Below are 132,434 nucleotides of genomic sequence, written 5' to 3' on the forward strand. Positions count from 1 at the left end.
GACTGGGACTATTTTATTATATTTTGGGTGATTATTTTTCATTATGATGATTAATGAACTACATTGTAATTTTTATAGTTCTTCAAGGACAGACACTACTTAGATAAGGAATGGGGCCACTATTTTGAGGTTATAATTTTATCTTGTTCTCTGAAATATCTCTTTTTCTTTAACCTAATATATCGGGTACCGGTTAGTAATTCATATACTTTGCTCTTCCAGGCCGAGGAGGGGGAAAAGCTTGTTGTATTAGAGGTACCCTTTGCCTTTTCTTTTTAGGAATTGTATGAATTTTGGTGGGTATAATTACTTTATTTTATTTGTTTAACTATCTATATATATTTACTGGCAGGTTGGGTGTGGAGTAGGAAACACAATATTCCCTCTTCTTTCTACATATCCTAGTATATTTATCCATGCATGCGACTTTTCTCCACGTGCCATTGACTTGGTCAAGGTACAACTCATTCCATGTCATTTTTCATTACATTTGATCAGGGAATTTTCTTAATATGTTCTTTTACTTGGTTGAACTTTGTGCAGCAACACAAGGATTACTCACAAAATCACGTAAATGCATTTGTATGTGACATCACAGCAGACAGTCTTGCAGAGATGATGAATCCATCGTCCGTTGACATTTTAACCATGGTAATTTTGTTATCAATTTATTCAACTAATTTTATATTAAAGATTTTAATATGCAAACGGTTAGAAGCATCTAACAGAAAAGTAGATCTTTGTTTTGTCTGCAGTTTCACCAGAAAAGATGCCTTTGGTTCTGCAAAACATAAGATGTGTTTTAAGTGTGAGTGAAGTTTTCTTGTTTTGAAATAAAGAAAATCTAAATTTGTGTCATTCTGGTGCACTGTGCAGACTGGAGAGGGAATCATTTTCTAAAATTTCTTTTGGATTAAATTGTCTGAATGGTCCTTAGAATCAACCTTTTCCTTTTCTGGTCCCTGAAATTTTGCAGTTATATTGTTCCCCTAATGTTTAAAATTTCTACCCAATTAATTCTATGGTTAAATTAAAGTATGCTACAAGTAGGATGAAATTCGTATCACTTCCAAATTGTTGATATGGATGTGTCCACGCTAAAGTTGATGACATTGACATCAATATTGATGGTATGGTACATCTAATAAAAATGAGATGTTTTTTTCCCCTTTTTGAGTATCCACATCATCAAATGAGTCCTGCCAGCCTGACTACATGGATTTGCATCAGCATCTTTTATGAATGCTAATGGAATTGGTTCTAAGTTGAAAATTTAGTTACCAAAATGAAACTTCCATTAGAGTGATGCCTGAAGGTTCATATGTTTACTCTTTTTATCTTCCTACAGAAAAATGGACGTGTCCTTTTCCGGGATTATGCTTCTGGTGACCTTGCACAGGTTAGCGTGGTTTAATGTGCCTTTTGTAAAGTAATTGGAGTTCTTTTGTTATAATTTTATTTATGTTTATATCCTGTAGGAAAGGCTTACTTCGAAAGGGCAACAAATTAGTGAGAGTTTCTATGTTAGAGGTGATGGTACGGTAAGCAAATGAAAGTTTAATTTTCTTTTTGTTGTGTGTCCTCTATAATACATCCAATGACCGGCAATATTATCTATGCAGCGTGCTTACTACTTCTCTGAAGAATTTTTGACAAATTTATTTGAGGAAAATGGGTTTGAAGTTGTAGAAATTGGCACCCACAACAAACAAGTTGAGAATAGATCGCTAGAACTAGTAATGAACAGGTAAGTTTACTGCTATAAAATATTAAGGGAACAGCAATTTTTATTCGATTCGAACTAACTTCTTGAGTTTTTGTTCAATTCAGCTGTCCTGTCAATTAAATCACACCAATTCTATACTCTAATTCTTAAGGTATACCTAAATAATAAAGCACCTTTGTTTAGACCAGAAACTTGACAATTCTAGGCTATTCTTGAGAACAAGCTATTCGGTGTTTGGTTGGATTAGAATAGCTAGAATAGGGAATCAAACTTGTTTGTCTTATTAGAACAAGCTATTCTCACAAAAAGTTGGAACAAGCTATTCTAATAAGACAAACTCCAATTTAGCCATTCTAATATTGCAACCAAACATATCTAATGTGCTTGTAGTTTTATTGTAGTGGCAAAAAAAAAAAAAAAAACTAATTTAAGTTCACAAATGTGGATCTTAGTAAGTATTGAACTCTTAGCCAAGTTGTACTAGGATAAGTTGTATCCTTGCATAAATTTGGGAACCATATGAGCAAAAAGAAGCTAAGGAGAAACTAAGGTTCTGATTGAAAGAAAGATACCGGGTTTTTTTGCTAGATTTTCTTTTGCCTTTTTTCTCATTTAGTTATGTGTTCATGGATTGAAGTGGTAAAAGAACATGACGAATTAGAAATTCCCAAAAGATGAGATTGTTATCCAACTGATGCGAATGGTAATTCATTATTTCTGCCAATAATATTGTATATTTCTCTTTAACAGGTCCTGGATTCAGGCTGTTTTCAAAATTAAACCAGCCACTTGTGTTCCAGTTGGCGAAAATGATGATGACAAAGAACAGAAGACTGGAGATGTCCAGTTCTCCAAGGTTCCTTTGTTGTGTGCGGATGATAATGATGTTGACATATCCGAGGATGTTGGCAACATGTTTGGCATATCTCATACTGCTCATGAGGCAGGTTCTTCAAATTATTCTCTTTTTATGTATATTTCTATTAATTTCTGGCAATAGTATAATGGAATATAATGCATCACAATTAGGAAATAGCAGACATTCTAATTAATCAACTGAGATGGGCTTTCCTAATAAGAAATTAAAAACAAACAAAATAAGAAGAACTTGCAAAATTGTTGATCAAAATTTTAGTTCAAAAACAACCAACTTAAAGCCTTGAGACTTTAAATAGAAAGAGATGCTGATCAGCCTTTTCCATTGATAAATTTTTTTTAACAGACAATAGAGATACAAGTGAAGGGTAACCACTTCAAGATAATGGCACTTGCAAAAGAATACCAACACACGTGCAAATCGACTGGCCTGATGTTGTGGGAATCAGCACGTCTCATGTGCAGTTTACTATCATATAATTCTTCAATTTACACTGGTAAAAAAGTTCTAGAATTAGGTACTGGTTCAGCCGGTGTGTGCTCAATGGTTGCTGCTCGTACCGCACAACTAGTAGTTGCCACAGATGGAGATGTAGAATCGCTTGAGCTCCTAAAAGAGAATGTATCAAGTAATCTTGACCCAGAAACTGCTGATAAAGTTTTAATAAGAAAATTATTCTGGGGTGATAAGGGAGATATTAATGCTATAAAGGAGCATGCATCATCTTTTGATGTAATAATAGGAACAGATGTAACTTACAATCCTGGAGCTACTGTGCCTCTTTTTGAGACAGCAAGGGAATTTATAGCAGATCAAGACAATGATGGAGAAGTGCCTTGTTTTATTCTTTGTCATATTCAGAGAAGAGTTGACGAAGCATCTATTCTCTCGGCCGCAAGAAAAAATAATTTTGAGCTGGTGGATAAATGGTTCAATGGAGTTGATGCTGGCAATGGCATTATAGATTCTTGGTTCTTAGGTCATGCCGATTTTGCAAAATCTGTTGTAGAAAATGGTCCATTGTCGATACTTCTTTTTCAACCGGTAACTATTTCTACCTTAGTCATTCAAAAATGCATGTATTTTTGAGTATGAAATTAACCTTTTACTTTTACTTTTACTTACATCAGGTGATGCGAGAGTAACTCGGAGAAACTACTGGTTTCTTAAAATATTACTGCTTGAAAGCGCCTCTTCAACTACATGAGGAGCTTATTAGTACCTTTTGTTTTCTGTTATTTAATTTTGCTTGTCAAGGTCCTCTTGTACCTTCCATTTTTTAGGATTTTGAGATGAATTAGAAACCACTTAATATTCTGTTCTTTAAGAGCGGCGAGAAACATAATAAATCCATATATCTCGTTAGTTAGCAAGCATTATATTATTATTATTGCTTTTTATTTTGTTTAAGAATTTTACCTATACTGTTATGAGTAGCAGGGACAGAAAATTTTGATTGAAGGGACTGCAATATAAAATTCATGTGTAACTGCTGAAATTTGAATCCAAATTTCCACTATGAGAAGAGTTTGAACTATTTAAAAATTAAAAAAAAAAGTTAATTAAATTTCAATGTAAATAATAAAAAAATTTAAATTCATAAGAGGTGCTAAACACCCTTAAATTTTAAAATCTTAATGTCTAACATTCTCACCCTTCAATTAAATTTCAGATTACAGTTCAGACGATCTTTGTCGTAAATCATACAAAAGTCAATCCACCTGAAATGTCAATTCAAGCCAGTAAAACCTACCATAGTGGAAATACTTTGATCGTAAGAAAGTGTCAAGTTCAATTTTGCTCATACTTTCCGAGCGTAAAAACATGATACAGATCGAATAGGGGATACATAACGGCTTCTGATACTAATTAGTAATTAGTGTTCACGCAGATATGGTGAAGCTTAAGAATCTAAAGTAATACGATTACAGTTCGGATTTGATCTCTAAGTAAATATGGTGAAGCTTAAGAATCTAAATAAATACTAAAAAAGTTTCAAAAATAAAATAAAATTTGATCTCTAAGTACATTTTAATATAGAGAACATATTGAACAGTTCGGATTGACTATTTAAATTTTGAAATTATAAAAAATAACTTATAAACATATGATGTCAAGGTGCGTCACCATAAAATGGTGTAATTTAATCCCTTCTCGTTTATTAGATTTCATTTTTGCTGATGTTAAAACAGTTATAGAAATCAAACCTGACTAGATGGTTAAATCAAAATAAGCTGGACCGGTCCCTTTTTGAATTGGTTCATTTAAAATATATTCATCTGGTAAGAAAAACCGATTTAAAGGACCATTTCTTGATAGAAACCGCCCCGCCAAGTTGTTTTTAAAAAAAAGAAAGATTTCTAAACCGGTTTAGATTTTTTTATAGTTTTAAGACATTAAATGAGATGAAATAATAGGTGGTGGCTACTTGGCTAGCTCTTTCTCAGTTTTATGGAACCGGATTTTCTGCCCCTCGGAGTGCAGGAAAGAGTGATGCTTCTATGGACCTAAGGACTTATTTGTAAAATGAACATATTTTTATTTTCAAAGTTCAAACAGTCGATCCGAACCGTTCATCTTGTTCTCCATATTAATATGTGCTTGGAGACCAAATTTTACATTTTTCTGAATTTTTTTACTATTTATTAAGATGGGTACAAAAAGTATCAAATTCATACCATTGAATTTTGTACCCATCTTAATAAATAGTAAAAAAATTCAGAAAAATGTAAAATTTGGTCTCCAAGCACATATTAATATGGAGAACAAGATTAACGGTTCGGATCGACTGTTTGAACTTTGAAAATAAAAATATGTTCATTTTACAAATAGGTCCTTATGTCCATAGAAGCCTTTGCCTTATTGTATTATTCATTCTAAGTTTTATTATTATTTTTTGTCAAAGTCCTCTATATTTTATTAAGGACATAATGAATTATTCTTGCAAAATAGAGTCTTTAATAATTATCGAATATTTTATAAATTTTGAGTAGTTACCCCATAATGAAACTCAATTAGTCATTTTTAATAAAATTATTTTTATTTTATTTTATTTAAAAGTTAAATTTTGAAATACATCTGTATATTCGATCCTATACTATATTATTGAACACGATATGCAAATTTTAACTAATACTAGATAAAAATACGATTATTTTATCATTATGAATATTTCAAATATATATAAGTATTTAAATAAATTAGTAATTGAGGAGGGATCCACTTACAACAACTTGAAAGTTACAACATCTTACAACATCGTTTTTTTTCAATTTCAAAGTCCAAATCGTCGATCCAAACCGTTAGATATTCAATCTATATTAAAACGTGCTTGGAGACCAAATTTTACATTTTTTGAAATTTTTTTTCTATTTATTAAGATGGGTACAAAATCGCTGTTTTTTAATGGTGCAGAATTTTAATAAATACTGCGATTTTGTACCCATCTTAATAAATAGCAAAAAAATTCCAAAAAATGTAAAATATTGTCTCCAAGCACGTTTTAATATAGATTGAATATCTAATGGTTTGGATCGACGATTTGGACTTTCAAAATGAAAAAAAAAACAATGTTGTAAGATGTTGTAACTCTCAAGTTGTTGTAAGTGGATCCCTCCTCTAATTATCTAAAATGTTGACACAAAATTTTACCGAATCGGTTCTGGTAACATTGTCCGAAAAAAAAAAATCCATTTTCCATTTCATCGAATCATCGTGTATTCGTATATAGATTCAACAAAACATCGGATGTACTTTTCAGATCCGCTTGCCCGTTTGGGTCGGTTCTTGGATAGCGGTGAACCGGCTGAGTCGCGGTTCACAGTAAACCGACTTCCATAACAACCCAGCGCTCCCGTCGTCTCTGCCCCCACTCCGCCTTTCTTCGTTTCTTTTCCTCTATGCGACCGCACTAACGACGAATCCATCACAGAACCTACTGTTTCCCACACGAGATGGGCTTCATCGAGGAATTTGTCGCGAGTAATAATACTCCCCCCCCCCCCCCCCCCCCCCTCCCCCCGCCTTCCATTTTTGCGTCTTTCTCTCTCGGTGTTTGTGTGCGCTCTTAAATTTCATGGCCGGACCTTTCAATTGCTGGTTTAGATTATAATTTTTTTTTAATAAAGTTCTAAATAGTCACAGGTTCCATCGTTCCCATATCTTATCTATTCATGGTTAGGCCCAAACTCTGCAATGGAGCTTCCAACCAATTTTGTTCTTGAGTCAATTTACTTAATAGTTTTATTAACTAGGGACTCTTTATTCTTTTTATTTTATTTTATTAATATTTCTCTTTTTTCAGTATTATTCAATTGATATTTGATTTTAGATTCTAATTTTGGTAGGGTGTTGTATTCTTGATCTGACCTAATTGCATCTTATTACATACTGGTATGCAGGATAACTGCGGCTCAATGTATGATATTGTTCATTTTTTTTTAATGACTGTTTCATTTTTCAGGCCTTGAAACCTTGCCAGGTATGCTCAAGCGAAATTATAAGCTCATGCGAGATCTTGATAATAGTTTGCACCGTAAGTAACTATGTTTAGGTTAAGCTTCAGAAAAAAGAAAGATTTAAAGATATATATAACCGTATTCTTGATTTATTATTATTTTTTTGTACTGGGATTTAGGTTACTTTGGCATCTAAGTTCTGTAAAACATGTATATTGATTTTTGTTGCCATTTTTTATCTTGTGTTGTAAGACCTTGAAAGATGATTTCCAATTTACCATGTCTTGCTGTTGCATACCAGTATCAGTAATTCTGTCAGGTACACCATACTGGTAAACTGTTCCAGGTCCTAATCTGATTGTGCCTTGTTGTTAAGTGCCACTATTGGTAAAACTGGCAGGTATCTACTGGTATCACAGGCTGGTAATGGTGGTAGTGTGGTACTATACTACTCTACTAGTAAATTCACAAGGTCCTAGTCTGATTGTTTCTGTATCAGTAATACTGGAAACCAATGCTGCTAAGTCCATAGGGATCTTGCAATCATACCAGTATTTACATATCTTATGGTATAGTATTGCAGTGGTTGGCCTAGTTCCATTATATTTCTTATTATTTACACAGGTGTACAGACACAGAATGAACAAAGGTGCGAGCAAGAACTAGTGGAATTTAGGCTTGGAGTCCAATCGGGGAGGATCCCAATTACATCTGACCCATCAAAAATCAAATTTTCTGAGGATGCCCTTGAGGAGCAAAGTCACTGTGTTAGAATTGCAGATGAAAAGGTTGCTTTGGCCACTCAGGCTTATGACATGGTATTTAGAATGTCCTTTCTTGCATCCTCTATACAAATAACTAAAATAGGGAACGGGGACTGGCGGCATTTATCATGAACTAGAGGTCATATTTGCTATCCCTAATTTTTGACGGTTACACATGAATTAGTGAACCAAAGCTTTCATTTCTATAGGTTGATGCTCACATCCAACAGCTTGATCTGTACATGAGGAAACTGGCAGAAATTCAACAAGGCAACCTTTCTCTTGTTCTCTATTATTATCTAAACTTAGATAAAAAATTTGCACACTCACATTGTATTTTTTTTATTAGTAATATTGCTGTTTTCCCTTGCCATAAACAGAGAAACAACTAGAACTAGCATCAGCAGCTGCAGCTGCTGCTAGCCCTGGTACTGGTATAGGTCCCAGTACACCAAATACTGCTAATGCGGGTCAGAAGTTTGGAAGGAGTGGAGAAAGGGGTAGAGGGGGCAGGAAAAAGTACCATTTCTTTCCATTTTCTCACATTTCCTTGGGTATAGCAACCATTTGATGTGAAGTCGTATTATTGATTTTCTTTTGCTTTCTATGTGATCTCAGATCACGATTAGCTGCTGAGCCAGTGGTACCACCAATCGATCTAGAGCTGCCAGTGGACCCAAATGAACCCACGTACTGTTTGTGCAATCAAATTAGCTACGGGGAGATGGTTGCATGCGACAATGCTAATGTATGTAAAGGTTTTATATATTTTGGAAAAACAGTTTTTAATTTTTTTCTTCTCATTTGTAAAGTAGTTTTTAACCTATTTTTATATCCTCTTTCATCTCCAGTGCAAGATAGAATGGTTTCATTTTGGATGTGTTGGGTTAAAGGAACATCCCAAGGGGAAATGGTACTGTAATGACTGTGCTACATTGCTAAAGCGCAAGAAAGGCTCTGCAAAATGACACTTCTATGTTAGGCACATCTCCTACTGTAGTTAACAGCAGCTTTTAGAGTTTAGCGAGAACTAAATGTAGCAAACATTTTGTAGCTATCTGTTCAACGAATGAGGATCTTGGTTATGATATCTTAGGTAGTTTTATTAGAATCTTTCCATTGCCAAGTGCAGGTGGTATGGTTGTGTAAATTGTCTCTTTGATTAAATATTCTACGGTTATTGGATTTGAATAATTGTTGTTTCCTACTGTTAATTCTGAGGGTTTTGGAACCTGATTTTACTATGCAGACATGCACTTTCATCTTCAAGATAACTTCTCCTTCTATATATGCCCATGTGGCCTTGTAATCTTGGTATCACATCCCTTGCTTGCAACTTGAATTGGCAGTCAAGGGGTAACACATAATCTCTTATGGCTATACCTGCTTTATTATAATTATACTAGGGCTGTAGATGAGTTGAATTTGAGTGAGTTACCTCCAACTCATGCTCAACTCATTTAATAAATGAGCTAGTTCACTTGAGTTGAGATGTCAATTTATCAAATCGAGTTGACTTACAACTCGTTTGATCAGTCAATTTTCTTAGTTATATATTAGTAGAAGTTTATCTAAACAAAACAAATTCTAATGATTTAGTAAGAGTTTATTTAAACACAAGCAATTCAAACATAATTAATAAAACAACTAATAAAATAAAAAATAAAAAACCCAAACAACAACTTAGGAGTTCATTGTACTCACGGGTACCTTCTATCCGTTTTTCAAAAAAAAAAAAAAAAAAAAAAATTAGGAGTTATTTAGAAGGGCATGAGATTTATTATAACGAATTTTGTGTAACTCAAATTGTTAATGAGCGAGTTAGAGTATGTACAAACTCAACTTGTTTGTTAAACAAGTCAGCCAATTCGAGTTGAAACTAACTCGAATTGTAAATAAACGAGTTAAAACGAGCAATTAGCGATCGAGTTATGAGCGAGCTACGAGTTTGTGCAATTTTGTACAACCCTCATACAGACTGATTTTAGACACGTACTGTGTGCATGTGCCCACGTGTCACTGATAATTATGTATCATGAAATTGATCAGAACTAAGTACTATACCGCCGTACTGTTTTGTCGGGTGCTTGAAAGAATACTATAATATTTGTTATTTGATTAAATGTGTGAGAATAATATAGTGTTAATAAATAGTATGTGAAAAAATTTGTATTGTTGGGAATATGATAAATATAATTTAAATAGTATAATTTAGAATAATGTTATTTTTAAAAAGGATCCCTCCCGAGTCCCGACCTCCGCTATCCTTAACAGTATATTGAATTGATGAAATAGCGCGAAATTGGAGTTCTTTTTACAAAAAAATATTAGATAATTAGATAGAAATCTGAACAAGTTTTCAGCTAGAACTTGTAGCTAGTGTATTGAAAACGAGCCGGACCGGGTGAGTACAGGTCAAACTCAGGCGGGCAGGGGTTGGCACGGGCACGGGTATCTCGGGCAGTCTGGGTATAATTTCAAAAACCCTTATCTGGCCCGGTTCAACTTCCGGGTAGCATGGGTCCGGGGGTTGCACGGTCCGGGTCTGGAGATTGGATGGTCCGGGTCCGGGGAGTTGCATGGTTCGGGTCCGGGGGTTGGTTCTGGCAGGTACGGGTCCGGTCTGGTCCGAACCGGTTTTTTTTTTTTTTTTTTTTTGGCTGTTTTTATGCAATTAGAGTATGCCCTCCTTGAAATTTAAGAAAATTCTGGATAGACCCCATTACAACTGCTTACGGAGTGATCATGTATGATCAACAAATAAAATTCATCACGCGTTACCTTTTTTAATTTCGAAAGCGTTCCAATTATAATTAATTATTAAATGCAATATAACAATTGAACCACAGAGTGGATCATCGTCAAGATTCGTGATTAATAGGATTTACATTTCATAATACATTTGTATAATAATTTTAAGAAAAAAAAAAGTCTACCGTATACACATGCAAGAATGTGATTTATGAGGAAGTGAATCAACCCCTGACAAATGTGCAATTACGGAAATACAAGAAAGCAATTTGTTAAATGCGATCTTGCATCTGTGCGTCTCTTAGGTGTTGCATTCGTAATATATTACGTAGATTTTTTTTCAATTTTATTGATGAAATTTATAGAAACTAGAAAGATCATTGATTTAGGAACTCATTTGTCAAAAATTTTGACTTGGATCAATATTTTCTGAAAATTTTGATGGGTATAAAATTGATGGTTTGAACATATTTCACATTAAGACAAATATTTTCTCAACCTAGATTTGTCAGAAAGAAAAAACGAGATATTAATATTATTATTAATTTGTTGAAAATCCGAATAAACAAATAAAAACAACTAAACAACTTGCTAAGTTCCAAGTCAAAATCCGCCACCGGATAAAGAATATTCTCTTATGAATTGACACGTATGACCTGATTTCAATATTAAAAACAACTAACCAAATTACTGCTGTAGACCAACTCTGATGAATTGACACGTATGACCTGATTTCAATATTAAAATTCCTTTTTCTTATACGTATTTTTATTCATTTAATATAATATAAGATTCGGAGATTCGTATTTGTATCCGTATAATTTCTAATTCGTATAAGTATTTGTATTCGTATTCGTTTAATATATGATGTATATTTATCTAATATTTAATTCGTATATGATCCGTATTAATATAAAAGCAAATACGGATATGAATATAGTTTTACCGCATATGATCCTTTTCCACTCAAAATTTGCTGAAAGTCTTACGATTAGGGGTGTCAATCCATTTATCCGACTCGTATTGTATCCGAAAACATGAATAAAGACAGTGACGTAGCCAAAAATTTTATGAGTAGATAAAAAATAAATTATTAAAAAATAAATTATTAAAAAATAAGAATTATTTTTTAATAAAAAATTTAAAATTATCAATGCACCCATTCTTAAATTTTTTTTTTACATAAACAGTTTGATAAAAAAATCAGCTTAAAAGTTAAATTTTTTTTTAACTATAGTTTATGATTAAGATAATTTTTGTGATAGTTTAAAAAAAATGGATTTATTGTATGTTAAAATTTAAATCGTCAAATAGCATGGCACAATGGTCTGAAACTCTGAAATTGAATATTGAGGCCCAAATAATTTATAGATGCTCCTGGTTCTCTGTGAATCAATAATTATTTATATTTTTATATGTAATGGACCAATGCACTAAATCTATTTAGAAAGAAGTATGAAATCATCTTTTTTCTCCAAATAACATCCATTCACTTTCTTTTCAAATCAACAAAACTCAATTTTGTTAAATTCAAAATTGACACAAAAAAGATCGAATCAAGCCACAACTTAAAGAGAATCGCGGCTCTCGGTTCTTATTTCGCCGCTCTCGGTTCTAAAAATAAGAGCCAACCCAAGAGCGGCGAAATAAAATAAGAAGCGAGTACATCTTTTAAAAGCGACTGCTTTTAATTCGAAATCAGAGTTGTGCATCCAAAGCTACTAATTTTGATTTCGAGGTCGATAATTTTGAGGCTGCTGTTAAACTTGCAGGAATAGAGAGGACTTGGTCTCAAAAAGGGTACTGGTGCCCGTCGCTTTCTAATTTCTAATTGCAGAGAAGTTGCGTCGTTGGTTTTGTTACAAGTTACAACCAGGGGTTTTAAATGTGAAACAAATATTCGACTTGGAGAGGAGAACAAAACGAGAGCAAAGGAAGGGAGGGAGCGAGGGAGAGGGGGAGACTGAGAGATGGACTGCAATTGGTTTTGTTGGAACAGTAATCATGATTTTGCTTTCAAAGAGCCGCCGCAGCTCTTCTCTCTGCCTTTGCCCATTCCTGAATGGCCTCAAGGTTAGATTTTTTTCTTGTTTGTGATCTTATGATTTGTGAATAGAAACAAAATATACGTAATTAACAAACATCTATGGAGTTTGCAGAAAAAAATTAGGGAAAATTAGGGTATCGTTTGAACCTATTTTAGCATGAAATTTTCCAATTGACATATGAATGCTTGGATAGCAAAGGTGCATTGTTCACCATTTGAAGTACCATTTCAGGTGGAGGCTTTGCTGAGGGAAAAATATGCATTGGAGAGTTAGAAGTTACTATGGTTACCGAATTGGAGAGCATTTGGAGTTGCTCTTATTCCAAAAAGGGAATCGAAGGGGCCACTTTCTATAAACCAAAAGAAGTACCCGAAGGGTTTTACTGCCTCGGCCATTACGGGCAACCAAACAACCAGCCTTTACATGGATTACTTCTTTTGGCAAGAGAAATAACCTGTAGTGCCGAAAGTGCTTTTCCTGCTTTTCAAAAGCCGTTAGATTATAAGCTCATTTGGAGCTCTTTTAGCTGGAGAGGAGATGAAACTGGTGAAGAATGCGGTTATTTTTGGCTACCGATACCACCGGAAGGGTATAGATCTCTAGGGTTTGTTGTCACTAAGGGGCCCACTAGACCATCTCTTGACTTGGTACGGTGTGTTCGTACCGACCTTACTGATACATGTGAGGCCGATGATCTAATTATTGATATGGAACCCATGTTTCCTGATTTTCCCTGCGAGTTTTGGAAAGCCAGACCTTGCCATAGGGGTATTCTGGGAAAAGGCGTACCAGTTGGAACATTCTTTTGTACCACCGACTGCGTAGATGATGAATCAGGCACCTTTTGCTTGAAGAATTTGGATTCTTCACTACAAGCAATGCCAAACCTAGAACAGGTCCACTCACTCATAAACCACTATGGGCCCACTGTTTTCTTCCATCCAAAAGAAATCTATTTGCCATCGTCAGTTTCATGGTTTTTCAAAAATGGAGCCACTTTATACACAAAGGGGGTTAAAATGGGCGAGAAGATACTTTCTAATGGCTTAAACCTTCCTAAGGGTGGAGAGAATGATGGCGAACATTGGATCGATCTACCTGACGATTCGAGAAACGGCTCTGTAAAACTAGGCAATTTGGAAAGTGCCGAGCTCTATGTCCATGTAAAACCAGCCTATGGAGGTACTTTCACTGATATAGCAATGTGGGTCTTTTGCCCCTTTAACGGCCCCGCCACAATAAAAGTCGGTATAGCAAATTTCTCCCTTCCCAAGGTTGGTCAGCATGTGAGTGATTGGGAGCATTTCACGCTTAGGGTTAGCAATTTTACTGGTGAGTTATGGAGTGTCTACTTCTCACAACATAGTGGCGGCGAATGGGTAGAAGCTTCTAATTTGGAATTCATGACGGGTAGCAATAAGCCAGTCGTTTATTCATCGAAGAGTGGCCATGCGAGTTTCCCGCACCCAGGAAATTTTCTCCAGGGTTCAGAGAAATACGGCATTGGAGTTAGAAATGATGCAGATAGAAGCGATTTTTCTGTTGATTCTAGTACCAAATATAAAATTGTGGCAGCGGAGTATCTTGGAGATGATGTGGCGGAGCCGTGTTGGCTCCAGTACATGAGAGAGTGGGGTCCCAAAGTGACTTATGACTCGACGTCAGAGTTGGAGAAAATACTTAGCTTCTTGCCATTTAATCTGAGGCTCAAAGCAGAGAACATAATTGACAGCCTTCCGATGGAGTTGTATGGTGAGGAGGGGCCCACTGGCCCGAAGGAGAAGAACAATTGGGTAGGTGATGAGAGATGTTAATATCAGAAAAGATGACTATTATTTATGACCTTATGCCAGTGGAAGAGAAGTCAGCCTCATTTATTTTATTAGAGCATTTTTTTTTTGCTTCAGCTGAGATGGATTTGTAATTTCTGTAGTTCCGTTTTCATCAGAACAACAAAAGGGAAATGAATTTTCCAGTTAAGATAGTACTGAAATAGATTTTTGTATAGCTTCTGGGAATCTGAGAAATATTATTAGAATAGATTTTGTCATTCTCCGTATTTTTACAGTGGGATAAACTGAATGACAGCAGATCTTTGCTTGTATATGTTTTTACTCGAATAACCACTTCTCAGCTGTAATTATAGTTTAATTTTATGAATGTATGGATCTAGATAAATTCTGGATAATGGCATCGTCTTGTGGTTTCCTTGTCAGAGTTTTTCAATTTAATGTGATTTTTTTTTTTTCAAAAGTTAGTGATTTTAAATGCCTACTAATAATTTTATTGATAAAAAACATATTTACGAGTCAAATAATCTTCATTTTTAGATCTACTAATTTATTCTCATCAATCCCTCTAAACTATATTTTCTAATCTTATTTATGTACATTTTTAATCACTCTAATACCTTATTATTTATCTCTCTCCACAACCGGATACACTCTTGTCCAAACTACTGCACTTCGATGACCAAATCTGCTCATCGTGGCGCTCTAATCGAGATGAGGATTCAACACTCTGAGGTTCGATGATACCATGCTCACATTGAATCCGGTCCCTCCCCTCTCTCATTCTCCTCTCAAGCAAATCGGTAGAGACGAAAGAGAGGGGAGAATGTTGTTATGTTGGGGATTAGACTTTAGAGTTGATAGGAACGGAATCGAGGAAGGAGAGGGCATTGAGCTGGTTAAAAATTAACAATTATGTTTTATCGCCACTTAGATCGATAATTAAATATTTTTGAGTTGTATCAAATTTAATATACAACTTATTGAAACTATAAAGAACATACAGTTGAATCTCTTTACTGGTCGAAGGGGCACAGAACATCGTTTTCTGAAAGGAACTAGGTTTAGGTTTTGTCCAAAGGAAGTTCTGATAATTTTTGCACGAATCATGATACAAAACAGTGTGACAACTGTCAGCAGTCGTATCTCACGTGAAATAGACAAGTGTGCATAGATATTATAGACAATTATGTATTGGCACAATAGACAAACATGCATTACGTATGCAAATATTTAGGAGATTAATTAATGGAGAATAATTATATAGTATGTTAATCGAATTATTCTGCTTAAAAATAAGATCGAACCTGGCATACTTGCCATCTTATCTTTGCTTGCAAGTTTGGGCTAAAGCAGTTGCCTCCTAAGCTACACACTTTCAAAGACATGGTAACACCAAGAATCTATTACATGGCGATACTCTTACCCGCTATATATTTTTTGAACTAATTTTTGTTCTGTTATTTCAGAAATATTGGAAAAGTTTTCGCAAACAGAAATTAAAGGTTTAAAGCTGCCGTTTATTGCCATTTTAATGTGAGCCCCATTTAAAGGGCAAAGAACAAAAAAATGTCCGAAATTCCAAACCCGTTCGTACCTATTAGCTAGTGTATAATTACTACATTCATGATTTTATCACTGAAAAAAGAAATGAATTTTTCATACACAATACTAAACTACTAGCACTCAATCATCCCTTTATAGACAAATAACAAACAGATAAGTTACTTCACCAAAAGGCACACAACAAGAAGTGTACCTCATAAGTCCATAATATCCTATTCCGTGAAAATCTTGTGTGGACAGTACACTTGAAGCAGCTACTCAGCTCCTAAGCAGAAGCTCGTATGAATGTGTGCAATCATTTTTCATTTTCATCATCCTCTGAATCTGATTTTGCAAAGACAGGTTCGGGTTGCGTCTGTGCATAGGCAGGTGCGATGAACTTTGGATCCTGTGCCGCCGCATCAGCGTGTTTGAGAATTGCTTCCCTTGGATCTTCGTCCATCCATGTCTCTTTAATCAACCCACCTTGCTGCAACATTATAATACATTTCAGTTGTTACACAACTAATAGTTACTCAATGCCAATACCACTATAACTCAACAACTCAAGATCTTCACCGAATTGCTAGACCAAGTCTCAAATGAATATAAAATAAATAAAATATAATTCTTTATAATCAGTATTATTAATATAATAGTCATCAAAATATAAAACAGATTTCTAAAAAGAATTTTAAGATGGAACAAACTAAATTGTTGAAACCTTGGTAATGAAAATGTTATCATAGCTCTGATCATATTCCTCTGCTAGAAATGAGATCTAGCATGTACTCCTAACAGGTCCATATCATGCACCCAACCATACATTAAGAAAAAGAAACTGATAAGCAAATGAGAAGAAAAAAATGTAAAACACAGAAGGTACCTTCATAAGATATTGAGTCAAGAGACTTCCTTTTGTCACACCAACCCTTCCACCAAAACCAGGACCATCAACAGGAAGGTCTGGCTTATGTGATTTGAGCGGATCTTTAAGTATTTTCTCTCTCTGACGTTTCCTTGATGGCTGGTCCCTGAACAGAGGCAATGCATGCGGATTATGGATAAGAGGTTGAACTTCATAGTCATCAATTGACTTTCTTCGGGGCGCCCGACCCACACAAACAAGGGCACCTCTCTGACTCATAGAAGGATCATACAGTACGTGAGTCCCCCCCTCTTTCTTATCTCCCGTTGTTGTGAAAACCTTCAAAAAAACAAGAGGTATTTAAAACAATTTACAGTTGCAGGAAGAGTGTCAACAGAATAAATCTTTACTGTATTGCTTTACTACATTAACTTCTCCTTTCAAATTCTTTCTTGTCACTGTCTAATGAGAACGAACAGAAGCTTGAATATTTAAATAACATAAAACAGAGAAGTATCTGAACTAAAACCTGATTAATTCTTGGATGCCAGAGACACCGTACAACACTCAAGCTAGGAGAAATCCCGACCCTTGAAACAAGCTCGAGCTTCTTTCTATCAAAAAAGCAGAGCAAACTACCACCGGTGCTGTCTTTCTCAATGGAAGTTCCAGTGAATATTAATTGTTCATCAGGACTGAATGCTACATTTGTCTGAGCATAGTGGTTTGGCAGATCTCCAAAGACTTTGACAGGACTTTTCGTCTGCCTCAAATCCCATACCTACACGTACAATTCAGAATAAAAGTGAAAACAAATTAGACAAGCAAATGCAATATGACGACAAAGAAGTCAGTAACATGACCTAGGATTAGCATACTAGATACTTGTATCATATAAGAATACCTACTCACCTCATTTATTTCCCTAGACCTTTTTTCTTAGTTTATTTTAATTGTTTAAAACTTGCTGTAAGTCCTAAAGACTTACCCAAAAAATCTCAGATCTCGAACAAACTGTAACAAAATAGATGCACAAATATGATAGAGGGACAAACAGGAAATTTAGGCTATGGCTTGGATTGACTTCCCAAAATTTCTATTTGTAACAAGGAAACCATAACATAGTACTTGCCTTTAGTGTAGCATCCATGCTTCTTGAAAGAAGAACCTGCCCATCTGCAGAGAACTTGAATCCTGTGATGTCATCAGAATGTGCCTTTTCAACATAAATGTCTGGTCTGCTTCCCCACCCAGTTTTTATAGTCCATAGCTGCAGCAAAAATTATAATAATTTTACACTCCTGTGAGGAAGTATCTCAAAAGCAGCCTACTCCTAAAACATTAGGGAAGTTACAAAAAAAAAAGGCTGGTCCAACACAATAAGCTTTTGTATAATGTTATTAAAAAAAAAAAAAATGAATACTTGTATAGAACCATCTCCTATGCCACCAACTATCCGCTTGCCTTCAAAATCCCATGCACATGCTGTAACTGGTATCCTTGATGGACGTACAAGCTTAGGTTTGATAACCTGCCCAAGAAAATTTAACCATGTTAAAGTTATTTCCTAGGAGCTGGTACTTTCAACTTTCAACTTTACCACTTCTTCTTCTTGAAAGCCTTTATTCCCAAACAAGTTGGGGTAGGCTAGAAATGAAACCCACCTGAAATCAGCAACATAGGGTCTTCCCAGGAGATCACCCATCGTATACTACTCCTGCCCAATTTGTGAGGGTTTCATTTCAATAACTTCACCACTAATTATAAATTTTCAATAATCACAATTCTGTGAAGATTAGCTGCTACGAGTCCTTAGGATAACCCAGCCCAGACTCTGATTCCAGAAAAATTGGGTTCAGTAACTGTAGTGCAAAATCATATCAAGCCATGGCAATATGGCATGCAGCAAAAACCAGTTCTATATTTCATCTTTTCATTTTTTTTCCTCATCCGTGACATGTAGCATATATGAAATTGGCAATTAGGTATGGGTCTGAACATTTATTTGCACTAAGAAGCAAACCTGTTTTTGACTGTTGAAATCATTTACATCCCACAATCGCAACGAACCATCTTCAGATGATGTTAGTATAGTTTCCTTGGATTTAGGGTTCCACTCTCCACCCGTTATGCCAGAAATGTGGCCCTTAGTGTTCTTCAAATCACGGATATACATGTCACCCCTTACAAATTCACCTAACGTAAGCCCGTCCCTGTCGTAAATCTGTAGAGGAAACAATAATATTTTGTCAATTCCTATGTATATGTAATTAAATCAGCACAACAAGATTCTCAAGCTTACCTCCACAGTCCACATACTGCATATAGGGGTGTTCATTGGGTCCGGTTTATTCGGTTTTGAACCGAACCGAATTAGTTCGGTTCAAATGGTTCAGTTTTTTTGGTTCAATGGTTCAGTTTGAAAAATTTGAAAACCAAAATAACCGAACCGACCGAACTTTTATATATTATTAATTTGATCCGAACCGCCCCGGTTTATTTCTTAATATATTTCGGTTTATTATAAATCAATTGTTTTAAATAAAAATAATATTATATTTCGGTTTGAACCGAACAAACCGAAATAAAACTTTGGTTCGGTTCGGTTGCAATGCTAATTCGGTTCGGTTCGGTTCTATTTTTAAAACCGAATTGTAACTTTGGTTTGCCAAACCGAACCGAACCGATGAACACCCCTAACTGCATAACCAATTGACCATACCTACCACAAAAATGCAAGGAATAGTTCCAGGTAGCGTTGATTAGATCAGAGCAAGAATTGCAATACAGGCACCAGATACTGTATCATACTAGTCAGTTCCATTACCAATACTTCACTGGCATTGATGATCAACTTCCCTTTATTATTCGCAGCCTTTTCTTTTTTGTTTTTGTTTTGCTTCTAACTTCAGTTAAGTTTCGTCCATTTTAAAAAAAATTCAATAGAGCCTAATTACGCATAAATTGAGCTCAAACCTTAAAAAAAGGCTAATTAGTTTACCCAAGCCTGTAGAAAAGAATGGAAAGGCCCTTATCATTGTGTTTAGATACAAAATTTTTCGGGTCAATATAAGATGGTGGGCATTGGTATCAGGAAGTACAGTAGTCTATAACCCCCTGTGTGACTGCAATGGTACAGGCAAATGTTGAACAAATTTTGACTGAAAAAGGCAACGCCATAATGCTTTCAAAATTCTCTGTAATTTATCAAGGTAAGCAACATAACTTAGCCTGAGCAGAGCCAGTAACACACAGGAACTTATCAGATGTAGGGCTCCAGCTCAAACTTCGCACTTGATGTCCCTCAGATGGCTCAAGTTGCCTGAACGACTGTAGCTTGGAGTTCATTCCTTGAAAATCATACATGCGAACAGTGTAATCATAACTGCCAGAAATCACTCGTGATCCAGTGTGGTCAACAGCAAGAGCGGAAACAACCTGAGAGAAGTAAACAGAGATTACCAAATAAATAATAAGAAGTTATTGTTTATTGTTGGCGTATGTGTAAATTTCTTACTTGTACACGGACTTCCTTTTTAAAATCCAGTGGGATCAATTAAAACCAATGGAGCTCTGACTATAACTAATGGCCAAGTGTATATGGACTTCTTTTTACTTTGACACTGTTTAGGATCAGTTCTTTTCAAATTGAAAAAAAATGTTTAGTTTTCGAGAACGGTAATTGCCAGTCTGAAAAAGTAAAGTTAATTTCATTTGGAGGACATCCAAACTGAAGCTAAGGCTTTTCAATTGCAATAGGATTTGCAGAGAAGTAAATTGAAACCAGGTCTGTGCAAATCAAATAATGACAACGCCTAAAAGCAACAAATGGAATCTACCACAACTTTAATTCATTTTGTGTGCACGTGTGTTCACAATTGGAAATGCGCTGAAAACAATTTACTGCCAATTGTTGAGTTTGATGCAGCGGAAGCACCAACACAACAACAAAAACACTTTTATCACAACAACGTACATAATACAGGCAACACTTAACACCACAACACAACTTAGACAGCATAACTCATCTTTCCATACACATGGACATGATCACCGCACACACTCATATCTCCACAGTCCACACTCTTCATGAGGATCACCCATTCACTTGTGCCTTCTTACTTGGAGGTTTGATCCCAAATGTTGCATTAGACCTCTATTTACAGATAGCTATGGAGGCGGGTGGTATTAATTATCTAGAATGTTTAATGCAGTGCAAGATATCTAGATAGTTTAGGCTATATTTTTTAAAAGATAGTTTTAAATACTTTCTAAAATTCTATATATTGTGTAAAAATCAAGCTTTCTAGCAACATAAGTTAATGTTATGAACCTCTAAATTGTACTATTAAAGTTGGTGATGAATCTTAACACCAATCAAATCACTTCAAGGAAGAGGCACAATGACGCAGCCTTCTGCAATAGCACCCAAACAAATTAAGTTTCAAATTAGTACCTTGGTGTGGCCCCGCAACACAACCTCATTGCTCAAAGGAATCCGATGTGAATCTTCAGGCAAATCCGCATCAAATTCCTCGTCCGAATCATAGTCGGAACCATCGGATTGCTTCTGGGCTGATTGAAGTGGTGGCCGTGGTGGCCCAATCACCATATCCTTTTCCCCTTCTTCACCCTCTATCCAACTAGCTGGAGGCGGCCGTGGGGGGCCAATCATAGCCTCTTCTTTTCCTTCTCCGTCCTCATCCCTACTAACTGGCGGCGGCGGTGGCGGTGGCCCAACCATGGCTTCATCATCATCTTCTTCCCTGCTAGGTTTAGAATTAGGGTTGGCAGTGGAGGTGGAAGCGGAGGCGGGGGAAGGGGCCGAGCGTCGGGTCGAAGAGTGAGCAAGAGAGGAGTTTGGTTGGGGTTTCGAGGTTTTTCCGAAAGAGATAGGGAAGTAAGCCCTCATTGCCTCGTCCATCTCGTCTCCTCCCATTCGCGCGCGCTCTCACCTCTCTCAGTCTTGTGCTGTGCTTTCTAGAACTGGAGATTGAAGAGGGAAAAGACGAACAGAGAAGCGAACAAGAGAGGAGGAGAGACGGGTCTTGTTAGGCCAAGACGAATGAGATTCGTGCTGGGCTACTAAAGCCTCAGTTGTGAAGAGGCTTCAAGCCCAAGAAAGGTTCTAAATCAGTTCGGTCGTAAACGGGCGTGGCTTTTGAAATGGTGTTGATAGACATCTCCGGATTCCAATCATTTTCATTATTTTAGTCCCACAGAGCTAATGTACAAGAATAAAACGCGATATATAGTGGTGAACGAGATAAAAACGTGCGTGTTCGTGGAAAGGAGAGACGGTTGGCATCTCCCCTGACAGGGACGGGATTGGCCTTCGGGCCTGAACACATTTAAGGCACTCCACTTCGGTGGATCTTAAACCCAATTTTTTGGACCGTAATTGATTTTGAGCTGTAGAAATAAAGAAGTTTAGCCCGTAAATTTCTCGTATATGTACCCTTTTTTTTTTTTTTTGAGTGTATTTAAACAACCTTTTAGGCCTGTAGAAAAGCAATCACTAAATGATGTGTCCAGTGTACTGCACTTTGGAGGCAATCTATCCGCTTCTATTTTCAAAATTAGGAAAATGATTCTTACCGGAATGAAAGTTTCACATTGCTTCCGGTTGTATTGAACATTTTGGTTTTATTTTATGACTTTTTAATAAGAGAGCTAAGTAAGTTTTAAACAGTGTCGTCTTTGTAAAAAAAAAAAGTTTTACTGTGTGTGGATTTATGAGAGTTTAGATAAAAAAAAAATGTGACAAATACCGAGGTTTTAGTTTGTTTGAAATATTACTGCATGTATCAATATATGATGTGAGAAAAAAAAATGGGAGGATGGGATGTGTAAATCGTTGCAACTTTAGTATGCAATTTCCACAAATCTAGGTTTTTTAGATAAGAAAAATATATGAATAGAACTAGATGTTTTTAATTTAATATAAAGTCAAACGGTGAATTCAAACGGTTGAAATTGATTTAATTCATGAATGATGTGTTTACTTGTTAAATTTATGAATTTTTAAATTAATTTAATACAAATTCAAGCGATAAGATTTTAAGTTAATTATAATACATTCATTTTTTCATCGTTATATATATCAAGTGATTTTCTATCTATCTGAAAAAATAGTTAAAAAAAGCAAACAAATGTAAAATTTGATCTACAAATATTTTTTTATATAAAAATTACGTTGAACAGATTAGATCAATTATCTAAACTTTTAAAATAAAGGTAATCCATAGTACGGACCATTAAATAAATTTGTATTGTAAGTTGTGCGACTGTTATTTATTGGGAAAATGTTTACTTGACGACTGTCATTTATTTTATAATCTACGACACCAATGTATAAAATGCACTGTCCTTACACCGTTCGAATAAGGAATGACAAAATCAGGTATCTCCATTATATTATTAAGCACGTTGGGTGTCCGATCCGCCAACGGCTACGATTGAAAGATAAAATTTTGAATTTAATCTTAGTCCTCCAATCACATAATTTGTCTTATTTTGATTAAATGCATCTCTTTTATACGTAGAAGTTTAAATTTAGTTAAAATAAGACTTGCCACACGTACAACCATACTATATATTACAATTAAATTTGAGCCAACTCAGTTTTTTAGCAAAATTTCTCTGCATGAAATATGTTTCCTTATATCTCCTTTTTCAATTGAGCAAACTATGCATATATGTTTCCTTATTTTCTTTTTTCAATTGAGCATAATGGAAATTGCTATTTTTTTTCTTATATCTTCTTATTTGTTTCTATACAAATCTCCAAGTGCTTGTCCTCAATTGAAGAAGCAATAAGGAAACATATATGCTGAGATCAAATACAGATTCCCAATTTTGTTTATATACAAATCATTTCCGGCTTCATCTAAGATCAAGAGATTTAATTAGCGGAGAAAGGAGATGACTGAGTGCGCATATCCAGGAACTGAGCCAATTCAACCGAGCCTTCTTTCTCTTTGTTCCTTCGGCATGTTGTTCCCCATGGCAAGGAATAAAGCAATGTTTTTATGTTGTTTCAATTACTTTGAATATATATTTAAATAATTTTTTTTTTTTAAGGTTATGGTTCAAAATTCAGATGAGAGAAATCATTTAGGACGTGGCTACGGTGCTACGGGTAGCTAAGAGGCCTCCATGCTACGGCTCGGATTTCGAGTTTTCAAAATCCTAACGGTCGATCCGAACCGTTCATCTTGTTCTCCATATTAATATGTGCTTGGAGACCAAATTTTACATTTTTCTGAATTTTTTTACTATTTATTAAGCCACTTTGAAAACCCTTGATCCAATGGTGGCTTAACCCAACAGTAAAACCAGAAACTACCGTTGGATCAGCGGTTTTCAAAGTGGCTTAATAAATAGTAAAAAAATTCAGAAAAATGTAAAATTTGGTCTCCAAGCACATATTAATATGGAGAACAAGATGAACGGTTCGGATCGACCGTTAGGATTTTGAAAACTCGAAATCCGAGCCGTAGCACGGAGGCCTCTTAGCTACCCGTAGCATATTAGCCAAAACCATATATATATAGAGTTAGGCTGGGGTGCTATGGATAGCATAGAGGCCTCTATGCTACGGCTCAATATTCGAGTTTTCAAAATCCAAACGGTCGATCCGAACCGTTCATCTTATTCTCCATATTAATATCTGCTTGGAGACCAAATTTTACATTTTTCTGAATTTTTTTACTATTTATTAAGTATTTTACAAAATTGTTGATCCAACGGTGGCTGCACAAAACAGTAAAACCGTTGGATTAGCGATTTTCAAAGTGGCTTAATAAATAGTAAAAAAATTCAGAAAATTATAAAATTTGGTCTCCAAGCAGATATTAATATGGAGAATAAGATGAACGGTTCAGATCGACCGTTTAGATTTTGAAAACTCGAATATTGAGCCGTAGCATAGAGGCCTCTATGCTATCCATAGCACCCAAGCCTTACTCTATATATATATATATATATATATATTCCAATTCTTTTACACTAAGAAAAGTCAATTGGACATTTCATCGAAATATATATGCTATTATGTATGAAATTTTTTTTTCTTCTTATAATACATCTCCGCTGCAACGTACAGGCACGATACTAGTATATAGTTATGAAACTTTTCTCATATTATACATTTTCATACTTATAGGGTTAAAAAAATAGAATGCATGTCGAAATATAAGTCAATATTTTTTTTGGAAGGTTAGCGGCAAAGACCGACTAACGATTAATTTTAATAAGGAAAAAAATTATTTACAAAGCTCAGGGGTACCTGGATTAACCTCAATTAATCCATGAAGAAAGTAATCTAATTACAAGATACCCTATATTCTCACAAGGTCTCAACTACTTATTTCCCTAGCTAAACCCGATCGTCTAAGCGCCGGTTGACCAGAGATGTATGTCGAGAGTTGTCTCATAGATGAGCACATGCACCACTTTCCTCTTGTTTGTGAAGTGCCTCCTATTCCTCTCCCGCCATTACGTCCAAAATCCCGCCGCCCATATAGTATCCCACTTACTTCTTTGTTCTCGTTGCATTGGCCTACCACCCTCCCACCAAATTTGTGGTAAGCGTTGGTTTGAGGTAGAAGAGTACTAGAGGTTATAATGGGCAAATATACCCCTCCAAAATCTCGCGGAGAAAGGACAACTCCAAAACAGGTATTGCACCTTCTCCAATAAATTATTTGCGCTCAACTTGCAACCCGGTACCACCACACAGCCCCTTCTTGCCAAAATGTGTTGAGTAAGAATAATATTTCTGATAAGCAACCAGAAAAAAATCTTTATCTTCGGCGGAGCTTTGACCTCCCACAGTTTTTTCCAGTAAATATCAAAAATCCCTGTGTCATGCATGATTTTGTATGCCAAAGCAGTGGTAAAAAAAAGAGAACCGCCACCTGATAATGGCGGAGCTATCTACCACAGTTCTGGCTTTTGATCAGATCACTGAGTGACCGAAGGGATTTAATGAAGGAGTGAGAGTTATCAGTACCTAGTGGATCCGGGTCCGAAGCGCATCATTGTTTGTAACCAGTACCCGTTTGTCTCCTGCTTTGCTTTCCACAGCCACTTAGCCAATATAAGTCAATATTGAACTCGTTTTGATTGAATAACGAATATTTAGAAACAAATTTGCTCTAATATGAAATGTGCAACTAAGGATGTATTAACTCAAATAATTATAATCATAATCGGTTCTGAATCTGAAAGTATCATAATGAACAGATAATACAAGGTCTGCTATGCAAAAAGTAAAAAAAAAAAAAAAATGCGGTTTTTCCATGATGTTCATTTGAGGGCGTGCGTATAGCTCATGCTTGATTACTAAAATTTATGTTTTACATCTCTCTCTCTCTCGTTTGGTAGCTTAAGTCATGGGTTCGTTTCAAGTGTTTGTGGAGTAAGTAACTCCTTTAAATTTCACGCGTAGTTTTCATAATAGGAATATCGTAACCATTCCGGATTTTGATAAATTATGTAATATACACTAAAAGTTCAGACTGTAGCAGATGGACAGAAGGTGGCTTTGGACTAAACTGAAAATACATTAGAAAAGATGGATAATATCATGTAATTTGTTCTCTAAGTAACAATCAATAATTGTTTAGGCTATTCTGACCGCACGATCATAATAAGATGGTCCAAGGTAATTTTTCCGAAACCTCATCGGACGGCGGAGAGTGTTTTTAAGTTAAATTACTTCATTACCTTTTTGTTCCATAAACCGCTTTTTTACTTCAAAACTTGTTATTTTGGTTCCTAGGAATACAAACTTCTTTAATGTGTAGTAGGTGAAATTTGAACTCAAATTTCCACAACTATAATGTGAACTTATAATATTTCACTAGGCTACAAGCACAAATTTAATTTTTAATGAGGAAACACATAAAAACTTTAAAAAAAAAAAAAATCAATATACCTTTTGGATTGCATCGAGATCCATCATGCTTATGTTATGATACAGAGAAAATATTTTTGTCAGTTCAAATAAAAACACGTTCCCACATTGAGATAATTATCATAGGAATAGGATTTAAAAAAAAATGATCATGATCTCCTAAATATGCTCCATTAAAAAAAATATATAAATTACGCTACGACACACGAGTTACAGTCCTAGTACTACAAATAAAAATAAATAGTTACTCTTTATGAAATCCAGGATAAACATTAAAAAGTTCCTGCAATTGGAAGGGATGCAAAGTACGTATCCTGTCAGGTGCCAAGCAAATATACCAAAACTTCTATTAGCAATAGAACCTATGTCAGTTCAAATTTAGACACAGATCAATGGGTCAGGTATCCAACGGCAGCCAACTCAGCTTGTATTACGCATTATCTACTTTTAGGTTCTGTGTTCACATAACTGCAATTTGCAGATAAAGTGGACTCAACAATCAGCTCAATATTTAACAAAATAATAAATGAAAAACAGCATGAACAAAAGTTCACAAAAAAATCCTCTCTATAGATTGTTTAAATCTGATGTTTTGCAAGTCTCGCAGAAGAGAAATGCGAGAATCCAGACATTATACTTCGGTCCCCAACATAAGAGTCCACCAGAATAAAATGTTAATTACATACTTTCTTTGGTAAGGCCTCATGCATCTTGCAAGGTTTGTCATCTAGAGCTGAGAGTTGTTCTCTGGCAAAGGATTTGTCAGATAAGACGAATCCTTGTATGCTGCATATAAAGGAAGATCTAGTGCTTTCTCTGCTATTCTTCCATCATCATGAATTCTAGCGATTAAGCTCTCCAAAGAAGGGAAATTTGCCTGCATTATTTCAAGCAAGTAAACAGATATATGATTGGAAATCATGCTTTTGTGACATTAAATGATGCTCTGTTAAATAACCTTGTTATTGCATCCTTGGCTTATTTAAATGTAACAAGCTGCCAGTATTCTCATTATGATTAAAATAAATTAATGCTTGTGCTTAGCATGATATTGTCGTCCCATAACCTCTATTTGACTAGTAACTATTTTAGTCTTTTCTTTTTTGACAGTGACAATTGATTTTAGGAAAAAGTTCATTTCATTAATTCACCCTAAGGATTATTTGGAGTACACATCTTACATATAGGTCCATAATCTATTTCATAATTTCCCTTTTACATAACCCATTTTAAACTCAACTCTCAACAGTAACTAATACAAAGGATAGTGTCTCCTTATACCTCAGGTCTTATATATCCAACAATAGCAAGGCGTAACTCCTCTCCATAGAAGTCCTCGTCAAATTCATGCAACAACCATGGTTCCTGCAAAATACTACATTTAAGCATTCTGATACCTAAGTACATAGAGATAATACAAAAAAGATTAACTCACAATAGTTTTTTCAGTATTGTCAAAATATGGATTCCATCCTATGCTCATGACCATCTTGTATATACCCCTTTTAGATAAAGCTGCCCAGCCAAAGTACACTCCTGAAGTATGCTCTGATAGTATATCAGAGAAGCTCTCAGCAGATAAATTGGCTTTCAAAATTGCAAGAAAAAAATTAATTAGCAAAATTGCACATCTTTATGTCAACTATATAAGAAAAAGACAGAACTGAAAATTTACTGATATTCTGATATACCAGTTGGTATTCCCAAAACTTTCGAGCCACGACCGAAACCCTTGATTACAGGTCCGCCAATATACCACGGCTCAATTGGTAAAGTACCTTCTATCCCTGCAGAAAAGCGTAATATTAGAAATAAACTAATAAAACTGATTCACTGCTATCTGCATTAGTAACATAAAGTACATATATCAATATTGCTCGTTACTTAGCAGTCACGCTTACTGTCTTCAAATTGAGGAAGGCCCCACTTTTCAGGTTCAAGATCGAGCAGAGAGTTGAGTACTTCAGAGGCTGTATTAAACTTGTCTGCTTGTTTTGGAATAGATGGCACAGCGATTACTTCCATTCCTGCTGCCTTGCCAGCAGTAACACCAGTTCTAACATGACCATCAACAAGAATATTCAAATTTACTTGTACACTAACTGACTCGCTTAGCACCAATTTTTTTCTCAATTAATAGTGCTGAGGAGGGTTTAAATGCCTCCATTTTTGTGCCTGCATCATGCCTCCACTTTTTAATTTTTTTTAATAATTAAAATTCTAAAATTTAGATGTCAAAATAAATCCATTAGATGTCATCTATATGTTTTCTCTACATATACATAAAAAAATTATGACTTTTGGGCTTTTATATGAATCAATAAGTTGAAAAATCAACATCCAGCAAATATCCACATCAGAGTATTTTTGCAAGCTCTTGATAACAATCAAAACAAAGTTGAAAATGTAATAATATCTTGTATGTGCATAGAGAAAATAATATTGATCATATCTGATTGTTTAATTTTGAAGCTATTAAAGTTATTAAAGCTTTGAAAATAGAGACATAATAGAGGTACAAAAAATGGAGGCATTTGAACCCTCGTTTTCTTTTAGTTATTTTGTATCAGCTTATGCGGGCCTTATGGTTGCAGATGTGCTTATTTGGACCGTCATGGTAAAAAAATAAATTAAGATAAAAGTAGAAACTAGCGAATTTAAGAGAAATCCTACATTGAATCCTCAATAACTAAGCAGCTTGATGGCTCAGTATTCATCCTTCTTGCAGCTTCCAAGAAACTTAACAATCAGATATCAGTACAACAAGTAAAGAGTAAGCTTCTCCTTGACTAGTAAAATCAATATAAACTGTACCAGCAAATAGGGTATGTGGTTTGTGTCTTCAAAGGCTGGGTTGAGGATACAAAAATGGGTGAGACAGAGATAAGAATTATTAGCTTCTAACTCCTGTACCAGTTTCTGGTACGGTAGAAGTAGATAGCTGATAATTCTATCAATGATGTAAGTGTGTGTGTGTGCTGATAGCATACGGAATTACAGATAGATTAATCTTCAAGACATTGTAATTATACTGGTAACTAGTTAATGAATGGGCAGATCCGCATATATGCCTTAAAAAAGTAAAACAATATAATACAGAAGACAAAAATGGAGTTGTTGTTCTCACATATCAGGTGAAGGCTTTCCCTTTTCTACTTCATCACCTCCAACAATGACAGAAAAAGATTCTTTCCAACCTACAACACAAAAAGATAAATTTAGTAAACATTAGCAAAACCTAAAATAATTTCAGTCATGAAATGAAAGAAAACTTCTTTGTAGGTCACTAAAGTGCCATGGTATCCATCACCCAACTTATATATGACTCTAGAAAACAGTGAATTTGCACATTTTCCAGAATCGATGCCATGCATTTAAAATTATTTTTTGGATGCTATTTATGAAAAAATCAGTATATGGGTAGCAAAGGTATAAAGAAAGGTCAATGGTCCAAAGTTCAGTTACAAGCTTATCGATAGGAAAATTATTACCATCACGGCATGAAATCTTGGTTTCTATGTTTGATTTTGGAGAGTTTGAAGCCAAAGCCATGGGAACACCATTACTTCTTAAATGCTTGATCAATCTGTTAGCACCAGGTAAAGGTCTAATGTTGCACCACCTACAGCCAACAAAAGCAAAGTAACTCTGTAAAAAATTTAGCCAATAAATTATATTTAACTCTTTATAGCTACATAACGCCGCACACCAAAATAATAAGGGTCTTTTTCCTAAAAAATTTTCAAATTACACATGTTTTGTAGCAACAGGAAAAGGAACAAGTTTCAGTAATCTGTACATAACATATTGCCATTAAGTCAGCAAAAGGAATAAATTTTCAACTTCCGTAATTTAATTCAAGAAATTTGTTCATAACTGGTTCTTTCTTATTTGTTTTTATTGTTTTTGCCCACAACCGATTCTTCAAAACAAAGAAAACAAAAAAATTGAAATTCACATTTGCTTCCCAGTTATTTGTATAAAATTCCTAACAAATGAGGTTCACTAACGAGTATGGGAAAGATTGTCAATTGGTGGTTTCTATATCTAGATAATAATCATTTTCTAGTCAAGCAGATTCATGTCATTTGTAAAAGGGCCCAGTAGTAATCATGAAAATCTCAAAAAGAGTGCACGCAATTGAATTACTGGTCAGCAAACAATGGAGTGGTCATTGAAAGAAATTCCTCTGCCGAGTATGGAATTTGATAGTCTTCTACCACAGCAGCTGCAGCTTCAAGAGGGGTTCTACCAACAATTTTATGTGCACTTTTGCTGTCCCATTTCTTCCCAAGCTTCTCAAGAAGCGATTTCAAAATTCGAATTGCAATGGAATCTGCATTCAAATAAGTACATGCCATAACTTTTGATATTAATTTGGAAAATTATTTTTCCTGCTAGGGTAAACATAACCAACTAAGGGTTTGCCTCTTTTTTTTCCTAATTAATATATATGTCTGCAGTTCTGTGACCCTGCTTTACTTCTTTTGATCTGTATAAATTTCTTGACTTGTTAGAGTCTAAGCAGCTTGACTGAAGTGATTAATACAAATCAACAATGACATGTGATTGAGGTGATTAATGCAATTCATTTTCTTTATCTGCATCCGTTATAAATCTGTACCAAAGTTTCATTTTAATTTCCTGTTTCTTGTGCTCTGAGATGAGTGTGCGATACTACCTGTGTTCAAAAGAGTACCATCCAAATCAACAATGACATGTGAGACCAGCTTGCTGACTGACTTAGATGCTGCCATTTCCAGAATTTGGAGTTTAATGCAAGTTCCAAAGCTATGAATTTTATCAAATACCTGACCTGACAAGACAAATGTATCTCAATGACAAAAAAGACTTAACTCCTTGCAACAACCTAAATGCTAATTGCTCCAATTATTAAAGATGCACCATTAACCCTATGAAGCACAACAGTGACAATTACCTTACTCGAGATTACTGAGCTGAGCTGATCCAACCAAAATCGTATCTCTACTGAACAGGATTAGCTGAAACTGGAAACATAGCAAAATAAATAAAATTTCATACATATACTTTTTAAGGTAATAAAACTAGATAAAGACCAAATCATTAAATAAATGGGTACAATCATACAAGTAGTATTGGAGGGGTAATTGACAAAGATTTAGAGAAATTAAGTCCAGATAAAGGGCGCAAAATGCATTATTGTGTAATTGTTTACATGTCAACTTGCCTTTATTGACTATGTGTGTGTCCAAAAAATAATATGCATAATGTACACAAGCAGATTTTAGAACAATATTATGACATATCCCTTGCTGGAATCATGGATGAAAAGAAAAAAAAAAAAATTGTGGTCATTCCATTTCAAGCTTGAGTGATATGCTGCCAGTCATAACAGGATTAGGAAAAAGTATCGGCTTAAAACAATAAACCAAAATCCACTCTATAGTCTATTCTCTGATTCCCCTCTATATAATAAGCCATGCAAAGCAACTCTTTTCTTAATTTCAACATTAATTCGGTACAAAGTGAGTAACAGATGCAACTGGTACAAAAATATTTAAAGGCAAAGCAACTCAGACAACAACGATATTACATTTTTAAATATCTCGGAACTCCTTGAGATTCAAAAGCACATCAGAAGTGGATTTCAAGGCAAAAGAAAATTTCAAAATGCAACAAATTATATGACTAGAAATCTACAAGTAACAATTAACGTATTTATTATCAATCCATTTACAACTGGTAACAATTGACGTATTTATTCCCAGGTGTCTTTCATTAGCACCAATAATAGCAATCTCAGTGAAGCATCATGACAGCACAAAAACGAAAACAAAAAACATGAATTATTTTATCCCTATAAATCTAGCAAAACTCAGTACATGACACGGATGTCTCTCAATTATTTCCATAATGAGCCTGAATCAAGCTCCAGCATAAATTAACAAGCCATCAATTTACCATTTAATCTGTTCAATCTTAAACAAGTAACGAAATAAACAAATTGACTTCCAAAAATTCTAATTCAGAGCTTCAATTAACAGAGAAAATATCAGAAACTAAACCTAAATGCGGCTGAAATTTTTATGAGAGAATTTATCAATATTATTTGATTAATTTCACAAAACAATGTCACCTAAATTAGTTACCTAACTTATTGGGAGTATCGCAGGATACAAAATTTGAATAGTCTGCTAAATAGAATATTCACCTTAATAGGTGCCCCCTTTGAATGAGAATCTGCCTATTATATAAAAGATCCTTCTACTTTCAACTGTGGAGTTCAGTTTAAGCAACTGATCGAACCAGTGGAGAAGAACCTAGTTTTGAGACAGACTGGGAGAACACGAGATGCACGGGAGAATTCGTATCCTCTGAGATGTCCCAAACTTTGAGTGTTTTCTTGGAAAACCTTCACCGTTCAAATACGTTCTGCACGAATCTCGACGCACAAATAATACTGGCCCCTGCGCTATCCCCGAATAATCACCGTACACATGGATCACGCAAAAATTGAGATATCTCAGAGGATACGCACTCCAGGAGAATTCGACAGATGAACAAGATGTGCTCCTATGAGCAAGCTGATCAGTATCAGCCAACCATCAGGCTTACAGGTCCGTGCAATTAGGCCTGCTAATGGACGAAAGCCCTGTTCATGACCAGTTTGGATTGAAATTGGAATATATTAAGCCCTGTTCATGATTGGCCCGAAATGAAAGACTAATTGTTCATGCTCAGCCCTTTCAGTTTTGTTCAAAGCTGAGCCCTGTCCAAATCATGCCCGTTTGAATGAACTGGGCTGAACTTTGGACAACCAACTGGGCCTTGCTATGGACAACTTATGAACAGTTCCACTTTTTGGTTTTCAAACTGGACCACTTCATTCACGGACAATTAATTTAATGCAGCCATCAATTCATGATAATTTTGAATCAACTAAATATAGCCGATTTTGAATTATAACTAATTGTGAAACTAAAATTTTGTATCAGCAACTAAAAAAATCCACTAATAGAACTAATTAATTGTAGCCAACTTTGAAAGAGGAAAAAACAGTCACATAATTCTACAAAATACAAAGATCAAACAATAGGAAAAAACAGTCACATAATTGTAAACTGTTTGGAAGAGCAGCTTTATACATCCACTAATGAAATGTACCGTAAGATTCATGTACTATAAGTCTATAGGACAACTTAGACTTATCTGTGATAGTTTATATGTATGAACTTGTAAAAAATGTCAAGAGGATTTATTAATTGGATACCTTCTAGCTAGTACCGACCGTGGCCTGATGAAGTGACAGCTTCACTACAAATTTTTGCTGCAATAAATTAAAAAAAAAAACTATATTAGTTCTACCAATTTGAACCAGCAAACACAATTGTGCATTTGTATAAAGAGATGTACCTAGCTAGTTGCATCAAAGCCATTCATATAACAAGAGTTGGAAGAACTTATCCCACCATCTGGCCCCTACAAAAATTTAAAATAAATTATAATGTAATAAAGGCTATGAGTTGAGTAGCAAGTTCTATGATTTTCAGCTATGTTTTATGCACAAAAAGGCCCACTGTCATGTCCACATTCACTAAAAGGCAATAAAAAGGATAGCATGGACCTTTCTGCATAATTCCATAAGCCAAAGACTGACAACACAGTAGAGAAATATTTTCTTGAAGTTCATAGTATAGTTTCTGTGATTTTCATGTATTAAAGCTCTAATCCAAACCCTAAAAAACATGTGTTAAAGCTTAACTAGACTTGTAAATATAGCCACTGAGTTTAGTTTTTAATAGCTCCTAAGCCCCAAAATTTCTGATTGTGCTAAATGGTCTTGCTATAATTTCAGATTCTAGCAAAATTGACAACTTAGAAAATATTTATCTCACCAAATCACACAACGTTATAGACCCAAATCACACAATTTCAGATTCTAGCAAAATTAACTAAGAGGAAACATGGATAGGCTTGTAAAAGCTATCCACTTCTAAAAATTTCTGAGCAGAAGATTATATTAAACTACAGAATCTATTATTCTTTACTAGACAACTTTACAATGAATTAATCTATTTTATATTTTGTGTAACTATACAAAATTAATTGATATTAATTAATTAATTGGGAAAAAAAATTCTTCGAATTTGATGTGCAAATTAAGATATTAAGTAGATAATCACATACTTGCTGATAGATTAAATGTGCCGCTTTCAGTTCGACTAATATTGACCCGGAATTTTCACCAATGAAAACCAATCAAGAAAAGAGGAAATACACCTAATCAGTCCAAAGCAAAGAGGAAATACACCACAACCTGAACAACCCAATAATGGTACCAATCAAGCAAAGAAGAAAATTACCTGGAGAAAGGAGATAGGCAACGGACCAGCGGAGGAGGAGGAGGGAGGCTGAGCAGACGACGGCGGAGAGGCAACGCAACTAGGTTAGAGGCGATATCGCGAGGCTGAGTAGAGAGGCGACGGCGACTACGTTAGAGGCTGAGCAGAGAGGCGACGGCGGAGAGGCGAAGGGAGAAAGAGAGAGAGATAGGACTCCCTGTCTCCATTAGAGGTGATATCGCGAGGGTATGGCTGCTAATTCGATCTGTTCAAAACCAACTCAATAGGGCTGCTCGAAACTGTCCAAATGGGCTTCTCAAATGGGCCGCTAATTGAACATAACCCAACTTTGTTCAGGTCCTGTTCAGATTTGATCCAATAATAAAATTTGAATTGAACATAAACTGAACATTGAGCCCGTTCAATTTACAACTTGTCCAAATTTTGTTCAGCAATTGTTCAACCCAATTTGTTCATGGACAATCATGTCCAATTAGCAAGCCTACGTGCAATCGAACCTGTCACTAATGGGCCAAGATAGATGGGCCGACCCGTAATGTCTGTCAGGTGCTAAAAACGGATCGACCCAATTGCAAACAGAGAAAAACCTTCTTTAAATTTGAAAGAATCGTTGGTTTATCTATTAACATATTCTAAAGGGATCGACTAACAGCCCCCCTACTTCAGTCCCCTATCTACCCCCGCACTAAAAGACAAAAAATAGTTAAAACGTGCTAACTACCACCAAAGAGCAAGATTAATGCTATTTTATTAATAGTCAAAACGTATAGTATTCAGACCTACGAATTTATAGTATTCATACTTATTATCAGAATCATTCTAAATATGTAAACACAAGCTGGAGGGGACCAGTAACGACCAGGGGGGCCGCTGACATTTTGTGACAACCTGGATTGGGGACCGCAACCGTCTGAAAGCGACATTTGCCAAGATTGGGGACCACTACAGCGAATCTATATATTATTCATATCTAAATAAAGAAGTATTCATATCTAAACAAATGAAGTATTCATACTGACGATTACGAAGTATTCATACATGTTTGAAATAATTTATACAATTCAAAATTCAAAGTCAGACCCTTCTTCTTGAACACCTCTTCTAAGAAATATTCATATCTAACTAATGAAGTATTCATACATGTTTGAAATAATTTATACAATTCAAAGTCAGACCCTTCTTCTTGAACACCTCTTTTAAGAAATATTCATATCTAATAACATGAATGCATATCTAACAAACGAAGTATTCATATCTAACAAATGAAGTATTCATACATGTTCGAAATAATTTATACAATTCAACATTCAAATGTCAGATTCATCTCTCTCACCCCACCTCTTCCAAGAAGTATTCACATCTAACATGAAGTATGCATATCTAACAAATGAAGTATTCATATCTAACTAATAAAATATTCATATGTTCCACTGTAACAACTTTCACTGGGCTAGCATGGACCCCCTCCAATGGTGCACCATGCTCTCCTCGCCGAATCTTGACGGTGCACCACTCTCTCCTCGCCAGATCTCAACGGTGCACCACGCCGAGAAAGAGAAGAGGCTGTGAAGGCCGTGAAGAGCGCGATTTTTTTTTTTGTTGATCGGGAGAGAAAGAGGGGTCAAAACAGTTAGAAAGACTAACTAGAATGGAAGAAATAGTTACCATAAGTAGTTAATGGTCAAGGGGGTTGTTAGGGGACTAGAATAGGGGGATGAAATCATTACTCTATTCTAAATTAATTATTTTCATCAAAATTCTTAAATCTTTTAGTTTTTTCTACTTCAAATTAGAATAATTGTTGCCAAGAAAAAAGATTCTAAATATCTAATTTTTTTTCATCAAGAATTAAAAATTACTTATTTTTCTAAAAAAACAAATAACATTTTTCATTTCTTTCTTTCTTTAACCTAATTTTAAACTTGTATTTTAGATTACTATTAGTTTTTTATATTAAGATAAAAGCACTAATTTATCCTTCTCTTCAAACAAACACATTATTATTATTTTATTTTTGAAAATTTTTGTAGAGGCTGCGAAGTCGTGAGGGAGAACCAAACTCTCAGCTTTTGAGTAACCAACAATTTTAAGACTTTTTTCTTAGCCAACTGTGTTACCTTTTCTTTCTCAAACAAATACATTCTTACTGTCCAACTATTGAATGCTATTATATAAGTTTAGCTACTTCATTTGTATTGATGAAAAAATTGAGTAAAGTTTTAAAGTTTTAAAACTGGTATATTTAATCAATCAGATAGAAGTTTGGACTAAACAAAGAGATATGAAATATTTGTTTTTAGAGCAAATTTAGGATCTGATGGGCTCATCAAAAAGAGTTAGTGAGCACAACTTTAAAAATTTATCAAAGATTGAATTTAAACAATAAATTCAAAACGTTGAAATCCATTTACTTTATGAGTGATGTATTTACATGTAAAATTTTGAAAATTTCGAATTTATATAGTACAAGGTCAAGCGGTAAAAAAATAATAAAAATTTAATATATATAAAACAACTTATAAAACATTATTTTTTTATCGTTTGACTTTGTACTAAATAAATTTTAAAATTTCAAAAAGTTTCATGTACATGCATCACTCATTAAATAGATGAATTTTCATCAGATAGACTTTTGAAGTTGTACTCTCCAATCCCGGTAAGCACATCACACTCTACCTTTGTTCTTGTTTTTAAAGAGGAAAGAAATAATTTTTATATTTTGATGAAAAAAATTAGATAGTTAAAAGTTTTTTTTATTGCTGTACGTAGTGAAACATGTATTTTTTTTATAATTTTGTACGAATATTGACGTGTTTCTTTTTTAGATTGGATAGATATTCGGCATAGTTGTCTCTGAAGACCATTTTGTGACGAATGTAAAACAGTGCGTTCATGGGTTAAAATGATCTGCTGTGAAAACGAGTTTCCATAGCAAATCAAAGGGGGCAGCTTTGGCCTTTGGGCACACAATTATGTGCTGGAGCCTGGAGTAAAACGTATTATCGTTTTAAAACTTTCCCAATTTACCTTATAATGTTGTAATTTTCACTGTTCTTCTTTGACAGAAAAAAGACCAACTGAATGCCATTTTTTTAAGTGGACACTTCCAAAGTATATTATTAATTTGAGACTTAAAAAATTAACGGAAGCAACAGAAGCGCTTCATTAGACCTCATTCAGCGCCAGCAACTGATACAAATCTTTATGCAAATTATACGCTTCATATATCAAAGCACATTAAGCAGTGTGCTTGACCAAGTACCATAGCCTCACTCATTATTTTTTATATTTAGTATCAATTTAATTTTATTTCTTAAAACTTTGTTCAGTTATCAAGTGCTGATTAAGTTAATATTGGATATATTTAGCAACCGTTATAATTATCCTAGCTTTGTTTTTTTTGTGCTAGACCTAGGGGTGAAAAACGGATCGGATTTAGAGCAGATAATGTTAATATCATATCCGTATCCGTCTTTCAATGAACGGATACAGATAGTAAACAGATATCAAAATTTAAAATAAAATCTGTCTTAAATGGATACGGATACGGAGTGAATAATCTACGAATACATATTCGAATACGGATACGAAACGAATAATTGTCGGATAATTGAATTATATGAGTAGAACTAGGGTGTTCTTAAGTTCACCAAGTTTTTTGGTAAACTCAAGTCTAAAACTCATCAAATCGGTTTTAAATAACTAATCCGAACTGTTGAAACTGGCCTACCTTATGAGTGATGCCTCTACGTGTGAAAATTTTAAACATTCGAATTAATTTAGTATAAAGTCAAGCAGTAAAAAAACGTTCAAAAAATAAATGCATTAAAATTAATTTATTAACCTTCTAATTTTGACCGATTGACTTTATACTAAATTAATTCGGATGTTTAAAATTTTCACATGTAGACACATCACTCGTAAGGTAAGCGGGTTTCAACGGTTCGGATTCGCCATTTAAAGCCAATTTGATGGGTTTTAGACTTGAGTTCACCAAGGAGCTTGGTGAACTTAAGAACACCTTAGTTCTACTCGAATTATACACTATAAGATACAAAAGAGTGCCATGTTGTCGTCTTGCAATGGCTAAAACCAATTTAATAAAGACTAAAAGTATATTACATTCACGGGCTATAGTTTTGAATGGAAAAGAATGGAGAGTAAAGAAATGAAAGTAAAAAAGAAAGAAAATAGCGTTATTGTCGCACCATCACTAGTGAAAAAGAGATTAAATTAGAAACCATATCGTATTATCATTTATCCCACAACCAAGACTGAAATCAATATAGGATAATTATATAACAACATCTATCTGAAACAGTAAAGTTTGAGTCGTTTGAGAGCAATTTCGGATCTGGATAATTGTGAATACGGATACGGATATTCACCTTCATGAAATTATATGTATTCATATCCGCTATTATTTTACCATATGCAAAAAATATTTGTATCCGTTTAATCTGAATTCGGATAATCTCCGGATACAGAACAGATACGGAGCGGATTATCCATATCAGTTTACACCCCTAGCTAGACCCCAGAGGTCTGTAACATTTTAAAATATTATAAGAACATACGATTATAAATTTTTTTTTTTTTTGAGGAATTACGATTATAATTCTTATTACATATTCTGCAATGAGGATATTTTTGAATGAGATGGGCTATTGTGTTTTGCAAATTAAATTTTTTGTTTTAATTTGCGTCTATGATTTTGCAATTTCAAAATTCAAACAGTCGGTATGAACCGTTCAATATGATTTTATATAAAAATATGCTTGGAAATCAAATTTTACATGTTTTACAAAAAAATTCAAAAATTTTCAAATAGTTTTTTTTTTTTATGGCCCAAAATTTTGTGAAAACAATAATTTTAACTATCTCAAAAAATAATTGATCTTCAGACATATTTTTACAGAGATCACGTTTAATAATTCAAATCAAAATGGTAACTTTAATTTGCAATGCACCACACAGCACCTCTCTTTTTTAACGTATCGTTTAATCATGGTGAGTAGCACGAGTCCACACAAGAGATATTTCATGGTGATTCTAGACTGGTGCATTTCCAAAATACTTGCCTTGAACTACTTTATTTTTCAAAATAATTAATATTTCAAATGCAAGTTTCCTTCTTGAAATAATACGTTGAACTCATAGAAGAATAGAAATGAAACATGTTATTCTCATTTTTATATTTGTAATCATATAATATGACAAAAGTAAGGTACTATGCGCAGTGTGTCCCAGCCCCACTATGCAACTTCTAATTTAACGAATTGAAATAGTTTATTATTCAAAATGCTCCTTTCTTTCTTGCGAGCGTAATGAATAAGTGTTAATGTTGTTGCGCAATCTTGTTGATTGTTGATTATACCTCGAGACAACTCCTCTGATTTTGAAACAAGAATTAAAACATGTGGTGTTCTCCCCCCAATAAAAGAGTCCCGATGCACTTTAGCTATTTTTAAATTATATTCTCGAGAATTAAATTTAAAATTCAAACACAAAAATTTCAAATTTCTATTGCAAAAAAAAAAAAAAAGGAAAAAGAAAAGAAAAAGGAGAACGGGTTTCCTTATCACAAAAGAATGATCCATAGACGAAAGTTCTTGATACAATTGATAGAAAACCAGATGAGGTAACCCACTTGGTTATGTACATTCCAAAATCAAATGAATGGAAGTTAAAAGAATATAGTAGTAATTTTCATACGACCTACCCATCGCACTTTACCCTTTTCTATACCATACCTGCTGAGGTTATATTTTCCACCCTCAAGGGGTTTCTTATTTCCTCAGTCCCCAAAACTAACCAATTCAAGAAGGAAAAATCAAAAGAATTAGAACAAAAAAGAACATTTAAAAGGTTACTACCAGGATGCGCTCTAGAATTTGCTTTCAAGTGAAATATATCCACAATTTCACAAGAGCCGAGAATGGCCACCAAAAGACTTTGATAGCCTGACCCGAGTTCCCCGAGGTCTTGCGGGCCCATGGCCAGCAGAGTAAAAGGTCTGGGAACGTTGCAGCATGTCAACCATGGAAGGAGTCTGGTATGAAAGAACCGCGCTATAACTCGAAGTGGAATCCCCACGTGCAGTGGCACGCTGAGAAAAGTGGGAACTCAGTCCAGAGAGCATGTATGCCCTTCCAGAGACTTCATACCTCTGCCGGCTTGCCATCCTTTCCTGCATCTCTCTCAGCTCGGCATCTAGAGCAATGCAGAGCGGATCACGTGCTGCTAGTGACTTGGCCATCAGCTTGCAGCGCTCCTCCAACACTGACACCGCCTCAGCAAGTGAACCCCGCTCGGCTGCCGTTCTAGCAACTGACATAGCCTCAGCAGCCTGCACACGGTTTCTCTCACGGTCAACCTCAATCGACATAAGCGGTGCTATATCACTATTTTCTGGTCTTTTGATGATCACATCCTCCCCTTCCAACTTTCGGACATCCTTCGAGAGAGGATCATTGTATCTGTAACTCACTTCTATTAATGGCATTTCGAGCTCGCCGCAGACTGATGGGACCTTCAGAGACAACAAGAAATCTCTCTCTTCCTCAGCATACAAGTCACCTACCTCAACCAACCCGCTCCGGCCATTATTTTGCAGCTCACTAGAGTAGCTCCCTGAGTGGATGGAAGTGAGAACCACACCAGGGTGCAAGCATTCCACACGCAGGCTCATGTTCTGAGCAACAACACTGAGAAGGCCACCTATGCACTGAGCAAATGCATCCTGGATCACTTCCTCAGTTTCAATGAATGAGAAGGTCCCACGAGAGTTCTGAGCAATGGAGTGCATTGCAGCCGAATCATGGTCAGTACCAAACCCGAAGGTGTGGATAGGTGTAAGGATTCTTCCGCTGACTGCAGCCTGGAGGATATGAGAAGGGACGAGTGACTTGTAACTGGCACGCATCCTGTTGGGGTCAACAGTGTGTGTGTCATGACCATCAGAAAGTAGGATGATGCTGCAGATGGCATTCTTCTGCTTACGCTCTTCAATAACTTTGGCAGCCTTTCGCAAGCCATCGGCTATGTTGGTGCCACCACTGGCATTAAGCGAGTTCACTGCTTGTAGGGCCTGTTGCCGTCCGGGACCCGACATTCGGATGAGGGGAAACAGCCGGCGCACAGATGATGAGAATACCACCACGGAGAGGCGGTCAGAGGAACCAAGATTATGGATCACAAAACTCATTGCTTGCTTCATTAGGGCAAGCTTGGTTCCTAACATGCTGCCGCTTATATCAAGCACAGTAACAAGGTCAACAGGGGCACGAGTAGCTTCTTTAGGGGGACTATGTGGGGCCTTCAGATGGATCACGATGCCAAAGTCATCTTTTGATGACGATTGTGGGACAGCTGAATACTCAGGATATGTCTTGATCTCAACTGTTTGTGAAGCTCCACTTCTGACATCCTTATGGGATTCAGATGGGGACAGTACAACCTCATCGTCATCAAAAATGGCTGGTTCTGTCACATAATTGAGGTGTCTATGGAGAGCCTCAAAACGGACAAATCGAGAGGAATTTAAAGAGCCAGTTTCATGTGGTGTGGTGATAGGATTCACCCGAGCTCTCCCATGATTATGTTCTATAGGAACCGGCAAGCCAGCTGGAATTTCCTTCCACTTGGCACGGCAGACGGGGCAGACATAGTTCCCATGATTAACATTTGAGGAGATACATTGGAAATGGAAAGTGTGGGAACATTCTGCTGTGAATATAGCATGACCATGGCCTGACTTCAGCACACCCAGGCATATGGCACAAACCTTCTGTAAAATAAAAAAAAAAAACAGAAGATGAATCCTATTAACTTCTCTATTTTCTCATTATCAAGCTGGAAAAGACAAGAACGTGGTTACAAAATCTTTTGTCAACAAGATAAGTTATGCAGAAGTCTCGAAACTTAAATATATCTTGCATTGTTACAGTAATGATGATATAAAAAGTAGATATTCCAAGGAGCAAGAGCATATATGTGAATAAAAAAAGGAAAAAAAAGACTGTCTTCAAATCAATAATTATGGTCAGAATTCCCAGAAAGAACATCACCGCCACCACCAACCAAAATTAGTCCTATACAAAAGCAAAGCATTGCAATATACATTACTATAGACACAGTAGAATGTTCAAAGTTTGACTGGTTATCAAAAATTTATTCTTTAAGATATATTTCTACTTGCAGAAACAAGTTGAAACAAAAGAAAGTTGGTTTGCCGCCAGCATTGATAGACGATGAGAAAAATAACCAATAGTTCAAAATTGCCTATGGTGGTTTAATGTCACATCAATCAGCTGTATGATGTAATTGCTGATGCAATCTCCTGTTATATCTATTCAATTACATTTAAATTGGTAGTGGAGTTTTCAAAGTGATTGATTGAATGGTGCACTTAATTCAGAAGATATGTTTGACTGGTTAGCGGTTAGATATGAAAGCGATACAATGCAGCAGTTACAAGCGTTATGTTCAATTCATGCTTATCCTCGACTATTCAGCATCACAAAACAAAACAAAAATCATTGGGCTAAAGACTTTGGCCTCTTTCCAAGTCTCCATTTAATACTCCAACAGAGCTATCATGGTGCAGTTGGTGGCCAGAGAGCAGATTTTGCTGCCTACCAAGCAATACCAGGTCTCAATACAAGCAGCAACCCAATGATTTTCATCCTTATCAATTAACAAAAAATTGTCAACTCCTTCTAGAAAATGATATAAATTGCTCTGAGAACAGGCAGCAACCCAATCTTTTCACCCTGTCTTTAATTGACAAAATTTTGTCAGATCCTCTGTGGAAATAAAACAAGTTGCTCTGTAAAAACAGGCTGGAACCCACAATTTTTTTCATTCATTTTGTAGTAACAAAAATTTGCTGGCAAGGTTAAGAAAAATAATACAAGTTGTCAGTCACAAAAAGAAAGAAAAAAAAAAAAACAAGCATGTAGACAAATTAAAAAAAAAAAAAAACACATGCATGGACTTCAAAGTAACATAAAATATCGCCAAAAAGCCAGCATAGTGGAAATTTCAAATTAATTGATAATTCAGACGGGATGTTAACCCCATCTTGTTTGCAGAAAGTGAAGGTGATAAGAAAATGGTTTTTCAAAAAAATTGTAATTTTCTCTCGTAGAAAGGTCAAAAGCTTGTAAAAAAAAATTTCAAGACATGTAGTGTACCAGAATAAAATCCTTAAGACCTAACTCTAACAATTATTGAGCATCACAGATGATTTTCAAATTTCAAATATCAAGAAAAAATGTTTACAAATCAAATGAACATCGCATACATTTGAGTCAGTGAAATCTTATCTATTACAGCAAGTAAAATATTCTAAGAAACCAATACATTATCAAAGATTCACAATTAATGCAACAAAATAACACCACATAAGATTTTCCACCAATCTAGGTCCATAGTGGAGAAGAAATGAAGAAAGAATGAAAGAGCAAAAGCATCACCTTAGAGGATCTACTTCCGGATGCCACGGAAGAAGAACTCAGCGCCGACGACAACGAGGCATCAGAGGTTGTCCCTGCCACGTCATCACGGGTCCTTGGCAGCGAAATGCACAGCCTTTGAGACAGAGCCCTTTTCGCTCGACTCCATGCGTTCTCCATTCTTTCTCTCCTGCTTCCTACTTTCTATCCCTTTCGCAAAATTTGGAGTTCAAAATTGGGAGGTTAGAAGTGAAGGACTTAACAGACTATCTGACTATGTAAGGAATGTAAAGGGGTGGTTGCTAGGGTTTGGGGGAAAAAAAAAAAGAGGCAAAGAGAAAATCAGATGAGAAGGAGCGAATTAACACACGAGTCGGAATGGGGAGCCGCAGTTTGAGAATCGCTTTTCATTTGACCATTCTTTTTTTAAATAAATAAATAGTATTTCATTTGTTCTCAAAAAGTCAACTTTTTTATGCCAAAGGAAGGAGGGAAGGGAACGTAATCTTAACCTGACCAGTGATGACGTTGCATAGATAAACTTAAAATGGATTTCGTATTATATCAAATTAATCTTATCTATTTGTATCATATTTTTTTTCCGTTAATTAACTTTATTTATTAACAAGGAAACTAAATAATTATTGAAAAAGTTATGTTTATATAATTCAATTAAAAAATTATCGTGAGCAAATAAATATGTTATAAATATAAAAAATACATTATTAATCTTATTATTTTAAAAATATAAATTATTAAAATGGGGTATAAATCAATTTGTCATAAGTTACTAATTAAAAATTATACAAAATTGGATAAATTGATTTTGTCCTGAATTGTTTATAAAAAAACATAAAATATTGTATGAATAATTATAAAATTATGCGTATGAATAAAAATATATCATACATAATTTTATATTTACCAATTGGCTTGTGAGATAATATATACAAAATAGCTTTTATCCGATAATAAGTTCACAATTTCTTTTCTTGCGTGTATCCTTACAATATATTTTAATAAAAAATAATATTTTTAACTATATCCGCCTCATCGAATACTACACGAAAATAATGAATGAATACAAGAATTTTGTTGAAACTCCTAACCAACGGATATTTATGTCAAAAAAACGCACTCTTTCCCGTGAGAGGATGTAAAAAGGCCTTTAAAATAGCAAATAGTGTTTGGTCATAAGTTTAAATCTAAAAATATAAAATTTACAGAATTCAAATCATGAAAAGAACAATATAAAAACAGCAAAATATAGCTGGGTTTATTTGAATTTTTAAAATTTAGATCTAAGGAGTTTCTAGATGCGGCATACCCTTGTAGTTGCTGCAATACGCTACAAATCGTCACCACTGCTTATAGTAGCTTGGTAAGACACCCACTCTCCTATAAAAGAAGTGGGTTCGATCCCTGCCAAAAACAGAAAAAATTGTGTGTGTGGGAGGGGCCTACGGGCAATTCTCAAAATAAAAAAAATAAAAAAAAATGCTACAAGCCCACAACCAATCACATAATTAGATAATTTATTTTTCAATTCTTCCCTTTGAGTTTAGATGGTTAGTACCTTTCCTCGCTATTTAAATTAGTATTATTTTTCAATTTTCCCGTTTGAGTTTAGATGGTCTCGTTGTGGTATTATTCAATCTGAATCATTCGATTCACTTTCTAAATCATATCACTGATTTGAGCGGGGCTACGGTACTATACATAGTATATATCGGTATTTTATTTTTAAAATTTAAATAGTTAATTTTAACTGTTTAAGTGATTTTTATTTAAACATATACTTGAAGACCAAAATTATATTATTTTTACTATCGCTTAGATGACTATAAAATCACCGTATATGAATATTTTGGACCATTCAAGAATAATGATTTTCTACCTATCTATAATATAGTAGAAATATTCTAAAAATTAAAAATTTGGCCTCTGAACACCTTTTCATTTGAATATAATATTGAGCAATTTGGATCAACTGTATGAACTTTGAAAATAAAGATACGAATTCATAGACCAATGTGCGCTATGTATAGTACCGTATCCTCGCTTAATTGATTTGATAGAGGCTACAGTACTACGCATAACGCACATCAGTGTCTATACTATGGATTAGTATTTTTATTTTTATAATCCAAACAATCAATTTGAACTGCTCAACGTGATTTTCATATAAAAATGTACTTGGAAGCCAAATTTATATATATATATATATATATATATATATATATATATATATATATATATATATAAAGGTTGACTACTCTACTTACATAAGCATATGAGGGTATATACTTATAAGTGTTAGTTTGTAATAATCTCGAAGTCAATAATACGATAAATTATCATAAAGCTTTGTTCATGAATTGAATGTTTATTTATATATCATTTTGTTGCCTTGAGTATTATTGAATTTATGGATCATTTCGAGTTCATGACTGAAATTGTGAAACTCCATAATATAGATGATATATACTCTTAAAAGGTCACTGACCAAGGTAATTAGCAGGAACACTAATTACCGCGATAAGGTTAGTATGTGGATTAAAAGATGGTTAAGTTTTATAAACCACCTGACACAAGATGTCATTTTAATCACATAGATACATGTTCTAGAAACATGGTATTTGACAGACCCCGAATGAAACATTAAATAGAATTGTGTTCGTGTCATTTATGTTTTCATTCAGTGTCACGTTCTACAGTATGAGGTATTTATCGTTCCCACTGAAAAATATGTATGTGTGATTGTTATCCACCGCTGTCCGTAAAAAGCAGTCATAATGGTAGCTTTTCCATATGTATAGCTTAGCTGAGGAAGTGATAGTTTATCAAGAATACTATTTGTCCCTCGTATCTCTATACGAGCTATAGCATCACTGGGCCCCTTGGTAGAGTTAGATTATCTGCATGCGGTATAATTACAAGAGTAATTATATTTATTAATCTACTCAAGATCAAGAAAAGATACAGTTAGCAAGGATGACACACATCTACCTTGAAACTGATCTGATAGCTATGAGACAGAAGAACAGACATAAGTAAATTGTTTACTGGATCGTGATATTGTACAGTACATCATCATCTGTGTAATTGGATGGTCATGATGTGTTGCCAGATGCCGCTCGTGATTATAGAAGTTAAAACAGTTTTAACTCTATTTACCAACATAACACAGATCTTATTAGGTCACACCATATAGGAGTTAATCGGAGAATCTTATTGTGATTGATTATAAATTGGTTATGATCAATAGTAAGATGGTTATAATTAATTATACGTGTTATAATTAAATTATAAATGTTATGTAAAAATAACAAGCAAAAACATTGGTTAATTTATAAACGTGTGTGACACGTTGTATAAAAGTTAACCGGTTAATTTATAAATGTGCAGGACACGTTGTATAAATTACCGAAACAACAACCGCAAGAAAAATATATATAATTGTTCAGAATAATTATACGAATATTATTTGTATTCGGGCCAAGGGCATACGGGTCTTTTCATATTCGTCCTTATCCGCATGACATGTCATCGATCCTATCCAGATGACGTGACACGTCATCGATCTTATCCACATGATATGTCATCCTTATCTATTCAATGACATATCTTGTAAATAGGCCGAACTTGGAGGGCATTTTGGTCTTTTGGCAACCGACCCTAAACCCTATAAATAGGGGTGGAGGGGTAGAGAGAAAAATCACTAATTCACACGTATCGTTTCGTGCAGAATCGAATCGGTATTTTCTCTCTTTCTCGGTTTCTCTCCCAAATAGTGTTTCGGTTGAGAAAAGAAAGTTATACGTAGTTGACGTATAATCTTGCGAGTTGTTGTGAAGTATATTTACGGGATTGATGAATAGTGTTTTACCGAATTTCGCGGTATGTCAGTTTTGCATATTGATGAAACTGAGCAACCGAAAATTCGTGTTTACGGGTTTTCGTCTTTTTCCTTGTGAATAGTGTTTTTGCATAATTCCGTTGTTTACGGTATTTCTGGCAGAAGAAATAAACCGCTCTCCGGTTAGTCCTGATGGATAACCGATAAAGGTATCACACGTGTGATACTCCGAGTCGATTCCTTCCTTGGTGAGGCTCTACTCGCTCGGTCTGCATTCCAACTGTGATTTGGAAACAATGTATAAATATGGTATATTAATCTATTTAATTGGTAAGTAGATTAAAGTTTTAGAAATCAATCATGGAGTAGATCTGTAAAAATGATTAAATTGGGTTTTGATGCCAAAGGAATACTGAAGGTGGACCGCCTTGGAAAGTTTCCTGACATACCCCGTTTAATCCTGAGGTTAAGTTGGCTTTAGAAATTTTTGTTCTACGGTCATTCCGCAGCTTAAGCCTAAACGAGTTTTGGTTACAGCACCGTAAACCCCAACAATAAGTTATTTTTTTATTTTCAAAATCCAAAAAGTTCATCTGAACCGTTAAATGTGATCTCTATATTGAAATGTGCTTGGAGACCAAATTTTACATTTTTCTAAATTTTTTTTTAATATTATTAAGCCACTTTGAAAATCACTGATCCAACGGTGGCTTCTAATTTTACTGTTTTGTTAAGCCACCCTTGGATCAGAGATTTTCAAAGTGACTTAATAAATAGTAAAAAAATTCAGAAAAATATAAAATTTGGTCTCCAAGCACATTTCAATATAGAGATCACATCTAACGGTTCAGATCGACTTTTTAGATTTTGAAAACGAAAAAATGACTTATAAGCATATACTCTCATATGCTTATGTAAGTAGAGTAGCCAACCTCTATATATAGAGAGAGAGAGAGAGAGAGTGGAGGGATCAAGTTACAACAATTTTTGAGTTACAACAAGTTACCACAACCATTTTCTATATTTTCAAACTTCAAATCGTTGATCCAAACCGTTAGATGTGATCTCCATAATAAAATGTGCTTCCAGACCAAATTTTACATTTTTTTTGAAATTTTTTTACTATTTATTAAGATGGGTACAAAATTCAATGGTCTGAATTTGACTAGTTTTTATACCCATCTTAATAAATAGTAAAAAAATTCCAAAAAATGTAAAATTTGGTCTCCAAGCACATTTTATTGTGGAGATCACATCTAACGATTTGGACTTTGAAAATGTAGAAAATGATTGTGGTAACTTGTTGTAACTCAAAAATTGTTGTAACTTGATCCCTTATATATATTTATATATTTATTTAGATGAGAAAAAAAATCATCTAATCTAAAGATTTTGGACTATTTAAAAATAATGCATCTAAAAGGAACGGTTTTCTACCTATTTATCTAAATAGTAAAAAAATTATAAATAATATAAAATTTTGATTTTTAGGTGTATTCTCATCTGAAGATAACATTAAACGATTTGGATACACTGTTGGAATTTTGAAAATAAAGACAGATCTATAGTAAAAACTGATGCTTGCTATGCATAGTACCGTTGCCTCGCTCAATTGATTTTATCATAGAAGTTCATGTTTTACGATTCGTTACAATATAGTAAGAGCATCTACATCTCTAAAACTCAAAAGGATTTCTAAATAACTGTTAACTATTTTTTAGAAATTATGGTCTTTAAAGTTTCTAACTCTCACATCCCTGAAACTCATTTTAGAATTTCTATTAAATCACGTCAGCAACAAATTAAAAAGGAGAAACAATTTGAGCCAATCATTTGACCAACATAGAGTTTTTAAACAGTTTCTTATTAAGAAATTTTCCTGTATAGTTTCTAAATAAGAAACTCTCCTACATCCTTGAAACTGAATTAGAAACTGAGAAACTCTAATAGTTTCAGGGATGTAGATGCTCTAAGAGCAAAATCAAATAGTTCCTATTAACACTTTAATATTTTACTATAAAAATTAGAGCCACTCGATTTCTCCTTACCAATTGATTTCGACATTGAATGTATGTATGTAGTTAAAGGACCTAACTTTACCTTGCAATATGCTTAAAATTAAGCACATGTTGACGAGAGAAGGTCAACCTTCTAGATAGATTGCACATGTTTTATGCGGTCATGTCAAATAATTGTCGCTGAAATAGATTGCACATGCTTTATGTAGTCATATCAAATAACTATTGCTGGAATCTATTTAGGTTTTCATTCTATCTTATCATCAAATTTATATTTCAATTAGTATTGCATGCGAATATAGAAAAAAGTGTGATGCGCTGACACCGACGAGCAACACAACAGTTCTTATGTTATACTTCTTTTGCATATTGCAATTTTTTTTTCTAAATAAAGATTAAAAATTAAATCACTCAACTATTTAATATTTACAAAATATATTTTATTCATATTTTGTGTAAGATTTCTTTCTCGGTCAAAATTATTCGAATTAAGAAAATACATCATATTAAACTCCTAAAATCATTTGAATAATGTTATTTTTTCTCTAACATCGACAAAATTAATTGATACATTGATTTTAAATTAAACGGCCTAGATAAATAAAACAGGTTATTAAATTTGATTTTGATAATAAATACTTCCATGATATAAAAGAGGAACCAGGATATTTTTTTTTCCTGGCTATTGACAACCTCAAGGCCTTAGATATATATATATTTTTTTGGCAGTACCTTTAATTTTAATTTTAGAGAAATAGGGTTTTATTATTAAATATAAATAAAAAATCGAATGGTCGAAAAGTTACAAGACAGATCCACGTCTAATAATATCTGTTGGACATCAGTTTATTGATTTTGTCTGTTTATTTTGTTCACACACATTTATAGGATAAAATTAGAAAAAAAAGTTGAGACTATTTTTTTTTAGAAAATGCAGCAGTTGGATACGGACTTGATCTAGGGGTGAAAACATAGTGGATACGGAGCAGATAGTGGTAAAATCCATAAAACTATATTTATATCTCTTTTTTTTTATTTTCTGAATACAAATATGAGTGGATATAAGACGGAGATGGATACGAATACGGATACAGATTAAATCAGATATTTATTAAAATAATATTAAAAAAATATTAAAATTTGTAATATTTATCTAATTATAATGATAAATAACATAAATTTTTCATAATATATATTAAAATATATTATATATATCTACTATTCGGATGCATATAATTAAAACATAAAACCATATTAGTATCTTTATCTTATACGGATATTCGAATATTAAATATTCACATCTAACTTGACCACATCGCCTTTTACTTTTCTTTTTCTCATTGGCATGTTTTGACCACATCATATGCACACTTTTAGCGTTGATTTTTTTACAAAGGATTTTAGATTAAACAAAAAGAAAACACTGAAGATGCGTTTGAATTTGACAACAAAGTCAATAAAACTAGGGATTAATTTCAGAATAATTATTAATTTAATATTTAATTAAAATAACGAAATAATAAAGTTAATAGATGTTCTTAGAGCTGAAAACGGAGCTGGATAATCCGTTCCAAATCCGATCAAGATCCGTATCCAGATTAAGCGAATTCGGATTTTACCGGATACGGATCCGGATAATTCTTAGATAGAAGGAAATTATCCGGATACGGATTAGATACGGATTCGGTTGAAGTCAGAAAAACGGATTAGATACGGATTCGGTTGCAGTCAGAAAAACAGAGCGGATATCCGCACTATCCGAATCCGAAAATTCAGCAGTTTCAGCTCCGCTCTCCAACCTGCTTTTATCTTGATTCTCTTGGAACGAAATTTTATATAACCATTCCAATCTAACTTTCATCCTCACGTGACTGCGTCAGTAAATAGCTTTATGCTAACTGCACCAGATTCTTACGGAGAAATAATTTCATTTGACTCATCTTTTAAATTCTTTCCACGTGGTCTAGAGTGATTGGATAGTACTATAGACTTTCATTTTCCGTATAATAAGACCAGTTGTCTTCATTTTTTCTAAAAAAATTAGATATAACGAGAAACTAAGAATTGCTTTATAGTGGATTGCTACTGTGCACGTGTGAGTCATCAATTTTTTTTTACTCTCTTAGTAAAAAATATTTTTTTAGTGAAAATTGCTTTGAGTACTCGTTAATGTACATAAAAGAGGGTTGAATAATTATCTTTTTTTTTTTCTTTCTTAATTTTGTTAATTAGTATCTGTATCTTGAAACTTGTAAAATTTAATTATCTGACAATTATTCATTTTGTATCTGTATTCGAATCCGTATCCATAAATTATCCGCTCCATATCCGTATCCGTTTAAGGCAGATTTGGTTTTGAATTTTGATATTCGTTTACTATTAGTATCTGTATTCGTATCCGCTCATTATCCGACGGATGTAGATATAATATCAGCATCATCCGCTCCGTATCCGCTCCATTTTCACCCCTAGATGTTCTGAACATTTACTGGAAATAAAATTTAAATTAGTTCGCTAACTATAATTAATATTATTTTTCTACAATTCGAACATACTAAAATTCCAACTCTTGATGATATTTTTTGTTAATAAAAATACAATAAAATTTATCCTTTTTGGTAGTTGATGTTGAGAGACTGAGTTGCGACAGTTGGATCTAGCTGGCAGCACTGGTAACTTTTTTATTGATGCCCGTACAAGTTCTAGAGTAAGGCTTGGATACTATGGATAGCATAAGGTCATCCGTGTTACGGTTTTAAAAACTTATCGTATAAACTTCAAACTTCGATTTAAGTAACTGAATAAATTAGTTATATAATAAACTTGTAGAATACTAATTTTTACTATTTTTAAAAAAAAATTTACTATTTTTAAAAAAAAATTTACTATTTTTTATGATTTATGAAAGATGGCAAAAAAATAGTCTAAAATATTGACAATTTTCTTTTATTTTTAGGCCATCTTTCATATATCATAAAAAATAGTAAAAAAGTTTCAAAAATAGTAAAAAACTAGTAACTTACAAGTTTATTATATAACCAATTTATTGAACTACTTAAATTGAACTTTGAAGTTTATACAATATATTTTTGAGACTGTAGTACGGAAGTCCTTATGCTATCATCCATAGCACCTAAGCCTTACTCCAAGTTCTATTTAGACTTTTATTATTATTATTATTATTATTATTATTATTATTATTTTCTGCCAATTAGTTTCAGGTTTATTGAAAAACCTTTTAATAAGCCTACATCTACATGCATGAGAAACAATAAAAAAAATCTGTCTATTTCGAATTTGAAAAATATATATTAATATTCCAAATTTTACTATTTAACGAATTTATGTCACCTAAAGTAACTCAAATTTTGAATTTCGACCGTTAGATTAGTCATGTGCATTCTTCTTCGGATTGGATGGTCCGCATCTAAACTAAAAAATTGAGTTAATTCTGTGAACTCCTATTTAACAAGTTCTTATCTCCATTCTTATATCAAGCACATAGATGTCTTGATCCGTCAATGGCTGTAATTAAAAGATAAAATTTCAAATTGAATATCAACCCTCCAATCAAATAATCTACCTTTTCTGATTCTATGCATCTTTTTGATATTTTTTTTTTATGTGTAGAAGTCCAAATTTAATTAGACACATAATAATTAGAATTCGGTTAATTCCGTTATTAAAATACATATCAATTTAATTTTCAGTTAACCATGTTTCCAATAATTCAACAGGTATTGTGATTACATTTTTCAATTATTAATTTCGAGAATTTCTCGAATAATTCGAATTTATTTTATAAGTTCTAAATTTTTTTTTTAATCTTGAGTTAGTATTTTAAATTCTATAAATCGATTATTTCTCAAAATTTTAGTTTCGTTTTAATTAATCAAATTTCGTTCGATGAATCGTTTAATTAAATAAAAATTTAATTTAGGGTTGATTTTTATTTAGCAAATTAATCATGGATTTAAAATTTCGGGATATAACATATAAAAACATTCATTTGGCCAAAGTAACTTCCTTAATAGCCAAAGATAAGATCAGATAAGACACTTTCTTCACCGTACTTTTCATAGCTAAGATATTCTTCACCAATCACCATCCTTAATAGCTAAGATATCAGGTCTTGAGAGAAACCTGTGAGGGGCAAAAATATTGACAAAATTATTTTGGGTTCACGCAGCGCAGGACTTACCAAGACAAAATGAGAAAGTATATGACTGGTGTGTTGCGTGATGTGTTGCATGAAGCCAAAATAGCTCTGTTAATATCTTTTCGCCCCCTTGCGAGAAAGGCAAAACCCAAGAAAAACCCTGTTTCATGCATGTACCCATTTAGAAGTTACCTGAGAAATAATATAGAAACGGATTCGGCAAAACAAATCTTACAAAAGGGCCAACGAATTAATGAAGATATATCCTTCACCCAAAAAATACACCATGTGGGGACCCGATAGTAGCAAGAGCATGAGCACTAAAAGTTAGTGTGGAGAACTGAAGCAAAACAATTCAATCTGATTATCTGAACACAAATCAACACGACATATAACAGTTAATTAGAGAAGAGGTTTATTATCCGTGCTAACTCAACAAATATCATAAATATATAAATAAAAAAGTGTTTACTTCACACAAATGCAGTGTGCGGTGTGCCCAACAGTTGAGTCTGCAGAGAAGGATGCGCGCTTGGATTTAGTAAAATAACAGAGCATAGGGTGATTAATAGATTTGATTCATTGAACCTAGACTTTGTATTAGGTGAATAGTACTGAATCTGAATACACAGAGCGTAGGAAGCAACGTCGTAGGGGACAACTTAGAGGGAGCGAAAGAGAATCCTGATGGTAACATATCACGCCACGGCTTGATACATGAAGTTGTGTGACTAAGAGCATCTCTACCCTAATCATTTTCAAACAACTATCAAAGTGTAAAGAGAAATTAACTTCAAACTTAATTTAACAACTCCTATATTCATGCAATCGATTAGCAATTATATTTAATGGCACGACAGCGATTTTTTTTTTTTTATTTATTTTTCCTCTGATCGGTACCAACCCATTCTCAAAGCAATGCCCCTCTCTCTCGCTGTCTCGTCATCTCGCTCTCTTCTCTCCACAATGTCCTCTCTCCCGCTCTCTCTCTCTCTGTTATATCCTGAAGAATGAGACAACTTAGGTCACTTCGGTAAATATTTAAATTGTAGAAATTTACTATCTTCTAATAAATGTTAAATTGTAGAAATTTACTATCTTCTAATAAATGTTACCAAGTAAACCAGAATTTCATATTATATATACTTTGTTAGTTCTGGTACCAACCAGTATTGTAGTAAGATTTGTTGCTCTTGCTCTACATGCTCAGTTTCCAGTAGAGGTCAATTAATTAACAATGGAACAAATTAATTTTATTTATGCTCGATCCTTTCAAGGCAATTTTGGTTATTTCAACTAAATTAGGGAAAGCTGAACAATTACGGGAGTGTTGCCATACTAAGGATTTGTAGAGGAAGGCTTCTAAAGATTTTTCGTCTCAAAAATTAAAATGAAGACACTCATTACTAATAAGACGGAAAACATTGTTTATTAGATAACGAAAGGCAGCACAAAGACAGAATGATGGTGAATTAAATATTGAGAAAAGGTAATGTCTCCGGGCTACAGTCTCTCAAAATTCTCCGTGTATAAAAAGTCTTCCCTTTTTAGTTTAGTTCTGACACGTTTTTAACTGCCACAACTGCTATAATTTCAAGTACAATATGTATGTTTACATAATTATATGTGTATGTTTATAGGATAATATGTGTATGTTTACAGGATAATATGTGTATGTTTACAGTATATTATGTGTATGTTCACAGAAGGTGGTCTCCAACAGCTGTCACGCGTTTTTATGTTTACAGAATTTGTTGAATTCGTTTACAGAATTTAGTATTGATGTTTACAGAATTAGTTGAAAATATCCGGAAATTTTTTGGGGACTGGAATTGGGGGACTGTTAGCTGCTTCCTTAAATATTGGTGTTAGCATCATCATCATCATCATTATCACCATCACCATCATGATCATTTATTATTATTATTATTTGACGCTGCCTAGTGCTGCTGACATTGCTGCAGGATATATTATTTGAAATAGTATTAAGAATGTACGGTGACAACAAAGTCGACATAGAAATTAAAATCATCCGTAATGTGATATATGATGCCGTTTGATTTAGATTTTGACCTCTAATTTAGTATGTTGTATTCTACATTATATAATGTTAATTTTTTATTTATAAAAATTTTGAGTTGTAATTTCTTTTGTCTGCGCATTAATTAGTATGACATTTACATTTAAATTTTTGTCATATAAAAATGACTTTAGTTTATGTCCATCCAACTAGTTCCAAGAATGTGTAAGACTAAACTATAACATCGATATTTTTTTTAATTAAAAAAAACTTACTAATTATTATCAGATGCGTAAAACAAAAAAAGTGAATCAAATTATTCGCCATAAAAATACACCGTTATCAAAGCAATCGACTTCTATTTTAGCTTCATGGAACACTCGACTACAAAATAAAAAAGTACATAACTGATGCGATGTGTGCAGCCAACATAACTCTGTCAATATTCAAGGTAATTTGTCTTGTAAACTCGGCTCACCCCTCAGTAACGACTGTGATTTCTTTACCATCTGTTGCATTGCCGGCGTCTGGTAACCAATAGATGCACCAGTTCCACCGAAAAGAGTCGGATCAGATTGAACACTAGAGGTGCGTTGTAGCACGCTGTTTTGCGTGCGCACTGAGCCCTGCCAAAGTGTATGCACAGCCGGATTGCGCGTAGCTCTTTCTGGTTCTCATCCTCCTCCCCATCTCTTTTAGCTCGTCTTGTAGCTGCTGGCATGCCAAGTCACCAGACTTTGCTACCACTGACGTGTGGACTGCCCTCTGCCGGCTCTCCAAAATCCCCACTGCTTTGGTCATTGCGCCTTGCTCTGCGGCAGCCTGAGCTGCTACCATGTCTTTCATCGCCTGTACACGCACCATCTCTCTTTCTACTTCAATGCTGATTTGATTATCTGTTACGGTTTCGGGCCGTTCGATGGATACTTCTTGCTCACCTAGCTCCACAACTGAGCCAGTAGCCGCGTCTTTATATGTCATATTTACCTGCAATATCTCAGGTTAAAATCATTGTTATTAGCATTAATATGTATATATATTATTGTACGAAATCAGAAGGCACAAGATCTGATAATCAATCAAATCTACAGAGCTATTATTCTTCCAAAGCTATTATCAGATCAACAGAGTTATTACCATAATTTTTTATATGATTGTAGAAATGCTGCAACATATTTCTATTGCTAATGATCATTTGTACGGAGATGGGCATCGGACCTGTCCGACCCTCGGGGGAGCTGTCAGACCATCATCAAGATTAGTGCGAATTTTGATTAGCTTGAACTTAAAAGATGTTTGCACGAATCTTAATGCTGATCGGACGGCTAACACTGGGCGTCAGACTGAATTTGGTCTGATGCCCATCGGACCGCTCCCGCTTCCCATTTGTACCAGATATGATCATAACTGCAAGACAAGGCATATATACTTGGTATGATTAACTAAATATGAAGAGAGTTTTTCATCATGTATTCCATTAACTGACTATATGCTATAGTATTTCAAAAAAAGACTATATGCTACTAAGTACCAAATTAGCTTATTAGCTTAATTAGGTCAGTGTATTTTACCTTTATTAACTTGGTGGGTCCCACAATGCCACTCGTAGGAACATTCACAAAAAGCAAGAAACTCCTCTGCTCATCAGCATAGAGATCACCCACATCAATCGAGCCGTTCAATCCATTATTCTCCACACGGCTTTCATAACTCCCCGACTTGATCCCTGTTATCTTAACTCTGTGATTGACCGATTCCAAGGTTACATGGGTTTCCTGTGCCACCACACTCAGAAGACCTCCAATGCACTGAGCAAAGGCATCCTGTATGGATGAAGTATCCTCAATGAAGGAGAAGGTGCCGCCTGAGGCCTCGGCAATTCGATGCATTGCTAAGGAGTCATGATCAGATCCAAACCCAAATGTGTGGATAGGGATGGTCCGGCCTGTCGGGTGGAGGATCCAGGGAGGAAGGAGACAATCATAGTTGGAAACTGAGCTTCGGTTGTTGCGAGAAAATGTAGTGTGTGTGTCCTGGCCGTCAGAAAGGAGTATGATGCTGTTCACAGGATTCTTATACCGGCTCTCGTCAAGTAACTTGTTCAAATTTGAATAGATTTAATACTATCAGATCAGCTTAATTAAATATCAGAACACTAGTAAAATCACTCATGTTTCTACTAGAATCAAGGTTTGGTATGCTACAAACTACAATCCTCACAATTACAACCATAAAAATTAGGTACACTTTAATTCTGGTTCTAGTTAATTAAAATACGTTTCTTCATGTATTACATAAGCGATGCTGAAGTTACAATAACTCAAGCATGATTGAGGCAAATTCTTGTGGAAAAGGAGAAAATATCTCTAAGAAAGTTATAACCCTACTCTTCTGGTGACCATGCAGATCGAATCAAGCAGCTGCCTGTAAACACTAGTACATGTAGTAAAATATTTTTTTATGCTTCTAATGGAGGCTTGAGTATTGGTCCAATTCATTATAGTCTCTTCTGGCTAATACTAAACAAAATTAAGAGGTAACTCAAAGTGAAGCACCTTCGCACCCTTCCTTAGGCCCTCTGCAATGTTGGTCCCACCACCAGCATTGAGTGAACCAACGGCATTCAAGGCTTGATGCACTCCTTCATTCGACATCCGGGTCAGCCTGATCAACCGCCGAGCCCGGGAGGAAAAGGAAACAATTGAGAGCCGGTCAGCCGAGCCAAGATTTTGTATTACAAAATTCATGGCCTGCTTTAACAAATTCAGTTTTGCACCCTGCATGCTACCACTGACATCCAGCACAGTAACAAGGTCAAGTGGAGCCCGAGCTGGTTCAGCCATACCCGATTCCATGCTTTGGGCCTTGAGATGAATCACAATTGCAAATTCATCTTTAGTAGAGGATTTGGCCACAGCAGGATATTCTGTAAACGTCTTCACTTCCATTGTCCCGGTGGTAATCTGCTGCGGCGTGTCCGCGGGTGGTGGGTCAATCGGGTCATCATCATTGAAGATTGGGGTTTCGAGTGCCGGTTAGAAGGGGGACGGTGGTGACTGAGTTACGAACGGGGTGGGGGTGGGGTTATGTGTGGTTCCAAAAGGAAGCTCGTTCCATTGGACCTTGCAAAGCAGGCATACAAGGTTGCCACGGGTGACATTTGAAATGGGAAGTGTGAGAGCACTCAGCCGTAAAGAGAGCTTGGCGGCCGCCCGAGTTTATGTTATTGAGACAGATTGCACAAGTGTTCTGTTAAACAAGACATAATTAATATTACTTTAGATATCAATTTTATTTTTCTCCTATCATTCTCTTTGTTGTTATTCATGTGTGCAAAATGTTATATAAATACACAGACCATTTGATTTGAGACAAAAAAAATACAGCTCTTTTAGGTTAGAGGATGTTAGTTAGAAGCACATAGGTTAAATAAATAAAACAAAAGTTACAAAGAGGAACAGAGCATGATCCTTAGATAACAGATGGGATACATTTAACAAGAGAACTAAAAAATAAATGGATTACTATATATTGCAGCTTTTACAAAGAGAAATTGATTTATTCTTTTAATCCAGCAAATAGAGATAAAATGTAATTTTTACTTTTTAATTTAAAAGATGTATAATAAAACATATATACCTCTTGTCTCTGCATCTTGTTGCCTTTTGTCTATACGCCTTTCTTGCCTGATCGATCAAAACAAAATAGAAGAAAAAAAGTTTAAAAAATCTTAATAGAGAAGATGATCTATAATTCTCCAATTATCAACTGAGTTTATGTATACAATTTATACATGAATTGTTGACTAATTCGTCCTCTATTGTCATTTGTCTTTTTTTTTTTCTTTTCTTTTTTTTTTGCAAACTTATCAGAGGCTGCCGAGTACTCTATTGTCATTTGTCAATGTTTATCGTGGTGGTTTTCTTGGTGTGGAAGGATACATCAATTAAATATAAGTTTGAAGCAGTCAAGTCAAAGTGATATAACTAAAGAAAAATGAGTCCGCATCTTCTGCATTAACTCAGATTTTGAGTTAATGATCTCGAGCCGTCTGATCATAATCTGAACCAATCCGATTCAAAGTGAAACACACGGAGTATCTTTAATATCTGTGTCAACATGTATCGAACGATTCGGATTCATTATGCATTAACTCAAAAGTTGAGTTAATGGAGAGGATACGAATTCACACTATAATATGTGATAGGGATCAACTCAACTATATTATTTAAGTTTTATTAAAAAAAATCTTAATTTTGATACTTATAATTTATATTTATTTTAATTAAAAAATAGGACATAATTTAAATAGTTGTTTTATAATTAATTTATATTTGATGATTGAAGAGTTTGAAAATTAATTTCCTAATCGGCAGAGGGAACTTAAACCAAGTTTTGAATAATGCAAATGAAAACACTCAACTTATTAATATGAGGTTTGAAAATAATGATGATTTGCTTTTAAAAGTAGATTGTCAGTAAAATTTGTGGATTTGGGTAAAATACATTGATATAATAAAATCTTCCAGTCTTGTATATCTTTCAAAATCTTAAAGATGTGATCGGAATACAGATAACAATTAGGAAAAGTATTGATTTATTTTATAAATCTAACTTTTAAGAAAGCAAATCATATTATATGAGAGAAACGGATTTTAAACAAAATAGTATATTTTATAAATATAACATTTAAGAAAAGAAAATCCTATGATAATATATGAGAGAGTAGCAGTTTTTAAAGAAAATAATTAATAAAGAATAAAATTGTCTATAAATTAAAAATATAAATAATGTTGTGTTAAAAAAAAGAGTAGTGTTAATATTATGATTCTGCATGAGAAACAAAAATAAAAGCTGTCTATTTCGACTTTTAAAAAATAATAGTGGGGCCATGGTAATATACATATCACCCCCGTGCTAGAATTTGGTTCAAATTATTGATTTAAATAGTTAAACATGATTTTCATATAAAAATGTATATAGAGATAGAATTTTATATTTTTACTACTTTTAATATATATTGAAATTAATAGTTTTGGACGGTCAAGAATTTTTAAATTAATTGATTTTCTATCTATCTGAACAAATAATACCATATTTTAAAAAAATACAAAATTTAATCCTCAAGATCATTTTTATATAAAAATTATATTGAGAACAATAAAAATTTAAAACAAGCATCTCCTCGGGAAGTCCACTCTTCCATCTAAGGCGATTCAAAGGGAGCAAAAGAAGACGAGGTTTTGAGAATCGATTTGTAAGTAGGTGGGCCTTCCGATTTTTTGAGGGGCATGCAGTTGTAACCCTTCCTCAATAACGAAACATCTTCTTCTTTCTTTCCTGAGAAGAAAATCGGAAAGCCCACCTACTTGCTAATTAGACGCGAATAGACCAATTCGTATTTTCTGGCTTCACGTATATATTATTTTCTAACATGGCAAATTATATGATTTTACAAGTAGCTCAATGTATAGATTTTCATGCTTCTTAATTTAAACAAAAAATCTATGTAATAACTACCATGTAATTCATTTGATCAATGCAATCGCCTACGGACTTTCAACCAAAAAAAAAAATTATATTGAGTGGTTCAGATTTATTATATTCTACCCACAACACGGGCAGCTATGTAATATGCCATAGCCTCACTCAAAATAATATTAATGTTCCGAATTTTACCATTTAACATGTTCTTATCTAATTTTATGTACTCACATAATTCTAATTAAATGCATGTGTTTAAAATATAAAAATTACAATTATCAAAGAAGGAAATAGACCCGAAGGCATGTATTTTTTTTTTTTTCTGAAGTAAGCAGGTTAGCCTAATATTATATTCTAGGAAAAAGAGTTATAAAGTGTAAGATGTGAAACAATGCACGTTCTTGAAAAATAAATTCAATGCTCGGAACACATACATTTAATTAAGAGTACTGTACATCACAAGTATTCATTTTCAAGATTACCATTATCCAAAACATAAAATCTCAAAATATTAATGTTGTTTTTTTATGAAAAATCGGAATAGAATAAAAAGTTTCCTAGCTTATCCGACTGATCAAATACCAGCACACAAAACAAACACAAATGGACCACAAAGGCCCTGCCAGCAAATTTATCTCATACACTGCCACACAGAAAGATCTTGAACAACCGGTTATTTCAAAGCAATTCACTTATCACTCCTATTTTAACTTCACGCAACGCCCAACTAACAGAGAAAATAAAAAAAGTACATAACTGATACACTGCGTGAAGCCAAAATAACTCTGTCAATATTCAAGGTAATTTGTCTTGTAAACTCGGCTCACTCCTCAGTAGCAACTGTGATTTCATTACCATCTGTTGCATTGCTGGTGTCTGGTAATCAACAGAGGCACCAGGGCTGCCGAAAAGGGCTCCCTCAGATTGAATAGTAGATGTACGTGATGTAGCACGCTGCTTTGTGTGAGCGCTGAGCCCTGACAGAGTGTATGCACGTCCGGATTGCGCGTAGCTCCTTCTGGTGCTCATCCTCCTCCCCATCTCTTTTAGCTCATCTTGTAGCTGCTCGCATGCCAAGTCACCAGATTGTGCCACCGGTGACGCGTAGACTGCCCTCTGCCGGCTCTCCAAAATCTCCACTGCTTCATTCATTGCACCTCGCTCTGCGGCATCCCGGGCTGCTACCATGTCCTCCATCGCCTGTACACGCACCGACTCTCTTTCTACTTCAATGCAGATTTGATTATCTGTCACGGTTTCGGGCCGTTCAATGGATACTTCTTGCTCACCTAGCTCCACAACTGAGCCAGTAGCCGCGTCTTTATATGTCATATTTACCTGCAATATCTCTGGTTAAAATCATTGTTGATATGTAATTGTTGTTGTACATTTGTATTACCAACTCTGATTAGTTCTCACTAAATAAGAAGGCATAAGATCTGATAATCAATCAAATCTACAGAGAGCTATTATTCTTCCGAAGCTACTATCAGAGCTATTACCATCATGAATAATTGTACCAGTACTAGGAATGCACAACATATTTCTATTACTAATTTTCATTTGTACCAGACATGATCATAAATTCATAATTGCAACACAAGGTATACTCGGTATGATTAACTAAATATGACCGGCGTTTTTTCATCATGTAATTCATTAACAGAATATATCCTACTGAAGTACCAAATTAGAATGGCTAGTTATTTACTTAATTATTTACCCATTTAGGTCAGTGTTTTTTACCTTTATTAACTTGGTGGATCCCTCAATGCCACTCCTGGGAACATTCACAAAAAGCAAGAAGCTCCTCTGCTCATCAGCATAGAGATCACCGACATCAATCGAGCCGTTCAATCCACCATTCTCCACACGGCTTTCATAACTCCCCGACTTGATCCCTGTTATCTTTACTCCGCGGTTGGCCGATTCCAAGGTTACATGTGTTTCCTGTGCCACCACACTCAGAAGACCTCCAATGCACTGAGCAAAGGCATCCTGTATGGATGAAGTATCCTCAATGAAGGAGAAGGTGCCGCCTGAGGCCTCGGCAATTCGATGCATTGCTAAGGAGTCATGATCGGATCCAAACCCAAATGTGTGGATAGGGATGGCCCGGCCGGTCGGGTGGAGGATTGAGGGAGGAAGGAGGCAATCATAGTTGGAACCTGAGCTATATGTGTCCTGTCCATCAGAAAGGAGCATGATGCTGTTCACAGGGTTCTTATACCGGCTCTCCTCAAGTACCTAGTTCACAATTGCAGAGATTTAATACTATCACATCAGCTTTATTAAATATCAGAACACTAGTAAAATCGCTCATGTTTCTACTAGAATCAAGGTTTGGTATGCTACAAACTACAATCCCCGCAATAGACTTCTTTGATTTACAACTATAAAAATTAATTAGGTACGCATTAATTATGATTATAGTTAATTAAAATTATTTTTCTCATGCATTAACTAAGCGATGCTGAAAAGTGACAAGGAATGAAGCATAATTGAGGCAAATTCTTGCAGAAAAGAAGAAAATATCTCTAAGAATATTATAAACCCTACTTTCTGGTGACCATGCAGATTTAATCAAGCAGCTGCCAGTAAACACTGGTGTCATGTAGTACAATTATACCTTTTATGCTTCTTACTAAACAAAATAAAAACGTAAACAAGTAAAGCACCTTTGCTCCCTTCCTTAGGCCCTCTGCAATGTTGGTCCCACCACCAGCATTGAGTGAACCAACAGCATTCAAGGCTTGCTGCACTCCTTCATTCGACATCCGGGTCAGCCTGATCAACCGTCGAGCCGAGGAGGAAAAGGAAATAATTGAGAGCCGGTCAGCCGGGCCAAGATTTTGTATTACAAAAGTCATGGCCTGCTTTAACAAATGTAGTTTTGCACCAGACATGCTACCACTGACATCCAGCACAGTAACAAGATCAAGTGGGGCCCGAGCTGTTTCAGCCATACCCGATTCCATGCCCGGGGCCTTCAGATGAATCACAATTGCGAAGTCATCTTTAGTCGAGGATTTGGCCACAGCAGGATATTCTGTAAAGGTCTTCACTTCCATTGTCCCGGTGGTGGAGATCTGTTGTGGTGTTTCTGTGGACCACATTTGGGGTGGTGGGTCAATCGGGTCATCATCATTGAAGATTGGGTTCTCTAGTGCCGGGTAGAAGGGGGACTGTGGTGACCGAGTTACGAATGGTGTGGGGGTGGGGATGGGGTTATGTGTGGTTCCAAAAGGAAGCTCGTTCCATTGGGCCTTGCAAAGCGGGCATACAAGGTTGCCATGGGCAACATTTGAGGTAATGCATTGGAAATGGAAAGTGTGAGAGCACTCGGCTGTAAAGAGAGCCTGGCGGCCGCCCGAGTTTATGCTATTGAGGCAGATTGCACAAGTGTTCTGTTGGAACAAGACACTATTAGTTTAGATGTCATGTTCTTGTGCATAATGTTAGACCATTTGATTAGACAAAAAAGACCAAGTTCTTTTAGGTTTGAAATGTTAATTAGAACCATATAGGCTAAATAAATAAAGAAAAATTACAAAGAACAGGGCATGATCCTTAGATAACTGATTAGATATATTTAACCAGAGAACTAAGAAATAAATGGATTACTATTGCAGCTTTTACAAAGAGAAATTGATTTATTCTTTTAATCCAGCAAACAGAGATAAAATTTATTTTACTTTTCAATTTCAAAGATGTATGATAAAACATACCTCTTGTCTCTGCATGTTGTTGCCTTCTGTGTATACCCCTTTCTTGCCTGATTGATGAAAGCAAAATGGAAAAAAAAATTTCAACAAAGCAGAATAGAGAAGATGATCTATAATTCTCCAATTATCAACTGATTTTATATATACAGGTCATACATGGGTCGTTGATTAATTCGTCCTTTGTTGTCAATTGTTTATCATAGAGGTTTTCTTGGTGTAGAAGTAATATGTGCTTTCCTTGTGCGATTGTCTCAGTTGACCTAGACTTTGAAATAAACAACGGGACTGCACCATTAAATATACTAATAAACAATTCATAGATCAATAAATTATATTAAGTTTGTGAATATAAAAACATTTATTCTGCCAAAGTAACTTTTTTTTAATAGCTAAGATAAGATCAGACAAAGACACCTTCTACACCTTCCTTAATAGTTAAGATATTCTTCGCTGACCTTAATAGCTCAGGTCTTGATGTACTTGATAGTTGATAGGGACCTGCGAAGGGCAAAGATATTGACAAAATTATTTTGGCTTCACGCAGTACACTACTTACTAACAAAAGATGAAAGTATATAATTGGTGTGCTGCATGAAGCCAAAATAGTTTTCTAATATGCTTTGCAATAAGGGAAAAAGAAAGAAAAAGGGGTGTAACGCTCAGTGTGTCAAGGGCCTGACAAAAACTCTTTTCTTAATTTCATTATTAACTGTATTCATCTAAATGTTAGTCAATTCGGTTCGATTATATAAATTATTTATATTGTTGTTTTGGTTTAGTTTTTACTTTTTACTGTGTTGTTTATATAATATTTTCCAGATTTAATTCATATCACCTAAGGTCACATAATATATCTGATTAGATCCAGACCGTTCGATCAAAATCTGCACCGATATTAAAGGAGCTCTGTACAATCCACCTCGAACCATATTGACCTGAATTCTGACTGGACGGTCCAGATATAAAACAAATATTATGTTACCTCAGAGATATGTATTCCAAAACAAAACGAGAAAAATAGCGTTTTGTTTCAGAAGCTAAAATTTGCTTAGCTATACTCATTTTCATTCTTACCGCAACCGGAAAATCAGATTTCTAACCCGTCTTTAATAGCTAAGATATTCTTCACCGTCCTTGATAGCTCAGATATTCAGGGGCGGATCTAGAATTTTCGTCGGGAGGAGCAAAAAAATATTGAATTGGATTTAAATAGTTAATTAAATTTAAAATTCATTCATTAATTAAGTACTCAATAAAATAACAATACTTTGACTTATATTTTTTAATATCCTTAAGTTGTAATTTCTGATGCTTTAACTTATAATTCTAATTACCAATCATAATTCATGAAATTTATTTTAATTTTAACACTAAATTTAATCTGAATTACAAACCAGATATTCAGAGGGAGCAAAAAAATTTCCAGAAGAGAGCAAAGTCGATTAGTACCGATAGATTTCCACTAAAACTCAAAATCCAAGGGGGGCGGCTGGTCCCCCTGTTATATGCTGAGTCAGCCCCTGCAGATATCAGGTCTTGATAACTTGATAGAAGCCTGCGAGGGGCAAAGATATTGACAAAATTATTTTGGCTTCACTCAGTGCACTACTTACCAGTGGCGGAGCCAGCTTATTCCAGGGGTAGGCAGTCGCCTACTCCTGGATTTTGGAATACGGTGCCAAGTTTATATATAGTTAGTTTGGATTTGGGTTTTGTCTATTTCTGGACTTGGGTTTTGCCTATCTCTGGATTTGAGTTTTGTCTACTCCTGACTGAGTCAAAGCTCTCGATTAGTGAAATTGGCCGAGTCGTCGTTACAAATTTGATAGTCTTTCATCAATCTATTTTGAAATATACCGACAAGTAGAGGTGACAATGGCACCTGTTTACCCGATACGTCGTATCCGAAAATACGGGAAAGGGTAAGATTTTTTTTTCCGTTAGCTAATCGGGTACTGGTAAGGGTAATGATTTTTTTTCGTTATCTTATCGTTTTCGTATAAAATAATTTTTAAAAAATAAAATTATATATATAGATATATATATTTGTATGAAGATGATACATGATACAATAAAGTTTTTATATTTCATTAAATTTTCATAATACAAATTAGTTGTATTCATTATTATTTTTTTCTTATTTTGAAAAATATTTTATCGAAAACACAAATCAAAATGTTAATGAAACTTTTTTATCCGTTTACCCGACCCGTACCGTATTCGAAAATACGGGTAAAGGTAAAGATTTTTTTTCGTTATCATAACGGGTACGGGTATGAAAATATCTCCACCCAACCCGTATCGTACCCGTTGACGGGGCTACCGACAAGAGGAAGGTGATTAAGAATGATATGATAGTGGAACCACAGTAAACAATTTTTTTTTTGAAAGGAATAGAATAAAATGTTTTATAAAGTAATATACTAAAATTTAATGTAATGCATTAAATTATTTTTATTAGGTTTAACTATTCAAAATGGACTGGATTTTAATAGAAGAGTCTTGTGAACTATAATGCAAAGTAAAATTTAATACTTCAATATTTCAGATTAATTTTTGTATCTTAATAATTTTTCGAAAAAATCGAGTGTTCGATCTAATTCGGTTGATTTGTACCGATTTTCTCGATTTTAATTCATGATCAATTACCGATTCCACTTCCAATAAAAATTATTTAATAATTTAAATAAAATAATAATAATTAATTTTGCTTATCCCTAATGAATATCCTGGCTATGCCACTGCTACTTACTAACACAAGATGAAAGTATATAACTGGTGCGTTGCATGAAGCCAAAATAATTTTCTAATATGCTTTGCATTTCATAATAAGAGGGGAAAAGAAAGGAAAAGAGGTGTAACCCTTAGTTTATCATGGCCTGAGAAAAACTCCTTTCTTAATCCCATTATTAACTGTATTCATCTAAATGTTAATCATTCGGTTCGATTATATAAATCATTTATATTGAAAGGGGTGGTAACATAATTGGCTAGGAAAAAGTCCTAAAATTGTTGTACCTAAAGGTCGAGAATTCGATTCCCCTTGCGACTTTGTCGCTTTTGTGAAGGTTTTCAAAAAAAAAAAAATCATTTATATTGTTGTTTTGGATTGGTTTTTAGCTTTTACTATGTTGCTTATTTAATATTTCCCAGATTTTATTCATATCACCTAAGGTAACATAATATATATGTTTAGATTCAGACAGTCGTTCGATCAAAATCTGCATAGATATTAAAGGAACTCTGTGCATTCCACCTCGGACCAGAATGGCCTGGATTATGATTGGACGGTCCAGATATAAACACAAATATTACGTTACTCAATGATATGTATTCCAAAACAAAAACGAGAAAAATAGCGTTTGGTTTCAGAAGCTAAAATGAAGAAAGAAACGTGCTGCAAAGCAATGTATTCATATGTGAAAAACATTTATTCTGCCATAGTAACTTGTTTAAATAGCTAAGATAAGATCAGATAAGACACCTACACCGTCCTTAATAGCTAAGATATTCTTCACCGTCCTTGATAGCTCAGATACGGATCCAGAATTTTCATCGACAGACAAAAAAAATATCAAATCGGATTTAAATAGTTAATCGAATTTAAACTTATTAACTAATTGTGTACTCGATAAAAAAATAATACTATGACTTATATTTTCTAATACTTTGACTTGTAATTCTAATTACCAATCATAATTCATGAAATTTCTTTTGATTTTAACACTAAATTTAATCCAAATTACAAATCAAACATCTAGAGGAGGACAAAAAAATTCCGGAGGAGCAAAGTCTATTAGTACCGATAAATCACCACTAAAACTTAAAATCCAGGAGAGCGCCTGTCCCTTGTTATATGCTGGGTCCGCCCCTGCAGATATCAGGTCTTGATGACTTGATAGGAACCTACGAGGGGCAAAGATATTGACAAAATTATTTTGGCTTCATGCAATACACTACTTACTGACACAAGACGAAAGTATATAACTGGTGCGTTGCATGAAGCCAAAATAGTATTCTGATAATGCTTTGCACTTCAGAATAAAAGGGGAAAAGAAAGGAAAAGAGGTGTAACCCTCAGTGTATCAAGGGCCTGACAAAAACTCCGTTCTTAATTTCATTATTAACTGTATTAATCAATTCGGTTCGATTATATAAATCATTTATATTGTTATTTTGGTTAAGTTTTTATTTTTTACTGTGTTGTTTCACCTAAGGTAACATAATATATCTGTTTAGATCCAAACCATTCGATCAAAATCTGCACAGATATTAAAGGAGCTCTGTACATTCCACCTCGGACCAGATTGGCCTGGATTCTGATTGGACGGTCCAGATATAAACACAAATATTATGTTACCTCAGAGATATGTATTGGAAAACAAAAAAGAGAAAAATAGCGTTCGGTTTCAGAAGCTAAAATTTGCCTATACTCATTTTCATTCTTACTGCAACCGGAAATAAAAAAAAAAGAAGAAGAAAGAAACGTGCTGCAAAGCAATGTATCCATATATGAAAAACTGAAACTTTGTGCAATGCTATATTCAAATATAATAGAAAATTTGACAAACTTGTAAAGACTAATATAAATACAAAACCTGGAATCAAACATGCCAATGTAAGCTGCACTATACTCTTTGAAAATAACCAACCAAAGTAAACCGCTGAGTAAATATCTCCGAGAAGTTCGATAAACAACTAATATCATCACTATTATACATGCCAAAACCGTGTATGTACATAGAGCCCAAAGCATCGTTCATCTAATATTCGAAAAGGCCCCTCCACCATGTAATAATCGAAATATATATCATTTCATAAACAAAAAAAAAAAGGCTTCAGGCTTGTCTTAATCTACAAAAATAAATAACAAGCCAAATGAACCGTATAAAAAGAAAAATCACTGGACATTGCTCATTGTACAAGAAACTCTTGAAGGCTTCAGTAAAACAGAACCACTCGTTTTGAATTATTCGTCATGCATTTCAGCTAATAAAATTTACTTGGTTTCTTGCTTGGTTATACTTGTGCCAGATATCCAAATTCGAACTGTATGATCATCACTTGCTGATGCAAGCATGTGAGGCTTTGCATGGTTCCAAGTCACGGAGTTGACCGTCATCGAATGCCCCGTTAAGATCTTAATTGGGGTTTTACATTTTCTTCGCCAAATATATATCTGCAGATAGACAACATCAATTAACAGTATCTGAACTAAACTTTGTTTATAGCTGCAAATTCAAACTCAATCATTTTGAAATGACGCCAAAAAATATTACCGATAACAGAAAACAGAAAAGAAAAAATAGCTCAAACAGTAAATTTTGGATGCACAAGTGACACCAGTCCCCTAATTCACAACTGATACATGTTCTCTTCTGTTCTCTCAATTCTTTTACTCAATGTACCCATCGCTTTGTACTTCAGTGATTAGTGTTCCCAATTACTTGATGCATGAGAAAGCATGCCAAAAGCCACATATGCAATTGATTTATTATCATCTTTTTTTTTTGCTTGACCAGCATGTAATCCATCAATGATGTAAATATGACACTAAGGGTTCTATCTTTATTTTGAAAAATACACTTGACATCATTGTAAAAATTTGTCTATCTACGAGAACATTCTAAAAGAATAAACATGTCTGGCATCATACAACATCTAGTATTACCTTCGAATCCTCGCTGCCACTAGCCACAAAGGAACAACACGACCCACCAAAGCAAGACCTAATCACATACTTCCCCTGCCTATGCCCCTTGAACACATCATCCACACCATCATCCATATCCACATCCACTTTCCTTAAATGGATCTCTTCACTATTCAAATTGACAATAAAAAACCGTCCATCCCTCGAAACTGACAATGAGGTGATTGAGTTCTCTTCCTGAATCATTCTCTCTTTTCCACTGGGAAATTCGCACAGCCAAATAAACCCATTTTCTGAGCATATGCCAATGAGAAGCTGGCCATCAGGGGAAATGACGAGGTCTGAGATTTTAGGAATTCTCTCTCCTTTCCAAGCATCCAGTTCATTCCCAGCCAGGTCGCATGTGAAGATGAAATTCTCTGGCACGGAGCTGGCGCAAAGCACTTTATCTGAATTAGGAAACCATGCGCATGTACTGATGATGCGTGTTTCAGAGTCTGCGAAGGTGGTCAAGCACGTGCCAGTTTTGACATCCCATAGTTTTAAGGTTTCAGGAGTGCCACATGTAAGAAGCATGGTGTCGTTGGGGCTCCAAGAAAGGAATGAGATCGGTTTCTTGTGACCCACCAGGCAATGCTTATAGGCCACTGTGTCATCATTTTCAACCTGAAATTTTAGTGCCTATAGCGGTCATTGGTCACACTCCACTATTGTGCTCAAGTGAAAATAAGATGATATTCATAAACTGAAATATGAAGTGTGATTAAAATCAATGTTCATAAATTGTGCACTGGCACTCATTGTCCTTCTGAAACGAACAATTTTTCTCAACATGTCCCCAAGTCATATCAGGGCCTGTAAAACGTGAGAAATCACACGTAACTCTCCATAACAAGAAATATCATACATACCCTCAAAAACAGGATATATAATTATCCCTCTCCCCCTCCACACTTCCCCCACCCAGCTGCCCCTCCCCCTGCTGACAGTCTTCACAATTAAGTTTAAAATATACCCATGCTAACCTAAATGAGATCTACATGAATGAGGAACAAGAGGGGCAATTCTGGTAAAAGAAATCAGGAGAGGAGGCAAGTGCATGATAATAACCATGCTTCAGAGGGCATAGAAGGTATTTCTTATCCAGAAGGGTATATTGAAATAACACCAGATGAAAACTAAAGGACCAAGTTCTCACACAAAGACAAGAAGCTTGATCTGCCTAAGTCTTCTCTGTTCTCTTCTCTCATCAGGAAGTCGGATTTCGGCCTCCTACATCCCAATAGAAAGAAGAGAGAAAGTGAAAGGTATTAATCTAAACAAACATGAGTGTTTTGGAGGTGCAGTTAAAGGTAATTTTTTTTTTAAATACATAAATGAGTTTGGAAACAAAATGCAATTACAGAACCCCCCCCCCCCCCGAACTTTCCAATCATACAAGTACCCCCTAGGTCTTAATCTTACTTAACATTATTAATTTTGAGATAAAGACCTCAATAATTTTATTCTTACTTGGATTTCTTTGTGAATTTAACTACTACATAGTTTTCAAAAACAAGCTGAGCCTTCTCATTTTCAATATTGATTTCAAAACTTATCTCAAACTATTTTCTATTTTTATTTATACAATACAAATCAATTATAAGAATTTTGGTGTTCATGAAATAAAATCCAATAAAATCCTTTCTATAAAAAATAAATTAAAGCATTCAAGTTGAATGCAAAAGAATTAATAATAAAAATAAAATATTTGATGTTTTCCTGATATGTTACTCCATTTTCTTTTATTTGCAAAAAAAAGGTTTATTTTGTTTCCAAATTAGATAATTAATTTTAAAATAATAACATCATAAACATTCAGGGTAGTTCGGTCATTTCTCATCCAAAGTTATAATTGCGAGTGAGATTAATACTTCCTTCAGGAGGGGCGAGGGGGGGTTGTGGCATTACCCCATTATGAAATTAAGATAAGAATGCAGGGACCATGTGAAAAGGTATGTAAACAAGTAACCATCCCACATTAGCCAATCGTTGTGTTGAGTAACATATTACGCAAACTTGAGCATTTGGTAAAATAAGTTTAGAGATTCATTCATACTCCAACAAAACCTCAAATATCATTCACATGTTGCAAAAAACTTTTGAAAGTATCATGGATGCTCCTGCTCTTATTCTGAAATGCTTATTTAACTTCAGAGGTCAAATGAATTTCTGAACTAATTCTATTAAAGATGAAAAGATGCTTTTTCAGGTAGTCAAACTTGTTATCTAAGAAGAAACAATTCAAAAGAAGTTAAAAAAAAAAGGGTCTTGCTTATTTTGTCAAATTACATGTAAAACCCTCAGCTGTTTTGCATAGGTTCCATGATATTCTTCCCTTTGCACAGCAAACATAGTATTTGATGTTCTCCAGGGGCATGCATGAAATGCTGCCTATCAGATACAGACAAAGGAAGAGTTGGAATAATTGAACTTACCGTCCATACAATGGCCGTGCAATCACTGGAGGATGATGCAAGATACCTCCCGTTGTGTGAAAATTGTACAAACCACACTTCATTCTTGTGTTCAAATAATACCTACAGATAAATAAGAGATACTTAATTATATTAAATAAATAGTATTACATTGTGAATAAATAGATTAAATTAGCCAAGAAATTCATCCCAGCATATAAAGCATTTCTATGAAACAAACAAATGTAAAACCAAGTCTAGCATGATCCCACCAACACCAAACAAATGTAAAACCAAGTCTAGCTTATTATGTTAAATTTTACTTGTTTTAAGATTTTGTTAAATAACTTCTTATTATAATATGTTAGGAGATCCATATCCATATATCTGATTGATATTTTATTTCCATTTCTTGATAAAAAGAAAAAAACTATATGGACAAACTATCTCAAGTTAGTTACATTCTTTTAAAAAGTTTCATTGAAGAGACCTATACTAAATTGCACCAATTTTCAAATACAATAATGAATATTAAATTTTTGCGAGTAATGTGTTGTACCCCGGTGTCTTTATAACAAATCCCTATTTTAATTGGACAACTATTATACAAACATAATAAGAGATTTTGTGCTTAAACTATTGATCTACTCTTAATTGGCCCCGTTCAATAAATATTAATAAGAATGTGACTGTTGGTTTTCCTTATAAACCTCTCTGGCATTTGTGATAGGTCAACAGTGGTGTAAGCATATAGTTACAGGGGTGCGCTTTTGCCTCCACCTTTCTACAACAGACAAACTTCTATGGAAAACTTGAGTAATTCCTCGAAGAATTTGAAAACGGGACACAATTATGAGATTCTTCCAAATTACCGTTTTATTTCTCTAATCCTAGTTTATTTTACCATTCATTTTCACATGTTTAATTTTCTCACATGAATCAACAGTCTACTTCAAGGCAAAAAACAATCAGCAAAGAAAACAAGCTAGGCTGTGTATACCAACCTGGCTACAGATAGAAGGTATCTGCTCTGAACAGCAATTATGATCCTCGAATAAATTAACATCTTTGGGCAAATTATGGTACTGGCATGAAGTTATCTGGTTTAAAATTGCTGTCTCCACCAACTTCTCTAGTCTTCCACTCGGCACCCTGACCCCAGGAGGCAACACCTCGATCAAATCCAAAAACAAGCTGATTCTTCTCTGTACAGTGGACCCCACAGTTCCTGTCTGTCCCACCACCTCACAACAAATAAGACATTGTGCAAGCCGGTGCACCCTACATCTCTCCACTCCCAATGGGCTGATCCGCTTACATAAAACCTCTATAGCCGGCAAAAAACAACCCAACCCAATAAGCTCTAAGAAATGCTCTCTCCATATTAGATAAGAAGCAGAAACCAGGGATGAAGAATCAATCCCAGGGACTGAGTTAATTGTAGACAGGCAGCATTCCCATCTGCCACGCATTATATCAAACAGGAGAGAGTCATGTTCGGTCGAATCAAGCCGAAACCCTGATTCTGATTCGAGAGAACTAGCAGCCTTGTGGAATCCAAGAGAATAAAGAGATTGAATTATGATTTTCACGAATTGGCTTCTGTCGATCAGGCCTTTGGAGCCGAGGCGGGAAAGGCGCGATTCAATTTCGTCATTGGATTCCATTTCGGGTAGAATTCGTTCGCCAGGGTGAGTGGATTCTAGTGATGTAACGGAATCAGAATCGGTGCTAGAGAGAGAGAGTTGGGAGTTGTATTGGGTCCAGAGGAAGTGTGGAAAGTTGAGTGATCGGATCAGCTGAGGAGGAGAGCGAATTAGGTTAGAGAATATCGAAGGGGTGGATTGGTAATAACTGTGCGTTATTTTTCTAGGAAAACAATGGGCGGTTCATATACGATCTTCCTCACAATTTGTTCAATTTGTCACATCTAATTCCTGCCACATTCAATCTCAAATAAATTTTTACAGTGCTAAATTTCTATAACGTTAAATCATCCTTACGGCCTTGCCTCATTAAATCCCTATGTCATATTCATACATTCATATTTCTGTAAAGTCAACAAAACAAAATCGATGCTACTGTGGAGAATGTAATATGTTGATTCTATTTTGTTAATTTTTGTTGGATTTTTATTCTATTTTATTTAAATGAATTATGACAATTTGTTAAATTTTGGTATTCATAATTCGTGAGCCGCTTATAACTCGCTCATTTAGTAACTCACTTAAACTAGCTTATTTACTTAATGAGCCGAGCATGAGTATACCCTAACTCGCTTATTAATCACCCCTACCAAGAAGTACCTGGGGTGGGAGGATGTTTTTCCCAGAGGTTATTTGGTCACTTTTTTGTTACCATTTAAACGGTCATTTTTATTAATAACCCAAAAAAAAGGTATTTACCAAAATAACCACAAAATCTGAATTTTTTGAAAAATAACCAAACCGCCAGGATTACAGGCGGTCCAGTTCCATAGCAGACCGCTAGGAACCTGGGCGGTCCTCTAGGGACCCAACCGCCAGGATCCCTAGAGGTCCACTAGCTGTCCTACAAAACCAACATTTTTCTCTCTCCAGCACACACTGCAAAGAAGGAGAAAGAGAGAGCGCAGGCGATTGTTTGGGCGATTTCAGACAATTTTTTAGGCGACTAAATCTACAAGTAATTTTTTTTTCATTCCTTTGTAATTATTTTATAATTAGTCTATGTTTACTGTACAATTAGTCTATGTTTGTGGTTCTGTTGAACAGGATGGACAATAGCGAAAGAGGTACTCATGCTGCCAAATGTCACTGTAATGCAATACTTCTTTTGAAAAGAGTTGGTGTCAAATATCCCATTGAAAATCCACCCCTTTCAGACGATGACTTTGTTGAAAATCCATATGGATATGGTCTGAAAAAAAAAATTCATGAAGACCCTCCAACCCCAGACTTTGTTCCATGTACTTATACTAGTAAGGCAAGCACATCGTCGGGTGTCACCAATCAGAAGCCGGCAGCTAAGAATACTGTTGTTAAGAATCCGGCTGCTAAGAAGTCAGTTGGTAAGAAGCCGACTGCTAAGAAATAGGATTGTAAATTCATCAATTTAGTTTTTCCGTTGTGAGATGTTTCTTAATGTATTTTATCATCTTGTCAGACAATTTATCATTTATCTCCGAATTAATTATTGAATATGCTAAATAATATAACTGTAGTTATAAAGTAGTCTAACATAGTCTAACAAGTAAAGTTCACGAATACAATTAAAGTTCAATGATACAACCGAAGTTCACCAATATTCATAACTTAGTTCAAACCAAACAGAATAAGTTCACCCAAGCAAAATAATAAGTTCATCTTTAACGACGTCGGAATAAACCCAATAGACGAGAAGATTTTCTGGTGCCAGCTGCAGGTGCGGCAGTACTTGTAGACCCTTGGCTACTAGATGATTGGGTCGCAAGAGGTGGTTGTGTTCTACCAGTTGCTTCAGCAACAACTCTCGCATTTTCTCTTTCATTGTGTTCGTTTATGGCATCTGAGCATAACAACATAATTCAGTTATTAATATAATAAAATCATAAATTAATTTCGAAAAATGCTACATACCTGCCCTGCGCCTGTCAGAAACGGAACGGTGAGCCTGATTTCCCAATGGCCTCCTACCACCCATCTCGTCCATGGTCATTATAGCACGTTTGTGTCTCCTCCTCCCCTTCCTTATCCATCCTTCTGAATGGAGTATTTTATCACTGACATACACATGCCACTCATGCTGGTTAGGATAAGAATGGAAAGATCCACCCCAAGTAGAAACAAGGTAATCGGTACGATACATGTCAGCGACATAGTGATCCTCGCAGAAGTTTCTCACTCGGCATACCGCCATCACGTGACTACAAGGTATTTGTGTTAGTTGGGGTCCTTGGCATGTACAGGTCGCCTCTCTTACCTCTCCGAATTGCACTACGTACTTGAAAGCCCTCTTCACAAACTCCATAGTGCCATCTGGTCTACGGTTGAAAGGAACGTACTCATTTGGATTGTGCACTTCGAATTCTATACCATCATTACCCATCGGGATCACGGTCATAGTTGCACCTTTGTCCCTGTGTTTTCTTAGTTTCTCCTCCACCCTTGTTGAAAATGACTGGTTCATCTTTATTAATTATGCGGCTTTAGCACGCCCTTCCTGAAACCAGATATTTAACTTGTAGAAAGTGTCTTCTACAACTGCAGCCACAGGCAACGTCCGGCTCTCCTTGAAGACTGCATTCAGCGATTCAGAACTATTGGTGGTCATAATTCCCCAACGGTAACCTCCATCACGGGCTGGAGAGAGAAAGCGTGTAAGACAGCTAGTGGACCGCCAGGGATACCAGCGGTCTGGTCCCTGGAGGACCGCCCCAGTCCCTGGCGGTCTGCTATAGGACTCGACCGCCAGTAATCTAGCGGTTTGGTTATTTTTCGAAAAATTAAGATTTTGTGGTTATTTTGGTAAATATTTTTTTTTGGGTTATTAATAAAAATGACCGCCATTTAAACAAGATTGACTTTTTTACAACATTCCGTTCTTTAAATTTTATATTTTATTTATCGATTGAAGTTATGACTTAAATTAATTTGTGTGAAATAAATTTATGTTTATGGCAATAAATCTTTAAGATAGAATAAATAAATTAATTTGTCTAAAGAGTTAATTTTACTTATTCAATTATTATTTTACATTATTATTTTAGTTTTATATTTCGTTTGATGACTTAAATATAGAGTGAAAAGTTTATGAATTTATATCTTCTGAGATAACATAATATTTATGTTTGAATTACAGTTGTCCGATTAAAATTCAAGTCAATTTAGTATGAAGAAGAATGCACGGAACTACTTTAATAGTCGTGCGGATTCTGATTGAGCGGTACTTCGGCCATACAAATTTGAAGTACACTCCACTTCTTGCTCCGCGAATCAAACACGAAAGCATTAATTTTCGATTATTGAAAACACAAAGAAAACTTTTATAATTATATCATATTTGTTGTTAATCAATGTTTTCTTAGAGTTCTATCTGAACTTAATTATTCTCATACAATGAAAAATATTTATTACGAAACGAGAAAATAAGTGTCCATTGACTTTTTGAGTAGCTGGCGCTTATCTATGAAAACCAATTGTTAAATAAGTTTTTTTTTTTTTTTTTTTTTACAGCTTACGAGTTGCGACTCATAAAAATAGGTTTGTTTTATTATTTAGTCAGTTCAGTTGTTCAAAACAAACTGAGTAAAAACATTAAAATTATGCAAACGAAAACACGTGATGTTAATTAAATAAGAATTAAAAAGTAATCTTAAATAAAGAATAATTTAACTAAACGTTTTCTACCTATCAGGAATAATAAATTTAATCTTAATAGTTTTTAGAGAATTTTGTTGCAGGTAATAAAAAAATTGTATGCCAAAATCCAACCTCACATATTGAATTTTTATCGATATCATACGGCATAAATAAATAAATTAATGTCTTCAAATTAGGGAGGTGTGTTTTCAATCTCTCTTTAAGAAAAATATTAATCCATGTCTTCAAATTAGGGAGGCATTTTAATTCATGTCTGAATAGAAAAATATTAATTACAAATTGTACATAAAAAGGCAAAAAAAACAACTCTCTGTTGCTAAGCATAATAAATTACTTGATATTTTGAAAATCAAGAGAGAATAAAATGCAAATGTCTCATGATAGGGGTGCAAACGGATGAGATATTATATGTCTGATTTCATATCTTTAGATACGGATATCTAATATCTAAATATTCATATATATATTAATATAGTTTTAATTTTTAATTATCCATATTCTAATAGTGTATATATACCAAATAGTTTAATATATATTATAAACAAATTTATGTCATTCACTATTATAATATTATGAATTTTGATTTTTTTTAATAATATTTATATATAATTTTAATAAATAATAGTAGTGAAAAACAAATATCTAATCCGTGCATGTTTTTTATCTAATCTGTAATTATAATTGTATTTGTATATGAAAAATAGAAACAAATATTGTTTTACCACTATCCGATCCGTATTTGATCCATTTGCACCCCTAGAACACATGCTTGATATTTTGAAACAGTGTTATGATTTGATCTTTTGAAACATTTGAATTTATTCATTCAAGTAATCGCGAAGTAGAATGTCAAATATAATATCATTTTTAAAGTTCGAAATTTCTCATGTAGACTTTTTATTACCTTTATAATTCATTTTTCTCATATATTTAGTTGATTTAGGTATATGATACTTCCATAAGAAGCACTATTTGCTTTGTTATAAATATGCAAAAATAATACCCACTTCAACATTTCAATTGTAAATGTATGTGAAATAATGAAATTAAAATATCATATTATAAAACTATATAAACTTAAATTTTTATAATTTTAACATATTATTTTGTACTTCTAAATTTTAGGATTTAATATAAACTGTAAAAAGTTAGTTTGCGTAAAATTAAATTGACATAAAGTCAAATTATGAATTATGAGAACTGAATAATTAAAATTTTCTACTGCAGAAATGAGTAATCACAAAAAAGTAACCTCCTCTCATCCAGTCACGATGCACATTCAAAGAGGAGAGGAAAAAATAAATAAGAAAGAATGTAAATTTGAGTTTCACGAAGAAAAAGAAGATAAGAAAGAATGTAAATTTGAGTTCCACAGAGATATTTTGTTAATAAATTTAAAAAAGAATATCTTATTTGATGTTTAAAAATATAGAGTATTTCATAAATTTGTTAATTGGGAGGGCTTATCACAAAATCAACATTCCACGGACAGAAAACTATCACCGCTTATTTACAGGTTCACCCACACTGACACACACATGAAATGACGTCTGAAATCTTAAATTTTATGTTAACAATAAGAATAAATCGCGGGTGCTTAATGAAAACTATCCCTTGAGGTTAGGGGTGAGTAAATCGCTCATAACTCATGAGCCGCTCATAACTCGCTCACTAAATGCTCACTTGAACTCACTCATTTATCTGCTCACTTAAACTCGCTCATTAACAACTCGCTCATTTATTAAATGAGCGAGCATGAGCACGAGCATACCCCAACTCGCTCATAATTCGCTCATTTAAAATTTACCACATCTAATCCCGCCGCCACATTCAATCCCAAATATTCATAGTTTATACATTTATTTATTTTTTTAAACATACGCCTCAAAACAGTGTGCTGTTGTTAGTTTATGTTTTTGGATTTATGTTGGATTTTTATTAGTGCTGCTTTAGTTTTTGTTGATTGTTGTTTGTTGATGCTATTGTTAGTTTATGTTGTTATTATTCTATTTTTGTAATACCGTTGATTTTTTTGTTATTATTCTATTTAATTGAATTATGACAATTTATTAAATTTTAGTACTCATAACTCGTGAGCCGCTCATAACTTGCTCATTTAAAACTCGCTCATTTCCGACTCGCTCATTTATTCGCTCGCTTGAACTCGCTCATTTAACAACTCGCTCATTTATTAAATGAGCGAGCACGAGCATACCCTAACTCGCTCATGCTCGCTCATTACTCATCCCTACTTGAGGTATTTCTGTTTATATCAGGACCGTCCGATCAGAATCTGGACCAATCCGGTCCGAGGCAGAATGCACGGGATTCTTTTAATATGCGTGCGGAGTCTGATCGAATGGTCTGGATCTAAACAGAAATATTCTATATTCAGGTGATACGAATTCTTCCATGCAATGCAAACTATCCTCTCCATTCTCCCAAACATAAACCCTAGCCTACATAACCCACCCGCTCAAAACCTTAGCGGCGCCTCCGTCTCCACCTTCTCCCTCTCTCACGCGCGTGCGTCAAGCTTTTGCGAATAAAAATGGTGAAGAGAAGTAAAAGTAAGAAAGCTACTCATTCAATTTAAAATCTGACTTCAATTATCTCAGGTCGTAGAGCTAATTCCTGACTTGAAATACAGAGAGCAAGAGCAAGAGGGTTCCTCTAAGGAAGAAGTACAAGGTGATCAAGAAGGTAAAAGAGCACCACAGGAAGAAGGCGAAGGAGGCAAAGAAGCTCGGCATCAATGGAAGGAAGAAGGTCGAGAAGGATCCAGGAATCCCCAATGACTGGCCTTTTAAGGATCAGGAAATCAAGGCTCTCGAGGTCAGGCGGTCCCGTGCACTCGAGGAGCTGGAGCAGAAGAAAGCCGCTCGAAAAGAAAGGGTAAATATTCAAATTCTTCTTCTTAATGTCTCCTTGCACCAGAATCTGGTAATAATCAGGTGGCCTACTGGTTCCTGGTTGTAATGAGTCCATGTAAACTTGTTTGTTTGGCCCTGTACTGGAATTGTAACACTGGTATTTGCAATCGGGTCAAGTATTGCTTGCATTGGCCAGCATATCCTTGATGTCTATTTGGATAAGATTTCAGTTTTTCTTTTCATGGTTCTGTTGGTTCGCAAGCGTATACACTTCATTGATTACTGGTATTAAAAACGAGAGTTACAGAAAAATAAGAAAGAAAATTAGGCAGTTTGGGCCTTGGTTTTGGAAGAAATGATTGTTATATATTCATCTGTAGCAGAAGTTTTGATTATCAGTTCTGATGTAGCTTTTATTTTTTATGGAATGCAGGCTAAGAAGAGAAAGTTAGGTTTGCCCGAAAGTGATGATGATGTGTCAGGAGAGAAGGAAGAGACTCCTGCGGTGGCTAAAATTCAAGGTAACTTCAACTTGATATGGTTTTACTCGGATTATTTGTACATATGTACCTATTTTAATCCTTATTTTTTCTCAGATCATTCTGAAAGATCGTTCTATAAGGAATTGGTGAAGGTAATAGAAGCATCAGATGTCATATTAGAAGTGCTCGATGCACGTGATCCACTTGGCACTCGGTGTGTAGACATGGAAAAGATGGTTCTCAAAGTCGATCCAAGCAAGAGGATTGTTTTACTTCTTAACAAGATAGGTATGCAATATTTAAAATTGACTTGTGCAAATTAGGGCTGGTTCTTCTTTTCCAACAAAGCACATATGTTTGAATATTGATTTGAACCCATGCCACCTGTGTGGACAAGCCAGTGGTGACTGACAGAATGGTATAAACTCCGATTTAATGCAATTATTTTTCAATCGAGAAATATGTCAGATCGACTGACCCAACATTGAAGATATATTAAAAGGTGCTGACATCATATTCTGACTTGTAATATTTGTCAATGATAGATCTTGTTCCAAGGGAGGCAGTTGAGAAATGGCTGACATATCTCAGGGAAGAGTTGCCAGCAGTTGCATTCAAGTGCAGTACCCAGCAACAGAGGTCAAATCTTGGTTGGAAATCTTCAAAGGGTTCTAAAACTAGCAATATTCTTCAAACAAGTGACTGTCTCGGTGCTGACACTTTGATTAAGCTTTTAAAGAATTACACCAGGAGCCAGGAGGTGAGAAACCATTCTTTTCTTCATTGTTAAATTAATTTTTTTTTTCTGTGGTGATTGAAACAAATAGTAATCTTTTTCTTTTGCAAAAGAATCAAATTGATTGTAACTATGTTCTCTCTTTAGTTTCAACTGGGATGAGGCCAAGCCTGATTCTAGATTTGAATAACGTCAGCTGGGCCTACTGATGTAGTAAAGATAGCGTGCAATTCATTAGTAAAAGTTACCAATTAAGTTGAGCAGATCAGTAGCAATTTTTATTTATAAATTGCCAAGGTATTTGGGTGCCAAAGTTAAAACAAACTGTTTTGTATTTGTTTTGCTCTGTCACAGCTCAAAGTTTCAATAACTGTTGGTATTGTGGGGCTACCTAATGTCGGTAAGAGCAGTCTAATCAACAGTCTAAAGAGGTCCCATGTTGTAAATGTTGGTTCTACCCCTGGAGTCACCCGGTCGATGCAAGAGATTCAACTGGATAAAAAGGTGAAACTACTTGACTGCCCTGGTGTTGTGATGTTGAGGTCTTCTGGCGGCGATGTATCAGTTGCTCTTCGAAATTGCAAAAGGATAGAGAAATTAGACGATCCAATTGCTCCTGGTAAATTTTTGTAATCACAATTGTAATTGATTTGTATTTAAAAGAAAACCTGGCTTCTTCGTGTGAATTTTTTGTATCTATTTCCAGTGAAGGAGATACTCAAGCTGTGTCCTGAAGAGAAGTTGCTGTCCATATACAATATTTCTCAGTTTAAATCTGTTGAGGAGTTCCTTCAAAAAGTGGCTACTCTAAGGGGTAAATTGAAAAAGGGAGGTGTGGTTGACGTGGAGGCCGCTGCCAGGATAGTGCTCCATGATTGGAATGAGGGTATGTTTTGTTTCTTTGTTGAACTACGTAAAATTATTTAAAAATTTGCTCACCCCTTGTTTTAAGTTGGGAATATGTTTATATTCTAGTAATGTGCAATTGAGTCAAATTTTATTTTATGCTAGGTAAAATTCCTTATTACACATTCCCGCCTACGAGGAGCAATGACGACATAGGAGAATCTGTAATTGTATCTGAATTGGGCAGAGAATTTAACACTGAGGAGGTCTACAAGGCCGAATCTTCATTTATTGAAAATCTGACTTCAGTTGATGACTACCGCCATGTTGAGGTCCCACCTCTCCCTCCACCAAAGTTTGATGAAGACATGCTAGAAGAGGTAATAGTTGCTCTTGTTTTGGTTTAACTTGAAAATTAAATTTGGTGAGCATGAATTTAGGTTTCACTTGTTAAGTGATATGATTTTTCTTAAATAGCATACACAATAACGAGATCGAATCTGCACATATTGTCTGAATGAATAGCTTTCAAATTGCATTAGCATTTTATAACTGATGCTTTTACAGGATGAAGAGGAAGATAATGATGGTGACAAGCAGGTGCAAGATGAACCAAGTGGCTCTGATGTAATGCAAGATGAAGCCATGTCAGTGGCCAGCACGGATCGTCCGGAGACCAAGACAAGCAGCAAGACCCGGCAACACGAAAAGCTATACACAGAAGAGGGCATACTAGATCCGCGCAAGCAAAGGGCAGAGAAGAAAAGGCGCAAGGCCAACAGAGTCAGCAAGGCAAATGACATGGATGCTGATTATGACTTCAAAGTTGATTATAATATGAAAGATGCACCATCGGAGGATGGTGATGGTGCCAGTGCCAGTGATGATGAGAAAGAATCAATGGCTGGGGTTGAATAGGATTGTTTTGATGATTCTAGACCGTGGATAGTACTGTTTATTCAAGGGCTTTGATTTTGTTGATTTTCTTTCTTTTTAAGATGGTTCTTGCGACCAGCAACAATTTTGTTCTTTTAGAGTATTAATGAAGATGAGTTGACATAGCCGCAGTGAAAAATCTTCTCCAATTCCTTGAGCATTCCTTTGTCCAAATCTACAATGATAAAACTTGGCAATTTATATTTAGAACGAATGCAACTTAGATGCTTTATTGTTATTTGTTTGATGATAGTTTTATTATAGGGTACGATTATTTGACGATCTTGACAAATATTTTACAAATAAATTCAAATAACATTTAAAGTCAGAAGGTTGGTCAAACAAATAAATTTTATGTTAAGTATGGTCTGATAATGCATTAAAGAAAGTTAATTTTTTTAGTATTGAAAGTTTAAGTCACTTGGTATATAATAAAACATATTCAAAAGTTCATTACTTTTACTAATGTTGACATAATTCAAAATTTTATTGAAGATTGTAAAAGTTGTCAAAATAAATAAATACTAAAGAATACCTCAATTTTATTTTGTTACTCACAATTTATTGCATAATATATCAGATCATAGAACAGTGGCTTCTCAAACAAACCCAACTAGTTTGCCCAACTCCATTTCCAAGTTCCAACACATTAACAGGATCCTCTACGGTAGATATATACGTAACGTATGTATAAAAATAATGCAACATAACTGAGAAAACAACACACTAGTATTGTGCTAATTCTCCCTGATCTGTATCAAGTATAAACTAAAAATTAGGTAGTAAGTTAAACTAGCATAACATTTGCTAGATAGCAAATAAGCAAAAGAACAACCCACCTAAGTAACTTTTAAATACACGATCAACTTACCTACATAAATTATACCATAACCTACAAAAGCTGTACATCAGCACCATATTCCCTACAACCAACTTATCCAAGGCTATGCCGCTATGCGACACTTACTGACTAAATTCCTGCATGTCGATCCAATTTTCATCAAACCCAAACAAAGGAGATGAAACAACTGCATCAAATGCATCCTGCACATTAGCATGTAAATTTCCTGAAATACCATTTGCAATCAAATTTGCTGTATTCTGCTCCATTGTTGAATCTATCAATTGTGTACGTGCGGGCATGTTCCCAGTTTGTGTACCACCTATGGTACCAGACTGTGCTGGTATAGAAGTGTCAATAGGCTGTTGTACTACAGAGGAATTGGCAGAATAGTCAGGTACACCTAGTTCAGAAGCCACACTAGCTAATATATCCTGCCAGCTTTTTGAGGTTACATCAGTATGACCCATTTGAGTTTGTGGCAGTGGTACATTCATGCTTGTGGGAATTTGCATGGATGCGCTTGATTGGCTTTGGGTCCTCTGCAGCGCATTATTTTGAACTGCATTCAGACTTCTTAGTAATGATTCATTAGACGTCGAATGAGATTGGTTCAAAATGGGGCCGGGTTGAGTTTGGTGCATATTCAAAACCCGATGGCAAGGTTGCCCAGTCCGCTTAAACGTATCTCTTGAGTAGACATGCATAGAGTTGGATCGGGCGAGTTGATGGGACCTGTATGGAAGGTACGGGCCGGATCTGTGGCCATGCATTGAGCCGGTAGTAATAGGACCAATAGTGGTTGATCTACGGGGCGGGATTTGAATTGAAGTTGGCCGAGAAACCTGATTCATGTTTGGTGCATATGATTTTTGAGGCACGGGGCGCCAAGGAGGCATGACACATGGCATGACATTTTGGAAAGTGGTTTTATGTAGAGACGGTGCTTTGTTGGAGTCCCTCAGTTTTTTCCACACGGGGATTTTATCTGTGGCATGGCAGTGGCTATCAAAATCGATCGAATTTACCCAAAATGTGCATGGAGCTGGCGCGTCACATACATAGCAATGACACTGCATTCATTAAAGACCTTATTATAACACAATCAGTCCATCTTAGTGATGAAAACTGAGAAATTTACCATACCCTGTGTTCACGCCTAATTTGAAATGTCTGATTTTGAGTCTAAGATGGTAATACTGTGCTGTATTGCATGCATCACAATAGATTATTTGAAAACTTATGTGTAATCATAAATAGGTTTTCAACATCCTAATAATATTGAATTGGTGTGACTGGACATCCTTACATGAATTACTAGGAGCAATTCTTTTTTTAAGTAAAAAAAAAAAGGAAGGAAGTGCTGCTTTCCAGCATTTCTTCCAGTTACAAAACTAGTATTGATGCCATAGTGCTGGACTGCTGGTGAAGCTTATTATTATTTACATATCAGACGTAGGAATAAGAGAGGGTGAGACCCAAAATTCAAATGCCTATAATAACCTTTTCTTTTATATTAACCATATTGCTAAGTTTTAGCTTAAATTTAAACAAGAATTAGGTATAGGAAGGTTTAAATTCTCTTTGATGTTGTTCAAATTTGGCAACTGGCTAACTGCTATTACAAATTCCAGATACACTTGGAGAATGACTTAATGGCCTAATCAGTCAACAAATATCAATAAGGACAGTGACCTAAGGACTCTAAAGAAAACTTGACCAATAAAACTCTAAGAAAACTTAACTAATAAAATCATTTGTTAAGTCAACAAATATTAATAATGGCTATTACAAATTCCCAAAACTCTAAGAAAACTTGACTAATAAAATTATTTGCCAAGTCGATTCATATTGATATGAATGTTTTTGATTCGAAATGAACACAGTGACCTAAGGAAAAAAACAAAGACAATAACACATAAGAGTTGATTGAGACTGATAGACTCTAATTAGGTGACCTCAGGTGCAATTAACTCATAAAAGCCCAACTTTGAAAGAATACACATTTGAACAAAAAAAAAATTTGTTGAAAATGTGATTTAACTGGTACCCAACTCTATTGGTTCTGTAACACAGTTCAGACATGTTCGACAATAGTGGAAAGGTACCCAGATCAAGCAATGTTATGATAAGTCACCATAATATACTCACCATTTTACAATATTTGTCATGAGAAGTACTGTTGAACGGGAAGTTAGCACAGAGATGTCGTGGATGAGGGAAATCCCGGCAAGCTACCTGCATGATAATCAATTAATCAGGAAAAAGAGGATGAGAAATCAATTAATTTTCAATGACCTTGTTATTGCAAAATAAAAATAAAAAACATGTAATTACAGCCCAATTATCTCTATCAAGCATGAATAACAAATCATGAAAAATTCATATACAATGAAAGTCATGAACGGTATTCCTAGATATGAAGTGGGAAGCAATAATTTTCAAAAAATAATTGCGGTTAGATACACAGTTTACTACTAGTGTCAGTTTAAAGTAGTATAACAGAAATCCATGACCTTTTTTATTGTAATAAACAATAAAACAAAACGATATTAGATTGAAAAATACTAAAGATGAATTATGCTTCAAACTTCAATCTTCTGTCACTGCACATAAATTAGACGCTATAAGCAAGGTTTTATAGAATACAAGACAAACAAATGATGAAGTCACTTGAGTGAGGCTATGGTACTATGCATAGCGCAGATCAGTCAGTACTTTGGCTTCATGTCTTTGTTTTCAAAGTTCAAATGGTCAATCGGAACTGCTCAAAATGATTTTCATATGAAAATATACTTGGTGACTAAATTTTACATTATTTTGAGTTTTTTTTTCAATTTTTTTAGATAGGTATAAGATCACTAATTTTGAATGGTTCAGAAATCAAGTGATTTTCTACATATCTAAAAAATAGTAAAAATATTCTGAATATAAAATTTGATCTCCATGTACATTGTCACATAAAAATCATGTTGAGCAGTTCGGCTCAACTGTTTAGACTTTGAAAACGAAGATATCAAGTAATTACAGACCAGTTTGCACTATGCGTAGTTCCATAGCCTCACTCAAGTCAATTGGCAAAAAAATAAGAATTCCAATACCTCTCCCTTTGATCCGACTATCTCTATTTCATCTGAATCATCAACCTTATCACCACTAACAGCCACAACTGACTTATCAGGATCAGAATCGAGCACTAGACAGTCGTCGTCGTCGTCATCATCATCACCACCACCACCACCACCCTTCTTTTCATAAATTAGATCATCATCATCACTGACAGACAGTCTTGTGGGGACCGCAGTCTTCTTCGGTCCCACCACCGGTGGAGTTGACAGCTCATCCATGATAATTAGATCATCAAACCATTCTAATGCGTCACCCGACCCGTTTAAATGCTTCTTCATGAAGGAATTATTATTACTGTTGTTAGCATCTTCTTCTTCGGAGCTTATATCGACAACATCTGAATATGAACCCATCATAATTTTCAATAGATTCAAAACTAAGAAAGAAAGGAATCAGGAGGCTACGAATTTAGCGATTTCCCCAAAACCTCCGCTGATAAAATTTAGAACCCTAAAGTAATTTGTGGCTTTGTTGGAGAGATTAAGAGAAGATAGAAAGACACGATTTATTGATGATTAAAAAAACTAAATTAAGAGATGATACTAGAAAACCTGCTACGCAAAGCGATCGAAGTCGTGAAGATGAAATCTTGGAGATGAATCTTTCGATGAAAAATATCAAATCGGAAAAAGGGGCAAAGCGTTCTGCGAACTTGCGATTTTGCTCAAATAGGTCTCAAATTACACCAACGAAAAAGGAGAAAAAGGAAAAACAAAGGACCATATACAGAAAATTGGAAAATTAGGGCAAAATACGACGGCGTGATGTTTCGCACCGCCTACGAAGGATAACCTAATTTAGTAAATGCGAAATCACAAATAGGATCCTTACAAGAAAAAGAAAAAAAAAAAAAAAAAAAAAGGAAAAGGAAGGGGGAACTGCCCTTGCATTTTTCTTCCCTAGAGTGGAACAACTGCAGTTTCCCAATGTCTGAAAAGGTTTTCCACTGTTGTAGTCCTTTTATATCTCAAAAAGACTTCCAAATTATCGTCCATATATCATCCGTCCGAAGCTATATTGTGTCCCAACAAGGCAACAACCCAAGAATATAATTAATACATCATATATCCCTAAAAATTATGAAATATCAGATACAGTACCAAAGTATATTAATTTTCAAAAGATGCAAAAGAAGAAGCGGAGCCTGAGCCGGGTTTGATGTTTCGTTCATCTAAGAGGCAAGGAAGAAAAACTAGGGATGAATTAATCGGATTGGACCAGGTTTGCATGTGGATATTAGAGCCTGAGCCCGGTCAAAACTTTGATTATTAAAATGATCACATATTAATAAAATGGATAAAGGATTAAAGGTTCCATACAAATATCTCATAATATTAAAATGATCAAATATTGACTAATCAAGGACTAATCAAAAGTTAAATAATATGCACAGTTATAAATATTTATTTTTCATGCTTCGGTGTTGTTGTTGATGATGATAATAGTAATAGTAATCATAACAACAATAACAACACTAAATTAATATACTAGATCTTTTGTACAGAGTACCACTTTAATAATAATAAGTGCCAAAGTACGTTACCAAAAGGCCCCAAAAAAAGTTAACAATTTTGATGGAGGCAAGTGTTCTGATCTATTTCCCTCAAAACAAAAAAAAGTGTTCTGATCTATTAGTCCGAGAGCCAGACGTCTACTTGCGAACCACTCGCAGGTCTTCTTGCAAGATTAATTTTAAGAGGGAACAGAATACAGCATATTAAAATAATAATTTACTGTCGGCAGAGAAGTTCCGACTAAAGGCTACATCTGTGCCTCGTTTCAAAATTTACAGATATTAACTTGTGTCGGTGTCAGAGAAACTAGGCTCCATGTCCATGTACATATCAAGCGTCTTCTTTTCAAAATGATCGACATTAATCAGTAATGTGTAACGAATAAGCAGTATCATGCAAACAAAATTTCAAATTTGTTTCCTTTAGATAATAATGCACTACTTCCTCACTAAATCCAGTCACCACGACTACTCAATATCAGAATTCAATACCATCCATCTCGCATACAATTTATAGCACACTCTAATTAAATTTAGTCTTAGAAAAAACGAGAAACATTATCGTCAGAATGGTACACGAGCCTAAACTACATAACCTACCACCTAAATGATAAAACATACATTGTACCACCTGCTAACACCAGGATACAGCAAAAATTTGCACATACCACTAAGAGCCCTGCCGGTTTTATTCCTCTGAAATCTCAGGCATACATAGTGGCCATGAAGTTCACCCTTCTCTATTATACCTAGTTTGTAAATTAGTAGTAGGTGCCATAATATTGCTGCTGAGTAGTTGTTGCAGGTTGTGGTGGCACGGAAGTAGCAGCAGTTGGGGCAGCCACTGGCTGAACAACAGTTTGTGGTGGGTAAGCCTATGAAAATCAAATGAAACAAATGTAAATATATGAGTTGATAATAAATTTAAAACTTTTCCACAAGGAGACCAAGTCTAATATGACCTCAAATGATATCTGTAATTCCTTATGACTTTAGCTCTTAACTTGTAACATGTTTTTTTAAGTTTAACACGGCTTCATTGAATTTTAGGATCAGCTTCATTGCCAGGTGAGAACTCAGAAAAACAGCAGTTTTAAGAATTAAAATAAGGATTACCTGAGGATATGTAGTAGGATAAGCACCATAAGCAGTGCCAGCCTGAGGAGTTGACTGAGGTGCTTGTACCTGACCATAAGCAGCGTAGCCTCCATATGCAGCATAACCAGCCTTAAGGTGCATAAAATATGAAGTTCACATATGAACAAGAGTGCAGTATGATAGAATATTCTCACAGACAACAAACAGTATTTGCAGAGAAATAAATATAGCTAGTTAACTAGCAGTTAAGACATCACATTTGAAAAGTAAATTCAAATAATTTTCCTATTATTGTAAAATACTCGCGACTTAGGTTTGTTGGATAAAGAGGAAATTAGTTGTAATGGAGATAAACATCACGCCTCAAGTAAAAAAGATCAAAGAAAGATCACATATTAATAAAGGTTATACATACCCCATCCTGAAAATTTCTAGCAACCTGGCACAAACATCACACAAGTCATACCCACCAAGTACAACGGTCAAGAAAAAACCACATATATTAAGCTTGATGATTTTGCCACATGTTCTACATTTTTCAAATTTCTGTGCTCGCAAAACCTCATCAAAAGGTTCATATATAAACTTGTTCAAATGCAAGGGTACCTGTGCAGAATATGGAGGAGCCCAGGCTGCTGCAGGAGCTGCGGCAGTAGCAGCAGGAGTGGCGACAGGGTTAAGGGCAGGTGCAGCGGTAGGGGCAGGAGCAGGAGCCGCAACTTGAGGAGGAGTTTTTTGTGCATAAGCAGCCGGCCACTGAGTTGTGGCCCCAGCCTGAGGATTCGAATAGGTGCCCACGAGTGACTGAGCCTGGACCTGAGTCTGTTCGATTTTTGAAACCTTGGCTCTGTCTGACAAGAGGGAATCATCAGCACTCCGCTTCCGTGTAAGGAGGACACTCCGCTGGCGTGAAAAGAGTATCATGTGCCTGTTGTTGGCCTTTTTGATCAACTCGTTATCCCCAAACATATCCAAAAACTGCAGTTTGATCAATAATCAGCTGATGATTGGATTAAGATGGGCTAAAACATCAGTATCAGAAGCAATTGTGTTCGTGTGAATCTCTCCTCTTTACTAAAATCTATTGGGAAAAGCTTTCCAAAAAAAAAAATATATACCTCCAGAAATATGCACGATAACTCTTCTCTCTCACTTGAGCTGGCAACAGCAGAGGGGTTTTCTGGGTTCGGAGTGATAAACTTCTCTACCAGAGAATCTAGATACTTAATTCTCTTTGGCAATGGACCAATTGACTCAAGATGAAACATAGCCTGTGAGAAATGAAATTAGAGCATCAACAAAACTTAACAAAAAGTTACCAAAAAGAACATGAAACAAAAAAGAATGGACTCAAGAAGTAGATATTAGAGATATACCTCAAGAATATGCTTCGATAATGGCATTTTCTCAAGAGATTCTCCTAAAATTTCCCTAGCCTTCTCTACATCGCCAGCAACCTACCAGGAACAGAAAAAACAGTTTAAAAAGGGCAAGAGCTGAAGAGAAACTCATTACTTGATAAACATATAAAATGTACCATCCATGAAGAAAATCATGAATATGGGTTGGGATGCAATTATACAAATACATTTTTAAAATTAGTATGTCATCTACCAACCAAATGAGAATTTAGATTATCCCAACAGATGGGCCCTGACAATATTTGCAAGTGTAGATATCTGTTTGGCCTGCTAGTAACTTCTATGGATAAGCAAGGAGAAAGTAATTATCTTACTAAATGCAGGAAGCGAGAGTATTGAATAAGTAGCATGGGCAAAATCACACTTTGTTCCTTTTCCTGTTCAGTTGCAATTGTGTTTTGATAAACAGAAAAGGAAACCTCCTTTTCACCCTGGACAGAAAAAAAATTGCATCAGGAGATTTGTATTTATGGAAAATATCCATAGTGAATTGATAAATTGTTAAATAATAATACCAGTCTATACTCCATGTTTGCATGTCTCACAATGGCTTCAAGCAAGCCAGGCGATATATCAGAATAAAGAAGTTGATACTCTGCACGGGCTCCTTCTAGATCACCTGTCTGTTCCTTGAATCTGGCTGCAAATAAGTGAATTTCTGGTTGTTTCTGTTTATAAAAAGAACAAAATGCAGTTAGCAAGCCTAGACATCAAACAATTAGATAGAATGAATAGGTGGGATGTTATACTATAATATCACATCAGTTATTTATAGCAAGTACTAAGTAGGATTGAGTATATGTATTGATTGGTACCAATGAATCATAACCCACACTAAAATAGCTACTTTTAACACCCCAGATATAATTTACCATCTCAATAAAATACACAACAAGGTTCAATTAAGTCAAAAATACAGGTACGCATCTGGTAATGTTAACCCAAAAGAAAACGAAGAAAGAAAAATTACCTTGACAAAGACTTGTGTAGCACGGGCAAGAGCATTGTTAGCCAGTTCCAAGCTTCCAGTTGCATCCATATGATTAACATAACGCTTCCAGTACTCCGGATAGTTAGCACATGCAATTAAGCACCGCTCATACAATTTCAAAACCTGAAATGACCAACCACATCATCAGAATATGTAACAAATGTAAGGTGAAATAATACCAATTGGAAAAGGAATATGATATTTTCGAAAAGAATGTTCACACGAAGTACTTCATTAGCTGGGAGGCCCCCTCAATATCTTATAGATACATTGTTAATAGGGTAAGGATTAAGCAAACACAGACCTGCATGTATGAGATTAAAGTATTTAAGATTATGTAGTATTTTGAAAAGATTGAAAAATTCATCAACCCATAACATTCCACTGACAAATTAGAGTTTGGAGTACTTAGCCTCTGCGGAACCATACAAAGGGCCGATGCTCTACCACCAGTTAAGCAAGCTTCATAAGCATACAAAGGGAGCCAATACAACTGAACTGTGAGTTAATTAAAGAAATCAACCTGATTCTAGAAAATTAAATTTATAAAAAAGAAGACATGTTTACCTTGTTGAAATCATCTTCCTTCTCAATGAAGTCCAGGTAATTGTGCCAGTTGTCAAGCTCTGGGTCGTCAAGAGGCTTGACATGGAAGTAGGGCCTTCTGATACCCAATTCAAAAGCGATGATCTTAGATTCATACTCTTTGGCCTTCTTATACATCTCTTCCCTGATTGAAACATACTTCTCCAACTCTTCCGAATCCAAGGCTTCTTTAGCAGGATCATTCCCACTGTCATGCGGGGCCTCCCCATCAAAAACTTTCTCGTCAGTCCCGGTCTCTAAATTGGTGGATGATGATGTTGCAGCAGCCTCATCAGATGTCCTTAATTCCGACAAGGGATGACTTGCTGTTAACTCCTTGAAGCTGGAAATTTGAAGGTAAACAGCACAAAAAATATTTTATTAATAATTCCAGCAGTATCAATAATAACAAAGTACGAGAATGAAAATTTGTGTTACCAATTATAATAACGATCAAATTGTTGGATGGGATGCTCAAGTATCCTGGTATAAATAGTTGCAAGATTGCTCCAAGCCTGCTGCGACTCTTCATATCTAATATACTCATCCCATAATAAATCAGACCGGTAATCAGTGCCCACGTATGCCAAACCTCGATCAAAAAGCCTGAAATCAATGTAGTTCAAGAAAATTTGTTACGCTTGTAAAATCCCATAAATTTGTTTCCTAACTGGGCTTTAATTGAAGTACAATAACACCATGACACTACCAAATGCAGTGCATTTACCTTCAAGGATTACCATGACATGCTCTTCCAACCAGCATTTAATTACCAGTGAGCCGAATGTAGCCTCAAGACAGTCAAGGGAATGTAAAGTTGGTTCTTTTTCAAGAACAAATGACAAAAGTTGGTCAAGTTTTAGGGTTTTAGTCTACATTAAGTAAACTAAACAAGGGTAGGACTAATTTTATGTTATAATCCGTCTCATCAACCCTTCCTTCATGCTGACCTTGCATGTGAAAAGAGATTAGCAAGTCTATCTTCTGAAATAAAAGGACCATCTTATCTCGTGAAATCAAAAACAAGGGAAATTGAGTGAATTCACCTTCTTACAATATCTGGATCGTCATATGTCGAAATTGCGAACTGACAGTAATTGCCCCAAATTTCCACGGAATAGGTAACGGCCAAAACTGCTCTCTCATACACTTCCACAGTCTTTTCAACTCCATCAAGGCGTGCTTCATGGTCAGCATACTTCTTCCAATAGCCAAAACAGAGGGGGAACTCGGCCAAGAAGGCATCATAAACTTTACGTAATTTTATGATGTCAGTCTGCAATATACAAATACCAATAATTGTATGATGCCATGGAGGTAGGGCTGAAAACGGATCGGATACAAAGCGGATAGTGGTAAAACCATAACCATGTCCTCTTTTTTTCCGGAATACGGATCAGATATTTATTAAAAAAAAATTTAATATTATTAAAAAAATACCAAAGTTCATAATATTTATCTAATTATAATGATGAATAAAATAATTTTTTCCATAATATATATTAAAATATAAGGTATACATCTACTATTCGGATATGGATAATTGACATGTAAAAACCATATCAGTATCCGTATCAACACGGATATTCAGATATCGAATACCCATATCTAATTTTTCGAATACAGATAGGATATTATCCACTCCATTTTCACCCCTACATGGAGGTAAGTGAATCCCCAATTTCTTTTTGTATTACTAGATAAGCAACTTTTGTCCCTTCCGTAATTTATAATTTAGAAAACTAAACAGTTGCTAACATAAGAGAGGTAATGCCATTAAATAAATGAAAGCACATTAATTTTTTACACCTTCAAGTCCACTGAAAAGGTTATAATTTTTATTTGGAGGTAAATGTAGAAAATGATGCTATGCAAGACGATTGACAAGAGCACATTAATTTTTTACACCTTCAAGTAATGAAAAGGTAATAATTGTTATTGGAGGTAAATGTAGAAAATGATGCTAGGCAAGAGGATTGACAAGAGAACATTAATTTTTTACATATTCAACTCTACTGAAAAGATTATAATTTTTATTTGGAGGTAAATGTAGAAAATGAAATGGGATTGCTTCCCATTGGTTATACTAGTCTGCTGAAATCATTAACATTACAGCTTCTATGAAGAGAGAAGAGAAAGAGATATAACAATACCACAGCAACTCTCTCTGTTTCATCTATAAGTGAAGTCCAGGAATTGAAGTCCAAGCAATTCGCTCTAACCATATTCCATAGCCTTTCCTCTTCCACAGAATACACTCCTGCATGCACACATATACACAACAATCAAAATTCATAAAAACCACAATAACATGAATGTATGATATAGATCGTAAGGATCAAAGGTTGAAGGAAAGTGGCACAGATAAAAATATAATAAAACTGTATATTATCATAACAAGTTGAAATCTAAATACCTTCCAGATATTGCTGATTTTGTTGATCAATGGTCATGTTGCTGACACCATTTTGCAAAGCTCCATTTTCAGAAACCTGTGCAGATTGATAACCAGCAATTTCACCAGAATTTCCATTTACAGGGTTCTGATCAGACATGTAAGGTGCCACAGCAGCCATACTTACATCAGGATTGTCACTACCCGTCGATTGGTAGGCAACAGCTGCATCACTGCCAGGATTAGTGGGTTCGTCTTTAAGCTGCACGTCAGATGGATTTTCTATAGCAGCAGACTGGTTGCTTTCCATGTTTGCAGAAAAAAAACCTGACAGACCGAGTAAAAGAGCAGATATAAGAAAGTTAAAATATGAAATACTTCAAAGCAGCTCTTTTGGTATAATCTGGTAAACATGGCCTCAATTGTCATTTTGGTAATCAAATCAGCTCTTTTGACAATTCTTATCTCAGATACTGTAATCAATTTCAAGCAGAGATGCAGTGAAGACCGGCGGGGTGCCGAGAACCACCCCCCCCCCCCCCCCCCCAATATCGTTCGTTCGTCAAGTACCATTGTTTCGTTACTACAATGGCTTGATCCGATTATTGGCGATTTTTCAAACCCTAAACCCTAAAAATCATTTTGGGTGAAGAACCTAAGAATCGGAAGTGACTCACCTTATGCTCGAGTTACGTCGATTCTTGCTTCTAATTTGTTTGGGACTTCACTGATTTCTTCAGATTTGATTTCTTCTACCGACTCGAATTGTTGGAAGGAAGAGCCGCAAGAAGGATGTGATTGATTGATCGGATAAACTATTTGGGGATAGCGTGAAGTAGTTTCGTTAATTAAAGGAGGAAGATGGTATGTTGTAGGGTGAGATCCGACGGCTACTAAATTTATTATAGTTGGGCCGGGTGTTAAAGCCTTCTTTTATCTTGGGCCGTGTTTTTAAAAGTTTATTGGGCTGGTTAGAGTCCCGCTATTGTGCCAACACTGTCATATCAGCTCAAGGGTTGAACCACTCAACCACCTCCAAAACCACGGACTAATATCCTCTCATGTACTGGATTTCACATCCTCTCCATTACATGAAAATGAAATCTTTTACAGTTAGTGGATTTGGACCTTTCCTTTTAACTTGGCACGAATTTTAAAGCTTAATAATATTGTTAGCACAGCAAATTTCAAACCCATTGAGATTTAATCTCAAACCTAAGTGAAGGAGATCCTCTACAGTACCTGAAAGAATATGAATATCATGTACTGGACGATGGGATCTACAATTTTGCCAAAGATTAACTCAATTCAGTGCCTATTCGGAAATAGCACAAGGAGATTATTTATATTTTGAAATTCATATAAAAGTTAAAAGGATGATTTGGATTCACTGATTCCAAAAGATACTTTTGTTCGGTACCGAAGAGGTTGTGAATTCTAAAACTTATCAGACAAACTTTAACGCTAAAATTACACCAATTTATCTACATGAAATTTATAAATATTTTAAGTAAACACATTACTTGATGCTATCACTACGGCAAGCAAGAAAGAATATCAGCGACTGGAGATTTGGTCGCTGATAATAACTGCATCGGTCGCCAATGTGCTGTCACTGATACTCGCTGATGATGTCATCCTGGTCGTTGATTGACGTCATTCTACCCGCTGATGCAGTTTTAGAGACCGATTTTTTGTTGTTGCTGATACCGCTTGCTGACATCATATTACGTCTTCAGTGATTGAATGTTCGATCGCTAATGTTTAAAATCCCATCGCCGATATCTATTTTCAGTGATCAATATTTTGGTCACTGATATTTGAAATCCGGTCGCTGAAACCTATTTTTAGGGACTAAAATATTGGTCGCAAGTGTTTAAAATCCGGTCACTAACATCTATTTTCAGCGATCATCTATTGGACGCTGATGGTCAAAACCTAGTCGTTGATGCACCTATCAGCATTTTTTTTGTTATTTATTTTTATAATTAGTCAATTCAATGCATAATATTTTTTGTCACTTATTTTTCTAATTAGTCAATTCGTAACCTTTCAATATCGACATACAACAAGATATCAAATAACAAAAATATCTAAACATCAAATGTCATCAAAATAAAACATTTAAAAATCAAACATAAATATCTAAATACGGAACTCGATAGATCATGCACCCCTTCTTTAGATTATATTATTTTGGATGTGACACGAACTGTACTATATTATATGTATATTTACTTATTTTGTATGCGAATGATGCTTGACTATTTATATTACGCTTCCACTTTGTTTATTTCGTTGTGATTATGTATTTAGCCTTGCGTGTTTATTGATTAAATAGACATGAGGCGAGGATAATTACACCTTAATTCAGAATTTCTGATTTGGGGTGTGACAATATATGTGCTCCAATGAGTATTCTTGTGAGAAATCACACAAAATGAATTTGAAATGCAATAACATTTGCATGAGCATTATTTTTCACTGTACAATTCTTTTAACTCTGTACTTGTATAATCAGGAGTTGGAGTCAGACTTTTAAATGACGGAGATCAATTATATAAAAAATTTCATGTGTGGTTTCATAATATTCATAATATTTTACAAAAAAGCCTACATAAAAAAAATACTATATAAAGTATAAACACATCATTAAAAAAAAAAAAAAAACTAATTGATCCCATTTAACACTAGTGAATCCGTCCCTGCATGTAACTATGTTAATACGAAGACGATGACAAATACTAATAAAATCGAAAGAAATTTTAGATATAGATTCAGAACAAAAACTAACTTGCATCAAGAGATTCAAATAACAAGCCAGTAGATCCCTTGTCGTTTGTTGTTGAGAATTCTAATCTCACGGTTATTACGGAGTGTATTAACTTCAAACGAAAAAATGAAAATGTTAAAATCAATTGATCTTATAAGTGATATGTCTTCATGCAAAAAATTTAAATTTTCAAGTTCATTTTGTATAGAATAAAGTAGTCAAAGAATGTTAAAAAAAATTAATACATTAAAATATAAAGTTTTTGACTTGTTGACTATTTACAAAATTAATTCTAAAATTTAAATTTTTTTTGCATGTAAATGCAATACTCATAATCATAAGCTAGATTGGTTTAAATTCGTCATTTAAAGCCTCAGAGTTTAAGTTCACATTTTTTTCGATAAACTTAAGAAATTGTTCTTCTTTAACATCTTAAACAATCAAGAATAACTCCTCAGCATGTCATGTGCACTGTGCGTCTCGCCACAATTTTGAGTCTGATGATTTTTGCATCCGTCTGATCCATTTTAAAATTTGTATGTACAAATAATAAAGCTGTACGCACGGATCTTAAAACACATCATACAAACGCAGAGCTCATCAAACTAAATTTTGAGTCCAACAGACAACGAACACAAATTGTTTCCAAGTCATGAGAGATCTCATTTTTCTCTTCACGTTGGTGTCCAAACCATGCATGATCTATGGCATGTTCGATCGTCAAGGTTTTAGTAGGAAGGGATGAGATTTCGGATTAATTCCCATTTTTTTTCATAGACCCGTTTGAATGGTCTGTATTTTCCCCACCTTTACCTATTTATGTTCTCAATTAGGGCCCGTTCGGCCACATACTATTCATCGTGGGAAATAAAAATTTGCTCAGAGCTAAGTTTTTATTCCCACGGTGAACAGTAAAATTTAGTTCAAAATTTTTGATTCCCACACCCATTCCTATTCCCTACTGGGTTGCCGAACGGGCCCTTAGGGTGTGTTCGGCGGAACACAGGGAATGAAAATAGGAACAAAAATGCAAAAATTTTGAACTGAAATTTACTGTTCAGATGAGAAAAAAAATTCACTCAGAGTGAAATTATTTTTTTTCAACATGAACAGTAAATTCCGAACACACCCTAATTTATGTCCAAAACAGTGAAAAATTATAGAAAAAAGTTCATGAACTAAGATCAATTGTTTTTTCCGAGTAGAACTAGGGTACTCTTAAGCTCACCAAAGTTTTGGTGAGCTTAACTCTAAAACTCATAAAATCGATTTCAAATGACGAATCCGAACCGTTGAAATCCGCATACCTTACGTGTGATGCATCTACATATGAAATTTTTAAACATTCGAATTAATTTAGTATAAAATCAAGCGGTCAAAATTAGAAGGTTAATAAATTAATTTTAGTGCATTCATTTTTTAACGTTTTTTGACCGCTTAACTTTATACTAAATCTAATTTTGACCGCTTGACTTTATACTAAATTAATTTAGTATAAAGTTTAATTTAGTATCTAAATTAATTTAGTATAAAGTCAAGCGGTCAAAATTAGAAGATGCATCACACGTAAGGTAGGCGGGTTTCAACGGTTCGGATTTGTCATTTGAAATTGATTTGATAAGTTTTAGAGCTACTCTTTTTTTTCCACACAGCAACTTATGACTCTCTCTCCTCTATATTTATATGATTAAATTCGAATTAAGCCCATTAGGAAATTAAAAGGTGCAACTACTCCCTCTAAGAATTGTATATAAGTACCTCCCTCAGCTTTAAATTTCTCTTGTGGAACTAATAAAGTAATAATGCTTCGGAATCCGGATTGCACTTCTCCCTTTTTCTTTTGGGATTTTATTTAGTTTATTTTTTTTCTTCCTTTCACGTGATAGAGAATGAGGCCTTCAAGCACATCATGTTGGCCTCTGTTTCTTTTTTTTTAGTTTGAATTTTTGTAACATGAACCTTTAAATTTATAAATATTATATAAATAATTATTTTAGTACCCATGCTATAGTACTCTTACTACAGTATCCGCACTTAGAGAAATAATGTATTATAGTCCTCGCTAATTATATAGTTTCAACTAATTATTATTTTAAAATCTCAGTAGCATTATTTTTCTATGGTCCCCACTAATTATATAATTTTTTCTTTTACAATCTCCGCACTCGTTCTCGCGTCAACATTTCTCTAACGAAAATAGTTGGCTTCATGGGAATAAATACTTCAATGCATAAATATAAATACTTTCAGTACTTAGATATTAATACTTTCAGTATTATATGTAAAAAAATACTTAGATATGTATACATTCATGGTTATAAATACTTAGAAGATAAGATATTAACACTTTAAAAAATATTAATACTTTGATGCGTGACTTGTTATGATTATACCTTTTTGAGTTCTCTAATTATCCCCAGGTCAGCCTTCCTCTAACAAAAATAGTTGACCTCATACGTATAAATACTTCAGTGTATATGTATAAATACTTTCAATACTTAGATATTAATACTTCAGTGTCATATGTAAAAAATACTTGCAAGTATAGGTATAATTACTTGTACGACGAGGTATAAATACTTACGCGACGACGATTCTGAAAGTACGTTATCATGGATATCATTTGAAAGAAAAAATTGCATGTGTATTAATAATATGGAAAAAAAAATTAAAATTGTGGAGATTTTGCAGTCACTGCATAAAGTTATTTTTCTGCATTTAATTTTCAGTGGTTCCCCGTGGGTACAGTGCTGCGGGTACTATTATCTTCGCACTATAGTACCTGCACAATAAATAACTGTTCACCTCATAGCTATAAATACTTTCGTAATAGGTATAAATACTTCCATGCATATATATTAATACTTTAGAAAAAAAATTCGAATTGTAGAGTTTTTGAAATTTTTACAAAAAGTTATTTTTTCACATTTAATTTCTGTGGCCCCTCTGCGGGTACTGTTATCAGCTTCCATATTATATTTATCTTTTTTGTTAAGTTTGAAATTTTGTGGCCATTTTTATTAATTACCCAAAAAAATTTTTTTTTACAAAAGTAACCCCAAAATCTGAGTTTTTTCAAATATAACCAAACCGCCAGGCATGCTGGCGGTCCAGTTCCTTACCAGACCGCCAGGAATCTGGGCGGTCCAGTAGGGACCAGACCGCCAGCGTTCTGGGCGGTCCGCTTTTTTTTTTTTTTCCTTAATATTTTCATTTGTGAAGTTTTAGTTTTTTTTGCTTAGGGTATTTGCCAAAAAATAAAACATTTGATATATTTATAAGTGATGTCGTAACTCTTTATAACTTTCAATTGATTTGTCAGTTGGATATCACGAGTCTAAAGATAACACTAATTAAGGACTTGGTCTTGATTCACAACTTTTTTTAAGAGAATAATTGGAGAGAGAGAGAGAGAATAATTGGATTATTCACTAGTGGAGAACTTGGAATTAGTGTCGGCTGTTTATGGGTATTACCGTATTAGTGTCGGACATTAGGCGACACTAATCGGGCTGATACTAATACTTTGTAAATAGCCGACACTAAAAGTAAGGCATTAGTGTCGGCTATTTATTAAAAAGCCGACACTAATGTTTTTTTTTTTAAAAAAAATTCAAAAATTCACTATAAATCATAGAAAATTCTAAAATTGAAAATTTTTGTTCTGGAATGCTCATATATTTTTGCTGAACTATATATAAAACAAAGATATCAAATAATTCATCATAATTTACAAATAACACTCACTAAATAAAATATCATCCAAATTGCTCATTTATTGTTATTCTTATAAATGGTTTGTGCAAACCCTAAAATAGAAAATACATAAAAGACATGACGTCTGTTTAAATACAAACCCTAAAAACAGAAAATACATAAAAAAAAAAACATAAAAGACCCTAAAAACTCTAAAATTATAAAGAAAGGTCCAAAAGTCCATGAAGGAAGACTCGGATCGCGAATCTGAGCCCAAAAATGGGCAAAACAAATCATAGATTGTTTTGGATCTGGTTTTGGGCTGTGGAGTTCCTGTCAAAATTTCAGCCCGATCCGACGGACGGATCAAAAGTTACGCCCCTTTTCGTGAAGCATGCGCAGGACCATATTGCATCACATCTTCTGGTATTTGCTTAGAAGAAGCGGCTAGGTTTGAGAAGATCATATCGGAGAGAAGCGTGAAGCGAAGTGAAGGCTATGTTTTAAACCATAGGCGTGCCTTTGAAAGAGGTGCGCGGGACTTAAAATGAAATTTTTTTAGCTTTAGTTTCGGCTGTTTATAAATAGGCGACACTAATAACTGAGAATTTTTTTTAGCTTTAGTGTCGGCTGTTTATAGATAATTCTTGAATAATCTCTTAGGCGTTTAACTAAACAAAATACCGATCGTTGTACTAAAACTTAAACTGCTTTTTTGAGGCACTAAACGATGTTTTTTTTTTAATTCTGATGCTTCGGATGCTCAGGGGTTCTCCCTAAATGACGTTATTTTTTGGCAAATAATCTAAGCAAAAAAAACTAAAACTTCACAAATGAAAATATTAAGAAAAAAAATCAGATCTCTAAAAAAAAAAAAAAAAAAAAAAAGCGGACCGCCCAGAACGCTGGCGGTCGGGGCCCTACTTGACCGCCCAGGTTCCTAGCGGTCTGGTAAGGAACTGGACCGCCAGCATGCCTGGCGGTTTGGTTATATTTGGAAAAACTCAGATTTTGGGGTTACTTTTGTAAAAAACTTTTTTTTTTGGATTATTAATAAAAATGGCCGGAAATTTTGTAACTTGAACTTTTAAATTTATAAATATTATATTTATCTGGTTTTTTTAGTTTGAATTTTCGTAACTTGAACCTTTAAATCTAAAATATTGTATTTACAACAAAAATTTACAATCCATTCATGTATTAAATTTACTACACAATATTAGACTAATTAAATTAGATGAGATTTTTTAAATAGAGATACATATACTTTTAAATAAATCAAGGTTTCCCACGATTAATCTCACAGTACAATTGAAAACTAATTTTAATAAATTTCCATAATTATTTTCATGCATATCTGTATTTGTGGATTTCTATTTTTTTTAAAAGTGAGTTTTCAATTCCGCCAAATCTCATTCCGTTATAATTCTATGACAAACGAACAGAGCCTCAGTGTCATGGTTCATGAGATGAATCGTAGCTTGGAGAAATGATCGTTTCAGCTTAATAATTTACATGCTAATGTCCTATTTATATTTTATAGTAAATTTTAGAGAAGATTATTTTTTGTTTTGCACAAAATTAAAGTGACACGGTAAATCGATCTAGAAATAAAATTCAACAAAATACACTCAAATTAAGAAGATATTGTTGTCTTAAGGTCAACCAATGGTCCATAAAATGTCAATTTACCACTTATTATTGGATTATATCTAACACACACAGTCACACACATGTAGGGGTGAGTAAATCGCTCATAACTCGTGAGCCGCTCATAACTCGCTCATTAAAAGCTCGCCTAAACTCGCTCATTTATCCGCTCATTTAAACTCGCTCATTAACAACTCGCTCATTTACTTAATGAGCGAGCATGAGCATGACCCAACTCGCTCATAACTCGCTCATTAAGAATTTGTCACATCTAATCCCTGCCACATTTAATCCTATGTAATTATGTGTAACATCAACCTTGCCTCATTAAGATTGATAGATAGTGAGCATAGTTTCATATTTAATCCTGTGTAATATAGTGAGCACAATATAACATTTAATCATGTGTAATATACTAATATTCATAGTTTCATATTCATTTTTTTTGTAAATCGGCAGAACCAAAACCTCCGTCTAAAGCCCAAAACAAGTAATAGTCATAACAACAACTCATTTAAATGAATTATGACAATTTGTTGGATTTTGTTATGCGTGGACACACTATATAATTTTGTTTTGAGTCATAAGTCATAACTCGTGAGCCGCTCATAACTCGCTCATTAAAAGCTCGCTCATTTACAACTCGCTCATTTATCCGCTCATTTAAACTCGCTCATTAACAACTCGTTCATTTACTTAATGAGCGAGCATGAGCATACCCTAACTCGCTCATGCTCGCTCATTAATCACCCCTACACATGGATCCTGTGCCGCGCGGATTTCGTCAGTAGAATCGGAAAAGAGTTTCTGCATATGCGCACAGCACGAATCTTAATGCATTTACGCTGAAGATTTGTGCTGGAAAATTCATGCGCGGCAAATAAACCCAAGTTTAGACCAGCTCCACTGTTTGATTAATTGTTTCTAGTCTGTCGTAGTTTGGTTGAACGAGGTCAGGGTTAGTGTGGTTGAATTACAGCCTTCGAAATATTCGAACCCTCCAATTTCGCAGCTTACGGCTTAGTAGCTTACCACTAGAGGTGCTATCGGGTCGGGTCGAGTCCGGATACTATTATATTTGAACCCGTATCTTAAAAGTGTTCAGGTCCAAATTTCGATTCATACACTTATCTGTTTCAATTCGGGTCCGGTCCGGATCCGGGTACCTATCTAGCCGTAGATATTTCAGGTCCAGTCTTTCGGTTCCGGGTAGATATATACCCATAACTTGTTTGTAGATTATCGGGTCCGGTTCGGATACAGGGCAGTTTTGGATCCAGAGCGGGTATATGTCACAAAAAAATCAGGAGAATGGAGAGAAAATAACTTTTGAAAAAAAAATATTGAAGAAAAAAATATAATTTTTAAAAAGTAAAATATTAGAGATGACGATTTCATTTTCTATGGTTCAAAAAATTTATGAATGGAATACTAATAATTTGTAGAAATGACATATCAATGAGAACAATAAATTTCCATTATTATGCAGAGAATATCAAGGCAAATATTGAAGGATGTATCCATAGTAATAAATTTTATTTAAAAAATTAATGCGACTGTTATAGAAGAAAATAAATTTGACATCCATCTATGTGTATAAACATAGTGAATATGTCACTGTATTCTATTTTTTTCATATTAAAAAAAGGGAAAATTGGTTATTTGCCGCTCCAAAACCTTCAAATTGTCAAAATGCCACTCTAAACTTTGAAATTGTAAAAATGACATTCTAAACTTCATTAATTTCTAATTTTGCCATTTATACTCAATTCTTATACTATTTTTATTAAAAATTAACTAAAAAATACTGTTTTAAAATACGTATTTCAGAATTGCACAACCCGATACATTGATATGTATTTCAAAACAATATTTTCAGTTAATTTTTAATAAAAATAGTATAAGAATCAGTGTTCTAAATAGCGCGCTATAGCATTTTTGGAGACCAAACGCTATGCTATGGCATTAAAACACGCTATTTGCGCTACAGACGCTATAGCGGTAATAGCGGTCCGCTATAGCGTATAGCGTGTAGCGCAAATAGCACGCGCTATGCAACATTTGCTGTTTTTTTTTTCAATTTATATGAGCTTTAAAATAAATAAATAGTGAAAATATTGTTTAATTTTGATGAATATTACATTATATCAAATTCAGGTCCGCTATAATAATTTTTTCATTTTGCTCTTGGTTTTTTTTAACTGATGATAAATCAAATAAATGATTGCTAAATTATGGAAATTTTAGGGACTAACAAGAATTTCTTCAAGGATCATCTGTTTATTTTACTAGAAGTATGATTTTTTTTTTCTTTTCAATTTCTAGGTTATTTTGAAATTTAAATAGAAAAAAGATAAATTATGTTATGATGTTGAAGATATTTTAAATAGAAAAAGATCGATAGTTTATGATATTAGTATTACTATAGATATTTTGAGTCGCAATTTGGACTTTGTATTGGTTCAATATGAATATTATAATTTTTAATCAATTTGATATTATTTATTGTTCTATGAGACTAAATAATGTTGATATTTAGTACAAATATATAATATAATTTTTATAAAAATAAAAAACGCTATTTGGGATAGCTTTCGCTATAGCGTCACTATTCGCTATAGCTTTTTCTGGAGGCTCCCCGCTATGACGCGATAAACGCTATTTAGAACCTTGATAAGAATTGAGTATAAATGGCAAAATTACAAATTACTGAAGTTTGGAGTGACATTTTTACAATTTCAAAGTTTAGAGTGGCATTTTGACAATTTGAAGGTTTTGGAGTGGCATTTTGACAATTTTCCCTAAAAAAAAAAATACTAGGCTCATCACGGCTTATGCAAAAATTAATATGCAAAGTTGTATTTTTATATATTAATAGTTATTAATATATGTTTTATCGGGTATTTATACGGGTATCGGGTCGGGTTCAGTTATGGGTCGGATAATTAAATGAAACCCATATCCTACCCATTACATTATCGGTTCCAGGTCGGATATTAAATTATTAATTTTGTAACCATACTCATAATTTAACCGGTTATATTTTTTAAACCATACCCTATTCAAATTAATCAGATCCGATTCGGTTTCAGATCGAATCCGAGTAATCGGATAAAAGTAGCACCTCTACTTACCACATTCTAGGAATAAAAATATTACCTATAATAAAAAGGTTTCGGGCTTGAATCGTAAAAAAAAAAAAATACTTTACCGATGACTTGAAACTCACAGGGAATCGCTCCAAACTACTTCAAAGTAACCGCTGAAGGTTCATCCTGTAACTTCTCAATTTTTCCATTTCTTGTTCTGATTTCGACTTCTATAATTTGGCGTTGGTCAGGGTTGGTAGCTTTTTAGCATGCTTGGGTTACTTGGTCAATTTTTTTAGTTTCTTATATCTTTAATTGTAAATTCACTTCAACAACAGACTCCATGGTTAAAATATATATATATACACACACGAGACAATGCTTCAAATTTACTGAGTTCACTTACCAAATGCCTCATAGGAATATAACACGACGACATGTGCAATTGTGCCCCCTGTATGCTGGTAAGCTTAATGGAGATAAGGCTCTGAGCTAAAAAGGAAACAAGAGATTCTATGCTTCTCTGAGGCATTTCATCAAGCAGGTGATCAGCGCCAGATTCTCTTATACAAGATGGTGGAACAGTTCTTCCCCATGACTCAATTCATTGAACCCGGACCCATAGAACCATTGATCCTCCTAACTGGTTCCATTGGCTGGTAATGCTGATTCTTCTCCATTGACCATTTAGTTTTACTTATTGCGAATAACTGCCAAATTCAAACAATGCAATTATGGTCATGTCTCAAACGTATTGTTCTTTGATTGTGCACGAACAGTGGAAAAACTTCTCTTCTTTTCCAGTTTGCCATCAACCGTGCACTGGAGAACTCCAGTGAGGTGGTGTTTATCTGCAACAAAGCTAAACTGGAGAACAAGCCTCCTTTCCTGTCAGAGGTTAGTCGTACTTTTTTCAACTCACATATTAAAAAATTCAACTTGAAGTCATGTATATTGAAGTGAACGTTCAATTTTTTTCAGGCCATCGATCCATCTTCAGATGTATTTGAAAGGATACAAATTAAGTAAGATTTTAGATGCTTGAAAATCGTAATATTTTGTATTCCCAGTTCCTGCCAAAGAAGGTTTCTGAGAATGTAACAGTACCAAATATTCACAATTTAAAGTCCTATTGTAAAAAAATTCCACAACAGTCTTTACTGTACATTTTGAAAGTGGGAGAATCTTTTGAGATCAGAAATTAAAAATAATATAATAAACTAAATTAAACTGTTGGACTGCTATCAGTGACTGGTGCTTTTTGTCAACCTGTTTTGATTTTGATAATAAACTTGGGCACATTTAGCTATTTAGGACTGAAGAATACACTGCCTTGTATAAAAAACTATAAGAAAATTAGCAAACAAACAGAAAAAAGGACATTTTATCTCCTTTTTGCCCCTAGGTATATAGAAGACTATGAAGATATCAAAATGTACTTTGCTGCATTTCACCTCCATGAAAAATTTCCTTCTGCAGTAATTATTGATGACTTTGGAGGTTTCTTTAATGACAGGTATGAACATGATTATATTTAATAACCAGTATTGAACAATTTAAAGTAGTTGACAGTAGAATAATACCATTTAAAAATTTTCAGATGCTGTCAACAAAAATATGGCAATGCACGTGGTAGAGACCTTGCCATGGCTCGAACATTGGCTTTATGTCAGGATGCTGTCTCACATGCCAAGTAAAGATAAGAAATAAGTGAAAAGATTTATTCCTATTTATTTTGATTTTGGTTCAAAATAAGTCTAATTTCCTCTTTTTGTCAGTGAAAAGCTACAACCTCATAAATCTTGCACCATTTTACTATCTGATTTACAACAAGGCGATACCCCGCGACTGCTATTCATTTACAAGCGATGGATAAACTGTTTCTTTACTGTTGAAGGTAATCATTCTTTTCTCTTCTGTTCATTCTTTGTAGTCTCCCGAAGGAGAATAAGAAAGGATTTTAAATACAACTGTTCTCTCTTTTAGACTTTTGTAGCTTGAATTTAAAGTACACAATTACTTGCTATTTTTATTTATCAATATGAGAGGAAAGTTCACTTTCAATCTAATTACTAATATAGTTTGGCCCCTGAACTTTTTTGGTTCAATCAGTCCCGTGACATATTACACCTGACTCAGTCAAGTCCCTGCTATTAGCACCTAATTTCTGGTGTTAGACCTATCAAGTGCTGATGCTGCTATGATGAATATGGCGTTGACATGGCACTCGAGTCAGTGATGATGATGCCACCTCATTTTCTATAATTTAGGGAAGGTTCGAATTGAATCAAGTCCAATCGATTGTTTGCTGAATGGAAAAAGAAATTATTCATACCTGATTATATCAAGTGCATTAGTTTAGGGGCCAAAGACACTTTTAATATGTTGCTTCTGACGGCTAATCAAAAGTCTGCTGTCAGTTAAGCTACATTCACATTCTTCTAAACAAGAGTTTCTGCTATCAATTGAAATAATTTCTGTTGAGTATAATTAATTAGAATTTTGCATTAATCTCTATCGTGCAGTAATATTATTTCTAAAAATATATTTTGATTACTACTCTGTTCATCTCAACATACTTCAATTATATTTTACATATGCTCCTGTGCAAGTATAGCAATGAATTGGTTTATGTGAACTATTAGGTGTATTAGGTATTTCTATAATTCTATGAAAACATGCTTTTGATTCTTTTAGGGGGACTTCATGTCTACCCCTCAATCTTGATCAAAATTACATATTTTCCCTTCTAAATTCATAATATCATATTTGTCCTTTTAAATTTTAGAAACTCGCAAATTTACCCAATTTCTCTATTAAAAATCATTTTTAAATTTATAAACTTCTCATTTTACCCTTTATTAAAAATATATATATATGTATAGCAGCTGTCTTACCTGTCTCATTTGTGATCACTTGTCATTTTTTTGGATAAATTTCGCTGGAGGTCACTAAACTTTGTCATTTGTCACGAATTGGTTATTCAAATTTGATTTGTCCCCTTTTAATCACTCAATTTTGTCATTTATGTCACTCTATACTTTTATGTCCAAAATGTTAATGGAATATGCTCATTCCGTTAATATTTTGGACGGAATGGAAATATTCCGTTAAGATTTTGGACGGAAAAATATATCTTAATTGCACTGCTATGTACAATCAAGCATTAAAAATTAAGTTCCAGAAAAACAGAAAAGGGCATAGTAGGAAAGAATAGAATTTCGGCAGTTTACCGGCTATTACCAATCCAAGCAGTTCACTTACCAGTAACGGGCAGGGTCCAATCATTGCTGACACCTGTGCATTCTTGATCCTTTTGTCTGCTATAGTTATTTATCAAATCTTAAGATCATACAAAATTTCTCTCTTTTTTACTTTTGCATAATTATTTCGTTAAAGGTGATGGTTCAGGCTCTTACAATCTAAAGAAGAACAACAGTATCTCGGGCTCTGCCATGGAGGAGAGGTCAAGAGCTGCTAAATACTCTATTGCACTCCAATACTTAGTGCTTGAGGAGATTATTGAAGAATAGTTGCAGAATATTTCTTGAGTTTCTCGTCTTTTTCGTAGATAAGTGGTTTGACACGTTTGTGGCACATTCCAAGGTTAGGTCTATCAAATAGTCAGGTTATTAGTCTTCTTGAAAGTTTCATGTGTTTAAGTAATAATCTGATGTGTGGTAATTTGATGAGAGGAAGAAGAGATGTGTGGTAATTTAATTAGACATGCATGCAAATGAGGCTAAAAAACATTTAACTTGAGGTTTCAACCATATAGGAAATAACTTAATTTATGGTTTAATTTTAGACCTCAACTAAACATTAATAGTTTAGATTGGTTTTTTTAACTTAGGCCTTTTGGATTTTAGGTAGGGGTGCAAATGGATCGGATATTAAATATCCGTAGATATATACATAAATATTTTGCATAATATATATTAAACTATATGGTATATATCTACTATTTGGATACATATAATTAAAATTCAAAACCATATTCGTATCTTTATCCGTATCCGCAATGACATTCGGATATCGGATATCAGTATCCGCACTGCACTATGTCTACTGAAACATATTACCATGTCTCTGCTCCAAAAGGAAACTACATTGGCACTATAGATCCATCCAAAAGCCAGTTCATATTGCACTCGTCCTAGCTATATCTATACTACTGTAATAGATTTGTAGATGTCCTTTCTTCAGCCACTGGGGTTGTGCATCACAATTTGAGCATTCTTGGCAAATAGTAGCTGAGTGGTATTGCGTGGATAATCGACTCATATGGTATCCAATTGGCTGCCTCTTCTCTTGTTCTCTTCTTAGCTCTCTTTCTCCTTGTCCAATAAATAATCAAAGAAATCGTAAGATATAATTTCTGGTAGACTTGACATTTGTATATTAAATACAAATTTCTTACGATGCTTCCAAAATCATAAGATCATTTCTTTGTTGAGTTGGTAGTGAGTATATATGCGAACTGAGTAATGTCATCAAAACAATGAGAATTTATAAAAAAAATCTTGACTCTTGCCCATCCAAAACCACACCATACTAGTGTATGAGCATTGTATGAAAAGGTGATCCACTCTTTCATTTTGATCACAAAAAGACCACTTAAGACTACCCTCCCAACTTTTTTCATCTTGAAATTAATTAGCAGTGAATTATATGAGTAGAACTACAGTATTTTTAAGTTCACATAACTTTTTTGTGAACTCAACTTTAAAATCTATCGGATTAACTTCAAATGACGAATTAAAATTGTTGAAATCATTTTTATCTTACGAGTGATGTGTCTACATGTAAAAAGTTTTAAACTTTTAATTAATTTTGCATAGAGTCAAGTGGTCGAAAAACATTCAAAAAATGAATGCATTAAAGTTAATTAAAAACTTTCTAATTTTGACCACTTTACTTTATACTAAATTAATTTGAAAGTTCAAAATTTTCAAATTAGACACAATACTAGTAAGGTAGAATGATTTCAACAATTTTGATTCTTCCTTTGAAATCAATCCTATATAATTTAGAGTTGAGTTCATAAAAAGCCTTGGTTTACTTAGGAACACCCTATATCTACTCGAATTACATTAGGATCTCTACTAATTATATTAATAATCCTGCAATTATTTTTTTTTAATAAAAATTATACTTGGCAGCCACTGGCAAGATTTCAAAAAAAAAAATCTTGCAATTAATTTTGAGATTAAATGAAAGAAAGTGACGATTTGTCGCTTTTTTTTAGAAAATAAAAGTCGCCGTAATTTTTATTTTTACATCTATAAATATAAAACCAAAAAACTCTATTTTTTTTTTTCTGAAAATTCAATTTTTACCTTGTTGGTAGACTCATAATGCGAATGAGTGTCCCCAGTTTAAAAATCGAATTTTCAGAAAAATAGAGTTATTTGGTTTTTTTTTTTTTTTAGAGATGTAAAAATAAAAATTTTGGCCCCGCAAGCAAGCAAGCAATACAAAATGAATCTCTATTTTTCTGCTAGATGGGAAAATCTTGTTGATTGAGAATGGACGTCTCCATTAATACAAAAAAATTAAGGTGAACGGGATGAATGGACGTCTCTCTTCTAGATCCGAACCCGAACCCTAAACCCTTTTTGTCATTTTTCCCTTTGAGAAAACACGTCCCCGCTTCGTCAAACCCTCCTATGGCGACGGTGCTGAAAGATATCGTCGCGCGCCGCCCGGTCGCCGCGACAATCCGCCTCACTGTCCCGGCAGGAGGCGCACGACCGGCGCCACCCGTCGGTCCAGCTCTCGGTCAGTACCGCCTCAACCTAATGGCCTTTTGCAAGGATTTTAACGCGCGAACTCAAAAGTACAAGCCTGACATGCCGATGGCAGTGACCATAACCGCCTACAAGGACAACACTTTCGAGTTTATCGTCAAATCGCCGTCTGTCACTTGGTTTCTGAAGAAGGCAGCGGGGATTGAATCGGGGAGCGGTCGACCTGGACATGAGTCAGTCACATCGATTAGCCTGAGGCATGTGTATGAGATTGCCAAGATCAAACAAGCTGATCCGAACTCTAAGCACCTGTCAATCGAGGCAATCTGTAAGTCGATTATTGGAACTGCTAATTCGATGGGTATCCAGGTGGTTAAAGATCTCTAAGGGGTGTGGTGTTTTTTTGTTGATCTATAGGTAGATAAGTCAAATTGTTGTTTCAGCAAATCAAGGAATGTGATTAGAATTTGCTAGTTTGAAATGTTGAGCAATTAGGTAAATTTTGCTTGCAAAATGGATGTTTCATTGAATAATATTCATCTGTGAGAAAACTGAAATTGAATGCATGTAATGTTTTTTTCTCTTTGAGATTATTCTTCTAGTGATGGTAAGTTTATTCGACATGTTGTTTGAAATTTTGCATATGCCATATTGAGAGATGTTTTCAAAATATTTGAGTCCTCTTTAGTTTAGTTTGAAATTGGGTCCAAAATGGTTCAACATTCTGGAAGCATTGTTGATTATTAGCAAATTCACAGTACCATTGTTAAATAATGAGCTGAATCAATGAACCTCGTTACATCAACTGTTCCTCGTATTCCTTTTCCGCATACCAGTAATTTACAGGATTTTCCTGTGCTATTTTAAAGTAATCTCAGGGGAAGCCAATTTAATGAACAGTTGAACTTCAATAAATTTAATCGTTAATATATTAGTTTCTTTCTGTTGCTGGTACAAGAAAAGAATGAGAAAAATTAACTGGTTGAGTACGAAGGCTCTGCTGTTAAACCTTGTTCTGTCCTCTCCATACTTGTTTTCTCATACCCAACTTGTGCCTCAGAAATAGATGAATTTTAAAAATTGTACAATGGACCCTGCTGGTCCAGGCTGCTGGAACCCTTTCTAACAGTGTTCCCAGCTAGCCTCCTCCAAGCATCAATTCATGACATTAACTTGCAGTTGAAACCATTTCTCCTACATGACTAGCATATCCCGAAAAGTTGTGAAACCCATTGCTATTTTCTTCTTCAGCACCGGTGTCTTCATCTACGTCCCATAGGAATCCTGCTTGGGCCGCAAGAACATGACTGCCATACAATGAAAAATCATCAAAATCAAATCAAAATTTCAATTTGGAATATAAATTATCGTTCCATTTACTTTTCTTCCAGAAATAAACAATTTCACTTTAAATGGTTAAACAAATTGCAGACCAGGGACTATTCGACTGTTCTTTTTCTTAATAAATTATTAAAACAAGTTCAATTTAATGGTTGAAGAATATTTAATGAGATTTTCAGGAGCCTTCGCAATATAATTTCAGGTAAAGCTAATATGAACTGAGGATCATGAAGAGGGATTATAATCTTAATCTAAAAAATTATCGGATCAATTTCAAGTGGCGAATATAAACATTGATCTTGATCTACTTGATGAGGCAATAAGTTACCTTTCAGATTTTTTAATTTTTTGAGTCTTTATGATCAAAGGCTTGACAACAATTGGTGATGTTGTGTATTGGTACTGCTTTGAAAGTTGAAACGGTATCCTTTAATTTGCAAATGAAACAGCAGTATGATACCTATTATCGGGGGAAGCCTGCACCGCCTGCTGGAAGTAGCTATTGGCACGCTCTTCATCGTGGTGCAATTCCCAAATAAGTGAAGCATACTTGGACAAGGTCTCTCCATCGCTTGGATCAGCAAGGATGGCCCGAGAGTAGTACTCCTCAGCCCTTTGCAAATCATTTTTAACCTGGTAATTTATTTTTAAGTCAGGTGCATATTCATTTGTTTTGTATACATACCTATGTTTAATTGTGCAGGGTATTCATTTTCTGGTATCAAGGTAACTAAGACAATTGAAGTAATAGAAATTGGTTGTTAGGTATTATTTAACAGAAAGTTACATGGACATTTTACACTGAAGGAACAAAAATACCAAGGTAGGTAGCAAAAAGAAATGCAGAAAACCAAAAACCGACTAGTGTTGATCAGTAAATTGGTTTGCGCCTTTATACCCAATTGGTCCATACTGGTACCTGACTACTGGCAGAGGACCTCATTGAGGAATTATTGGATTCATTATCAAGTTGCTTATTATTATAGAACTGGAATTAAAACAACAACAAAAAATATCAGATTAAGAATTAATCTAGGAAGTAACCCTCACCTGATAGAGAAACAGCGCGTAATTCCTCAAAAATAACGGATCTGTGGGATGCTGCTCAACCATCCTCTTATAATACAACTCCAAATCCGACTGATTCCCGCCATCAGTTTTCACATTGCAACCACGTCCCCGGCCTCTACCATTTCCATCACCCCCGCAAGAATCACCACCGGCACTCAGCAAACCGGAACCAATCCGGTCAATCCCGAGGCCTCTTGCAAGAAAAAGAGGCGGGCCTGCAGTACCCGCACTCCGATCCTCATCTAGAAACGACAAATCAGAATTTCCTTCTAGCTCCGCTAATTCCTCGTATTCATCAAAGGCAGATTCACAGACCGAAAAAGAAGGGATGGCCTCGAGAACAGGATTTGGGCGCCGAGATTGATGCACATGGTGGTGTTCATCGGGGTGCTCGGATAGGAGAGAGCAGAGGTTACCGTCAGATAGAGTACGGTGTATGAAGGAGGAATTGGAGTGATTGGAGATATCAGAGAAGGCCGGCGAGGACAGGTGGCATGAGGCGGGAAACGGGTGGATGTGGTTGTGGACGGAGGCCGGGGAGTCTGACGAGAGGAAGTGAGAGGAGCTGGAGAGAAGGGAGCCAAGAAGTGGGGTCGATGCGCTTCTTAGTAGCATTTTTTCTAATGAGATGCAATTAGCAAAAGAACTTAAGAGAAAGAGAGATTCAATGGAGAAGAAAAGTGATAGAATTATGGATGGAAAGATTGCTCTTGGTGAAAGAGGTAATAAGAGAAGAAACAGCGAATGGTAACCGCTACCTTGGCGGTTAGAGGTCGTTCAATGAACTAACGCGCAGATAAATCCCTTTTATAAAGAATTTATCTTCTTTTCCTTTTTGGAAAATTTTAGTTGTTAGCAATTTTGCTTTCATACAGCACGTGTATTACATTATCAAAACAGTATTAATATGATTGCATGAAGCCAAAATTGCTCTGTTAAAATCTATCTACGTCCACGGATTCTTCGTGGTCAGTAAATGTTATCACATGGTGTACACATAATGTAAATATATGTTATTATTATTTAATAATAGTTAACCACATAATGTGAATATATATACTCGTCTTTTATTATATTTGTCCTTTAGCGCTGATATGTGGCCAACTTGGCAAAGGAGGCCGAGCCCACAGATTCCTTTCTTGGTAGGCGCTGGGCATGGCGGTTTGTGATTAACGGTGGAGAATGGTCAGACCAAGTCAAAAGGCATTTTGTGTCATTGTACATCTTTGAGAGATACTTTTGTTAATTGATTTCTGATTAGCTACAATTAATTTCCTTCCAATTTGGCATGCAATGGTATAACGACAATGGAAAACTTTCCTGACCATCACATGTGATAACAATAAAACCACCTAAATGGTGTACTATATAACCTCTGGAAGGTCACGATTGTGAGATTTTAAACAAGTAATAGTTGTAACTATTTTGTACTAAATAACAAAATATGTGTCATAAGGAAAATTAACTTGGAGTGTTAATTTGTTTTTATTGTTTATGCTTTTGCAGATTTAATGCTCATGGTTATGATGCTAAATTATTGTTAATAAAATTAAAACTCGATATTTAAAAATAAAATAAAATAATGAAGTTAATTGATTAGATATATTTGTATATACCAATGCAATATGCTCATGGTTATGATGCTAAATTATTGTTAATAAAATTAAAACTCGATATTTAAAAAAATTAAAATAATGAGGTTAATTGATTAGATATATTTGTATATACCAATGCAATATGCGTACAAAAAAGTTACGTCGCTTTAATTACATATACATCCAGAGCTAACAAAATTAATGGATCAAATTCTGACAATTTAACCCCCTGCATTTGATGGCTATTTAAATGAAGTCAAAAGGTCATGTTTTTTTTTTCTATATTTATATAATTGAGATGATTTAAAATAGTATCTGAAGCTTTATATTTGTTAATTTAAGCACAAATTAATCCGTTGACACAATTTGATACCGATAATCATAGACATTGAATCCCTCTAAAATAAATGATGGAATTTATTTCATAAATCATTGAAAATCTATGTTAAAACAAAATTATACTTAATTATAATTATTGCCTCTTTAATTAGAAAATGGGGATAATTTGGATAGTCCAAAAGACTGTTTGTTCTTAGAAAAAATTGAATCATTAATGATTCTTGATTCAATTTATCTCCAATTGACGCTTCAATAATTTTCAGTTTTCGTAACACCTAAGGAATAAATAAATTTAAATTTCTATTTCTACTCGCCATCAATTAACTTGCTTGAGCAAAAAAAAAAAAAAAAATACTCTTGATCAACTTTTTGGATGAATAATTTATCACTGTTTTTATAAGATTTTAGGCGAATGAGAATTGTAATATTAGTGTCTCGTTTACGATGTATGATAAATGATCGAGCTGATCAACTGGAAAGAAATGGAGAGATTTTTATGTGTAGTAATAAGAATAAAATTATAAAAGAAAAGGCTGTCAATAATACAATAAATATCTTAATTCACGAAGTAAATGAGCTTTTTTGGTAGTTGGAACGTGAACATTTAATAATGATGATGATAATTAAAATTACGAGTGAGGTTATGGTACTATGTAGGGTTAAGATTGGTCACTATTATGAACTATTTTTTTAAAAGTTCAAATAGTTGATATAAAAAGTTAAAAGTAGTCTCCATATAAAAATGTATATCAAGAATAAATTTTACATTTTTGAATAGTAGGTGATTTTCTACCTATCTAAAAAGTAGTAAAAAATTAAAAAAATTTGATCTATAAGTATATTTTCATATGAAGATTATACTGAACAGTTCATATTACCTATTTACACTTAAAAAATAAAGAAATTAATTCATAGTATGGACTAATCTGCACCATGCATAGTACCATTGCCTCAATCCATAATTATTATAATTATTAATAATGACCTAATTTACTATTTCATCAAAATGTTTTAAAAATTATTTCGCTATCTATCATTTTGCATTCAACATCGGTTCTTCTGAAAAAAAAAAAATCAACCAAATACTTCATAAAAAAAGGGAAAAAACAACAACATGAAAAGCTACTTTGACAATTACAATCAATAAAAATCTGAGCCTCCAACCCTTTAATTTCCACACAAGCTCCTTTACACTGTTGACAAAGCAACCGAAGAGAAACAATAAATCTGTCACGTTGGTCAATTTTTAATATCAACGATCAACATGTGAATTTGCACCACACGGTCTGCCCGTGCATGACCGGGGCAGATCACACATTTCGTGCGGTGGCATTTGATCCCGCGTCGCAATCCTGTATTTTTTTTCTCTCTATGAAGTATGAAGAAACTCCAATTTGTACTCGTCCCAGGCACTGAGTGGACAGCATCGAAGAAATATCTCATGTTGGTTGGGTTGGGTATCCGGTCCGATTGATATCAGACAAAACTCCGTCCAATACCTAGATGGACCGTTCGATTTCCTTTAATAGTCATGTACACGGTGCCAATTGGCAGCGGATCGAATTTGGACGAATGCCTGTTGGACCAAACTGATAGATTTTGTTTTTGTCGTTTCGAGGTCTTGGAGAAGACGCGGAGCATTTGTCGTAGCCCAATTTGCATTTGCTTGAGAAACTCGTGTGGTTTTTTTTTCTACTAACTTTTCACGTAGGGTGCGTGTTTTCTCGGTGGGTCCCCAGACAGTGGATTTGAATGAGACGGACACGGATGGACACGCGGATCTTTGTGTGGCTGGACGATCAAGGCAAGGTGACTCTAGTCTATTCGAATTCATATCCTCTGAGATATCTCAAACTTTGCGTGACTTTATGGAAAATCCCAACCGTTTAACTACGTTCTGCACGAATCTCAAAGCACACATAATACTGACCCCTACATCACCCCCGAATAGGCACCGGACACGTCGGTCACGCAAAAGTTGAGATATCTCAGAGGATACGCACTCAGTCTATTCCAGGAAATCGAATCTTTTTTTTTTTTTGCAGAGAATCAGCGCGGGACATTGACACATTGTAGTTTGGGTGTTAGAATCAACGGCCAATTTCACGGAAATAATTGTAGAGTAACTTGAGCAGTTAGGTTAAACGGAACGCTTCGTTTACTTTTTTTTTTTTTTTCACCAAGTTGAGAATTAAATCGAAGAGTTAAGAGTTTTAATTCTCATTATCGTCAAATGTAAAATAATTATGAAATCAAATCCTCTGCCCCCCAGGGGGCAGGAATTTCTTGCCCCCAGAGTCTCTGTGCAGTGGGACCGGGGTGGGACCGTTACTGTTTAAGGGTTTAATTTTTGTTACTGTTTTTAAATGGGGTCCCACCCGCAGAGACTCTGGGGGCAGACGATTCGGTCTCAATAATTATACCGTTCTAAGATGATGCTAGGTCAACTGTAACTTATAACTTAAATAATTTATCTAAGTGATTTAAGATGTGAAAAACTTGCATTCTAAATATAATAGCAGTGTTATTAATAGCGCGAACGTAATAGCGGCGCTATACTATTTTTGGACCTTAAACACTAAGTTATGAGATAAAAGTGTGATATTTTAGCTACAATAGCAGTAATAGTGATCCACTATTTGTGCTACATGCTACGCGCTATAGCGCACGCTATGCTACATGAGTTTTTATATAAAGGCACAACTGAAATTAATTTTAAAGATCAATTTGTTTAATGTTCGTATTGATTTTATTTTTAAATAGAAAAAAATAGATAGTTTATTCATTGATACTTAGATTTTTTTTTATAGAAAAAAATATATAGTTTATACCATAATGCTTAGGTTATTTTGAATAAAAAAAGATAGATAGTTTATGATATTATTAGGGATATTTTAAATAGCAATTTGGACTTTGTACTAGTTCAATATAAATGATTTAATTCCTTAATCAATTTTGTGTTACTTATTACTCTATGAGATTTTAGATAATGTTGATAATTAGTAGAAATATAAAATGTATTTTTTTAAACAAAAAAACACTATGTAGGATAGCTTTCGCTATAGCTACGCTATCCGCGACAACTTTTTTTAGTCTTTCCGCTATGATGCGATAATCGCTATTTAAGACCTTATATAATAGTAAATAAAAAAAGTATAATAACAATAACTTCTCCGTTGATTATTTTAAAAAGTAAATAGGTGAATACAAGTTGCACTTTGCGATAGAAAATATATAAAGTGCAATAGAAAATATATGGTCGTAGTTTGTTTCTCGGGTATGTTTGGATGTGTCAAGAATAGAAACTATTATAGAATAGAGAATATTCGGAATAACAATGTGCATCCAAACAACATTTTTGTTATTCGAAATAGCTAGAATAACCACTGTTCTCTATTCATTGTAAATGTTATAATAGCTACTACTTGAAAGTGTGAAGAGAGAAAAAATGTTTTGTTATTGAATTTTCGTCAACATAGTCTCGAAATAACAAAATTAACACTATTTTATGTTATTTCTATGTTGTGACAATTCATTTAAGACCCCATTGTCTATATTTCCTCTTAATTAGCACCTTATTAACACCATTATTTATCGGTTACAACTATTCACTATTCCAAATGTACAATCCAAACAACATTTCTATTAATTCGAATAGCACCATTTTCACACTATTCTAAAAATCACAATTTTTTCTCTTTTCTTATTTACTATTTCCAAATTTCACTATTCTAGTTATTGTAGCTCCCATCCAAACTTACCCCCCCCCCCCCCCCCCCCCCCCCCCCAACAATTGTTTATGCAATGGTTTGTGACATTGTGTTGACACAAGCTCTACTGCAACCGCACCGATTCACAACAAGCATTTTTTGAGAAAAAAAGGTACGGATTATGTCCATATTTGATTGACGATTCACAACAAACATGTAGTTGACAAATTTGACATTTACTTTGAAATTTATCCTAAAAAGATGAGATAAATATATTGATACAACAATATGTACTTTACGCAGTGTGAGACGATGAAAACAAAACATGATTGATGCGCTGTATAAAGTCAAACCAGCTTTGTCAATATTTTTACCCAAAAATCGACAGCTCGGACTGCACAATTTTTGCGATGGATTTGATGGATCGGATTTTGATTAAGGTAAGAAACCTACTCCTAATAATGGAGTGATAAAATTTAGATAGTACAAAATCGAAGAATTCTCTTTTAGGGAACTGTTTGTGTTGCTGAGCAGCCAATCTGGACCTAAATTTGCGACGAATACAAGCGAAATGTGTATGCACAGCACTACAGCGACAGCACTAGCATTGTGTGAACCGTCGATTTTTATTTGTGGGATGTTATTTTGGGCTAGAGAATCTTGTTGTCGAAGAATATTTATGAACCCACAATTGTTCTCGCTTTGTATCTGGCGGCCCAAGCCACCTTTAAAATTGATGATTCTCAATTTACATAACCATTTCAATCTTTTTTTGGAGAGATCAAGTTAATAAGGGTCAATGGTCATACTCCCATAATTTAGATCCTGAAGTAACTCAAAGTTTAAATTTGAATCAGAACCGTCCGATGATAATTTGCATAAATATTGAAAGTGGTCCTTCAATTTCATCTCCAGCTGAATCGATTTGAATTTTGATCGAACAGTTCGTATTCCAACTCAAAATTTGAATATTTTCTCTCACTTTAAGATTTGTCCGCATTTGATTTGCATAAATTCTAAAATTATTCGCGCGCTTAGTGCATATTGAAGGACTCGATCAAGCATCAGACTGAATTTGATCCGATAGTCATCAAACTGCCTCCAATTCCGTTCATTTAGCTATGGCCTCCCTCATCATTTGTGATATATATCTCATCCCTTTTTCTTCAAAGCTCAAAAGTTTCTTTAACGATTTTTAACTAAATTTTTATCAAAGTAAACTTGTGTTCATATAGGCAAAAGTGCAAAACTAAATTCCTTATTGGTTACGTGATCCTGGGAGAATCTCAGAGATGATAGATGATGCTAAAATTGAACATTTTTCCATTTAGGTTTAGCTCAGTGTACAAAATTCTAATATTATAGATATTATTTAAATCATTATTCTATAGGTATTTTTAGTTTTTTGGGCCAACTTTCAAGAAAAAACAAATATAAAATATTATTCTGGTATTGCTAGTATTTATTCAAATGTAGTTACGTGTACATATACTTACAAGTATACTTTTGTCATTTATGTATACTTATAAGTATAATTTAGTGGTATAATATTAAACAAAACTCTTGAAACGGAGTAAACTCATCATAGCAACGGTTTAGTGTTAGATAAAAAAGATATATCCACCCCATCAATGATCCGGTGATCATTGTTGAAGTGGTTCTCATATTTCAAAATTTTCTATCGGATCTCTTTGTCATTCTTGAGCAAAGTTTGGTGTGATATGTTTACTAAGAAAGTTTGGTGAGCACAACTCCTAAAGTATATCATATTGACTTCAAATGAAAAATTCAAACAGTTGAAATCCATGTACTTAATAAGTGATGCATGTAAATGCAAAATTTTGAAAGTTTCGAATTCATTTGTTACAAGGTGAAGCGGTTAAAGAAACAATGAAAAATAAATATATAAAATAACTTATAAAAGATTCATTTCTTTGACCGCTTGACCTTGTAACAAATGAATTCGAAACTTTCAAATTTTTGCATTGACATGCATCACTTATGAAGTACATGGATTTCAATGGTTTAGATTTGTCGTTTAAAACCGACCCGATATATTTTTGGAGTTGTGCTCACTAGAGCCGGTCTTGAAGATTTCAGGATCCGAGGCGAGAGAAAAATTTGATGTCTTAATATAAATATTTTTTTTTATTAATATGTTAATAGATCTCTTTCAACTTGGTTTTTCAAAGACTCATTTTGTAGTTTAATTTATTTTCAAAGTTTTTGAATATAATCTTTTTGAGGTTTTAGTTTTTCTTCTCTCTTTTTCTATTTTTTTTTTTTTGCTACTTGATGCATATTTTCTACGAAACATTATTTTAAATTAAAAAAAATAAAACAAAGTAATAGAACGATAAAACTTATGTAATGAGGCAGAGGCAGTCCAATCCAGAGGCCGCGGTCCGTCGCCTTGCCTCACCCAGTTCAGTTGCTGCTGTGCCGCGCCGCGCCGGGCCGCGCTGTGTCTCTGCTGCGCCACGCTGGGTCGACGCCGTTGCCGTGTTGCGGTCGCCGCTACCGTGACGCGCAGTGCTATGTTGCTGCCGCTGCTCGTGAGAAGAGAAAGATTTCTTAATTTTTTTCTTCACTCGTTTATCGATTTACTACAAAGAAGAAACAGCGGAACTAAATTTTTAATTTTCTAGGTTTTTAATTTTTTAAGTCATGCCGGCTATATGACTATATCTCTTGAAGAAGGAATCAGATTTCCTGCCCCCAGAGTCACTGCGGGGTGGGCCCAGTTACTGTTAAAGGGTTTAGGGTTAAAATAGTTTTGAGTTTAGGGTTAAATGGGGGCCCACTCTGCAGTGACTCTGGAAGCAGGAATTTCCTACCCACCGGTGGGCAGAGGATTCGGTTCCCTTGAAGAATTAGTAGGTTTTCAACGAACAATTACAAACGGTAAAATGAAAAACGAAAAAAAAGGAAGATTGAATCCTTTCCTTTAGCGAAGAAATGAACTGAATTGGGAATATTATTTTGTCCCGTCGGCTTTATGTGAATGGAATATTAATCTTTCTATTTTTTGCAATTTTAACACACATAATTTTTTTTTTCTTGGGACCCTTTTGCCATTTGAGGTATAGGGCCATCATTCTGGATCAGAGCCAGCACTGATGCTCACCAAACTCTCTTGATGAGTACGTCACACTCTAACTTTGCTCGTCATTCTTTTTCTATCTCTCTCTTCTTTTCCGAAACCAAAAATGACACTCCTTTTATATTTTTTTGTTCTACCAAAATATAAGGGTCTATTTATACAATCTAAAACGTTAGAAATAGAGGTCCATTGGACCGTTGATGAGGTGAAAGAAATTTTATATGGTCAGTATTGCACCTGTAATCTGATCAAATAATTGGTCCACCAAACTACTGCTTCGGTGGACAAAGACCTCCTCTTCCTCCACTAAACTGTTGATGAGAAGGAGCTGCTTTTTGCACACACAAAACTGAATAGTGTTGGTTTCATTCGAAATGTTCTATTTATTTCTATTTAAACAAATTCCTTCTCTGCATGATTTCGCCACGGATGCATGGTTACAGATATTTGTGTATTCTTGAACTTAATGATTTTTTCTAAGAAGAAAGATTTCCTTTTAATATTGTAAAGTATATTATACAAATTTGAAGTTTGAAATTTGAACAAAATTTCAAATAAGTTTCTCCTCGTGACCTCAATCAGTCGAGGCTTTCATTAGATGAATTATCTCACCATTCTTTATTTCTACCATCTTAATAATTTTCAAAAATAAACTTTAAATTTAAAATTCAACATTCTTATAATGATTTAGATTATCCACACATTAGTATTCTTAATGTATTAAAACAATATTTCAATTGTAAAATTTTATTATTAGGTCATTAATTATCCAATAACATACTTATAATATATATATATATATATATATATATATATATATATATATATATATATATATATATATATATATATATATAGAGGTGGGCTATGGTGAGTTGCGAAGTAAAACGCGTTTCTACTTCACGCCGTATTTTTATTTTGAAAGTCCAAACGATCGATCCGAACCGTTAGATGTTTAATCCATATTGAAATGTGTTTGGAGACCAAATTTTACATTTTTTGGAATTTTTTTACTATTTATTATGCATTTTTGAAAATTGCTGTTTTGCTGTGAACAGTAAAAAACAGTAAAATTTTCTGGACCATCAGATCAGCGACTTTCAAAATTGCTTAATAAATAGTAAAAAAATTCCAAAAAATGTAAAATTTGGTCTCCAAGCACATTTCAATATGAGAACAAGATGAACGGTTCGGATCGACGTTTTGAATTTAAAAATCGCAAAATATGAGCGTGAAGTAAAATAGTCGCTTTACTTCGCAACTCACCGTAGCCCACCTCTATATATATATATATATATATATATAGAGGTGGGCTACGGTGAGTTGCGAAGTAAAACACGTTTCTACTTCACGCCGTATTTTTATTTTGAAAGTCCAAACGACCGATCCGAACCGTTAGATGTTTAATCCATATTGAAATGTGCTTGGAGACCAAATTTTACATTTTTTTGGAATTTTTTTACTATTTATTAAGCATTTTTGAAAATTGTTGTTTTGCTGTGAACAGTAAAAAACAGTAAAATTTTCTGAACCATCAGATCAGCGACTTTCAAAATTGCTTAATAAATAGTAAACAAATTCCAAAAAAATATAAAATTTGGTCTCCAAGCACATTTCAATATGGAGAACAAGATGAACGGTTCGGATCGACGTTTTGAACTTAAAAATCACAAAATATGAGCGTGAAGTAAAATAGTCGCTTTACTTCGCAACTCACCGTAGCCCATCTCTCTCTATATATATATATATATATATCCACCTATCTATCTATAGATAGATAGATAGATAGAGGGGGGCTACCATACTTTGCAAATTAAAGTGAGTGTTTTAATTTATGCTCATATCTCTAGTTTCAAGGTTCAAATAGTTAATCCGAACTTCTCAACATGTTTTTTCACATTGAAATGTGCTTGGAGATCAAATTTTACATTTTTGAAAAAAAATTTACTATATTTTTAGAATTTTTCAAAATAAGTGTTTTTCTGAAATGAAAAAATTCTAAAAATATAGTACAAAATTTCCAAAATATATAAAATTTGGTCTCCAAGCACATTTCAATATGAAGAACATGTTGAAAAGTTCAGATTGACTATTTGAACTTTGAAGTTAGAAATATGAGCGCAAATTAAAACATCAACTTTAATTTGCAAAGCATGATATCCTATATATATTTAGGGTTCCAATATCTCATATTTTTCATATCTCATCATACCTCATATTGTATATCTTCGTTTTCAAAATCTAAACTATGGATCCGAACCGCTCAACATGATATCCATACTAAAATATGTTTGGGAATGAAATTTTATAATTTTTCCATTTTTTTACTATTTTTTAAGATAGATACAAATTATTGTTTTTGGATCGTTAAAAAACAATGATTTTCTACCTATCTAAAATAAATAGTAAAAAAATTTCTAAAAATTATAAAATTTCATCCCAAACATATTTTAGTATGAATATCATATTGAGCGGTTTCAGATCAACACATGGAACTTTGAAAATAAAGATATAAAATATGAAGTATGATGAGGTATAAGAAACATGAATTATTAGAACCCTCCTCATCTTAAAAATACTTAGTTAAAATGGTAAAATGATTAGCGTTAATTATATCATCCGCTTCTTTCCTCAACACGACAAGAAAGAATAATGTATCTATCTTAAAAGTTTTTTTGTCTATTTAGTTTAATTACGCAGCTTCTTTATAGTTTGCTGTCAGCCAATGTAATACCAATTTCATTCAATCAAAAGTGCCTAAGGCTTTCATCAAAAAAAAAAAAAAAAAAAAGACAAGAAAGAAAAAATTATGAAATTCGAACCTCGTAAAAGGAAAAAGTGTACCGAGTCAAAGATGGCATCACCCGGTCTTTCAAGTTTCAACAACCTGTTGTACACTCAGGCTCCAGATCCGCTCAAGTAACTCAAATTTTGAATTTGGATCCAAGCTGTCCGATCAAAATCCGATCAATTCGATCCAAAACGAAACGTTCAAAATAAAACAGATCCAAACTCAAGATTTGAGTTACTTTAGGGATTCTAATTGGCACACTGCCCGGTCCCAACCACACTCTACCCGAGGACAAAGTGGTCCAAGTCTAAACTAAAATCAGATTCGTCTCACAATAAACATTTCAATATACTGTCAAAAAAAAAAAATATTAATATAAACAGATGAACATCCATTTTAAGCCAAATCTTCTTTGGGTTTTACTGATCGTGGCAGCGTCAACGTGTAGCAAGAAATTGACGGTCATACCCCTCCAACGTTTTTTCCAGAGGGCCTAACACATCTCCAATGTTGTTTTCTGGTATCTATCCTGATCTTTTACAATATACATGGACCTGATTAGTCGATTTAAAAACGTTCCGTTAAGTTTGATTTGATGAAATAAAATAAGCGAGTTTAATTATAGTATAATGCATAGCGCACAAGGTCCCCAGTATATATATTTTTAAGTTCAAACGGTGAATTCAAACTTTCTAATATGATATTTATATAAAAGTATATTTTAATGCCAAATTTTATATTTTTGTAAAATATTTTTACTATTTTATAGATGGACAAAAAAAAAATAGTTTTGAATATCAATTGATTTTTTTATCTTTACAAAAAAATAGTTATTTTCTTATAAAATATGTAAAATTTGATCTCAAAATATATTTTCATATAAAGATTATGTTGAACAGTTGATATTGGTTATTCAAACTTTAAAAATAAAAAATGAAAAATAAACAAAAAAATATTACATATTCAGTACATATACGTTGGCATATACCAGTACTAGTATGAAACTAGTAGGTACCATTACCAATAATATACTTTACTGGTAGCACTCAACTAGCACATAATTGAGAAGTGCACAAAATAAATTAATTAGTTGCGAGCTTTTTGTTGAAGGTATTCAATAGAGAACTATTGTACAATATAAGTGCATATCTTATTTGCATTTGGTGTTCTACTTGTGAAACTTGCATACAAAACTTGTTAACTTCACCTTATAATTTTAAAATTTTGGCCGACGCCCCATATGATAAAGCTAACCGGGACGGTCTGATGGACATCCGATCAAATTTGGTTAGATGTCTGATTGGAACAGTTCGATAAACATCAAAATTAGCATGAAAAACTTTAATACCCTTGCAGATGAAGAAAGCACAATTCTTGATATGGATTGAACCGTTCTGATCAGACACAATCAGATCGCCATTTCATCCATATAAGAGAATGCCAAACCAAGTTGATGCTTGACAGACAACTGCACAGATCGTTTTTTAGGGGAAGTCCATATCCACACTAACAACAGCGCATATCTCAAGCACACTGATTTCTGGTGATATATTTCTTTTTTAGACCGCACAGATTCCTGGTGACCCTGAAATGAAATGGACTGTCAGAAATCTTGGTAGTCTGAGCTAATCTGGACGGTTTTACAAAGAAATAGACCATCGGTAATTCTGTGGTCTGGATATTAAAAAAAAAAAATGATGGACATTTTTATAATTTTAACTGAGTATATTTAAAAAAAATGATGGACATTTTTATAATTAAAAAAATGATGGATATTTTTTGTTTAACTGAGGATATTAGTAAAAAAATCGGCTGAACTTGGGCTTTCTCTTTTCTTTATTGTTTTTCATTTTTGAATGGTATCACGTAGACGTAGTCACGTAGGTAGGGAATTCGGATTCCATACAGCCGGCAGGAAATTTTTTATTTATAGAAATTATTAAATTCATACGTACAAAAACAGAGAGAGTACTTGATTTTCAACAAATTTAAAAAGATCTGACTCAGTGAGACCGATCTAAATATATGGATCGGTCTCAATGGTCCAGATCCACCAATAAATTTTATTTTAAAGAAAAATAGACGTTGATAGGAAATATTTGAAATATAGATGCCGCATAAAATTCAATTCTAGATGAATCGGTCTCAATGATAAAGATTCAAAAATCTAGGCTAATTAAATGTGACAACTCTTTTCTAGCAAATTTTAAAAAAAAATTATTTGAATTTGACTCATTGAGTCAGATCCACTTAGTATCTGATGAAATATGGCATACAAATTTCTCCTTTTTAACCGTTAAAAAAATATTGATGGATCTGGACCATTGATTCCGATTCATATATTTAAATCGGATTCATTGAACCAGATCTTTCTAAATTTGTTATAAATCACATACTCTTTCTGTTTTCGTACAAGTAACTTTAATTATTTCTATTGATAAAAAAAATTCCCAGTCGGCATGTGATGGCATTCTTAATTTTTTTTTTTCCATTTGTTTGGTTACTGTAAATAAAATTTCCCAGTCGGCATGTGATGGCATTCTTAATTCTTTTTTTCTTCTTTTGTTTGGTTACTGTTATCATGTTATGGCATTCTCTTTTGTCACAACCAGCCAAAATGTAACACCAAGCTGTCCAACCAGCACCTTCCCAATTTGTAGATCGCAATAAATTTTTGTTTACGTAGAAACAAAACACTATCCATTCCCGTCGCTGTTCCCATGCATGCATTGATCCATCATAATCTACGATTTATACATCAGTCAACATCTCACCAAACACTGAAATTAATTGCTGCAAGACGACGCATGTTCAATTCTCCAAATAGCATCTAGAAAATGTTGATGTATATCGGAACTCTTTAATAAAAAGAAAAATACGTTATAATTTATAATAAGAATGTCTAACTTATTATTTATTTTTGTGTCTAAGCCTTAATAGAGGTAAAGTAATATTGATCCAGTGAAACTTTATAATTGACATGAGAGGAAAGAAAAAAAAAATAGTGTGATAGAGATCAAAGAAATAACTTGTGCACAAATTAGCCACAAGCACATTATTATTTTATAATATCGACTTTTATTTGTGGTAAATAATACATGCATTTAATTACTTGTTTTCAACTATAACCAGGTGCTTATTCATGGGAAAAAAAATTCTAGCTAGTTTGCACAAATAGTTTATTTTACTCGGTGGAATCATTGAGGTCATGGTACTCAATACAATCAAGAGTTTTAACTATTAATTGTAGCTCGTATGTAAGAAATTAATTTACCAACACTTATTAATTAATTGTTAATTACACTAAAAGGAGCTCAATTAAAATTGAGTTTAATGTTAATGGTACTTTCAATTATTGTTTGGTTCCGACATTATTTTAGAACTTATTCACAAATTATGTTGTTTTTGTAATATATACCTTTTGTTCGAACCTCTTTATAATTCGTGTAGACTATTTGTATTTTCTGTAATTTACTTTTCAATAGAGTGAGAAATAATTGAGAAAATTTGTCTCAAAAGTGTTTTCTTCTTTTGCTTTCTTTTGCATGTGTTGTGTCGTTGTGGTTCTCAAACCCTAACAATTGATATATATTAGAGCCGATATAAGTCACTGTTGGTCCCATCAGTGGTTTCAGGACTAACATATATATGCTTCCGCATAACTTAGAATTTGCTATGTGAGAGTTCGCTCATTGATTAGAACATTGTGCACTGGTTTTTTTGCTGTAGACCGCTCAAGGTTGCTATGCACCACTATAGTGGAGTTTCTCCTGCACTGGTGAACTGCGCCCTCCTCTTCCTTTTGTGTTGTGGTAAGTCACGCGTGGACCATGTGCCGAAACACTGCGATCAGTAATTATAGTAAGGTACTTCTCTGTATACTGGTAAACTTGACATCTATTAATTACTTTATCCAAAAGTTCAAAATACATAATATATTGTATTGTAAAACTTGTAACGATGCTTTTGAATCAATAACGAATGTGATGAAATCAGGAACTATCACCGATATTGTTTGGACTACATCTATCCGTAAAATTGTAGTCTTGATTAGACAGCGAATTAATAATTCAACATTTCATTATGTTTTAACCAAAATTGATATCAATTAGCCTCTATTCAATCTATATAAATCTGCCTCATATTTTATATCATCGAACATCCTCATGGTGGCATGTTCATAGTTTGTTAAAATGTTTGGTGAGCTCCAAAATTCTTGATGCAATATAATAGTAGTACAATTTAAAATAATTCGTAATTTTATAATGCAAATGATATATAAAAATATATATAATTTTTGGATAATAAAAGATTCGTATTAAGTTTCATAAATAATATGGAATATATAATGTATTCGTAACACTTGAAAATAACTTAACAGTGCTGAAAGTGATAATACGAGTATAATTTAAATAT

At 34.3% G+C, this 132,434-nt stretch overlaps 14 protein-coding genes, 1 long non-coding RNA gene and 1 other non-coding gene across 32 annotated transcripts in view; 8 read left to right on the plus strand and 8 right to left on the minus strand.

The window, feature by feature from the left end:
- The window catches only part of LOC144567347 (S-adenosyl-L-methionine-dependent methyltransferases superfamily protein), a 4,635-nt gene extending 636 nt beyond the window's left edge, over positions 1 to 3,999 (plus strand). Inside the window, exons 3-13 of the mRNA XM_078317462.1 lie at positions 79 to 129; positions 223 to 255; positions 353 to 457; positions 544 to 651; positions 737 to 808; positions 1,349 to 1,399; positions 1,479 to 1,541; positions 1,623 to 1,747; positions 2,477 to 2,669; positions 2,949 to 3,647; positions 3,734 to 3,999. Coding sequence (XP_078173588.1) covers positions 79 to 129; positions 223 to 255; positions 353 to 457; positions 544 to 651; positions 737 to 808; positions 1,349 to 1,399; positions 1,479 to 1,541; positions 1,623 to 1,747; positions 2,477 to 2,669; positions 2,949 to 3,647; positions 3,734 to 3,748 — 1,515 coding nt within the window. The 3' untranslated portion in view covers positions 3,749 to 3,999. The remainder of the gene's footprint in view (positions 1 to 78; positions 130 to 222; positions 256 to 352; positions 458 to 543; positions 652 to 736; positions 809 to 1,348; positions 1,400 to 1,478; positions 1,542 to 1,622; positions 1,748 to 2,476; positions 2,670 to 2,948; positions 3,648 to 3,733) is intronic.
- Positions 4,000 to 6,430: 2,431 nt separating this feature from the next.
- Positions 6,431 to 9,057, plus strand: ING1 (RING/FYVE/PHD zinc finger superfamily protein). 2 transcript variants are annotated; one of them, XM_078317474.1, is made up of 7 exons: positions 6,431 to 6,584; positions 7,066 to 7,083; positions 7,685 to 7,878; positions 8,034 to 8,094; positions 8,205 to 8,343; positions 8,443 to 8,572; positions 8,676 to 9,057. In XM_078317474.1, the coding sequence occupies exons 1-7, from the start codon at positions 6,557 to 6,559 to the stop codon at positions 8,790 to 8,792; spliced, it is 687 nt and encodes a 228-aa protein (XP_078173600.1). In that variant the 5' UTR covers positions 6,431 to 6,556; the 3' UTR covers positions 8,793 to 9,057. The 2 variants fall into 2 exon arrangements, with proteins under 2 accessions (XP_078173600.1, XP_078173599.1); XM_078317473.1 differs by having other exon boundaries at positions 6,432 to 6,584; positions 7,066 to 7,137.
- A 3,373-nt stretch (positions 9,058 to 12,430) lies between these two features.
- Positions 12,431 to 14,727, plus strand: LOC144567346 (hypothetical protein At1g04090-like). The gene is made up of 2 exons (XM_078317461.1): positions 12,431 to 12,648; positions 12,855 to 14,727. The coding sequence occupies exons 1-2, from the start codon at positions 12,546 to 12,548 to the stop codon at positions 14,435 to 14,437; spliced, it is 1,686 nt and encodes a 561-aa protein (XP_078173587.1). The 5' UTR covers positions 12,431 to 12,545; the 3' UTR covers positions 14,438 to 14,727.
- A 1,185-nt stretch (positions 14,728 to 15,912) lies between these two features.
- LOC144567350 (Transducin/WD40 repeat-like superfamily protein) lies at positions 15,913 to 21,898 on the minus strand. Its single transcript, XM_078317475.1, has 8 exons — positions 21,283 to 21,898; positions 20,052 to 20,264; positions 18,850 to 19,050; positions 18,250 to 18,357; positions 17,959 to 18,096; positions 17,356 to 17,607; positions 16,845 to 17,165; positions 15,913 to 16,448 (listed from the first exon to the last, which is right to left on the minus strand). The coding sequence occupies exons 1-8, from the start codon at positions 21,763 to 21,765 to the stop codon at positions 16,275 to 16,277; spliced, it is 1,890 nt and encodes a 629-aa protein (XP_078173601.1). The 5' UTR covers positions 21,766 to 21,898; the 3' UTR covers positions 15,913 to 16,274.
- Positions 21,899 to 22,104: 206 nt separating this feature from the next.
- LOC144567890 (U6atac minor spliceosomal RNA) lies at positions 22,105 to 22,218 on the plus strand. Its single transcript, XR_013515537.1, has one exon. It is a non-coding gene; the product is annotated as a U6atac minor spliceosomal RNA (small nuclear RNA).
- Positions 22,219 to 26,893: 4,675 nt separating this feature from the next.
- Positions 26,894 to 35,288, minus strand: LOC144567348 (bifunctional riboflavin kinase/FMN phosphatase-like). 10 transcript variants are annotated; one of them, XM_078317468.1, is made up of 14 exons: positions 35,094 to 35,288; positions 34,144 to 34,209; positions 34,001 to 34,057; positions 31,688 to 31,757; positions 31,430 to 31,559; positions 30,898 to 31,084; positions 30,240 to 30,370; positions 29,876 to 29,945; positions 29,422 to 29,487; positions 28,650 to 28,804; positions 28,440 to 28,535; positions 28,184 to 28,335; positions 28,030 to 28,113; positions 27,298 to 27,625 (listed from the first exon to the last, which is right to left on the minus strand). In XM_078317468.1, the coding sequence occupies exons 5-14, from the start codon at positions 31,503 to 31,505 to the stop codon at positions 27,476 to 27,478; spliced, it is 1,167 nt and encodes a 388-aa protein (XP_078173594.1). In that variant the 5' UTR covers positions 31,506 to 31,559; positions 31,688 to 31,757; positions 34,001 to 34,057; positions 34,144 to 34,209; positions 35,094 to 35,288; the 3' UTR covers positions 27,298 to 27,475. The 10 variants fall into 10 exon arrangements, with proteins under 10 accessions (XP_078173591.1, XP_078173592.1, XP_078173594.1 ...); XM_078317464.1 differs by having other exon boundaries at positions 31,430 to 31,564; positions 35,094 to 35,287; XM_078317470.1 differs by having other exon boundaries at positions 31,430 to 31,498; positions 35,094 to 35,285.
- On the plus strand, positions 26,925 to 27,627 carry LOC144567351 (uncharacterized). Its single transcript, XR_013515400.1, has 2 exons — positions 26,925 to 26,991; positions 27,230 to 27,627. It is a non-coding gene; the product is annotated as an uncharacterized LOC144567351 (long non-coding RNA).
- A 5,384-nt stretch (positions 35,289 to 40,672) lies between the features above and the next one.
- Positions 40,673 to 44,968, minus strand: LOC144567352 (E3 ubiquitin-protein ligase WAV3-like). Its single transcript, XM_078317477.1, has 2 exons — positions 44,573 to 44,968; positions 40,673 to 42,882 (listed from the first exon to the last, which is right to left on the minus strand). Exons 1-2 carry the CDS (start codon positions 44,729 to 44,731, stop codon positions 41,017 to 41,019), a joined length of 2,025 nt encoding a protein of 674 aa, XP_078173603.1. The 5' UTR covers positions 44,732 to 44,968; the 3' UTR covers positions 40,673 to 41,016.
- An 11,957-nt stretch (positions 44,969 to 56,925) lies between these two features.
- Positions 56,926 to 65,985, minus strand: LOC144567113 (uncharacterized). Its single transcript, XM_078317167.1, has 7 exons — positions 65,820 to 65,985; positions 64,770 to 65,498; positions 63,838 to 64,338; positions 62,890 to 63,429; positions 59,163 to 59,642; positions 58,179 to 58,703; positions 56,926 to 57,594 (listed from the first exon to the last, which is right to left on the minus strand). Exons 1-7 carry the CDS (start codon positions 65,832 to 65,834, stop codon positions 57,190 to 57,192), a joined length of 3,195 nt encoding a protein of 1,064 aa, XP_078173293.1. The 5' UTR covers positions 65,835 to 65,985; the 3' UTR covers positions 56,926 to 57,189.
- A 4,522-nt stretch (positions 65,986 to 70,507) lies between these two features.
- On the minus strand, positions 70,508 to 75,780 carry LOC144567590 (transducin family protein / WD-40 repeat family protein). The gene is made up of 4 exons (XM_078317753.1): positions 74,930 to 75,780; positions 73,947 to 74,048; positions 71,488 to 72,135; positions 70,508 to 70,995 (listed from the first exon to the last, which is right to left on the minus strand). The coding sequence occupies exons 1-4, from the start codon at positions 75,590 to 75,592 to the stop codon at positions 70,816 to 70,818; spliced, it is 1,593 nt and encodes a 530-aa protein (XP_078173879.1). The 5' UTR covers positions 75,593 to 75,780; the 3' UTR covers positions 70,508 to 70,815.
- Positions 75,781 to 81,608: 5,828 nt separating this feature from the next.
- Positions 81,609 to 85,276, plus strand: NSN1 (GTP-binding family protein). 2 transcript variants are annotated; one of them, XM_078317039.1, is made up of 9 exons: positions 81,609 to 81,834; positions 81,915 to 82,159; positions 82,571 to 82,658; positions 82,734 to 82,907; positions 83,165 to 83,379; positions 83,710 to 83,974; positions 84,062 to 84,241; positions 84,367 to 84,581; positions 84,769 to 85,276. In XM_078317039.1, exons 1-9 carry the CDS (start codon positions 81,816 to 81,818, stop codon positions 85,117 to 85,119), a joined length of 1,752 nt encoding a protein of 583 aa, XP_078173165.1. In that variant the 5' UTR covers positions 81,609 to 81,815; the 3' UTR covers positions 85,120 to 85,276. The 2 variants fall into 2 exon arrangements, with proteins under 2 accessions (XP_078173165.1, XP_078173164.1); XM_078317038.1 differs by having other exon boundaries at positions 81,692 to 81,834; positions 82,571 to 82,907.
- Positions 85,277 to 85,800: 524 nt separating this feature from the next.
- LOC144567018 (uncharacterized) lies at positions 85,801 to 90,062 on the minus strand. Of its 2 annotated transcripts, XM_078317041.1 has the most exons (4): positions 89,659 to 89,913; positions 89,080 to 89,444; positions 88,130 to 88,216; positions 85,801 to 87,051 (listed from the first exon to the last, which is right to left on the minus strand). In XM_078317041.1, the coding sequence occupies exons 2-4, from the start codon at positions 89,383 to 89,385 to the stop codon at positions 86,101 to 86,103; spliced, it is 1,344 nt and encodes a 447-aa protein (XP_078173167.1). In that variant the 5' UTR covers positions 89,386 to 89,444; positions 89,659 to 89,913; the 3' UTR covers positions 85,801 to 86,100. The 2 variants fall into 2 exon arrangements, with proteins under 2 accessions (XP_078173167.1, XP_078173166.1); XM_078317040.1 differs by having other exon boundaries at positions 89,080 to 90,062.
- Positions 90,063 to 91,015: 953 nt separating this feature from the next.
- PRP39 (Tetratricopeptide repeat (TPR)-like superfamily protein) lies at positions 91,016 to 97,983 on the minus strand. Of its 2 annotated transcripts, XM_078317032.1 has the most exons (14): positions 97,788 to 97,983; positions 97,132 to 97,437; positions 96,869 to 96,975; positions 95,762 to 95,991; positions 95,154 to 95,321; positions 94,698 to 95,058; positions 94,110 to 94,253; positions 93,655 to 93,807; positions 93,454 to 93,570; positions 93,095 to 93,175; positions 92,837 to 92,989; positions 92,325 to 92,696; positions 91,737 to 91,847; positions 91,016 to 91,495 (listed from the first exon to the last, which is right to left on the minus strand). In XM_078317032.1, the coding sequence occupies exons 2-14, from the start codon at positions 97,418 to 97,420 to the stop codon at positions 91,382 to 91,384; spliced, it is 2,400 nt and encodes a 799-aa protein (XP_078173158.1). In that variant the 5' UTR covers positions 97,421 to 97,437; positions 97,788 to 97,983; the 3' UTR covers positions 91,016 to 91,381. The 2 variants fall into 2 exon arrangements, with proteins under 2 accessions (XP_078173158.1, XP_078173159.1); XM_078317033.1 differs by lacking the exon at positions 97,788 to 97,983 and having other exon boundaries at positions 95,770 to 95,991; positions 97,132 to 97,187.
- Positions 97,984 to 108,449: 10,466 nt separating this feature from the next.
- Positions 108,450 to 112,074, plus strand: LOC144567340 (tRNA dimethylallyltransferase). Of its 3 annotated transcripts, XM_078317453.1 has the most exons (8): positions 108,450 to 108,497; positions 108,739 to 108,977; positions 109,098 to 109,215; positions 109,300 to 109,343; positions 109,724 to 109,834; positions 109,919 to 110,011; positions 110,097 to 110,215; positions 111,718 to 112,074. In XM_078317453.1, the coding sequence occupies exons 2-8, from the start codon at positions 108,892 to 108,894 to the stop codon at positions 111,849 to 111,851; spliced, it is 705 nt and encodes a 234-aa protein (XP_078173579.1). In that variant the 5' UTR covers positions 108,450 to 108,497; positions 108,739 to 108,891; the 3' UTR covers positions 111,852 to 112,074. The 3 variants fall into 3 exon arrangements, with proteins under 3 accessions (XP_078173579.1, XP_078173577.1, XP_078173578.1); XM_078317451.1 differs by lacking the exon at positions 108,450 to 108,497 and having other exon boundaries at positions 108,695 to 108,977; positions 110,097 to 110,221; positions 111,715 to 112,074; XM_078317452.1 differs by lacking the exon at positions 108,450 to 108,497 and having other exon boundaries at positions 108,695 to 108,977.
- A 1,913-nt stretch (positions 112,075 to 113,987) lies between these two features.
- MRPL11 (mitochondrial ribosomal protein L11) lies at positions 113,988 to 114,656 on the plus strand. Its single transcript, XM_078317309.1, has one exon. It carries the CDS (start codon positions 113,988 to 113,990, stop codon positions 114,453 to 114,455), a length of 468 nt encoding a protein of 155 aa, XP_078173435.1. The 3' UTR covers positions 114,456 to 114,656.
- LOC144567221 (uncharacterized) lies at positions 113,998 to 117,303 on the minus strand. 2 transcript variants are annotated; one of them, XR_013515368.1, is made up of 4 exons: positions 116,460 to 117,270; positions 115,870 to 116,042; positions 115,048 to 115,375; positions 113,998 to 114,377 (listed from the first exon to the last, which is right to left on the minus strand). XR_013515368.1 is itself a non-coding variant. In XM_078317308.1 (3 exons), exons 1-3 carry the CDS (start codon positions 117,093 to 117,095, stop codon positions 115,237 to 115,239), a joined length of 948 nt encoding a protein of 315 aa, XP_078173434.1. In that variant the 5' UTR covers positions 117,096 to 117,303; the 3' UTR covers positions 114,975 to 115,236. The 2 variants fall into 2 exon arrangements, 1 of the variants encoding a protein (XP_078173434.1); XM_078317308.1 differs by lacking the exon at positions 113,998 to 114,377 and having other exon boundaries at positions 114,975 to 115,375; positions 116,460 to 117,303.
- Between the last annotated feature and the right edge of the window lie 15,131 nt (positions 117,304 to 132,434).

This window comes from Carex rostrata, chromosome 16 (assembly GCF_964058835.1).
Source record: "Carex rostrata chromosome 16, lpCarRost1.2, whole genome shotgun sequence".
NCBI lineage: Eukaryota > Viridiplantae > Streptophyta > Magnoliopsida > Poales > Cyperaceae > Carex > Carex rostrata.

Coding starts and splice junctions, on each gene's coding strand:
- ING1 (XM_078317473.1), top strand. CDS start 6,557: ATGGGCTTCATCGAGGAATTTGTCGCGA. Junction 7,138..7,684: donor TCTTGATAATAGTTTGCACC/GTAAGTAACTAT, acceptor TTATTTACACAG/GTGTACAGACACAGAATGAA. Junction 8,344..8,442: donor GGTAGAGGGGGCAGGAAAAA/GTACCATTTCTT, acceptor ATGTGATCTCAG/ATCACGATTAGCTGCTGAGC.
- LOC144567346 (XM_078317461.1), top strand. CDS start 12,546: ATGGACTGCAATTGGTTTTGTTGGAACAGTAATCATGATTTTGCTTTC. Junction 12,649..12,854: donor CATTCCTGAATGGCCTCAAG/GTTAGATTTTTT, acceptor GTACCATTTCAG/GTGGAGGCTTTGCTGAGGGA.
- LOC144567350 (XM_078317475.1), bottom strand. CDS start 21,765: ATGGGAGGAGACGAGATGGACGAGGCAATGAGGGCTTACTTCCCTATC. Junction 18,358..18,849: donor ATTTCAACAGTCAAAAACAG/GTTTGCTTCTTA, acceptor TTTCTTGGGCAG/GTTATCAAACCTAAGCTTGT. Junction 18,097..18,249: donor TAGGAGATGGTTCTATACAA/GTATTCATTTTT, acceptor TTTTTGCTGCAG/CTATGGACTATAAAAACTGG.
- LOC144567348 (XM_078317465.1), bottom strand. CDS start 31,505: ATGGCAGCATCTAAGTCAGTCAGCAAGCTGGTCTCACATGTCATTGTT. Junction 31,085..31,429: donor TGGTACTCTTTTGAACACAG/GTAGTATCGCAC, acceptor ATTTGAATGCAG/ATTCCATTGCAATTCGAATT. Junction 28,114..28,183: donor ACAATACTGAAAAAACTATT/GTGAGTTAATCT, acceptor AGTATTTTGCAG/GAACCATGGTTGTTGCATGA.
- LOC144567352 (XM_078317477.1), bottom strand. CDS start 44,731: ATGGAGAACGCATGGAGTCGAGCGAAAAGGGCTCTGTCTCAAAGGCTG. Junction 42,883..44,572: donor CCGGAAGTAGATCCTCTAAG/GTGATGCTTTTG, acceptor TTTATTTTACAG/AAGGTTTGTGCCATATGCCT.
- LOC144567113 (XM_078317167.1), bottom strand. Junction 64,339..64,769: donor GCCTAAGGAAGGGAGCAAAG/GTGCTTTACTTG, acceptor ATTGTGAACTAG/GTACTTGAGGAGAGCCGGTA. Junction 57,595..58,178: donor GACCCACCAAGTTAATAAAG/GTAAAATACACT, acceptor GAGATATTGCAG/GTAAATATGACATATAAAGA.
- LOC144567590 (XM_078317753.1), bottom strand. CDS start 75,592: ATGGAATCCAATGACGAAATTGAATCGCGCCTTTCCCGCCTCGGCTCC. Junction 72,136..73,946: donor GCACGGCCATTGTATGGACG/GTAAGTTCAATT, acceptor CTAAAATTTCAG/GTTGAAAATGATGACACAGT. Junction 70,996..71,487: donor GTGGCAGCGAGGATTCGAAG/GTAATACTAGAT, acceptor GTCTATCTGCAG/ATATATATTTGGCGAAGAAA.
- NSN1 (XM_078317038.1), top strand. Junction 83,380..83,709: donor ATTACACCAGGAGCCAGGAG/GTGAGAAACCAT, acceptor GCTCTGTCACAG/CTCAAAGTTTCAATAACTGT. Junction 83,975..84,061: donor AGACGATCCAATTGCTCCTG/GTAAATTTTTGT, acceptor ATCTATTTCCAG/TGAAGGAGATACTCAAGCTG.
- LOC144567018 (XM_078317040.1), bottom strand. CDS start 89,463: ATGATGGGTTCATATTCAGATGTTGTCGATATAAGCTCCGAAGAAGAA. Junction 88,217..89,079: donor TAGTCGGATCAAAGGGAGAG/GTATTGGAATTC, acceptor ATTATCATGCAG/GTAGCTTGCCGGGATTTCCC. Junction 87,052..88,129: donor ATGACAAATATTGTAAAATG/GTGAGTATATTA, acceptor TAATGAATGCAG/TGTCATTGCTATGTATGTGA.
- PRP39 (XM_078317032.1), bottom strand. CDS start 97,420: ATGGAAAGCAACCAGTCTGCTGCTATAGAAAATCCATCTGACGTGCAG. Junction 93,571..93,654: donor CAAACATGGAGTATAGACTG/GTATTATTATTT, acceptor TTTTCTGTCCAG/GGTGAAAAGGAGGTTTCCTT. Junction 91,496..91,736: donor ATCCTACTACATATCCTCAG/GTAATCCTTATT, acceptor TGATTTTCATAG/GCTTACCCACCACAAACTGT.
- LOC144567340 (XM_078317451.1), top strand. CDS start 108,892: ATGGTGGAACAGTTCTTCCCCATGACTCAATTCATTGAACCCGGACCC. Junction 108,978..109,097: donor CTAACTGGTTCCATTGGCTG/GTAATGCTGATT, acceptor GTGCACGAACAG/TGGAAAAACTTCTCTTCTTT. Junction 109,216..109,299: donor AGCCTCCTTTCCTGTCAGAG/GTTAGTCGTACT, acceptor AATTTTTTTCAG/GCCATCGATCCATCTTCAGA.
- MRPL11 (XM_078317309.1), top strand. CDS start 113,988: ATGGCGACGGTGCTGAAAGATATCGTCGCGCGCCGCCCGGTCGCCGCG.
- LOC144567221 (XM_078317308.1), bottom strand. CDS start 117,095: ATGCTACTAAGAAGCGCATCGACCCCACTTCTTGGCTCCCTTCTCTCC. Junction 116,043..116,459: donor ACGCGCTGTTTCTCTATCAG/GTGAGGGTTACT, acceptor ATAAATTACCAG/GTTAAAAATGATTTGCAAAG. Junction 115,376..115,869: donor CAGGCTTCCCCCGATAATAG/GTATCATACTGC, acceptor ATTGTATGGCAG/TCATGTTCTTGCGGCCCAAG.